At 37.6% G+C, this 144,179-nt stretch overlaps 2 protein-coding genes and 1 pseudogene across 4 annotated transcripts; all 3 read right to left on the reverse strand.

Moving 5' to 3' along the window:
* Positions 1 to 308: 308 nt before the first annotated feature.
* On the reverse strand, positions 309 to 59,562 carry Orc5 (origin recognition complex subunit 5). 2 transcript variants are annotated; one of them, XR_010043713.1, is made up of 14 exons: positions 59,364 to 59,562; positions 56,458 to 56,550; positions 53,519 to 53,719; positions 46,544 to 46,618; positions 43,667 to 43,778; positions 39,199 to 39,329; positions 38,202 to 38,250; positions 37,883 to 37,973; positions 35,980 to 36,032; positions 34,451 to 34,563; positions 32,966 to 33,013; positions 31,070 to 31,156; positions 8,859 to 8,971; positions 309 to 859 (listed from the first exon to the last, which is right to left on the reverse strand). XR_010043713.1 is itself a non-coding variant. In XM_003469804.5 (14 exons), the coding sequence occupies exons 1-14, from the start codon at positions 59,433 to 59,435 to the stop codon at positions 814 to 816; spliced, it is 1,308 nt and encodes a 435-aa protein (XP_003469852.3). In that variant the 5' UTR covers positions 59,436 to 59,561; the 3' UTR covers positions 309 to 813. The 2 variants fall into 2 exon arrangements, 1 of the variants encoding a protein (XP_003469852.3); XM_003469804.5 differs by lacking the exon at positions 31,070 to 31,156 and adding an exon at positions 31,157 to 31,267 and having other exon boundaries at positions 59,364 to 59,561.
* A 31,984-nt stretch (positions 59,563 to 91,546) lies between these two features.
* LOC134473476 (endogenous retrovirus group K member 13-1 Env polyprotein-like) lies at positions 91,547 to 97,558 on the reverse strand. Of its 2 annotated transcripts, none has more exons than XM_063237809.1 (2): positions 96,951 to 97,558; positions 91,547 to 94,059 (listed from the first exon to the last, which is right to left on the reverse strand). In XM_063237809.1, exon 2 carries the CDS (start codon positions 94,054 to 94,056, stop codon positions 92,047 to 92,049), a length of 2,010 nt encoding a protein of 669 aa, XP_063093879.1. In that variant the 5' UTR covers positions 94,057 to 94,059; positions 96,951 to 97,558; the 3' UTR covers positions 91,547 to 92,046. The 2 variants fall into 2 exon arrangements, with proteins under 2 accessions (XP_063093879.1, XP_063093882.1); XM_063237812.1 differs by having other exon boundaries at positions 91,547 to 94,080.
* An 18,124-nt stretch (positions 97,559 to 115,682) lies between these two features.
* On the reverse strand, positions 115,683 to 117,024 carry LOC100723090 (alpha-enolase-like; annotated as a pseudogene).
* Positions 117,025 to 144,179: the final 27,155 nt, after the last annotated feature.

A 144,179-nucleotide genomic window follows, 5' to 3' on the forward strand; every position in this document is an offset into this window, starting at 1 on the left:
TTCAAGCATTCAAATGCTCATGGAAAACTTAAAATCAGAATCAAAATTCACAACTAATACAAAAGGGAAAAAATGAAACTCTTAAAGGCCAATGATTAAAAAAAAAAAGCAGTAAGCAAGAAAGAAAAAACCATTTGCTGTTTCTAAGTTAGCAGGAGCAGCTGATCACATGAGTGACCGGATAAACCTCACACAAGCACAGTGATGTAAGTGATCAAGCAGGCTTAGAGGTAGAAAGTGGCTCTACATCTCATCAAGCTGCCTTGTTTTTGAGAAAATTAGGGTGGAAGGATACGCATACACAAAGATTGGTTTTTACAAAAATTTTTATTTATTATATTTTTGCAGCCATCATCTTTTGAAACAGTGGCCTTAGGAAATCTGCTTTGGCAAGCGATGGCAGAGGCTCCTGTGGAGAGGAAGTGAAAAGACTGGGCATACACACAAGGGCTGCTGGCACGTTCAAAGCGCAGGGGAGAGTTCACACGGAAAACGGAGTCCTAAGTAAATGGGATCCAGGCAATTTCAGTGTTAAGATAACATCATTAAGAGTAGAACAGATTGTGCTCAAACCCTGCTGTTTATAATTAACACATTGCTTCCAAATACTCCAGGGTCCCTGGTAAATAGTCTTCTGCTCACATCCACCCAGACCAATCAGAGTATTTTCATCAGATTCCATGCTGGGCCAGCACCTGTTTGGACAAATCCAGTAGAGCCAAAGAACTCCTCTGCCTGGTCGGCCAAGGAACGGGATGAACACAGCTTGGCTTAGTCATTGTCACAGTGTCCATATGGCTTTGAAGCTTGTTTTCACAAGAAATCATACAAGTATTTTATTATGTCGAAGTTCACTGTCCTATAAACAAAAACAGACAATACATTAGCATCCTCGCCTTTAGACTGCTCAGCTTAGGATGATTCTGGGAAAAGTAAATGAAATAATTCAGAACTAACGCTAAGTGATTCGACAGTAAGTTAAAGGCATCGGGATAGGACTGGCGCCAATTTTGAAAACTGTCACTGTTACTAGGAACACAGTTTCTTTAAAAGTCTTTTTAAAAAAGTTTTCACTATGGAAAAAGTTTACTTTGCTCAGAAAAAAAGGATACAAAGTTAGAGCTATTCAACATTTTGTACTTCAATTATACTACAGAAAGTCTAGATTTCATTTGAAAGCTAGTTTTTTGTCTAATAACCAGAATGAAGTAATTAAAGATACAAAAGTATTTAAATCTTCTTTGCTTTTGAAGACTGTTTATCTTCCAAAACACCTGTTTTATCATTACATAAATGCACAGCTCATCACCCCTCATTGGTAGATTTCTTTCTTTTCAGTCTTTTAACAGGGGTTGACTTATATGTGTATTGTAACTAAATCCGTATGATCTAAGAATACGATTCAACAAACAGATGACGCACATGTGTATTTTTATACTCTGATGGCAGGCAGAATAAAACAGAAAGAGAGACATATAATTATTTTCTTTTCTCCAAACTCATTTTTCACTATAAATATTCAGACTTGAAGGTTTATTATTTGAATAAATGGTCAAAATAATTAGATATAATGATCAAGCTGTAAGTATAAAATTAAAGCCTTAAGTATTCAATTCCACAAAATAATCACCCATGTGAGAATAGTCTTTTAAAGATTCACTAATTGCATGCTTACTTTCCAAAATATCATCAATTATTGTTTTTGTCTATCATTTTGTAATATACTTTCTACAAGTTTTCAAGCCAATGACTGACATCAAATCTTTTTAAAAATGTGGATGAAGAACTTTAGATAGTGCTTATAGAAACACATTTAAAAACAGCCTAAGTGAGTTCTACGGCTATTACGGTCCCTAATGCTGGACTGCAGAATAGTCTGTTTGATGGCAACAGTGTCTCTCTGGAAAATTAAACCTTTCCAAATGACTCAAATATACTGGCAAAAAAAATCATCATTACTAGCAATGATAAAAGTAAAATTAGTTACTTAAATTTTAAAAATCTTACATAGCAAAGACACAAAAGGCATGGCTAGCAAATCTGAACGTCACTTTTGGTGTTTTTCCTTCAAATCAACTTTTAGTCCCCCAAATTCACTAGCACAAAGCACCTATAAAAATGATTTTAAAAATTATGCTGTTGGTTGAAAACATCTTTTTAGAGGATTTAGATAGAAAATATATAGTTGACTGCTTTTAATCACTGAAAGAAAAGAGAACTGAAACTTGAACCTCCCCCTGGACACATTTCACTGCAATGACTTTGAATCTTAAGGTTTTAAATGTAAAGCGACAAAATAAAATGTTTTATTGTTATTCTTGTTTTTTGTTATGGGTGACAACAAAAAGTTTACAAACAGCTAAAATTAAAGCAAATTCAAACAGTAGGGGAATGCCTGAATTGTAAGGCACTATTTAATGTACTATCATGTAGCCATACAAAGGTGATCAACATGATGAAATGCTCATGCTATTAAAATAACAGACATTGCAGCTTGGTATGCAGTGACAGCTATGGAGAAATGTTTGCTTAATGGACTAGTACCAGAGGAGGGCAATAAACACATGAAAATACTCTGATTAGTGATAGGACCACTACTTTTTTCTTTTGTCATCTATTTTGTTACTTAGCATGGTTTATGAGCTATAAGTTTCTTTAACAGAATAAATGAACTGATTTTAAATTTTATTTTATTTTTGGGGGGGTACCAAAGATAGGGCTCATGACCTTGTGCGTGCCAGGCAGATGCTGTATCACTGAGCTATCTACCTGGACCTGGATTGATTATAAAACTCAAGCAACTATATACTCATTTATAAAAGCTTTACTACATTCTATTTTTTTGCTTTGTCAATGAGAAATCTCCAAGCAAATCAAATCATACAGTTGAATATGCAAGACTGTTCATCTAAGAAACTTTTCATCTAAGAAACTGCTCAAGATGTCCAATGATCCTCTCATTTTTCGAGCCCCCTACGGAAACAGGAGACCTGCCAACTGATGCCCCATAGATTCTTCTAAACCAAGCCGGGCTTAAGTGACAGAATGACTGTAAGAGCAACATCAAAAATTATGTCACACATAAAGGAGCACTTTGCTCTAAAGAACACACCATTCACTTTAAATAAAGGTTTAGTTTACAAAAAAAAGTGTGCTTTGCATTTACTCACGGGTTTTCACAGCTTCAGATGTGCATTAGATTCATGTGCATAAATATACTTTGAAGGTAACTTTTATACTGTATAATAAATTGTCTCTCATGGAATATAAATCAATTACTACTTAAAATAAGCAGTTGGAAATGTGACAAACAAAAACCAGAATTTGGAACACAACTATACGACTTAAAGAATTTAATTTGGTTGTGTACTTTTATTTTACTTTGTCAAATTTTTTTATCCTATGTTGAAACACTTTGTTCTCATAGGATACTATTTTATTTCCTTTAACTTCTACGTGTAGTTTGAGTTCAGGTTCTTTTTAAAAATTCATTTCTTCTGACAACTTTAAATTGCAACAGTAAGCTATGTGGCAGTATCTTCCCAGCGGTTATGGAGGAGAAGCAATTATGTATTTGCAGCTTCCATTCCCGTGAAGCCCATTCCAGCCACAGTATTTACCACGGTTCTCAGTCCTGTCTTTTATTCTGCCTCCACAATCTGTGTTTTCTTTCAGAATCAGCTTCCTCCTGCTTCCCTGCTCAGATCTTCCCAGTGTTCCTCGGTCAGCAGCGTCGTTTACGTCCTCCTTCTCTTCTAGGACTCCCAACTCCATCCCGGGCTTAAGTGAGAACTGCCTCCCTGCGTAGGTCAGCTTTCTCTTCAGCTCTTTCCGGTGAAAGGTCAGCTGCGTGCTGCACCCCACACGGCTCTGGGTGGAGTTGGTGTCCCTGGGCAAAAAAACACTGTTCCTCTGAGCCCCACACTATTCGACTCTTGTCACATCTCTTCGTCACTCAGTAACTTAGCATCCGCTTCAGGTTTCCTTTCCATCCTAAGACTGCATCCGAGAGCAACACCAGGGCCTGCCTGGTCCTTTCCTCCCCAAAGACTTTCTTCTCTACGCTCACGACTACTCTGAAACGCTCTCACTCTTGGTACATAAGTTCAGACATTCTGCTCTCTGATGCCCAATTCTTTCCATTTAAACTCTGTGGGATGCCTTGGGGCAATCAGTCCCCAAAGCCCTTCATTTTTTCTGGACTGCAAGTAGCTACTGCATGCTTATGAGCCGACCCTGGACTGTGTAGCGGCCCCGCTGGCTTGACTTCCTGCTCAGTTTACACCCCACGGTTCATCACTTCAAGTGCTCACTTGCTAGCATCCGCTGAACTCACCTGGCAAAACCCCAATACGAAGTGATTTCAATTACAATTCAATTATAATTCTTTGCTGTCCTAACAGCTAGCATATGGAATGCTGTTGGGAAAGACCGTGAGTCTCACAGATCTCACAGATCGGTGCCACTGTAAATTCAAGGTCAAGAACTTCAACCCTCCCAGCAAGCTGCCTTCCTCATCAGCTTTCGCTTCCGTCCTCCACAGCAGCTATTCAGAAAGTTCACACTTTGCAACCTCTGCCTTCGCTCTCAAGTTTACCTCCCCTTCAGCCATCAGACCAGTGCCCTCACTTTAAACTTGACTCCAGCTGAAGGCCTTTTTCTCTCGCTATAATGTAAAAGGATTCCCTGGCCCATCCAGGGCTCTGGCTTGATCCAAATCCCGGGCTTAGATAACATTTCAAAGGCTTTATGCTTTAAGTGAAGCAGTTTCTGCGCTGCCTCATCACTCCCCTTCTCTCTGCATCTTCTTAAAACATTTAAATATGCTTAAATCTTTAAAATATACATAAAATACTAGAATACAGGCCCATCAGGATAGCACACAGCTGTCTCATACTTGTTACTGTATCTCCTCAAAACCTAGCACAGTATTTTATAAATATTGGGTAACACAATAAATGTTAAATGAATGAAAAAAATCTGTATTTTCTCCATCTACGTTTTCATACATACTACTTCGTGCACTGTAATCTGATGTCCTCCCCGTCCTACCAGAGCGCTCCTGCGTAAGTTACAGACCCCTGCCTCTCATTAGATCGGAGAGCTTTGCTGCTTTCTGGCAGCATTAACTTTTGACCATGACTCTCTTCCCTTAGGTTTTCCTGCTTTTCTTGTACATGCAACTTTATATATAACTGGTTTATCCACTTAAGCTCATATGACAATTTTCCTGTGCTTTTAGCCTTCAAAATCCAGACTTCAGCAACGGCAGTTTTTTTCAGAAGATGGTATACTAAGTTACTGACTCACTTACTTTGGAGTTTTAGGGAATGTTCTGTGATCCAGTCACTCGTTCTCTGCCACAGATGTCTGGAAGCAGCCTCTGTATCTCTTCCTTGGTAAGTGCTCTAGGGATTTCCTTTCTCCATCAAACTCTGCTGGGGAAGGAGACCTTCTCCTTGCTATTCTCCAAACAAGACCATGAAGCTTCCTTTCATCTGAAGTTTTTACTGTCACAGGAAACTACAGGAACTAAAGGCAGTTTTTACTCACCTCATCCAGACTGACTTTTAAAGTACTGTGCCAGACACGACAATAAGGAAGTGACGGACATGAGCAGTTCATGATTTGAACTTCACGGATTCCACAGAGAAAGACGAGCTCCATTAATTATTTAACTGAAATGGTAAATGTCACAAGAAACTAAATGGGATCTTCCTAATTGTATGTGTGGAAAAGGAGGTAACAGCAGACATGCAATGTTTGGAAGGCTTTTTTTGAGAAACAGGCATTTAACCTGAGATCTCCATGTTAGACAACAGTGAGCGAGAGAAAGAGGGGAGAAGTTTGGAAATGCTGCCTGTGCAAGGAGGAGGAGTAGGACGGGGAAAACAAAAGACTGAAAAGCACAGAACGGAGAAAGTATAAATACTGAGAGGAGAGGCTGGAGCAGCATGTGACTGGCTCCAGGGGCTGCATGGGCTGTTCTAAGGATGCTTCTGAGACGGGTGAGTGACATTAAATGCTTGTGAGATCACGCCAGCCACAGTGTGGACAATAAACTATGAGGAGGTGAAACTGGCAGAAGATCGATCAGGAAGCTACAGAGAAGCGAGGAAGTGGCTTAGAGGGGCAACAGCACCAACGAACACAGGTCAGTGATGTGTGCTACGTGGGAGAGTATGGTGAACGGGATTAATGACTGGATGCTGCAGGGCAGAAATGGCAGGATGACGCCCAGGATGCAGGCCTGGATAACCGGACAGACAGCTGTGCTTGTCACTCAAACAGAAAACACAGATCCGAAACGGGATCCTTCGTTTTTACTCAGGAAAGTGGAGAGTGGAAGAAGAAATTATTTCTAAGTTCACGTTTGGAAATGGATTCTTACAGTTAGGAAATATTCATTGAAGGTCAAAAACACTACTAAAAAGGTCTGGCCTTTAACAATAAAAGAGTTATTAATATACCGACAGGGCCTGAACTCACAGATGTAGCTAAGATTGCCTGGGGAAAAGTCTTGTATCAACAAAGAACCTAGGACCAAGCCTTAAGGAATGGTGCTATGTAAAGGTCACATAGAGAAGACAAGCTGGCAAATAAACTCGAGTAAAAACAGCCAAAGGGTAAGATGAAAAATAAACTGTAGAATTACAAGCCCTAAGGGAAAAAGAAAGCCATCAGCCGGGGTTTTAGCTCAGCGGCAAAAGCACCTGCCTGGCAAGCGCAAGGTTTTGAGTTTGATCCCTGGTACACCCTCCCCCAAAAAAGCATCAGCAGTGCCAGGTGCCACTTGAAAGGACAAACAGTCTGAGACGAGCGGAGGCTCTGGGGGTGAGGTGGGGAGAGGACATGACACTGTGAGCACAGGCGGAAAGTGCGAAGACGGCCACCAGCACTGGCCGGTGCAGAAATTCTCAGCAGACGGTTTCCACTTTGCTCGGTGAAACAGAGGGAACGGAGGCATTGAGACCTGTGATTTGAATACAGCCAAGAGTCTCCTAGGCAGCAAAGAGGCCTTTCAGCCATGTGCGCTACTCCTCAGGTGTAAGCTGGCTGGCTGGCAGGGGGTGGGAGGGAGCCAGTCAAGAGGAGACTGTGGGACAAGAAGCTGGAGGTGGCAACACGGAGGAAGGGATAAACGGCCACCACGGAGGTGACTCCAGAGAAGAAGCAGTTTTCGTTCGGATAACAAGGATGAAAATTTGGAAAAGATGAAACCTTGCCAAGGCAGCTGAAAAGGAGGACAAACTTGCAGAGCGTGAGAGTAGAAGAGGGCGCCTGTGAGAAGCAGGTGCTCGTTAGTCAGATGGTGCCCATGGAAAGGAGGGAACGGTAAAGAAAACGAGGTGCGAGAGCTACAGAGTCACGCGGCAAAGCGGCAGGGCTACAGTTCCTGCTCCTCCTGAAGGGGAACCGGGAGTGCACGCTTCTGTTAACATCACGGTGAGCGACGGATTCAGTAACACAGAATTAGGTCTGGTTCAGGGATTCGTTACAGTAGGGACCCACAAACTCTCTCCTGCCCATGATTATCCTGGGGCACAATTCTGTACATTCAGAGCAGTAAAATCCGTGAAATAAGTAGCTTTCTTCGAGACTCTTAGGATACAGAGATACTAATATCATTATTCAAAAAACAAAGTTCTTGCTTTATGATCATATTGAATACAGCCAAAAAAAAGTTCCTGGAAATTTTCTCTATGTACAAGCTGGCTGTTTCATAACAAAACATTGAAATGTTCATTTCATGTTTTATGGTCTCTGGGGCATAAAAATCTGTCGAATACCTACATCATAGCATCACAGAACTTTTAATTCAGAGGAGACTTCAGGGCAGAGACCATCAACCTGTGGACTTCAGAACTTCAAGAAGCTGTGAAATTCATCTGCAAATCCACTGTTTGGGGGTTGAACAATGTCTTAGGACTAAATATTTGAATTTGGAAATACACGTATTTTCACGATTAATTTGACTTTTAGAGGTTATCTATCCCAAATGTCTGGAAACGCTGTCCTGTGAACTGTTAGCCAACCACTGTGGACAGGCAGTACCTTCCACTATGATTCCTACCTGACCACCGCCAGCTGCGACCCAGACATGAGGTCTCTTACTCACAAGTGGCTCGAGCACTTTCCTAATAGGAAGCACACTCAGTGCGGAAAGTGATTCCACTTCTAGACAGCTTTCATTCTGACAAACATACTCTTCTCTGTACTCTTCTAATGCTAAGATCATCCATTCTGCACATGATAATCTTAGAAACACGAGAGAGCTCACTTCTCTCATGCTTCCTTTCAGTCCAAGAGGTAACGTGGTTCCTCCCTCAACCCTCACCTCGTCCTGTTCATTCAGCATGTGCTCGACTGTCAAGGTCCCTCTTAAAATTCTAACCATGGCACAGCCCACCAGATTTGATGCACTGCAGCAACACAGAACTATGACATCCCTTGAGCAAGATGCTCCCTCTGTTAATGTCACCTAGGGCTGGGCTTTTAAAGCTCTGTTGTCAGCTAAAACACTTAGGATGTAAGCGAGCTCTCTCTGCTATGATTCAGTACATACTTGTTTTTCAGAGCTAACGATCTGCGAAAGCCCACCTTGCCACTGACCATCGTTCCAGTTTTTTACCAATCCTGATTTTGCCACCTAGCATCTTAGGTACTGTGCCTTGTTTCCTGTTACTGGTAAATTTGATGACAGGATTCACTCTGTAAAGGAGCTTATTCATTTCTGCCACTTAAATCATGTTTTCTTGTTTATATGGCTGACGTTACACAGAAAGAGCATTAAGTTTTATACTTAGCATACATTTATATCATTCAAGACACCTTGCAGCACGTTGTTCTGCTCTTACCTTGCAATAGCTCTGATGAAGTCCAGTGAAACCATGCACTTGTATTTGGGTCCATCGAGCTGATCGTCATGGCCGACCAGGGTTAACAGCTGAAGGGTCACTAGAGAGGTAATCTAAAAAGAAAATATTTGCAGGAAAATCTGCTTTAATGAGATTACATGATGTCCTTTTTAAGAAAATTTTTGTAACGCCACAGATAAAGACACATAACTAAATCCAGGAAAATATCTGGAAAGAAGATGGCTGGCTACTCTGAAATTTGTATGCGTAATTGTAACATGTCCGAAACACTTTATCTAACAACTAAGAGAATCACAGCTTTAATGGCTGAATCAAACTAGTGGCCCTTAATAACAGCATGAGAGATACTGTTTCATTAATGACTGACGCATGAATGTCTAACCTTTTAGATATAATTAAACCATATTCTTTCTCTACACATGCATTTTCTGGAATTTCTAGCTAAACATCTGAGACTATCAAACCTGTACTGTCTTGAAAAAACAATTAAAATTTGAAGTTGGGCATTTCTCAGAATTTAGTAGCTCGGTGGATGAGAGATAAATGTATCCTTCTAATCTGGGCTTAGTGTTGCTTTAAAACATCATTGATCAGGCAGTCAGGAAAACACTAGAATGATTAACAATGGCAAAAGCAGGAGTGTATTTTGATAGGCCCACTAATGTGAAAAATAACTTCAACAGAAGTATTAAGTGCTCTGAAATCTAAGACAGAAAGCTAATCCAAGAGCTTAAGTTCTTTGATCAATCTACTGTGTCTCCCAATTTCTTGTCTCTCTCTCTCTTGTAGGCCAGCAGGCAAAAGAGCCAACAATAGCAAGAAGAAAACATTGGAGGGCTGATATAATACCTAATCATGTCTCAGGAATTAAAATGCTTACTTAATTTTGGGACTAATACTTTGCAGATGCAAGCAAACATCCTAAGAACAATAAAAATAACAGTTATGATTTATTTGGTTTTAAGTATTTCTACACACATTATCTCATTTATTATTCATGTTCCTATCAAGGGAACATTATTATAATCATTTTACAGATGAGTCCTAAAGGTGTTAAGTAACCTTCGCTGGATGCCACCCTACTAAGCAGCACAGCAAGAAGATCCATCCTCCTCCTCCTCCTATTACACTTTCAAGGACTCCACCACATTACTGTGATTTCAGAGGGGAAATAGTCAGTGGTCATTCAGCTGTTTTTGTTAATTTGTTAATAAATTAAAGGGTGAATGCATGGTACTTTATAGAGAAAATACAATATTCAGTACATACAAAACATTCAATTATAGAAATAATTTGTATTAATACATCAAAATACAATGGTTGGCACTGAAATACTGACTTTTAATTTTTAATTCAACATCACCAATTCGGTTATGTCCCAAAACACTTTTTATATGTGCTGTGTGTTGAAAAGAATATGTGTATTGGCAGCTATTGTATGTTCTGTTCCATATGTGTCTGTTAGATCAAGCTTGCAATTTATTACACACAAATCTTTAAATATACCATCATTGTAAAAGTCTATTTCATCTGCCAAAACTGGAAGTACTAAAATTCCTCAGTAGGGGCCAGGGATTTAGCTCAGCAGCTCAAGCACTTGACTGGTAAGTGCAAGGTCATGAGTTCAATCCCTAGTACTAAAAAAAAAAAAAAAAAAAAAAATTCTCAGGAGGTCTGTCTTTTTGTAGTTGTTAGTTTTTGCTTTGTATTCTTGAAGCTAAGGTATTAAATGCTAAAGATTTTAAATTCCTATGCCTTGTCAATAAAAGAAACTTTTTCATTTTTATATAATGAGCCTTTTGTTTCCCAGTAATGTCTTGCCTTAGCGTATTTTTTCCTATTAATACAGCTGTTTTCTTCTCTGATTTTACTTTCAAGTTTTATTCTCCTTCCTTCCGTCTCCTCTGCCTACTCCTCCCCACCCTTTTTAAAACTGGTTGCTCTATCACTGGGTTATGTCCCCAGCTCTTATTTTTTATTCTGAGACAGGGCTTGCTAAATAAATTGTCAAGGCTGCTGTGGAGCTTGTAATCCTCAAGCCTCTGCCTTCCCAGCAGCTAGGATTACAAGCATGCACCATGTGCCTGGCAGGTAATACTTTCCTAACTTCAGACAGTTCTCCTGTAAACAGCATAAAGAGGTAATTTTTACAGCCACCTGACAACCTTTACCTTTTAGCTGACCTTATGCTCCATTTGCTTTTACTGCATCTAATGATTCATAAAACTTCATTAAGTCAACCTGTCTGTCTTTCCTTTTCTGTGTCTTCCTCATTCCTTTGTTGGTTTTTGTTGCCCTGGATTATGGTTCAATCCATTGCTTCACTTTACTATTTTGGAAGTGGTCATACGCTCTATTTAAATTGTTCTTTGCATTTTTATTTTTACTTTTTAAATTTCCTACTCATAGAGATTAGGAAGTTTCTTGTCTTGTTTTGGGGGATCACAGAACATGGTCCGAATACAACCTATCTTTTGAAATGTGTCAATGCAGAGGGGTTCTCTGGGTGGGAAGGATGCACGGGATCCAGACATCACCGTGATGGAGAGTGAGAGGGAAGCATGTGGAGGCCACCCTGCCTGCTTAACTTGCCCACCAGGGCCCACTGTGGGGGTAGACACAGATCTTCTGGTTTCAGAAAAATAGAGAACACAGTTTAAGAGAAAAAACATGCAAAGCTAGGAAGATCTGTCTTCTATGTTAGGTACTGTGAGTCATCTAGAGAAGACTCAAAGTACCTGTGAAGACAGGCACGGCTTATGAGCAAACACTACACAGTTTTATGTAAGAGCCCGAGCATATCTACAGGGCTCCTGAAACCAAAGCCCTGCAGACACCAAGGAATGACTGCAGTAAAAGAAAAATAAAGACAAGTTAACACCAGAAACACACACACACACACACACACACTCTCTTTGAAAGATTCACAGAAAAGTTTACTGAATAATGATAACATGCAGGTCCTTGGGATCTGCAGTATGAAGGGATGAGACACAGAACAGGATGGGTGACCAGGGACAAAGGGCTCTCGGGAAGAGAAGCACTGCTGAAGGCCAAGGTAGGAAAAACTTTACACTGTTCCCAGCTTAGAGATGGGCAGAGCTCCATGGAGAGCCCAGGCTTTGATGAACTAGAAGACTCACAGAAAACAGTTGAGGAAATCTCCTATAGCAAACTACATTAAATACAACCTTTTCTATCTTCCTACAAAGGATTAACTTGGAAAAACAGGTTACTAACAGTCTCTTAAAAATCATACATTAAATTCTTATTATTAAAGGTAAATTTCTTTGGCACTTTTTTTTTTAAATAGAAGAAAAAATAATTACCTTTTATTTTACTACTGGCATTTTCTTTTTTAAATTTTTTATTTTTTTGGTACCGGGGATCCAACTCACAACTGCGCGCTTGCAAGACAGGTGCTTATGCCACTAAGCTAAATCCTCGGCATCATTGGCATTTTCTTAAAACTACTTTTCCAGGGCTGGGGATTTAGCTCAGCGGCATAAGCACCTGCCTTTCAAGCAGGCAGTCATGAGTTCGATCCCTGGTACCGATAAAAACGAAAAAGACAAAAACAAAACAACTTTTCTGTGACTCTAACACATACCTACAGAGGTTCTTTAAATTGTGTAGTAAATTATTATTGTACAATTTTCAGAGAAAAAATCTTTCTAATCTAGCTAAACTTGAATTTCAAAAAAATTTTTGATATCTTACTTTTATTAGTTTCTTAAGTATGTATCCAGAGGTAAAACACTGGAACAAATAGTCCCGTAAAGTCATTTTCAAGTCTGCCACCATTCTACGCAAAAACTAATTATGTACATTGTGCAAAATGTACAGTATCACTTTAATACAGTATCACTTTAAGATGCACGAATCCAAAATTACTTCCAAAACATTACTAAAATGGTTGTTCAATTTGGGGAAGAGGTAGGATACAGGAAAAATTAACACACAAAAAAATCTAAATCTAAAGAAAGTAAATCAGGATTTGACTTTCACATTAAAAAACCCTCATTTCTTGACCTGATTATATGAAAATTACAGTACTAAGAAACTCAATACAAATACATAGTTCAGGAGAATATTACATGAAGTAGTATATAAATAAACCACAAATCTAAAAGGGCTTCTCCAGATTATTAGAATATTACTAGAGCAAAACTGGAATAAGAACAAAGATACACGGTCCACACTTCGAATTTCACACATACTAGTTTGTAACATTAAATGAACATATTTAAAATAATACCTATGAAACCTCTGGAAAATTATTTCCATTCACACGTAAATACAGGAATACTCAACTTTCTCCTCATTATTCGATATATAAATTATCTATTTTTTAATTTCTACTTGCATATCCATGTAACTAACGAGAACGTATTTTAGGTACCGTGGATTCACAGATCCACAGGATTACAGAAAACACTTAACTCACTCCTGTGCTCCACTTTACAATATGATAAACCTGCATCTCCAGCCCAGCACTGATACCAGGCAGTCTGAGGAGATGGTCAGTGTGGATGCGGCAGATGTCCCTGGACAGTGAAAGGGCCCCACCTCAGCTCAGCATAGATGCACCAGCGTGCACAATGGCAGAGGCGGGACTAGTTTTTGTCAACCAGGTACTGAGGATTCAGGGATAAGTCTGTCACTCCAAGAAAAGATACAGAAGAATCATTCCAATTGTTAGGTTCTCAAATGCTGAAAATGATTGATGGTTTTTAATTTTGGCAAACAAAAATAAACAAATACTTTGCAGCCAATAAATTAATGTCTTAGAAGGGATTAATCTTTGTTGGGGAAAAGCTCTCTAAATAGTAATAGTACCATACCCTATGTCAAATATTATTTAATCTTTTTTAGCACTGTGTAATTTATAGAAGGCTTCATATTCCACTGAGCTTTGCATTACCCTGGAATGTATCTGATCATCAGTATTAACCAAAAGCCCACATAGAGGGTCAGGAAGAAAAAAGACAAATACAGAAGGGCATCCAGGCTACACAGGATGACGCAGATTCCTATTTATTGCTCTTCCCTGCTAAGCACATCTGCAAACCCTGGAAATAACAGAAGAGGCCACAACAGAAAAGCTGAAAGGTTGGAGTGGGATGGGGGTTACTTAGGAACCCCAGGCCTGGGGGAGCAAGACAGAGGAGGAAGTCTTCCGACTCCACACTCCCCAGCACCCAGGAGCGAGCACAGTGCCTTGGGTCTGCAGCCCGGCACCAACAGAAGGCTGCCCAGGCAGGCTCATTCCTCTCTGGGTTGAAGAGCACACGGCCAAGCAGAGCTGGCAAACTGTATGTGGCAAAACTGTTACTCAGGAATGAAGTGAAATGAAGACATTCTTCAATAAGAAAAAACTAGCAACTACATCCCCGGCAGATCTAGCTTTAAAGAATGGCTAAAGCAAGTTCTTCATACAGACAAACACAGTAAAAGAAGGAATCCTGCAAATCAAAAGGAAAAAAGAGCATACACCCACACACACATATATACTTATATAAATATACAATAATATCACCTTCTGAGTTTCTAAATAGTATTTAAAAGTTGTGGGGCTGGGGATTTAGCTCAGTGGCATAAGTGTCTGCCTGGCAAGCGCAAGTTTGTCAGTTTGATCCCTAGTACAAAAAAAAAAAAAAATCGTAACACTTTCCAATACTCAAGGTAAGGATCCTAAAGATAGAAAAAGTAAAAGGATCTGAACCGAAGTGAAGTTTCCACACTTCATTCATAGTGGTAAATCATTAATTTCACTTATGAAACTAACTGAAATACTACATTACCCCAAAATTTCACTGAGATATTTATTCCTCAGAACTGCAGGTTCACTAAAAAAATCAGTACATGAATATTTATAGTAGCTTTATTTGTAACAACCAAAAAACAAAACAAAAACTAGAAAGAATTCACATGTCCTTCAATGAATTAATGTTTAAACAAACCCTGGTATATCCATCCACCCACAGACTACTACTCAGTAATGACAAATAGGCAACTGATACATGCAAAAATCTGAATGAACCTCAGAGGTATTAATTATGCTGAAGCAAAAAACACGGACTATTAAATGTTGCATGTTATTTATATGATTCTGCTTGTATAAATTCTTTTTTTTTTTTTTTGTACCAGGGTTCAAACTCACAACCTTGAGCTAATAGGAAAGTGCTTGAGCCAAGGGAGGAAAAGAGGCTTGCTTTGCCTTGCTTTTTTACTCTGGCTGCTGCCATGCTCTGCTTTTACTCTGGTCAGTGCCATGCCAACCTTCCTTGGAGCCAGCTGATTATGGACTAAAACCTCCACAAACCGTGAACTAAATAAACCTTTCCTTCCTCCATTTTCGGTGTCATGTACTTTGTCCCAACAACTAGAGAAAAGTAACCAAGACGATGGGCATCAGGAGGGATGCTTGTGATGATGGAACTGGTCTGTATCTTGACTGAGGTGGTGGATATGCAAACCTTCCCTTGTATTTATTTTCTGTCATTTGGATTCAGTTTTGTTGTTGTTCAGGTGCCAGCCATTGAACCCAGGCCTTGTACACACTAAGCATGAATTCTGCCATTGAGTTGCATGTGTTCAATTAAATATCTCCCTTGTATAGATCATTAGTATGAAAGTGAGTATCATTAACATGCAACTTTTCCTCACCTATGGTATATTTTGTCCTTCCTTAGTTACTGAAATAATAGACATCTTCTCAAGCAAATTTTTGCTTATACGATAACCTTCAGTTTGCTTCTTGACTGTTGAGTTCACTGGTAATTACTCTTCTCTCAAAGCAGCACTAGGGATTGAGCACTGAAGCCAGAGCAGCCTGATTTGGTACTATCACACACCCCGAAAGCCACTTACTGTAAAACAAAAGTGGTAGAAATAACCATCCCACAATCTGACCTCAACACAAAAAACAATTTATCATGAAAACACAAGGCAGTAATTTGCCTCCAAAAATGTATAACTCCCCGAAAGCTGATTCCATACATACTAAAGTAGATGAAATTCCAACGAATTTAAAATCCTAATAGTTAAAATGACTGATAAGATTACAGAAGAGAGAAATAAGCAGCTGAATGAATTAAGGAAGATAATGAATGCAGGATATGAAAGACAATGTCAGTAAAGAGACAGAAGTTCTGCAAAAGAACCAAGCAGAAATCCTGGAAATAAAAACCTTGGTAAGTCAAATTTACAAGTCAACAGAAAGTCTCCACAGTAGAAGACACGAATTAGAAGAACATCAGGGCATGAAAGAAGGTGGAGACAATAAAAAGATAAACAGCAAACAGGTTGCCTAAAGGAAAAAAAACCCTAATAATCATCGGCTTAAAGTGGATGAGGAAGAACAGATGAACAGCATAGAAAATGTATTCATTAAAATTATCACAGAAAATTTCTCACATCTGAGTAATGAGATGGATTCTCAAGTAATGGCGACATGTAGAACTCAAATAGACATGACCAGAAAGAACTGCACAACACATCATAGTCAAAATGCCAAAAACTCAGAATGAAGAAAGAATAGTGAAAGTGGCTGAAGAGAAACACTAAATCACTGCTAAGGGCAAACTCCTCAGGATAACAGCAGATTTCTCAGCAGAAACCTTAAAGGCCAGGAAGACGTGGAGTGATGTATTTCAAGCCCTGAAAGAAGGTAACTGCCAACTCATATTACTGTATCCTGTAAGGCTATCCTTCAAAGCTGAAGGAGACAAAAAGTCCCTTTCCAACAAGTAAAAACTACAGAAACTTAGAGTCACAAGGCCAGCATTGAAAAAAATACCCCGGACAGTGATGGGGAACCTTAGAGAGACAAATGTCCAAACCGCAACCCAAAACATGCGCACTTATTAAGTGCCAACCCGGCGATGAAACCTCAGTACTGAGATTTTTAGTTTAGAAAAACAACTCATACATTAACACCTTTGCCTTAAACCTTTAATCTTTAAAAGATTAAAAGAAAAATAAGTAACACACATGGCATAGGCTCACCACCACGGACTTAGGGTAACCCTAATCAAAGAAGACAACCACAACCACAACCACAACCACAAGAACTGGGGGAATAGGCAAACAAATGAAAACCATAAATGAATCCAACACTAGAGAAACAACAAAGCAACAGGAATTAGCATACACTTTTCAACAGTAACATTTAATGTATATGTCCTTAATTCTCTAATTAAAGACAGACTGGCAGACTGGATGAAAAAACCAGTACCTACTTAAATGGTGCCTAACAGAAATAGACATAGTCGGCAAAGACATACACAGGTTGAGAGCAACAGGATGGAAAATGACATTATAAGCAGCTGGAACCCTAAAGCAAGCAGGATAGCCTACTTATACACAGCAAAGTAGACTTCAAATTAAAATTGGTCAGGAAAGACAAACAGGCTTCCACACACTGGTAAAGGGAACAATTCACCGAGATGACAACTGTAAATATATATGGCTCACCTCATTTTATAACCAACATGACCTGACATGAAAGGACAGGTAGATACCAGGAGAATCGACTGAGAGACTGAAATAGCCCACTCACAAAGGTCAACCAGACAACGAATATTAACCTAGAGATGGACCAAAATGGATTTAACAGACATGTACTAAGTGTTCCATCTAACAAGACTTCATCTTGTTTTCAACAACTCACAGAACTCTCTCCAAAACAGAACATATTTTAGGCCATAAAGTAAGTCATAATAAATATTAAAAACTTAAAATAATTTCATGGATCCTATCAGATTACAATGGAGTGAAGAAAGAACCAACAGCCAAAATAAGAAACAAAAGCAAGTGAACAAACCAGAAACTTCAAAAGCACATGAAGACTGAATAATATACATTTGAATCATAAGCAGGTTACTGAAGAAATCAGGAGAAATTTAAAAATTCTCAGTATCAAGCAATACTGGAAACATAACATATCTGAATCTGTGAGACTCTATGAAAGCCGTTCTAAGAGCTAAGCTTATAGCTAGAAGTCCTTGCATTAGAAAAACTGAGAATGTTCAATCTCAAGGTCCTAGAAAAACAAGAAAAAGCAAATCCAAAACTAGAAGAAGCAAAGAATAAAGGTCAAATTTAATGAAACAGAGACTAAATTACAACAGACACCACTGAAGTCCAGAAGATTAAAAACTATTTTGAAAACTTATATTCCTGTAAGTTGGAAAAGTTAGAGGGAATAAATTCTTAGACATTTGACTTATCAAAATTGAACCAAAAAAAAAACTGATAAAATCTGAACAGACCAACACCACACAATAACACTGATGCAGTAATAAAGACTATCTACCAACTAAGAAAAGCCTAGGTCCCAACAGATTTACTGCTCAGTTTTACTAGACATTTAGAGAAGAACATATACCAATGCATCTCAAGCTTTTCCATGCAACAGAAAGGGAAGGGGTGCCTCCAAATTCTATCTACAAGGCAGTGTTATCTGTATATCACATAAGAAATCAACAAAGAAAGAAACTAGAGACTAAAATCCTTGATGAATATAAATGCAAAAATTATTAGTAAGATTCTTGCAACAGAATACCATAGCACACTACAAAGAACAAACATGACAAACTTTTATCCCAGAAAAGCAAGGATGGTTCAAGATACACATATTAATACCTCATATAAATTGAATCAAGAATCTAAAAAATCACATAATGATCTCAATAGATGCAGAAAAAGCTTTTGATGAAATCCAACATTCTCTCACAATTAAAGAAAAAAGAAACCTTGCAGAAAAGATATAAAAGATTTTCCCTCTAATTGGTAAAAGCCATATAATGACAAACATATGGCCAATGTCATTTTGAAGAGGGAAAAACATACAAAGATTTCCTCTAAAATCTGAAATAAGACAAAACGCACCTCCTCATCATTCCTGTGCAATAAATACATCATGTGAAACTTTAATCAGAATGGGAGACTGTAAACTCTTGAAATCAGTATAGCAATTCCTTCAAAAACCTCAAAATACAAATAGCATCTGAGCTAGCTATACAACACCTGGGTACCTTCTCAAAAGAACGGCATACCACAGTGATACATGCATCACTGTTTTATAGTGCACAATTCACAAAAGCTAAGCAGTTAATCTAGATGCTGGTTAACAGATGAATGGATAGAGAAAATGTGGTATTCATGCACATAGAATAGTATCAGCCACAAAAAATAAAATCATGTCATTTGCAAGAAAATGAAAGGAACTGGAGACAATCATGTTAATAAGCCAGACTGCAGTGAGTTCCATACTGCAAGTTTCTTATATAACAAACCTAAATGAATAAATGAAGGACAGAAGACAGGAACTAATTTAATATGAGTGATCACAAAACATTAGTGGTGGGATTAGAATGTATTATTGTGTCTAGATTCTACGTGACAGACACTATGATAGGCACTTTAATTTTTTCAGTCTTTCCACTTCTCCATGATCAGATACTACACAAGAACCTAATTTTTGCGGATAGAGAAACATCAGAGGTCATAAATTGCTCCAGGTCACCAAACTAAGAGTGGCAGGAAGAGTGCTGAATTTGAATACTGTCTGAATCCGAAACCCACCTCTTCACACTACCCTGAACAAGAAGCTGCAGAATACTAGAAAAGATAACTTTGTTGGGACAGATTAAGGACAGCGTGATGGAAAAAGGAAAAGTACGTAAAATGACAATTCTGGAAATATTTTACATTAAATGAAAGAAGGTATTTGAATATTGAAGGGATTGGAAATCCAGACATAACAAAGCAGAAATCTTAAAAAAACAAAACAAAAAAACCAACCTGAGCAATGATGAAAAGCACCATCTCAGAATATGCAAATGTTCTGCTCTAGCAATAAGGAATTGCCTTGAGAATAACAGTAATCTTCTGAGCAAAGATATCAGAGCTCTAGGGTAAAATGTACAATTTATTTAAGCTAATGGCATTTAACCTTTCCATCAATCTGACTGCACATTATATTACATGTTGTTTTCAAGCTGTAATTTTAAAAATATAAATAATTTAAGATGGAGGAGAAAGTATGACTTTCTAAAACCTCAAATTAGTGGACAACACTGAAAATCCAAGGAATCCAAGGCAGTTTCTTACTGTAATGTGGATTACAGATCTCATCAAACACACAATGTTACCATAAACATTAAAAATCTTTTTTTTTTTTTTTTTTTTTTTTTGTCTTTTTCCTTTTTATCGGTACCAGGGATCGAACTCACAACTGCCTGCTTGCAAGGCAGGCGCTTATGCCGCTGAGCTAAATCCCCAGCCCTAACATTAAAAATCTTTAATAAACAAAGCTAATGAGGAAGTCTTCCTGAAACACTGGTCATTTTCAGGAAAAGTCAACTTAGTTATTGAAATAAATTTAATATTTGCAGGCAATTATTATCCCCTTTCTTGGTTTCTATAACCTATAACGACACATTTTTTTGCAAATAATGCTCAAATTTTAGGAGAGTACATACTGGTTTCCACAGCTGCTGTTCTTATCTATTTGTTAAGCTCCAACTTGAATGAATGAAATTCCAATGAATTAAAAAGTAGGTTAGGGAGTGGATTTTCTTTTTAAATGCCAAGATTTAGATTTGATGCTAGAAAATATAGATCACAATTTTAAATTTTTGTATTTAAAAAAAAACTACTAAAAGTCAATGGTTTTACCTCTAGAGTTTTGTTCATGTTTCCAGTGAATGTTTTTTTCCTCAAGATAAAAATTCATTTTTGGTCTTTAAGAATAAACAAAATCCTTACAAATTTGAAACATCTTAGTCTCAAAAATAGTACTTCCCTAGCTTACATGTTAGTAGCATCTTCGGACTATTTATAAAGTATTTTTACTTCTTCATAGCTTAAAACAATCTGATTTTAAAATCATAGTATATATTCTTTTCCTATGACTAGTTCCTATTACAACTGAGACATTCACAAAGTAAAACAAAAGTGATAATCTCCTTTATACACAGTATTTTTTAGATTTATATCTTAAATGGGATTGCACAGTATTTGCTTAGTTAATCTTTGCTCCTGGGTATTGTGATGTTCTTTGTTCTCATCCACATAGGGGACAGCTGATTATTTATGTCTTAACAATAGGAATTCGGGTACCACAGTGAGAATTCTTTTCCCTTAATCTGAGAGGCAGTCACTAACAAGCTTCAGCTGGAAATGCTTGATGTAAAAACAGTGTGAACCTGTTCCTGGGCTAATAAACTGTTCTTTCTGCCAACAAAAGGAAATCAATTTACAAGTGTAATTAATTTTTAACATGCTCATTATTTTTATACTTTCATAGGTTGGTACATATGTCAACTGATTTATGAAATACCCTATCCTGCTTCTCCTGGAGAAGCTTTGTGATCTAAAGCATATTAAATTATTTAAATAAATGAACTTAATATGTGAAATGTCAGTGTATGAATTCCACACAACTTAACAAGCACTACATTTAATCTGATTTTGGATGATGTATCAACACGCAACTGCCATTTTTACACACACAACCTAGAAGAGGTTAGTGTAGCACACAGGAAAGAGGGGCTAATACTGCCAAAGTAATTTAAAAAGGAAAGTAGATTGTTAGTCTTCAAATACATTGAGATAAACAAAAAGCAGCTTACATTTTTATACACAGAGGAGCTAAAGGCCATTCCTTTCAATTCAGAAACTTTTTAGCACACAAATAACCAAAATCTTCAGCGGGCAGGAAGATCTCAAGTGTATATTAGGAGAATAGGAAGTTATTCATTTGATGAATGTTATCTTACATTTACAGCGCTGTGTATAACACACAAAAATAAAAAAGACAAGGTCTACACCCCAATGAATTTATGCAGTGGGAGATAAAGATACACTAAAGCGGCAGTGACACCCTTTTACGATTACAGAGAAAGAATGAACTAATAGCAAAGGCGGCAAAGTGCGGAGTCACTGAAAAACCGCATTTAACCACGAAGCACAATTGAACTGTGGCTGAAATACAGCACGTGAAATGGTGCAAAATAAGAAAACTCAGTCTGCTTTCAGAGAGGAGCCGGCTGATAGGGAATAGTGCACAAGATGAATTGAGAAAGTGGCAGAATCTGGGCCAGACTTAGAAGAGCCTCATAAGAAAGGCCAGGGAAGGTAGGCCTGGTTTTGTAGATAATGCAACTCATTTAAAAAGTGTACAAAGCAAAATAGGGCTAGATTTATTTTTGTGAGTTTTATGCCAATGCTTGTGTGGAAGATGAGCTAGCTAGAAAATGTCACATGATAGTCATATCAGATAGGAACCTAAGAAATAATGAAGGTGTAGATTTAAGGCAAGATAGTACATGTGAAAGAAAAGAATATGTCAAGAGACATCCCCATTTAAAAGGAAAAATAGATTGTCTTATTGACCAACTAACTATAAACTGTTTTTTTTATTAGCACCTAAATGGGTAAGTCACATAATACATGTTTAGTAAAGGATGGGTGAATAAATGATTAGTTTTAAAATGCAGGGCTATAAAACAAATAATGTTTAGGGAATGATGTAATTCATGACATCAATGCGGAATCCATTCAAGTACAATTCAGGTTCAGCCAGTAATTTTGTCGAAGAACCACAGAATGAGGGATAGAAATAATATGACTTCAAAAAGCCATTAATAAACACACAGTACTTGTCTCCAGGGGAGCAGGTGAGACAGATCTAGTTTCCTTTCTCATTCTGACCTATAGGACATGATTACTTTCTAGTTTCAGAATTAAAATGCGCTACCATCAGTGTCTGAAAGTAAGGGAGCGATCAGTTCTAACTGAAAGGTGGCTGGGGCTCAGGAATCAACAGTTCCCACTGGAGAAAGGGACAAGGATTTTCCAACACAGCAGGTTCACAAATGGGTAGGTGGAGTCTGACTGCAACGGGCCAAGGCTCCTCCAGAGAACTCCAGCTCATGTGTGCGGACAAGCTGTCACCGGAAACCCTCTTTAGTATCACCATTTGTGTCACCATCTTCTTACAAAGCATTTTAAAATGTAGCACACCATTCCACAATGGGATTTTCCAAATCCTAACTTGTTCTTATTAAAACTTTTCCCATTATAACACTGTCATCAAGCTCTACCCAATATGTGGATTTACTTTATACAGTCACTATATTAAGAGTATTGAGTCTCTTACATATGTATTTGCAAGCATATATAAACTTTTTTGTATGTTTTCAGCAAAAAAAAAATACTAAGTCAAATAAAATTTATTGGTGTTGAATACATTTGCAAAAAAAGTGAGTAAAGGACATGTATTTGGCATATTTATTGTATGCAATATGAAGCTTTGAGAAAGGTAGCTATAAAATACTGCCTACAAAAATAAGGTACCAATGTATTATTTTATACAAAAGTGGAAAGCATAATTTATAAAACTTTCTTATTCCTTGGGCAGTATTTTATGGCACCCTTAAGCAATGGTTCTACTTTTTTAGAGTTTAGTAAAAATGCCCACTCCTGGACTGATACATACACAAAGGCAAAGCAGTTACACTGGAGAATTTAACACCTGATTCAGGGAAGACAAGAGAAGAGCAGGGGAAAACACTGTTCTTTTACAAATGAGAACGAGAAAAACAACCTTTTGCCCGGGGCAGTGGAGTGAAATACACTGTGTTTTTTATTACCCTTGGTAATGAGTAATATTTGTATTCCTTACAACAGTGCAGCTAGTGAAAATCATAGATCAACTTTATTCTTTTCAATCATGAGGCATCCCAAAGCCAGTTTCTGCGAATCTCCTGAAACAGGTCCCGTCTGCAGAGCGGTTGATGGCAGGGCAGTAATGCACCCACATGGGGTAGCAGGAGATGTGAGAATCTCATTTGCTGCATCAGTGGAGGCTGAGCATCATGGCGGTGATGCTCTTAGCTGTTAGGGAGGAGCCGGCAGCTTTCAAACAGCATCCCTGCTGACCTATTCATCAGCAAAGTAGGTCTTAAATAAGGCTCCTGTACCATCCTTGGAATGGAATGCCTCACAATCTCATTTGTGGTTAAGGAAAAACATGGTAAGATTATTGGGAAAATGTGAGCATTTGAGAAATTTTCCTGACATTTACATAATTTACCTTAACAGCATCAAGTATTTCAGCTGGGTACTACTGAGACACTGGAATCTCAAGACACAAGACAAAGGAAGGGTAAAGAAATTACAAAGGAATAGCTCTTCACATTTCTAATATTCCAGGATCTGGGCTTATAATTTTAAAGAAAATTGTCTCTTTAGTCAGGAAGTTTAATGTCTATAAGGAAAATATTTAGGTTCAAATTGCTTTGTATGAATCTTATGAGCTAGATTTCAGGATGTTACCTTTTATATAGCTCAAATTCTTTCTAATCAGTATGCATTAGATAGTATTTTATCAACTATGATTTCTTAATATTACGTGACTAGCATTTAACAAATGTAATTTCTTTTTGTAGAAACACTAACAGAACCATAATGCTATGCAACATGCAAATTAATTTTTTAGGTAAAATGGTTTTATTTGGTTAAAATGTTTCGGGTTACAAATCTACAAGAACAGTCTGAAATACTGTACACACCAGAAAAGTAACATAGTGAATATAATTTTTTATGATAAAGTATTTGAAATACAGCAACTTAACTTTTAGAGAAAGTCATTCATACAGCTTGTAACTGGCTGCACATAGTACATCATGTACCTGCCCCTCACTTAAATTCCAAATGTTCATTTTCAACTGTGCATCAACAAAAGTTACGAGTTATCAAACATCAGTGCTCCAAACACTAAACTGAAAGTACATCAGAAGGAACACTCTACATATCAAATTTGTTTTCACTTGGTAGACAACAAATATCTAAGTTACCAAGGATCAAGTCCTACTAAAGCAAAAAACAAACATTTTTTACTTACTGTAGTTATTTATGTACTAAGCAGTTACTATTCCAGTTAAGTGTTTAGGTACTGCTTCTTCTGTGCTATGAGAAAATATACACACCCATGATTAGCCTAATGCAAGCTAGAATCTGGTGCCCACACTAGCACAAAGGAGAGGCTGTGAAACTCAGACTATTTTCTTTCCTTCGCAATCTTTTTTCCAACACAGTACCTGAAATGTACTAGATACTAAAAAAAAAAAAAAAAAAAAATTAAATAAAATCTTAGAGGAAAAAATTAATTCAAACTGAGAAAAAAGATAAAAGCTTTGAACTTGAAACCTGAAATTATTTTCAATACTTAATGTATCACAATTAAGTAAACATTAAGAAAATCTTTTTAAAAAACTCTAAACAACAATCACTGTTATCTCTACCTGTATTGAAGAACAATGCCACAAGTCTGGCTTCAGTTGCATAAAATGTTAGCTACTCTAACAAATACAGTAAAACATCTTTCTATAGCGATGGTGAATTAGAAATGAAATATTTGCTTCATGAAACTATCATAGATAAAATAACTAAATTATCACTCTGCTTTCTGATTATGATAAAGTCATCTAAAAAATAAAAGACTTGAAATATATTCTATTTAGCTCTTAAAGTCAACAACTAAATGAGTAGAAAGCTTAGGGCTGTGACCGCTGTGGCATGACTGCCTGATGATAAAAAAACTTGAACTCATGCAATAAACAAGTCCAAAGATAAATCCCGACACACAGTATGAGTCCAAAAGCAGAGAAAATAGAAATGAATGCATATATTCTTTAAAAACATATTTGGGCATTAACTTGTCATCCCAAATGTTTATTCATTCTCACAAGAAGAAAATTAAGTTTAGAATAGCAAATTTTAAGTTTTTCTTATTAAATCAACCAAATATGAAACTCTCAGAAAGCACATATTATGGAAATATTCAATGTATACATATGATAAATAAAATGTTTTTAAAAGAACTATACTTTTTATTTTTCAACTGTTTTCTTGATATTCACAATATACTTCATAGTAAAAACTACTATTTAAAACTTTTAAGTGGCAGAATTACAGGGAATTATCTTGAAAACTTATTTTTCAAAATGTTAACTGATAAAATAAGATCAATCATTATGATATAAAATGTATATATTAAATATCCCTACTTTTAGAAAGAGTATTGAAATCTACCCATACAAATAAATACTTCAGCAATTTCTCCTTCGGAAAAAATACTGCACGGTAGCCTGATATTCTGTTGTCAAGTAACTGTACATTTGACAGTCATTCTCGTCCTGTGGTGGTCCTGTGACTCTATGAGGGTAAGGATAAGTGAGGAAAGATTCAAAACTACATGAAGACTAAAACAAAACACAGGAAAATTTCCAAACAAGTTATCATTCTTCCTCAGGGAGAGAAAAAACAAAAAGCATAACTGATTTAATGTACTTCTGGAGAAATGTAACTTAGTGTTTGTCTTTAAAAATGGTGTCCACAACCTTACCTGGGCAAACTAGACCGGCGAGGATAACTGCACATACATACTTGTCCCTCCCATCCATTACAAAGAGACAAAGGAAAGAGAAAAAGCATCAGAAAACTTTGTCACTCATTAGTTCAGACACATATTGACGAGCTACATTTATTTTGGGAAAATGTTTTTTAAATGTAGCACAGATAAAAATTGTGTAAAACTAAAATGATCTTAAAGTCTTAAAAAATTTCAAATCATATTTTCAATTATGTTCAATAAATCTGATTAACTGAATTTAAATGTTAAATGTGCTACTGCTACATACTTACAAGACAAATGCATTAATGAATAAAATTTATCTAACATTCAATAAAGAATAAAGAAATTTAGAAGAGTACCAACCATAATATTACTGTCATGAATGTATTACTGTCAGTTTTAATAAACTTTAAGTCTTTATAACTTCATTACAGAAGACATTTAAATGAAGTACAACAGAAGTACACTTTAATTTCCAGATGATTTTGAATGTACATATTGTATGCGATCATTTTATTACATGAAAAACATTTAATTATGAAGCCTTCAAAACGCTGTGCATAGATTAAATAGGAAAACAGTACATCCCTATCTCATACTGCTATATCCCCACCAATTAACAAAATTAATTCCTGGCAGAAAATATTCATGCAATGTAATTAATTACCAATCTTATTTATATTTTCATGAAAGTATATACTTATATTATTAAGTATATTTGGGTAATTTTGCATTCATTTAAATAAACCAAAGTGTCAAATTACATTTTTCTCTAAAGGTTAACAAGTGAAGCCTGTCCTTTTTAAAGTTAGAATACAACAACACTGCCATCTGGTGTTCATCTCAAATAACATCTCCAATAGAAATGTTATATTTTATTGATCACTTAAAAAATCAAGCATGTCTAGGTGAAATATAAACTGTGATTCCTGTGGTTAAAGTACTTGCACAGTTTTGACAGAGGAGCGAAACAAGAAAGAATACGAAGAGAAAAGGTCACTGGGAAGCATCAGTGGGAAGGAAAAAATAGAAAGCATGTGAGAGAACAGCCTCTTCTCAGATGATTTCTCCACGTTGTGTCCTGAACATAGTACATACTTGATTATAACTAATTTATTGTCCAAATGAAAGTGAGAGTCAAACCCGCAGGGCTGTGTATCCCTCGCTATGTTCTCCCACACTTGGCGCCCCAACTGAGACTCACCAAGTGTCTAATGGGATAATAAAATGCACATAAGCAGATTCACTGATAGCGATGCTTTGATTGTTAAGTGTTAACAAGAAGAGACAAAAAATAAAAATATCAACTTCAGATGCCAACGTGGAAAAGAACTGAACACTATTAACAGATAAAGATACATTTTGGGTCAAAGCTTTTTAATTACATTACTGGCATTGCTAAAACCATAAAGACTGGTGACACTGTTCACAGTCAAAACCTCAGAGAAGCTATCAGTTTCTAAATCAGAAACTTCCCATTGTTTGTAAATGCCTCACTTATCGTCTTCAGAGGACAAAACTACTTGAGTGTTCCCTTCTAAAAATCCAAACGTTCCCCCAGCCTACAGAGCGATGCCAGGCACCGCCAGGTGAGGTAGTGCCGGTGGTGACTACCACGACCATAAGGCAGCCCGGACCGCGGCCCCAAGGTGCGGAGACACAACCCAATCCAATGGACCACGGCAGGGCTGCAGCTCCCAGCTGTGTCTGTTTTCCTTGTCTGTACCTTTGGCCTTCCTATCCTCTCTTCCTAAAACTCTAACTCAACTCTTATTCAAGGGAAATACGATGCCTGCTGACTTTACTATATTATTTTGCCATGTTATTTACCAATTTTCATATCTGTACAATAAGTACGTATCACATACCTAGGTCAGAAATATTTAAAGAACATCAAAAAGCTCCTTTTCACTGGACTGCGAAGCCTCGCATGCTGCCTGCTCCAGAACTGGTCTCCCTCTGCTCTATGGGTCCAGCAGTGTCACCCGGCACTCATTTAGAGCCTGGTAATGTGTTTATGGACTTTTTTCCCTTCCAGAATAAGCTGTGAGCTCCTTAAAGGAAAAACACACTCTCTTCCCAGTATCCCACAAAGGGAGTTTTGGGAATGTGAGAAATGGACTCCCACACGCCCTCCTGTCCTGGTTAGATGCATTCTCTCACTTTCTTCCTTGTGAAAGTCATTTAATCTCTCTGACCTACTGTGAGGGTCAAGTGCTTCTAATGAAGACTATATAATAGTTGTTATTTTGGAGTTACTGTAACAAGAAACAAAACAGAATCTTTTCTACTGGATATAGAAAGTTTAAAATAAACATTAAGTTTGACTAAAAACTAATAGTTGACAAAGTATTTTTAGAATATGAGAGAAAATTCACTTAACACAGGTCAAGACTGAATTATATTTTTAAATTATCAGCATTACAACTCTATCTGAGCTCTAGGTAGCTATGTAGCGGAATAACTGATTGGATTACCCTTTTTCAAGGACACAATATATGTAGATAAACATTCCTACAAATGCTGACTTATAGAACAATATTCTACTGATGCACGGACCACCACTGGACCGGAACAGACAGACCCAGCCTCTCCCGGTGAGTCAGTGCCATTCGTGGACCAGGGGTAGAGAGAACAACGCCACGCCTGCAAGCAAGCCCAGTCTGGGAACCAGTGCCATGTGCAGGCCGCCACCTGACTGGAACAGACAGGCCCCAGCCCCTCATAGCACATGGGCCGGCAAACAAGCAGAACCAATATTCCCCACACCACCCCCTGCCATAAGCAACAGTCTGATCCGGAGAAGCACAGGCTGTGATGACAGCTACGGAGGAGAAACGCAACTGGATGCTATGGTGCTCTGGTGTTTGACTAACACTGCAGGCTAGGGCCAGTAGTCGGACCGTGGGTTCAGAGGATAGGGGTACGCAGTGTGACATCTAGCGGGGATCTCCTTCTGAGGGCTGCAGCCATTGATGATTCCCTATGGTAAGCCCTGTATCATTTCCATTGTTTTGCTGGTTTGGGTTCTACTCTCTTTTGTTTCATTATGTCAAATGCAATGGCAGGAGCAGCTATTTCAAAGATAGCAAGATACATTATGATAGCAATTTTGGATTTACCATAGGCTTGTTCTGAAGTCCTTTACTGCATTCATTATTTTTACTGTTTCTATTCTTTTCTGTTGTTTGATTTTTACTATATCCAAAGTTATCTGCAGCTATTCTGAAGACATCAAAAGGCATTATGTTAACCACTGTTGATTTTGTAATGTTTTGAAGTCTTGTATCTTTTTAAAATTTATTTATAGAGAAAAAAGCAAAAGAGAAAAAAGTGTAGAAATACACAGAATTTAAAAAAAAAAATCACTAGTTGATAAGTTACATATTGTTATCTTAGAAGTAGTTGTTCAAGTTACAAAATCAAAGCACAAAAAGTGGACAATCAAACAATGACAGTGCAAACTATTCTGTCTGACAAACAAAAATTTACTAGTATGGTTATCTATCGTGCTCACTGAAACATACATATAGTTATGTCTTTTAGAGCATTTTCTTTCCCTTTCATTATTATATTTACTATACATTTTGCATCTTATTACTCTTTTCAGTTTATTATATTTTTTATACTGTAGAGATATAATTACAAATGTGAGTCTGATTTATTTCACTTATTAAGATAGTCTCAAGTTGCCTCCATTTACCTATAAAAGCCTCAAGATTATCCTTCATTATAGCTGAGTAGTATTCCATTGTATAAAAAGAAGTCCTGTATCTTTTACACTAGTTTGTTATGATTGGTTTTATTCTTCTTTAAAATTAAAAAAAATCATCTTTTTGTTATCAAGTCTTCTATGAACAAATTAAAAGCGACTATCATTAAAAAGTTTGACAACTATCCTGGGACCAAATTATTCATATTGAATAAGTGAAGATATGAATTTTATTTAGCTATTTCTCAATCAAAAATTGCATAAAACATGGTCATAAGAGAACTTTTATTTTCTTTTTTTAGAAGTCCTATTTTCTATTTTTATGCTTTTGCTGCCACCTGGCGAAATTTTGAGGAATTCAGCATGTTAACCTGCAAATACATACACAAGAAAAGACACTGTATAGTACCTTTTTACAAATAAAAATTTAAAAATCTGTTTCCATTGAGTTATACCTGTATAACATCAATTTAGTTATCAAGCCATTCATCTACTTAAACATGATAGTAAGAATGAATAGTGAAAAAAGAAAAAGAACCAGAAATATTAAATTGCTTTTGTCATGTGGTCACTTACAAATATATACAACTTTGGTGATTACCCCAAAGATTACACATTTAGAATATTCAATTAAATTCTCATCTGCTATCTTCAAGGATCAGTCCCAGGACCCGCACAAATATCAAAATCTGAGGATGCTCAGGTCTCATACAAAATAGTATAGTACATACACATAACGTATACACATCCTCTTTTATACTTGAAAGCACCCTTAATTACTTACACTGCACTTGTTACTTAATGTAAATGCTATAAATGGCTGCAAATAAATGTTACAATGTATTATTTAGGGCAGCCAGTCACAGCTGGCTATCTGTTGTCACTGCAGGCTCTAAAGAGTTTGTCATCACTGGTTTAAGGAAGAATAACCAAAACACAGTCTGTACCTGTTAGTACAGAAACAATTTTACTTTTCAGAGTACTTCCAACTGTGGTTGGCTGAATTTATGGATTCAGAACAAATAAATACAGAAAGTCAAGTGTACTTACCAAGAACACTGCTCATTTTAAACACCTGGAACTGTACCCCCGACGAAAGCTACGAAGACGATAACACCCACTTCTGATTAAGCTCACCTGGGAGAAGATATTTGCCGTTGGAGCCACTCTGCTATCCACTATACTGTACAATATTGCTAATAATCGGTCTAATGGAAATGGTTTTGGTCCAAGGAGATGATTGCTTGTCTGTTAAAAAAATAATAACACGGGTTTTCTTCTTATACTAGAGCCCTCATTTTCTGTAAACTCCCAATAGCAATGTATTTATATTGCGTTCTGAGATTCTAACAAATTGACTTTTAGTCCTTAAATTAGAACTCTGCCTGATATGATCACAATGTCTATTATCACATGCCTCAAGATTTTCTTAGCATCAACAAATATTAGGGAAATCATAAACACAATCCTGAACACTGCCATTTTGCTGTAGTAACTGGATAGTAAATGACTTAACCACGTGATTGATCTAGATAATGTATAACCAAAACTGGGTTCTCAACCCCAAACTAGAATTTACTGCTTACTCCCCCATTCTTCTTTGGACCACTGCCTGGAAAATGTACTTGCTCAACATTAATAGCTCTAGAAAGATTAACCATAATAAATTTTACTTAATTTTAAAAATGTACAGTCAGTATAATCATAGATCATCAGAAAATTGCTGTTTTCAAGCTCCATTCTACTAGCAAATGATTTTAGTAGCAATGTGAGAATTTAGCAATGGCAAATAAAGTGGGAAGTTGTATTTGCATCCTTGGGCATATTTATTCAAAAGAAAATTTTCACTTAGAAGAATGACTGCTCAGAATTAAAACTGCAATATTTACTTCAGCTACTTATATCTAAAAGATAGCTTAGAAATCATTTCCCGGGTCTTAAATTTTATGCTGTCCTCACTAAACCAGCTATTTAGAAGTTAATAAATACTCATGTACTAACTATCCCATTTTTTATCAAATCGTAAAATTGTACAAGGTATGCAAGGAAATGTTATCACATTACAGACACACTAAGGCTCTCTGAAGCTCTCCCTACTCCACTTTGCTTTTATATCCCTCAAAGGAATAACTGTCTAAAATTTAGTGTTTTTATTGATCATTCTCACAACCATTTTTATAATACTACTAATGCATACAAATCCAGGAAACACACACTGTTTTTATGATCTTCCATCTAAATGGAATAATTTTGGAGATTTTTTTTATCAAACTTTTAGGAATGAGAATGAAAAATAACTCACAGCTTCAATGACACAAACCCTGCTGTGCAGATTCTCCACCTTCTCCCAAGACAGGTGACAGCAGTTTGGATTTACTAAGTGAAAAAAGTGCCTGGACACCTGGATACTCTTTCACCAATTTTGACTTTGCCTCACGCCCCTACCTTGAGAGGTATTTAGTGCCTCTGATTACTAAATTCTTCCAGATTCTTCAAGCCTAATTAGCTTGGTTTGGGGCTTCAGTGTTAGTGTTCTGATCTGTTTGGAGTCTATCTATCTACTTTGTGATTCCAAATTTGGGGGCGCTCTTATCTGCTTAAGCCTCAAGAGTTTCCTTCTCTTTTATTTCTTAAAGGTTATTTTCATGGGTGTTTTGAAGTGCAAAAGTGGAACAAATCGATATTCAATCAGCAGTGTTTAAACAATTCAGGGTGACTCTTTTCATCAACTAAGTCACCAAAAAGACTTTGTCAATTTTATCTCAGCATCAGCTCATTTGAGTATGACACTGTAATCAATGTATCAAAAAACTGTTAAAACATTAAATGGTACCACATCAACACAAATAAGCTCATCTGCAAAATACTAATAAATACACACCCATTCCCTGGGTCATCCTAAATTCGTACGTTTCTACCATTATAGAGAATTTAAAATGCAAATACCTTCTCATGCTTCTTCAGGAAGTTGGTTTTCTTGATTTTCCCATGATGCTGCAATTAAAGAAAATAATTCTTAAACAAAAAACATAGTGTGTTTAAAGGATGGCACATAGTACTTAGACCTTAAATATTTTATTCTGCTTATCTCCTTGTATATTCTAGACTTCAGTGTTTCAGGCAGACTTGACTTAGTTTTGAATCACATGCAAGATTACTTTTTCAAGAAACAAAAAGACTTGAAAATAAAATACAGGTAAAAGAACTTATGCACTGATTTAGAACTGCATGTTTAAAACAGTTCTACAAAAACAGAACTTCCAAAGTTAAACAGGTCTTTATTCATCTCTTAAACGAAGATGACAATTCACAAACTAAATATTGACCAATTTTAGTTAGATATTCAGAATTCAACAGTAAACAAACGTATGGTTAAGAGACTAAAGAATAGGGCTGGGGATTTAGCTCAGTGGCACAAGTGCCTGCCTTGCAAGCAGGCAGTCGTGAGCGATCCCCGGTACCAATAAAAAGGAAAAAGACCAAAAAAAAAAAAAAAAAAAAAATGTAAAAAAAAAAAAAGAGACTAAAGAATAAGGTAACAGAAAAAAAGGAAAAGAAATTTATTATAAAATGCTGTAAGTCTAAAGAAGAAAGCAAACATCACATGACATAACAACAAAGAAAATCTACTTGGCAGAGGTGGAACAGGGAGGAACATTATGAGAGGACAGTTAAGCTGAAACCTGAAAGGTGAAGAGAAGCTTTCTCGAACGACAGAACACGCTCAAAACCTTAAGAGACAGAATGTTCTGAGGAAATGAAAAGGCCTGAGACCTACACTTGTAACTGATCTCCTCTGTTCTGTAAAACTAGCTACCTGCTCCCAAATCTCACATCGTGATCTTTATTTAAAGCTGTTAGCAAATGAGTCCCAAACAGCTATCTACCCTGTTATTCTACTCTCTCCTTGGACATTTACAGGTGTTGAAAAATTCTAAAACATTAAGTCATTCTCAGTCCCCATAGGGGACTGAAGAACCCCTTACAGATACCCAAATCCAAGGATGCTTGGGTCCCTCATAGAAAACAATGTATTAGTTACACATCTACTGTGTACTTTAAAAGGCCTCTACCTACCATACCTAATACCATGCAGATCCAGCAAAGTAGCTGGTAAATTATACTGCTAAGGAAATCACAGGAAAAGTCTGTACATGTTCAGTTCGCACGCAACTCTTTAGATCCTCAGGTGGATGAACCTACAGAGGTGCAATCTATGTGCAGTAAGTCCTCCACTTACAAACAGTCGAGTTGCAAATGTTCACAGGGGTACTACGTGAGACTTATTTTGTCAGATGAAGAATGAATCTGACTTATGTACCTTCTCCCAAAACAGAGCTCCTTTGTAAACTGGGGGCTTATCATATACAAAAGTCAATTATATTCCTAAGATCTTCAAAAATAAAATAAAAAGAAGCATGTTACTATTACCTTCAGGAAGAACCTCTTGTCAGTTCTTGCGGGGTTGTATGAAGCAAGGTACGCAGCAATTAGAATAAATTTAGAGTAATATGGAAGTTCTACGTGAGTGTACGCTGAGAGACCTACACAACAAACATTTTCGTGAGGGTTTTATCAGGCTATGTTGAGCTTTAAACATCTCTTCTCATTTAACTTCTAATTTCTACATGGTGTTTACTCAAAATGATCTGTTCTCGGAGCTTAAAGTGCCACCATGATGCCGACAGCGATGACAATAATCCTGGTGCTCAACAATATCATCAACGTGCTCTGCTTATCCTGCTACTTTTGCTTGGCTCCTGCCATGCTAGTCTAAATTCGGATCACCCTTTCATTAACCTCTGTACTCCAGTAAACTTTCTCTGTTGCTTCCCTGTAGTCAAACAGAGAACTATCTTTACTATAAAATCCTATTTGTGCATTGCATGTATATCTCATATAACATTGTCTTATGATAACAACTCATTACACATTTATATCCCATACTGAATGGCACAGTTTAAAAAAAAAAAAAGCCATCTCTAGAATGGGGTAGTTTTTTTGTATCTCTATATTGACATGTACCTAAAACTAATTAATAAATGAATAAATAAAGCAATCAAACACTAAGGAATCTTAAAGGAAGGGAAGGAAGGTGATATTTACAGATTATCTATTATATGTCAGACACTGCGCAAGTGCTTTAATTAAGGCCAACTTTAAATCTTCACGGTACCATAAAGCTACATATTCTCCCCACTTGACGAATGAAGAAACTGAGATGTAGTTAAGGCCACACAGGGAGTAGTGTAGATCATTTAGTGTGATTTTTAAAAAATTTTAGTCATTTTTCTTCTTCTGTTATATACCTGGAAATCATTTGTACATCATTCGCGGATTGCAGAAACCAAAAGAGACAAAACAGAATCACAATCCCACCCTGTTTCATACTATATTCCCAAATATGAGTGACTGACATTCCAAAAAGATAAAAAAAACCTTTAAATACTCAGTAATTTTTAAAGTAAATTAGTTCTATTTTGGTTATGGTCAAAGTTTCCTTAAGATGAATAGAACCACAATGCCGTGAAAACATAACCACTCAAATATATCCCTACAGAGTCAATACATAATGGGATCATATTCTAAAATATTCATGAAATATATACATATTGATGGAAAATTGTGTCATATAACTGAGCTGTTTTAATAAAAGCATTGAAAGAAACATAAATTGTTCAACTTTTATATGATATAACCCAATATATGGAAAACAGAAAACTAAGAAAGAAAATCCCAAATCGAGACCAACCTAAACTACCTAGTAAAATGCTGCCTAAAAAATAAAAGCAAAAAGAAAACACAAAACTGCTGTTCAGTAAAGCAATATCGTTAATCAAAATAACATTACAGTTTATAAGATAAATTCTCTTTTATAACACTACTTATTCCCTGGTCTTTACATTAACCTTCATTATCAATAATTAATGCCTCTGATAACTGTCTCAATATTTTGATACCTTTTAGTTGTCCTGGATCTGTGTCATCCTTCTGTAGCTTTTCCCACTGAGAACTTTTAAAGAAAATAAAAGGAGAAAAGTTGACTGAATATATATGAAAAAATACGCTATACTTAAAATTGACCCCTTAAAAAAACTAAGAACTCCAATTTATTGATAAAATTAAAAACAAGAAAAATAACAGGCAATACTCATTTGTAAATGTACAAAATTATATGGCACATATTATAGCAACACAAACTTACAGAAGCTATAAATACTCAGGTGTCAATTTTTAATAATCTTGTACTCTAATCATAACAAAAGCTATCAGAAAGGACCAGTATCACCTCAAATCTAGTAAAAGTCTCAATGCTCTAGTTTGATGCCTGCAGAATTCATGTCATTTCAATCACCCTGCACTGGGGTCCAATTAAAACTATGAACAGCCAAAATATTAAGAATATGAAGTGATTATGCTATGACAAATCAACTCACAAAGGAAACACACTATGGTAAGAGGAAGTAGACCTCTTTAGGAAGACAGAAGTTTTACTTTCACGACTTAGAGTAGATCAGTAACTTTCTCATTAAAAAGTACAGAAGTTAGATACAATGATATATAAGGATACTTTCAACTGTAAGATTCGCTTATAATGGTCACAAAAGTGGACTTAAAAGTAATGCCAGATTAGAACAATTAAATACCACAAATGCTATTCTCTACATTTAAAAACATTCTGAGATTACAGCAAGGAGAGAAATCTTAAAGGTGATTTGGAGCGTGTGTGGAGGTCTGGTGCAGCAAGCTGACTTTTAGAACTGATCCTCTCCCCACCTTGTAACTGAACAGTGTACTTCATAGGGTAGAGGGCATTTTCACATTCATTATTTTTCATAAATGCAAATGCAAATAAATTCTTATCAGTTACAGTTTTATAATCTAACTTCTAAACAGTTTAAATTGAGATTTTTCTTACATGCAACTGCCCCTGCAACATGATTGTTATTAAAATTCTCACAGAGGGAAACTGACCATCTTAACAGGAAAAACTTAATGTTTACTAACTGTCCACTATGAACCCAGTTAAGCGCACATCTAATCCTCATAAATTTATGAGAAAGACAATGTCATTTCTTTTATCTCCTCCAAATAACAAAACTAACGGTCACAGGATCTAATTAATTGGACTAAGGCTGCCACGCTGCACGTGGTAGCAGCACCATTTTCTACCGATACCTTCATGAAAAAGGGCAGGTACCTTCCAAATAAACACATGTGTGTGAATTACAATCTCCAAGGGCAATTCAGGATTATAATCACAGAATTAAGAGCAGCAGAATTTTAAGCTAAACTGGGGAATGTGGTGGGGATCATCCCAACTGTTTATAAAAACTATCAAACCAATATATATTCCCAACAACAGCTTGCAAAGTCAGCGTCTAGCTCCTTATTCTATGGCTTTGTTTCTCTATTTACTCTGCTTATCCCATTTATTCAATAACAACTAGGAAATATGAAATATGTGGTATTACTTTTGAATTTAGTAAATTTTATTACACATGGATAAATGGGAGCAGCAAGAGGGAAACTGGGTGAGCAATCCAGGACACTGCCTCGAGGAGCAGCAGGCCAGTGTCTGAAAGCCATGTCGGTCCAACCAAAGAACCTCAGCGGTCCTGTAGGTCACATTCTGAAAATACTCTAAAGCCCAAAACCTTTTATGGTCTGCTATGATACTTAAACCGTTTCAGATTTTGCAATACTTCAGATTTCAGGTTTTTGGATTACAGACACTCATCAGTAAAGTCTATGTAAATAGTTCGAAATCTGCAAAACATTCCAAATCTTAAACACTTCTGTTCCCAAGAATTCTGGATTAGGATTAATCAACCCGTAGAACTCAAACTGAACAGTAATTACCTTGATATCTCCCTGAGGTAAACAGTCTGCATGGCTTTCTTCAAATGAGGTTCAATGTTTTTCCACAGTTTGCGAGTATCACGTTCACTTGCTACCCGAAAGGAGAAAATGTCACTAATTTAGGTCTGATTGATTGTTAGTGGCACATGCTCAGCCCTGTGGAGCTGGCACACACACATAACACGTCTTAATTCTTTGTTTCATCTCTTTTCCCTCCCTCCGCCTCTTCCCATCCCTGCTCCCCTTCCCATTTGGGAAAGATCTCCCTACTTTCCCTTTGTATCAAAAGGAATATTAATAAGTAAAGTTTCATAGTTACCTTCTCCTTTAACGACAGGTTCACAATATTTAGGAAAATTAAGTACTGCCTGTAAATAAGAAAAGACAGAAAAAAGACAAAAATCATAGCTCTATCACAATTCAAGATTCATTTTTCAAGTAAAATTTTTATTAAAATTTATAAGCAATTTTATTTAAATGTAACTGCTCAAGTAAAATGTAGTTAATTATTCATAAAATAGCAAAAACATGAATGATGATTGTTCAATGTGCAAAATATTCTTTAACTGATTAAATTCTAATTAATAGATTAGGTTATAAATGAAGTAAAAAGAATGCACTTTGAAAGTAACTGTTTTTTTGTCCTAGACATTCTGTATTATTATTTTTTGTTACATGGAAATAAGATCTTGACTATTAATTGAAGATTTCTAAGAGAAAAACCAAATACTCTTGTTTCTTTCCTTTCACATCTCCACAATTAAAGCAAAAAAAAAAAAAAAACAGACAATCATTTTTCAAACTGTTTGTAAAATACTAACAGGTATTTCAATATTTTAAAAAATTTTTAGAGGACACTTTATACAAAGATCTAACGTAAGTGGTTTATGAAGTATCTATACTGAAAACTTCTCCCTACACTCAAATCCATCTAGATTCTAGGCTAGTCACCACATACATAAAACGTGGGAAAGATGTTACGAAAGTTAACAGAACTATGCCAAACTGCTTAACTTTTTACAACTTTCTATACTTTATTCTATTGTAACCTAGTTCTACATTTCCTGCAATTAAAGAGAAAACAAGAAGCCACACCCCTAAAGGAAAGTGAAAAGACGTAACTAAGTTGGATGATATAGTCTAAGTACACCTAACCCACACATATCATCCTGTTTATGGTATTCTACCTTTAAAAGGCCGTACCCAAATTACTAAAACATAGTTTCGCCTTCCAGCCTAGCTCCACGATTTCTATATGGAATACTATTAAAGCATATATACATGTGTGGACCTATTAGTGCAAAATGCTTACTCACCAGATGTCTGAGCTCTTTCAAATCCCGACAAACAGTGTAGAAAACTCCAAGAAGAATATTAATGTAGGCGGCATAGAAATCAGCTGAATACTCTGGAGGATGATCATGGCACAGGATCTTCTGAAGGTTTCCTGTACACAGAACACCAATTAGTTTATGATTAACTCAGCTCCCTAACCTTATCTTTGGGAATTTTCCAAAGAAGGATTAAAATACAAATACTCAGGCCCAGCAATAAAGCATAATAGAACCATTGTAAGATTAGAAAAGTGTGCTTTGTGACATAGAAATAAATACATTTGTCTTTGTCCCCAGTTCCTGGCATAACCTGAAATCTCATGTGAGCAAGTGAGAGGAGAATCTTTTATAATTTGCAGTCTCTTTCAAATGCACCTGCCTTTGTAACAATGAAGGGATCCTCAGTGGGCCCCTAAAACAGCTTAAGGATGAGAACTGTGGCTCTACCCCTTGACATCCAGGAAGGAGAAAGGTGCCAAAGACCCAGTTCCTCTCCAAAGGCAAAGATGGAGCCCTCAGGCCTCCATCGAAGGCCTGAATGATGGGACAGCTTCTAGACTGGGAATGCATCCACATGCTAGGAGGAGCAGCACGCTCCCACTCCACTAAGACAGAGGTTTCCAAGCCTGGGACCCTCCATCTGGCTGATCAGATGTGTCCTTAACAACAGATTTAGAAGCAAATGGTAATGGTACATGAAATGTTGGGTTGAGCCATTCTGGTGAGTTACTGAAGCAGGGGGTCAGAGGAACCATTAATTTACAGCCAGTTTTCAGAAGTAAAAGTGGAAATCTGGGACTTGTAACTGGCATCTAAAGTGGGGACAATCGTGGGAAACTGACCTGTAGAGCCTGCAATAATTCCTTACAGTTAGTTTCAGAAATGCATGAATTGTTTGCTTAATGCCTGGATAATTAGGGAACTGTTTATTTCAGTGGAGGGAAAAGCCAATATATTTGGCAACAGTTTTCAGTGGAAATAATTCAGAAAACATAATACAAAACCTGAAACAGACATTGGACAATATGCACTGATGTTCTAAGAAGAACTACTAAATGTTGCTTAAGGCACATTATAAAATAGTATTTCTAAGCAAAATTTCAAGAATCTTCTTACTGGCAAAATCAGTTACCAAGGGTAAAAATAATATATTCTTGTTTTTCCTGTTAAATCAACTAGAAAAAAGGGGATAGTACAAAAACTATCAACAAACTAAAAATTCTAATGACCTTCACTGTTCATAAAGTAAAAAATAATTGTTGAAATCTTTTTAGTAACCACCCCTGATGCCAGTGTTCACTTTCTCAGTCCTTTTATAAAATAACGTCTTTTATCTACAACTTTGGTGTCTTTATTTCTTTTCTATCTCAAGCTCTTTAGGTAATATTACATGCATAGAATCCTAACACTGTACTTTATCTTGCTGAAAACATGTTGTAGAAGTACAGTTACAATGAAAGAGAATCGGCCTCTATGACTCCTAATCTCCCAGGCACAGTACATGCATCAACTGTCACTTGCTCCTATGGCAGTAACCTCTGCATTTCTGGTGCTAGGGTTTCCTTGGTCTTCTTAGTTAAGAACTCTTTGAATACCACTAATACTTTAAAACTAGTTCTAGGTGGTAAGTTCTTTTGCAGTAATTTCAAATAAAAACTCTTCTAGGATGTTTGATTCTGTCCATTTCCTTTTATTGAACTTTCCCATTAAGTAAGCATTGTAACCATGCTCAGCTCTTGATTTTAATGTCTCATTCCTGACAACCATTTGGATATACTTTAATTAGAAAATAAAATTATACATATTGACTACCAAAGGAAATCTATAAGCAGAGCTGAGAAATTCTTATAGACGCTATTTTAAACACAGCTGACAAAAAAACCCAAAAAACTATTTCAAGGCCTAGTTTATGCTTAGAATATTACCTTGAAGGGATACTAAGTGGAAGATAGAAGCCCATGATTATTATTATTAAATTTATGTTTTATAGTGCTGGGGATTGAACCCAGGGCCTCATGAGTCCTAGGCAAGCACTCTATCACTGAATCACATCTTCCAAAGGAAACTGCATTTCTACATGAAAAGTACATGCACTTTTGCTGCTGACAGCAAACTTTAAATACTATATCACTAAGTTTTCTTAAACTATACATAGGAAAATATTGGATACACTGAAATTTTCTAAAAGGCACCTTAAAACAGAGAAAGATGCATATAAAAGATAAAATATACTAAATCACTGGATAAATGGGAGGAAAATAGAGAAAACAGGAAATGGGTGAGCAGACAGATGATTACACAAAGGTACCACAGAGGGTCTAAAATGCATGGGTAAGAAACCTGGGAACTATGCACCTCCAGCTCAGATCAACTGCTGGGCACCCCAGCTTAGATGTGCATTCTGTGAGCATCTCTGTCTAGATAAGTCATTCAGGTAACCCTAACATCCCAAAGAACGCAGGCTAGCTATTTCCACTCAGCCATTTTAGCCCTGATAAGCACGTGTAAGAATCAGAACTCTTCTTCATTTTGGTAAGAGTAGCCCAGACACTCTGGTATGGACTACAGACAGTATTTCAGAGTACAAGTCTACATTAGCTAAGTTATGCTAGATCTGATAATCTAGGACCATTCAATCACAGGGAAAAAAAATCCAATTTCTAACCAAAAACGTGTAGTAAATGAAGTGGAAGAAAAACTTTTTAATTAATGTCCTGGGATCTTAAAATTTCACTTTCAAAGCACAGTCAAAGAAAAGCCACGATTTACACAAATAATGCAATCCTAGAAAAAAAAGAAAGGCTGCAGGAGGTGAAACAGGGGCGAGCAACAAAATGTTGATAAATAATGTGAAGAGGCTTTTAAAAAATCCAAAGCAGAATTAACAATGAAAGATTCTTTCTTGCCTTTTTATGTCATGAAAGTCAAATTAATACTGTATTATGACGTTTATAATAACGGTAGAAAATGTAGGAATGCAGTAGCACAAAGACTGGGGAATTATGAACCACTGAACTTTCTGTCTCAATCTAGCCTGACTGACATGTTAAAAACTTAAGTGCTCTATAATCAACCTTTATGGAAAAAACAAACACATAACCCAAAGACAAGTAGTCTGCATGTAATAAAGACCAAAAAACAAGAGTTCTACATTGGGTATTTTGCCAAAACTGCTGGAGAGAGGCATCCTAGGTATCAGACCCATATCCCAAAATGTACCATGTGCATTAAGTTTACCACAACTGGACGAAATTAACCACCAAGGTCATCTCTTTATCCCGATTTCATGCTTGATTACTCTAACCATAGTTTGGTTTATCAGTTCATGTTTCCTTCTGAAAAGGCTTTTATCTCATAGTGGTTATGCCTTTCAAAAAGTTTGACACACAAAATTTGATCATCAGATTTAACCTGGCTTTATTATTATATATTTTTCAAAAACCCATTAGCCTACACTGTAAAATTAATCACTATACTCATGTCCTCATTCTCCATCCATGCTGCTTTGTGCCTTTAAAATTTTTTAAACAAAGCATACAATTACATGATATTTTAACTTTACTATGATGTAGACAGCCAACATTTTAAAAAATGTTTTAAACTCCTAATATTTTTTCATTGTTTAAAAAGGAAGAAAAAATTTAATAACAATGATGACACAGATCTAAAGGAATTTTTGCAATGAAATCCTTTGTCTTATCCTCTGTTTTTCCTATTATTTTATTTTGTGACTTTCACAGGTGAGAAGCTATTAAAATTAAGGAATCCTTCCATCTATTTTGTGTTTCTTAAAAAAAAAAAAAAGCTAGCTAAAGCAGTAGGTGCTATCTGGCTGCATTCTTGTGAAAACAGGCACAAATGTGCTGATCTTAAGGATGAAGGTTTATCCCATTAGAGGACTGAGTGTTAACAAGGCCACACCTAGAAGGCCTGTTGGTTCCCAGTTAGAATCTTTGCATCCAAAGTATCACCGTGTACAGTGATAGCCCAATATTAATTTGCAAAGGTACCCAACACAAGAAGCCACTGTGTTTTTCCAAAAATCAAAAATCACCTTAACCTACAAAATATGTGATTAATCTCCAAACAAACAAAAAAAAGTACAAAGACCAGCAGTTGGTACAAGATTTACACCAAGGAAAAAATGAAAAATAAGATTTCAGAATCCAAAGACACAGATATCTTAATGTACTGATAAAAAAATGACAAAAATAGACTATTAGCACAAATACATGAAAGTGTTCATACATTTGGTAATTATATGACGGTATCAAACTAAAACTTCAAACTAAAACTTCTGTAAGTGATGATATATAAACAACATTTGAGATCATCAACAAACCCTAACATCTTAATGTATCAGTAGATTCCAATTGGAACAAATTTAGGTTTATCTTTCAAACAACAAAAACTATTTTAATGAACAGACAAGCAATATTTTAAAATTTACCTATGCTATAATCAGGGAAATATAAGACAAATGGCTCAAAACATCCAGTACTTGGACGAAACTTTTCCCAAATAATTTCACTGAGAAAGAGAACAGTCACGTTTCTGTCAGTCTGTAAAAGAAAAGGAAATAAAAGGAAATTTGCATTTCAAAACTTAATCATAATAGTAACTCCATTTGGATTTTTCTTCAAATAAATTTGCAAAGCTCTAACATGTAACAAGTTATTTGCATATTGATATGCCATATTTAGAAAAATCTAATCAAGGAACTCAAACATTTGCAAATTTTCATACATAACTACTTAGAATTTCCATAAAATTTGTAGCTTAATCAACATTTCAGTTACCCATGAATGCTAGGACAGTCACACAAGAACTGATTTTACAGAAATAAACACATTCGCTTTAAAAATTATGACAAAATCTTTTTATGTGATTTAAAAAAACACATAAGCTTTCAATCAATAACAAAAAGTGGCAAAAGTCTATTATTTCTCATCATTAAAATAGCTATAGCAACTAAGAAAAAAAAAGAAATGTGGAGCTGCATATAAAGCAGAAAAATCATGCTATATAACGTATTACTAAGACAATTTAAGGTTTTTTTATGGGATATTTTACGATTGAATAAAACTGATGTTGAATATGTATTAAAAAATAACAATTAACTTTGAGTATTAGTATCTAAAGAAATAGCAAGTTATCCTTTTGAGGAATATTTAGAAATTACAATTAGAATACAGAAAAGGATATAGAAAGAACAAGTCCGGCATGTCTGTAACGCCCCCAAGGGGTGACCACAAATGCCTGCCTTCTTGCAGGCTAGCTAGAATTTATCCGCGTACAACTGTAGATTCTCCACATGAATTTTAATATTTCTCTTATTCATTTTGATATCTCCTAGGGTGACAAAGCAGATAAGCTAGTTTTTTTTCCTACAAGTGTTTGTAGGGCCCACTATTATACGTAAATTGCACTATACTTTTATGGTGACTTACTATTGGTTGATCCCAAAGCTATATGCTTGTTTTTTTGGTACTAGGGATCAAACTCACAGCCTTGTGTTTGTCAGACAGGTGCTTATGCTGCTGAGCTAAATCCATGGCCCTTAGACACTTTTATATGCCAATTTTCATGATTTAGAAAGATTTTGGAAACAGCTACGTTCAATAAATAAATAATTCCACAGAAAATCTAGCATCTTTATGAAAGAGAAGAATTTTCAAATGCCTTGTCTTATAAACACATCAATTTTTAAGACTCTCTGAATTTCTAAAGGCTAAAATACACTGTAACAATACAAATCACATGTAAAAGCATTTTATAAAACCAGCTGATAATTTATTTTATCTTACTCAGATAAATAATATAAAAATAGGAAACACCATCAGATTTTTCTCCAAAGAAATACATTTCTAAAAATCAAACGTATTTTTAGAAATGTCAAAATAATAATTCTCTTTCCTGGTAGAGTAATGATCATTGTAAATCTTTCCATTTTTTATCAGTTTCTATAAGCAAAACTAAAACACAGTGGAAGGGAAGGCCTAACTACTATGAAGGCAAGCGTGACCACCGTTCCTGTGCGTGTGGAAGAGCGGATGAGGTCCGACAGTGAAAGCCCAAGAGGACAAGAAAGGGTTCAGTACCAGGTGGGAGTCCCGCAGGAAAGCACTGGGAAATAGTGGGCGCAGATACACAGAAAAACCCACAAACATGAGCAGACCAAATAAAAGAAAGGGGGAGGCAACCTCTACCCAGAGCAGACGTGTCTCTGGTCTCTGGAATGAAATGCCAGGAGTCAAGGAAACAGAAAGGCCAGATGTGAGCCATCTACCAGTTACACTCACTCTCTTTCTATCTACACCTCTCCCCTCCTGATTCTTACATATGAACTCTGGAGAGATACAGCAGCACCTGAAGTCTATCTAAACTTCTAACAATTTCTCACATATGATTAATATATGCATTTAACTGCGAAAAGGGAGAAATGGTCTAATATTTCTAAGTATTCAACTTCTGTTACGTTACTACCGTCATACATACAGACAGAAAACTAGATACCATGCTTATAGATAAAACTATGTTCAAAGCACTGAAAAATCAAAATAAACATATACATATGAACTGCAAAATCAACAAAATTTAAATTAATGTAACTGAAAATGATGAATGGTACCTTTTTTTCCCCTTTAACTAGCTTTTGGCTTCTCATTTGAATACGGTCTTAATCAGAAACAATTAAGCATTGCTATATGAACATTGATAAAGACTGAATTTGCTCACCAATTTCCTTTATTCAAAGTACTCCAAATCCTGTTTTTTCCATCTTATTATCTTTTACCTGACACATACGCATATGAAATTCATCTCTGTTCTTCCTCTGGACTATGACAATAACAATAGCATTTATAGTATTTAGAAGGTCAACACAACAGTGACTGAAACATAAAGCTAAATTCTGACACTAAGTGGCCATACGATAGAAATTGAGATGCTCTAGAATAACCACACTATTCTTTTAGATTATTGTAATGAAAATATAAAACTCCTTGTATATCCAGGCATAGTGGTACATGCCTGTGATCCCAGCAGTTGAGACGCTGAAGCAGGAGGATCACTGCAAGACTGGGCTACACAGTGATTTCAAACCCAGCCTGAACTACATAGTGAACAAAATAAACTGGTATAGACTGAACCTTAGCTCTAAGACATTTACCCTAGAATAGAGAAATGAAATGCAAATTAAATTTATAGTAAGACATCAATTCTCACCCATCAGATGGCAAAATGAACAAATGTGACAACACAATTTACTGACTGGGAAGGTCTACTGATCTAGTATGAGGGAAAACCATTCGTGTGTATTACTTACCAATTCTTGCAACCTAAGAAACCCAGGTAAAAGATTTGCTTCCATATCTCGTAGACAATCTGCTTTATCTAGAACCTTTATAATAAAGAGAAAATCTGAACATTTACATCATTCAAAACTTGATCTTTACACATTACAAAGAAAAACTGAAACTTATAAATTAACTTTAAATGCTACTTATATTTGTAGAACACTGCGAATAAATAAGTTAAAAAAAAAGCACACAATAATCCAAATGTCTAATTAGAAAATTAGCCATCACTACACTAAAAAGGTTTACAATACAGCTACTGCTAAAAAACATGATGTTAAATAAGGTGCTATGAGGGCATTTCCTTAGGGATATAAAAACAATAATCATGTGGTCTACCACGTTCCAAAAATTACAGGTCTTCTAGACAAAAATATATAATTATCACATAAAGCTTTTTTTGCTTGAGCTTTGTCACTGCATGATACCCCTTGTTTAACTCATTGGGTGATTGACTGTATTCAGGAAGATTACATTTTTGTTCAGTGTTGATAATGGTACTGGGATAATGATGATGCTCAGTAAGGTCCTTGTGTCTTAGAGCTACGCAGTGAGGCAGTTAAGGATGACATGATGTGATGCAGGCAACAGCAGACTAGATACAGATGATACAAGTTTCGCTATGTGGGAAATACTGAAACTTGGTAATGACCTCATGAGGTACATGACATATTCTCTTGACGTCAATGTAAGGCCAACTGTTTCTGCTATACTATGATGGCAACCTTTTGGAGCTTTCAGTGATAACAAACAGCCCGCTGTAGCACATGTGCCATAGGTTCGCCACCACTGTGCTACATACCACCCCCATCTTCCCCTCTAACTCCTTGTTGGGTTACTGAAACAAACCCCAGGTAATACACCATTTCATTCACAAAAGTCAGTATGCAGCTTTAAGAAATAAGGGGTCCTTCTTTAACCATGAGGTCATCATCCATAAAAAATAAATCAACAATATGCTTTGAGAGCATCTAATAGCCATTACTTACATCTCATCACTTGTCCCTTACTATTGGCCTATTTGACTCAAGATTCAAAAAGGTCCATAATTACATTTTGTTACATCTGGATTATCTGTCTCCCAAGGTGTTGTTTTTTTTTTAATTACAACAGTTTTTTCCATCCTTATTTTCTTGTTAGTTACTTAAGAAACCAGATAATCAGGAATTTTTCATATTCTGCATAAGCTGATTTGCGTCTCTGTAATGGCATTTAACACATTTCTATACCTCCCACATTTCCTGTACAGTGGTCACCAGATCTTGACACGTGATCAGACTCAGGTTCAAGTTTTGAGCAAGAACGTTTCACGGGCAACTGCATACATTTGTTACTTTCTGTCGGCTGGCATAAAATATCTGGCAGTTTCTCCTTTTTTGCTGAGGTGAAAACTGAATCATCCATTAGAAAGTTCCCCAGCAGCCTTTTACCTAATGACTTCTGCTAATTCAAGATCACTGTTTATAGCCTCTATTTCATCCGGGAGTGAAAAAGTGTCAACTTCTGTCCCTGCTTCTGCAGTTAGTGGGAAACAATCTTCTACAAAGAACATTCCCTTGTCCATGATTTGCCTGACTTCACGAAGTCAGGAAAGATAAACGTTTGCTTCTTTCCTCTAATTTACCTATTTTAAAAATAACCAGTTTGTACCTTGTAAGTTTCCTGTGGTTGTCATGCCATTAGCACAAACTTGGTGGCTTACAAAGAACATTTATTTTCTCACAGTTCTGGAAACCAAAGTCTGCCAAACCTAAGGTGTCGGCAGAGCTATGTTCCCTATAACGGCTCCAGTGGAGAACCTACTCCTGCCACTTCCAGCTTCTGAAAGCTATAGTAGTGTCCTTGGCTTCTGCCTTTTCTTTCCAAGCATCAAGGCCAACTTTTTCAACTTCCGCACTGACTGCTTCCCGATGCTTCTGTTCCCTGGCTTTCTCCTGAATTTGAGTGGTAGAGTTAAGTCTCCCTTGGCATCCCTCCCACACTGACACTGTGATGGTTTTCCCAGGCCACCCGAATAACCCAGGCAGATCTTCCCGCCGCAAGATCCTTCATCTACCTCGTTTTGCGAAGATGCTTTTACACATAAGGTAACATTTGCAGAGTCCAGCTGGTACTGCAGGAGGCCATTACTCAGTGCACGGCAATGTCTTAGTACGCGACATGCACAACATAACCAGTGAGTTGTGGTTCTGTGTTTTTATGCATTTGTTTGGCGCCATCAGTTTATGGATTTTAAGATATTTAATGTTTCTATATAATTAATCAATTCTTTTTTTAATGCTCAAGTTGTTTTGTCTTTGACCAGCTGGATTCCCTTCAAAATGGTTTCTGTGTCTTTTTAAAAAAAATCAATAGTAGTAGTTGATAGTTCCCTAGCTTTCTAGTGTGGCAAAATGTTCTAAGTCTATTTTGTATGTTTTCTGCCCAGTACTAAACTTATGCTTTCTCACAAAAGCCCTTTTTATTTCTTAAACATTTATACTTTACTAATTAATATTAATATAGATTACAATCAACTAAGATTAAAATTAAAATTCAGGAAATATATTACTTTCTCCAAATAACTTAAGTGGTTTGTATCTATTCTATTAGTAATTTGAAACAACATATGATGACACTCATATTTAAAATACTTTACTCTTAATTAGACCAAAAAGCTAAAATTTATTATTGCAGATACAAATTAATTTCTCCATTATGCATTCTCATTATGAACTTTTCCCATCAAGTTTCAGATAACTCTCTAATCCAGAATATGGATGCAAATAAATTGGTCTATTTTTCATGCCCATTTTAAGAAAAATCATAAAGCTAAAATAGTAAATAGTTCATTCCTTTGATGTGATAACTACTGTAATTAAATGATTTTATCATATTTTAATTAATGATCCTTCTTTAAAACCTATTATCAAATAACTGACATGCAGAAAAGTACAAATTCTCAGATCTAAATACTTTGTCTTAATAATGTGCTCTAAGGCATTCTCACACATTATTTGAAGGTGCATTACTAAATGAAAAAAAATCTTAGCCACTTACCTTAGTAATGAAGCTTACCAATTTATGTATTAAACAGTTAAACAGTTTACTTTAAAAAATTACTATAGCAAACCTCCAAATACTTTTCTACCTCAAATGTTTCACCAAGTAACAAATAACTGATTGTTTTGCGCCTGAAAAATGAATAGGGCCCTACTTACTCCTCATAAAAGTTTCTAGAAGACTGATTCTCCCTCCTTCCTAAGGAGGGAGCCACCCATTCTGGATAGCCACCTATTGTGGAAGCATTCTTTCTCATTTATGAACAATTTGTTTTTGATTACCAGCTCTCTAAAACAACTTCTATAGGTCTTAAATATTTCAAATTTAAAAACAAAGCCTCTGTGGATATGCTGATCTCTTACTTTCTCACATTATGAAACTATTTTCATAATACCAAAATGTTTGCTTTTCTCACTGTGTTGATATTTGCAGATTGCACTTCAGAGCAGATGGAAGAACCCTGAAAATCACACACAAAACAAGCAAAGCTTTGAAAAGTGAAAAGCACACAGACGACGGGAACCTCAGGATCCGAGGACCGGCAGCTCACCTCGGAGTGTACCTATGGTCTTTTTGCCTTTCATGTTTGGGGCATGGAGGAGAAGAAGCCAGAAAACCCCAAAAGCCTGCCTCCACTTCCCCCCAAAAAGCTCCTTCCAGTCAAGGACCAAGAAAGAGGCGGCCTAACAAGACCTTCACGACACCGCTCTCCAGGAGGTTTCTTGGTACAGCACCAACTGTCTCCTTGTGGGTCCTCCTCAGCTCCTCATCCTCTGAACACTGGAACGCAGTGGTTGCAGTCATGGGTCTCGTCTCTTTTCTAACTGGCTCTGTGACCTAATCCAGTCTCAAGAACTAAGCATATACGGTCAGCACACCAAAGTATCACCTCCACATTGGACCTCTTCTGAACCCCAGACTTGCGAGCAGTGGCAAACTCCGTTCTTCCACTTGGATTTGGCGTGCCCCATCCCAACTGCTGATCTCGCCTCCCTCCCCAGCAACACCCGCCTGCTGTCACTTCCTTATCAGATAAGACAACTTCCTCACTGTAGGTGCTCATTTTCCAGAAAGCCTTGACTTTGTTTTTAAATTCCTCCACATAGAATCTATCAACTAGACTTTCAAAATGAATCCAGACCATTATCTACCACTGCTACTACCCTGGTCCAAGCCAACAGAATACTTTGCTTAGAGTACGATAAGAAACTCAGAACTAATTATATTAATTCCATATGGTTTGTCAAGGGGATAAACAAAACAAACTATAACCTCACAAATATATGGGTTTTTCTCATTTCAAACAATTTTCCAGTTCTCAAATGGCTATCTGACAAGTCAATTAAATTCTGACAATATCTAGTAGGAGTTGTATTCTGACAGTACCTAGGAGTTAAGAGGCAGATTAACAAGCTAAAGGCTCCATCCCATAGCCTGTCCTCACACTGGATCCCAAACACAAATCCAGGTTTCCCTTCTGACATCTGACCAACTGGCTATAACTCAAGTGTTCCCAGGACACCCGCCTTTGGTAATTTGTTAGAACAAAATTTTGGAAAAAAATACTTATATTTACCTGTTTAGTAGAAAAGTTGTAATTTTGGGAAACTCAAATGGAAGAGATGCACAGCACCAGGTGTGAGGGGGAAGTGTGGACCTCCCATCTCTCCCTCTCTGAGTGCACCAACCTCCCAGTTCCTCCCAGAGTATTAGGCAACCCGAAAGCTTTCTGAACCCTGCCCTTTGGGATTCCTGTTGAGGCTGTTACACAGGTATTAGACTAAACCACTGGGCTTTGGTGGCAAGTTAACCTCCAGCCCCTCCCCACTCCCCACGGACCAGGCTGTGGGGCTGAAAGTTTCAAACTTCTAATAACATGTTAGCTATCCTAGCAATCAGCTCTAATCTTGAAGCTATCCACAGGTCCTTATCTACCAGTCAACTCACCAGTTTAAAAAAGATACATCACTTAGGAAACGTCAAGTCTTTTAGGAGCTTAGGGTTAGGGTTAGGGAAAGAGTAGATACCAAATATATATTTCTTTATAATATTATAGGGTACCATAATGCAAATGATATAATCAAATTATACTACTCACAATTTGTACATTCTGATTCTTGAGATTTTCAGCTTTGGTTACTTATTTAAAGAAGCAAAGTCATTAAATGTTTCACAAGTTACTGGCTGCTTTATACATTTTAGTAGATGTGAGACTACATAGGGTTTGATTTCTTTACTCAATCTGTAACTTAACTGTTAAGATAAGGCATTACAATAAAATTTAATTCCTGTAATAATCATTTCTCTTTATACATTTTAAACTTATTTCATAGAACTTTCCTCCTGTGAAAGACTAAGATCATTTCCCTTAAAAAGGTTAAAGTGGGTCAGGGATATAGCTCAGTGGCACAGAGCTTGCCTGGCAAGCCCAAGGTTATAAATTTGATTCCTGGTACCATTTTTTAAAAAATGTTAAAAGTATTAAGAAAGATTAATGTAAAACGCATCATAGTAGCCCCATCTATCTGGAGGCTTGCTTTCCATGGTTTCGGTTACTTATACTCAACCACAGTCCAAAATTATTAAACAGAACAATTCCAGAAATAAGTGACTCATGAATTCTCAACCACACACCATTTGAAGTAGTGTGATGAAATCTGTCACCATCCTGCTCTGTCCTACCAGGGACAAACATCATCCCCTTGCCTAGTGGATCCACACTGTATACACTATCCACCTGCTTGTCACTTAATATAGATCCACTGTCATGGTATCAAATGTTCTAGTATCTTTTGTTTCACTTAACTATCATTCAAAAGTATAGCAGTAGTGATGCTGGCAATTTAGATAAGGCAAAGAGAAGCTTCTAAGTGAAAAGATAAGAGTATACTAGGATATTCTGAGACAGAGACATCACATTCACATAGCTTTAACTACAGAATAGTTAATCCATTAATTATTTTAATCTCCTATTGTGACTCGTGTATAAATGGAACTTTATCCTAGGTATGTCTACACAGGAAATTGTCTATTTTGGCACTAGTCACGGTTTCAATCATCGGATGGGGTCTTAGAATGTATCCTTCATACACTGGAGGCACTATCATACATATTTTCAATTGTGTGCTAGTAATTTTCACATTGATTTAACAATTACAGCTCAAATTTAGCCCACATAAAATCAAACAGCTCACTTCTTTGTATAAGCCCATCCCGTACACAAGGGACAAATCTGACCTTTGCTGTCTCTATTTCTTTTTGCTGCTTCTGCCTCGCCTCTAATACAGTACCAAATATCTTCTCATATCAATAGAATAGCCTCAAAACCATTCTTCTGGTCACCACGTCCTTCACCCCCTGCCTCCGCAGTTATCTTCTTATGTCACAATGGTGGCTCTAAAATCTTCACTACCTCTGTCTACTGCCTAGGAAATGAAACAAACTATTTTGCTACAGTTTTCAAGACCCTCTATGACCTCGCTCCAGTCTACCTTTCAGATCTTTATTTTCTCCCTTTATAATTTAAAATCTACTGAAACTATCTGGCATTCTCTGGACTCCACTCTCATCTGCATGCCTTTGGTCACATCACTTCCTACATCTGAAATTTCTCTTCAATTCACGCATTTCTTTCAGGGCCATTTCAAATGCTATCTATCATCTCATGAAGCTGTAATAGAGGTACCTAAGTCAGTACTTTGCACCTCATGGCTACCACTTATCACATTCTGCATGTTGTCACTCCTAAGTATGCTGTAACTCTTCTATCGAAGCTCTCTTTAGATAAGGAATAGCTCTAACGTATTTTTGTACAGAGCACTGCACAAAATGTGACGACAAATATTATGTGGGAGTTGATCTAATACACAGTTCAAATGATATAATCAAATTATAGTACTTACAATATATACAGTCTGATTCTTGAGATTTTCAGCTTTGGTTATTTGTTTAAAGAAGCGAACAAAGTCATTAAATGTTTCACAAGTTATTTTAGTAGAGCATTCCTCCTCTGAAGAACTAAGACGACTCAACTTGTTCAAAATTTTTTCCAAAAGCAGCCTTAGAGTAAAGCATTCAACACAATTCACAAAGACATGTGGCAGCTGAAAACAAAAAAACAAGAAAGTATAAATACAAAGCACACACACACACACACATACACACACACACACACACACACACACACAGAGTAAGTGTTCTGCTGGACAGTGTAAACCCCACCATTCTTCAGTCTGTCCTCTGCCCCAGGAACTGAAGCACTACAGCCTGCATCACCCAAACTCTCTTTTTTGGCTGAGCTGCAAAAGCTACTGGGAAGCAACAGCAGGACACTGGCAGGCAGTGGGTGAGAGAGAAGCCGAGTGTTCCTTTCACCTCCCCTCTCCTCCCAGTGGCCCAGGACGCAGTGGCTATAGTATTCTTGCATCATAGCCACAGCTCCAGCTGGGCAGCCCCTTTTCCTGTTTAAGGTCCTTCCAGGTATGGGATAGTAAAGCCCTGAGGTGTCACTGTCCCATCTTGAGTCTTGATCCCTTGAAGCTTCTTCAACTTTTATAAAAACAGTCCCTTCATTAAACTTGCTAGAATTATTTTTTCCTATAGGAATTAAACGCAAATTTCTATTTTTATCTAAAAAAATGTAATATAGCTGAAGATTTAGCTCAGTGGCGTAAGTACCTACCTAGCAAGCACAAGGCTGCAAATTCCATCCCCAGTACCAAAAAAAAAAAAAAAAAAAAAAAATTGTAATACAGAAACACAGGTATATTTAAAAGTTAAAATTCTTGGTAGGAATTTCCTATTTATACTTCTAAAATAACATCTCTCATGATGAATAAACCGGGTTAAAAAAAAACTTAAGAATCAGAAACCATAATGATACTCCCATAAGAACTGTAAGAATTAGCTCTGCATTTAAAAAAACCAATGTGAGGCAGTTTTGCAAGTATTAAGGAAACAAAACAAATGCAGTCTGCTCTTAAAATGAAATCACAAAAGCAACAACAATCATTCAGAGGAAGATAACATATGGGATTTGGCACAATTAATGAAACCTTCAATAATTTTTAGTGGCAGTCTCTAAATTTCATCATTCAATAAAGAAACTTTACTTTCCAAGTAGCTCTGTGAAAGACTACATCATACTGGGGCAGTTTCATCAATATTTGCTAACCCCTTATACCCCCAATTCCCTTTTGTACAAAACGGTCCACAGGGTGTGTTATAAGTATGTATCTTGCTTACTGCATCTGTGATACTGTGATCTTTACTAATAGCATAGTCTAAGCACGTATTTTGTACCTGCACGAGAAGCAATGATAATCATCATATATTACACAGATTAGGGAGCGGCAAAAACTATAAAGTGTTATAACTGAAATAAAGCCTTTAGACATGAAACTTCCTTGTGGATTTTCCTGACTTTATCCGACATGTATTTTTTGGACACTTAGTACACAGTTCTCAAATGCAAATGTTTGGGCCAGAACCTAGCACTTAAGATTTTGAAGTTGGGTATGGAGCCCAGATATCTTTGATCTTGGAATCTCAAAGGCTGAAATAAACAAGTTGAAATGTACTAAGCATTGTGCTTGGTGATGGAGATGATCTTAATGAAGTCAAGCCAAAAGCCAGTGAAACAACACAAAACTACAGCTGAATAATACCATAGAAACAATCGAAGACACATAACCTAGGAAGACGTGTAACTTAGAAAGTCAGGAAACACTACGCAGTTTATATGCAGAAGAATTTGGTGAAATAAGCATTTGTCAAGCAACAGTGTAGTAAAGGAAGAACATGCAACAAGTCATTTCAAGAAAGGGGAGCAGCCTGCGTCAAGGTTTCAGACAACAGGACTAGTAAACACCTCAGTCTGCCACCCTAAAAATGGATCCTTAGGACTAGAGTAGGACTGGGATTAGCAAACCACAGCTTGTGACTACCTGTTTCTTCATATACAGTGGCTGTGGCATACAAACATGACCATTTAAACACTTAACGTCCACCCCTGATTTAGAATATGAAAGCAGACAAAGCTGTACTTAAAACTCCTAACCATTATATTATAAAAAATAAAGTGAGGTCAGCTAGACACAGATCTTATATGTTAATCAAATTACTTCACATTGTCCTCAATATTGTAGGATTTGTAAGGGCTCATTTTAGGGAAAAGAGTGGATTATAATTAGGATACTGGAATACTTGGTAGAAACACTAGAAAATGAAACAGAAATAGGAGCAACAACTATGATTAAAGACAGATGAAGTTATGACTCCAGATGACTCTGGGATGTATAATCAATGGAATGCGCTTATTGGTTTGCTGCACTGGATGATGAGGAAGAAAAGATAACTGCACAACTGCACAATCCACGAGATTACTGAGAGGTAGTTAACATAAAGAACTGCAAGTAAAGGTGATACGTTCAGTTTTGTATGTGTGAAAACAGAATTTACAGTATCAATACTATACATAGAAAACAAAAAAGATTATAAAGAAAAAGAAATCAAATTTCATATTTTTAATAGAATATATTATTATATGTGTTTTTCACAAAATACTACCAACCAATGAAAGGGAAAAGAAAATTTGGCTCAAATTAAAATGTAATTTTCTAATGTCAAGCAAGGTTCAAGTTATTTGATAACTTTTAATGGCTTTTGAAGTTGATACTCATTGAAAGTATTCAAACAAAATTTGGTCAGAAATATTTTACATAGAAGATATTCACTCAGACAAAGGTAAATTATGATAAATAATCGCACAGATGCCTTCCATTTCTCGGAGTCTCTGAGTAAATAGTACTTAATTTGATCTTGACTTTAGGTTTGTTCTTACCTCTAAAGTTCTCAACAATGTTTGTGTTACATAGGTCTTTCCACTAGCAGTATGTCCGTAAATGAAAATGGATGGAAAGCTGTAATGATGTCTCTAGGGGAGAAAGGCAAATATTAATCTCCACAAACAAAAAATGCACACTTACCAACTTGTGATAAAGTCTTATGTGGCTCAGTAAAATATTCAATTCAAAACTATGCAGCAATAAATATACAGCGGACTCATAATCACATTTTAAAGTTACTTAAATTCAATTCTAAGCACTATCTGTTACAAAATCCTCCTATAAAACAATAAAAGTAGAATCATGTGCCATATAGAGCATTATAATAAGATATGCTATATAATTACTCTTTTATTATTCTATTGGCTTGCATATACAAAATCTTGCATTCTCAATTTTCTAAACTTAAGGGAGTTTACAAGGATAATTTTATCTACATTCCTTTTTTGTCTTAGTACTTTTATTTCATTTTAATGTTTTAAACTAAGCATATATGGTCACAAGTTTAAAAGACATTTCAGGAGTCTTCTAACTTCTTCATTCTTAGGAAAACTTATACTTTTAAATTATGCATACTCATTGACCTTGGCACAAATGTGTACATTTCATCAAAGCAGACATCAATATATTTTACATAGCATGTATTTTAAAGATAACATATTGGAAATAGTGGCTGTAGCTCAGTGGTAGAGCACTTGCCAAGCATTCCTGAGGACCGGGGTTTGATTTCCAGCACTGCAAAAAGTAAATAAAAATACACATTCACAAAATGCTTCTGCAGTACTTTAAATTATCGGCCTAGAGAAAAGCAAAAATTTTCAAAGGGTGCTCTATTGGCCTAGTCAATACCATACGTTTCATTCATTATACAGACACTACAAGAGTCTTATCAAAGACAGAGCCATAATGCACCGAAGAGCACAAAGTGGGGAGACAGATATTTTAAAATAATTACAAGAAAATTCAATAATGCAACTTCTACAAGAAAGCTGAATTTCTGACCATTATGTACCATAGCAATAGTAGTTGCAGACATTTATTACATTCTAGTCTCTAAGTTAAATACTTCTTTTTAGAAAACAAATTAGGAACTCGTGTTTATACAGGAAAAAACTTCCAATTGGCATATGATATAGCAAAAACAACTCAGCTGTTAAAAAAGACAAAATTTACTAACTCAGTATTTTAACACATGGGTTCTTAAGATCTTATGTAACAATCTTATATATTAACTGTCTCAAATTTTTTCAAGTACTAAATGTACTGTTTATTGCTGAGTATTTTGGCTATCCAAATATTACACTTCAGGGCTGGGGATTTAGCTCAATGGCATAAGTGCCTGCCTGGCAAGCACGAGGTCATGAATTCGATCCCCAGTATGGCAAAAAAAAAAAAAAAAAAAAAAAAAATTACACTTCATCTTTAATGAAAATTCATAACCCATGTTTTTCCAAGCTTCAACAAATTTATCAGTTTTGGAATTGTGTTAGACTTGTCTATATCCATTATTTGGTGCCTAATACCCCAACTTATAAAATTTTTTCTAGAATTATAATAAACTCTCTGCAGCTTTTTTTTTTTTTTTTTTTTTTTTTTTTTTTTTTTTGGTACTGGGGATTGAACTCAGGATTTCGCGTTCGCGAAGCCCTTAAGCTAAATCCCCAGCCCCCTCTCTCTGCACTCTTATTTCACTCCATGAAAACCGTAAAAAGCCAGGATACACTGCCTGATAAAAAAGATGTTCAGTAAATAATTCTTGAAAAAAAAAAACGACTTTTTTATAGAGACAAAAATGTTTTTTGTAGCTTTTTGCCATTCGTTTTTTGGCTTTTCCACATGCATGGCACCTTGAAGTGCTTTCAGTTTTGTTAAACACCATACGCAGTAAAAGCAAAGACCTAAATCTTTATTATGAACCACTATTTAGTCAACACTACTCATTCCTATTTGCCAAATTTTTCTCTCAGGACGACCACTTGCCACTTCGAGTGATTTGGATTTCTCAGTTCCAGGAAAGGAATCCATTGAAAATAACCAAGAAAATATTTCAATACTAATACAGATAACCGTAATTTAAAACATTATAATTAAACAACTGGCTGAGAATGCAATTGGTGATCTCTTAACTACTGTGTCCCTTTAGATGGAGGGTAGAGCTTTTCTCCTAATACTTCACAGGCCACTTCAAGACTGACAGCTAGCATTTTTAGCTGGATGAAAGCACACAGAAAAAGCAAACCAAAAGATGATTAGTTTATTAGTACACGATTACATTTATTGTGGATGGTAAGTACATAAACATAACGTTTTAGCTTAGTTTTTTTTTAAATTTCTAAGTCTGATTAAAGTGATGCGTATGAAGTAAAAGACACATCAGAAATAATAAACAGAATAAGTTGTGAATCGTCCAATGCTACTTCACGCCTAGGGCAAGGACTCCCTAGGTGAGTCCATCCAGAGAAGATAAATCTCTCTCCAAAGGCCTCCTTAAAACTATTAGTCAAGGGCAGGAGGGAGCTTAAAGCTTTTGCAATTCCGGGAAAGCTGCTGGATTTTTAAGCCTGACGCACAAACGATTCTGTGCTTGATTCCCACCAACTACCTCACTGAAACGCGTGAACTTACTCTTGAATGATACTCTGCAAACCCACCTGTTATATACAACCCTGTTCAGTTGGGGTAAGGAAACTAGCGACTTCTGGGAGTTATTCTGGGAGCACATATTGGTCAACACCCTCTACCCTTGCTGTGCAGTCGGCTTTGAAAAGGACTAACGAAGAGGTGTGGGTGAGTGTGGGGCAGACCTACAACCGCCACCCCATTCCAACCCAATGCAAACGTCGGTCCGCGTCGCCCGCCCTCCGGGGAACAGGTCGCAGGGAAACGAGTCTGGCCACAATACCTCTCCAAACAGGGACTGCAAGGTGGACACTTGGGCCTCGCGACAGAGCACCAAACTCTCCAAGTGAGGCATCGCGGCGGACCAACAACCAGAAGAGAGCGCACCGTAGGGCACCGTACCCAAGCAACCGCTCGCGCCCGGAAACCAGCCCGGCCGTGCTTTGGGCGGGGCCAGCGCGCCTGGCGTCGGCGTGACGTCAGCGCGTACGCGACGCTTTGCTTCCGCTCTGGTCTCTGACAGGTGAGCTTCCGCATTTTGGTTCAACAGTGAAGGGGTCGCTCTTAGGTGGCGATAAGAGGACGCAGCGTTTTCCATCAAACCCCGAGGTAGGGGCGGGCGAACTGAGATGGGGTGGAAGACGCTAAGGGTCTTTGAGGACTTCCATAGCCCCCATGGTCGTAGCTTCAAGTTTCCCGCCTGGAGTCCTAAGGGCGGAGGAAGGCTGGCTCTCACCCCCGTCCTGGAATCTGTGGTATGGTATCCAAGGACCAGTATGTTCAAAAAATGAAATTGTACCTAAGGGGAGAGCGAGACATCCGTGCAAAAGAGTACATGAGTGATTATTTTTGGCTATTGTTAGTGCAAGCCTGAAACCAGATCTGGAAATGCCTCTTCTAAGGGGAGGAGGTTCTAATGTGTATTAGAACGGTGGTGCAATTAAATATAATGTCTTGAGCATAAAGCGTTCACTGCATTTATTCGTGAAGCGCCTACTGGAAACTAGACTCCAGAAAATTCTAGAACTTAAAAGAAGTAGGAAAATATATATTGAAAGGAAAGCTTGCGCCCTGAAAATTGTGATTGAGACCACTATTTCTGAACTGTAAGACTTTGCAAGAATCATTGGATCACTCACTTTGAACCTCAGCTTCCTTATCTACAAAATAGGGATAATAAGGGCTGGGGATTTAGGTCAGTGGCCTAAGTGCCTGCCTGGCAAGTGCAAGGTTGAGCGTTCAATTCCCGATACCAAAAAGAAAAAGAAAAAAAAGACAAAATAGGGATAATAGATTAATGCTAGGATAAAGATGATATTTATTGTGTGAGAAACATAGGTTTTATAACCAATGTAATAAGACAGAAAAAAAAGCACCTAGATTGGCAAGGAACTGAATTTAGTAATTGCCTATGTAGAAAATCTAATGGAATCTTTAAAAAAAAAACTACTGAAACTACTAAGTCAGTATTGCAAGCCATGAAAGGTATTCAGCATTTTTGGTGGTTAGGAAAATGCAAACCACAAGATACTGTGTTATGCCCTGTTAGGAAGCCTAAAGTGAGGAATATTGAGTATTCCAGGTGTTGGCCAGCATATGAAGAAACTGGAACTTGAATATACTGTAGGTAAGAATGCAGAAATGATAGAACTACTGTTGGAAAACCACATAGCTATTTCTTAAAATTTAAGCAGCTGACTACCATGTAACCTAGCCATTCCATTTGTAGATGTTAAAAAATAAAATATGTTTATACCAGTGTAAAGTCTTGAACTGTATTATCCATGGTAGTATTATTTGAAATAACTCCAAACTAGAAACCTGAATTCTATGAACTATAATACTTTTCAGCAATAAAAAGTGAATTTATGCAACTGGAATAAATCTCATAAATAATCATACTAAGGAAGCTAGACCTTTCCACACACACACAAAAAGTACAGTTGTCACACAGCATCTCTTCCACATCTGTGGATTCAATCAATCTTGGACTGAAAATATTTGGAGAAGGTTGAAGATATAGCTTAGTGGTAAGAGATATGCTTAGCATGTCCCAGACCTTGAATTGATCCCCAGTACCACTAAAAAATGTAGTGTCTGTACCATACATAGTCTTTTTATATAACATTTACATTGTTAGGTATTAGTATAAGTAGAGATGATTTAAAGTATGAAAGAGGATGTGTGTTGATTATTTACACAAATACTAGGTCATTTTATGTAAGGGGCATGAACATTCACAAGGTTAGGTGTCTATGGGAGGTGGAGGTGGAAGATTATTGGATCAATCCACTAGGTATAAGGGATGACTGTATAGGTTATTTGTTTCCATTTTTATAAAATTCTAGAAAACATGAACTATAATTAAAGAAAACAAATATTAGTTACCTCATGATGGGATCTTCTGAACAAAGGAAAAGCCTGAGGACATTTGGGAGAATGGGAGGTAACATGCAAAGGAAATAGGGTCTTTGTAAACTTCATCAAGTTAAGATCAGGTCATTAGTATGAGCCCTATCCAAGATTACTGCCACGTGAAGACATAGAGATGCAAGGAAAATGCCAAGTGAAGATGGAATTAGCTATTGGAATAATACATCTACAAGCCATGGAATGCCAAGTTTGCAGCCCCTCACCAGAGGCATGGAACAGAATCACCCTCAGAACCCTAAGAAGACATCAACATTGCTGACACCTAATTTGGACTTCTAGCCTGCAGAACTGTTGGACAATAAATTTGTGTTGTAGGATACCTTTGTAGTACTTTATTACAGAAACCCTTGGAAACTAATATAATGGGCATATTATGTTATGTTGATATATTTACATATGCATAAGTATTTGAAAACTTACCAAATTCTATACCTTAAATATGTGCAGTTAATTACCTGCCAATTATATCCCAATAAACTTCATATTTAACAAAGAAGATTATTTATAGAATAATGAAGATAGTGCTTATGATCTGTGATACTGATTAATTCAGGTTTGTTCATTGAGATTTATTTAGAAGATGAAGAGCACAATGATCAATCTTTGTCTTACTTGCTGTTTGCAATGCATAGCTGTGCTGTCTCACCTACAATTATTTTCTTATTCTACATCACTTATATCAAAATTGTATGTTGTTTCTCAAATGAGTTGAGCTCATACCTCAAATCAAAGGATCATCATGGGTCTTATATTTGTATCTACCTGTACCTTTACATTCATTTTGAACCTGCCCATTCTGTCTCTAAGGCCACAAATCAAAGGCATGCAGAGTGCTGAGCATAACCTTTTGTAATCACTGTGAAACTAGGCAGATCAGTACATTCTTATCTGAAGATTCTGGCCCTACCGCCACTTGCACAGTTATATGAAATGCCACCCAACAATGTGAGTGAGATTTGGCATCTTAAGCAGCTACTGAATTGGACACCTCTGAAGTAAGGTAGCTTCCTGGGGGTCAGTCCTTGCAGTGGCAGATTTAATCAGTGGGAAACAAGACAAATCAGGGAGGCAGGGAGACACATTAGCTCTCCCAACATCCATACAAAGACATGGATAATCAGAATGGTTTGGGGGTTTTTATTTGCTTGTTTTTTCTATGTACTTCTCAGAGAGACTGTTGCAGAAGTCTACGGTAATGCTTCCTGATGTGTTGATACATCTACTATGAAAATATTTGACTCTATGGAACAGTGAGAGTTCAGCTTGCTTCATATTTTCCTCTGACTTCTTTTCTTTATGCTTGCTGTCACTTGTTTGAACTTTCAACTGAAAATAATCAGTATTTCAGTACTTGTGATAGCCTCTTTCCTAAAGAGTAGAGCTAAGAAAATTACCATCTCTATAGTTAAATTTGTATGTCAACTTTACTGGATTAAGAATTACTCAGATAACTGGTAAAACAGGAGTTCTGTTTGCATCTGTGTTTGTGAAAGAATTTAAGCTATAAATCAATATAATAGTTAAAGAAGATTCACCATCACCAATGTGAGCTGGACCTATCCAATCTATCTAGAGCCCAGATAGAACAAAAAGGTAAATCTCTCTCTTTTGGATGTAGAATGTCCATCTTCTGCCCTCAAAAATTAGAAACCTAGGTTTTCAAGCATTCAGTTCACGAGATTCACATCAGTGGCCCCTAGATTCTCAGAATTTTGGCCTTGTGCTGTATTACATCTTTGGCTCCCCTTTCAGGCCTTTGGACACCAGAACCAAATCATTCCGTTAGCTTTGCTGATTCTCTTGCTTTTCAATAGCACACCATGGGATTTCTTGATCTATATAATTTTATGAGTCAGTTCCCATAATAAACACCCTCTGATGTTTCTGTCTGTCCTATGGTTCTGTTTCTCCAGAGAACCCTGATACATGTAAGTCCCCAACTTAACAAACTGGTTCTGTTCTGGGAGAATGTTTAAGTCAGACTCGTTTGTAAGTCCAACAAAGTGAATCTTACACACCTTTTACACAAATACACAATGTATGTTTCTTTGTGCTTCCAAGGAGCCCCCTCCACATCCTCTTTCTTCTAGACATCCTGGGCTCTTAAAATTGTCCTATTGTGCAATATTTCAATGTACAGTGAGCACACAGAAGCGCAATTGAGACAGTATCTGGCAGGCATGAGAGCTAGTTCCATGATTCATTCATATCTACGAATGTTTGTAATACAAGGTCTGTTTACATCTGTGAAAATTCACAATGTAAGTGTACCTAAGTCAAGGACTTAATGTATGTTTTCTTTTTTTTAATATTCAGATTTATTGAGGCATAATGCAGATTCACCCTTTGTCTTTCCTGTTGCTGGAATACAATACTCAACACCCACAATTTAGAAAGAGATGTTTATTTTGGCTCACAGTTTCAATCCAAGGTTTGCTGGCTCAGAAACAGAAACAGAATGACAGGGGAATGAGGTTGAGGAAAGTTTGCTCAACCCTTGATGACCAGGAAGCAGAGTAAGAAGGGATGAGCTGGGGAGGGGGATATGCCTTGCCAGTCCATGCCCGCAAGGACCCACCTCCAACCAAGTGCCACTTCCAGGCAGCACAGTCAGCTACTGGACTCATCAGTATAGCATTCATGCCTACTTCAAGACAGTTGTCATTCTTCCCCAAAATTACAGACTGAGTTCATTTAGCAGGTTAAATGACATATGAGTAAGCAAGTTTTATAACCCGTTCTGTGTCACTCAAATATACTGCCAGGGCTATTTTTCTAAAAACAATCTCAGAAATGGCTCTCATAACTAAAAACTATGGCCAATGATCTACCTTTAGAAAGTTATCTCACATGTTTGTTAAGATAAAATGCATGCTAGGCATCCATCTCACAGGGCTGCACAGATGAGTTAAGAGAATGTACTTTAATGTAGTTGATAATAACATTCTGCAAAACGTTAAGGTCAAGTGACACTTCTAGGCTAGCCAGGATTTCTCAATGGATGATGTCACATTGCATAGACTCAAGCAGAGCAACCTCTTTGACTCAGTAGTGAAACCGGAGAGGTGTCCATAGTAGGTGCTCTGTTTGTGCATATAACAACACAAAATGGCCAGTTCCATTTCCATGATATGTAATCATCTAAAGACTTGAAAAATTCTGCATCTGTAATGTTGGCTGGCAACAAAAGTGCAACATAGCACATCTTCACCTACTTTCTCCTTAAAAAATGTTGCACGAAAACAAGCATTGTTGCTCTGCTGTCAACAGAAGAAGACTCATCAACCTGGATTTTGTACCGCAATGACTCATTAATTCTCTATAGAAATTGTATCTGAATATCTTCTGCTAGTTCATTAATTTGTTTAGTTATGATGCTAGTCAAAAGACAAATAAATGCCACCATTTGAACTGCAGCCTGTCCTAAAACTTCATAACAAACGTTCTTAGCAGCAGGCAGGATTATACAATTGTAAAAGACTTCTCAGTTTTAACAATGTAGTAGAACACTAAGAATCAAATACATTGGACACACAAAAGTAAATATCGCATTGTCTCTCTTGTATGAGAAACTGAAAGTGTAAATGTATAAAAGATATTGTGAAATAGGAAGAAATTCTTCAAAAAGAACTGGGAAGAGGAAGAAAGAGGAAAGGAAAACAAAAAAAGAATAAAATGGAAATAAAGCTTTTTAAATAAGGAAGAGGAATTGAAGGAAGGGTAAGGAATTGGTGGGGGGACAAACTAACAACTATCATATGCAGGTACATGTTTCCTATGATGAATATGACATGAATATCTATATTGTACCAATAAATTTTTTTAAAAAAAGAAATGATGTGCTGAGTGTGCACACATTTGATGAAGTGGTGGCCTTCAGTAATTGTTTCTGTTTCTCATGTTCATTTTTTTCTTCAAAAAAATAAACTCCAAAGACTTGTCTTTTCATGCAAGGTGCTTGGTATTTATGTAGCAAAGCAGTTTTGAAGGTTTCATAGCTTTGCTAGAGAGCTTGTTACCACACTATGTAAAATGAGCTTGGAGAATGTAGATCGCCTAATGTAACAAACCTGCTATTTGCTTTTAAATGCAACTTTTGGGCCATGGGTTTAGCTCAGCAGCATAAGCGCCTGTTTGGCAAGCCCAAGATCGTGAGTGATCCTCAGTACCTAAATAAATAAATAAATGCAACTTTTTTTTCTTGGCAAGTTAGAGTCTTCTGCATCTCATAATTGGGTCTTTACCTGCTTTTAAAGAAGCTCTCTAGTGATGTTCAGAGTTTTTAAAAATTTGTTTTGATTAGGGTTAGCTTGTGGTCTTACCACAACTATAATTGAGACAAGTGCTGAGTGTGGAAAAGAGGTATGGACAGAAGTGGTAAATAAAATAATTAGTAAACTATGTGTGGACTAAAATAAGTGTCAGATTCTGGCTTAAAGCCTGTCACAAGGTGCAGCTCACTCATAGATAGGAACTTGATACAAGCAATTGATTTATTGTCTCTGCAATCAAGCCTCTCTGCTAATGTTAATCTATATTTGTAGCCACTCCTCAGTGCTAACATCACCACCTCAGCTCCACCTCAGATATCAGGAATTAGAGTATCATAAAAAGCATAACCAAGACTCCTCACATGTACAGTTCACAGTAGAGTGCATGTTCCTATAAGAATCTAATTCTGCCGCTGATCTGACAAGTCAGAGCTCAGGTGGTACCATAACTGAAGGGAACAGCTGTAAATATAAATGAAGCCTCATTTGCTTACCTGCTCTTCATTTCCTGCTGTGCAACCTAGTCTGTGGTGTGAGGATTGGTGCCCCTGTTGTATTACACTTGTGTTGGGGGGGGGGGACTGGACTGAAAAATTCAGATTTGTTTATTACTTTATTGAGGACCTATCATGCTGGAATGCCATGGATACAGTGTGACCAAGAGAGATGCTGTAACTGTGTCCTTAAACTTGCAGTCTAGTGAAGACACAATATGAAAAATAAATAGCAACTAATATAAACACTTAGGTATGAATGAGTAATTGGATAAGTATGTGGATAATCTCTTTTCCACAGTTATTTTCCTGTCTTATTTACATTTTGTTTAGCCTAAAAATAGTGTTTATGTTCCCTATAACATCATTTTAAAATTTCACTGCATATAGCCCCAGATATAAATGTTTTCTTTGTTGGATAAATGATTTAAAAGTAGCTCTAAGTATTGGGTTTTTATTGCAGGACCACAGTTGTTAATACTTCATACTCCTTGAGAGCTACTAACATATTAGAAGTATTATATAATATTACATTGAATAGGACAAATATTTTAAAGTTTGACTCAACTCAGTTATTTAATTTATTTCAATGAAATAAATTTTTAAAAATTATATCACAAAATAAAGTAATAAGTGAATGTAATAAAACTACATTCAAAAGTGATTTATGTAGTGAAATATAAGAAAATTTAATATCAGGGAAAAATTAAGTCAATATTAAGCTGGAAAAGCAATTCAGTTAACTTTTCCACTGCGACAGATCAATTTTTTTATATAATTTCTTTTAAACTTTCAATATTGCATTTCTAATGAAAATTTACTGGACAGCTAATTTAGTATTTCTTACAATATTCACTTCTACTAATTAATATTCATTAATGCTTTATTATTCAAAAGATAAATAGAAAAGCACAGCATCTACACTTAACTGACTTGGGTTATACCATTTTGACTTCAACACTTACTAAGCATGACTTTAGGCATGTTTATTTTCTAAGCTGTAGTTTCTTTACTTGTAAAGTATTTATGTTCATGTGTGTGTGTGTGTGTGTGTGTAAAAATATCTACTCACAAGAGTTTAACTCTAACTCCAGGAGATTATCTCTACCTACATTGATTTCTTCAGTAACCTGACTATCCTTCATTAAAATCCAAAGAACAAAGAAGGTAGGGGTTTGCATTGCTTTTGTTGGATGCTAAATCTGCAGTTCCTGAAACAGTGACTAACACATATAGGGTTCTCAGTTAAATTCATATAAGGTTCTTAGTTAAAGTCATAAAGGGTGAGTAAATTTATATATGATGTATTTAATATAATGCCAAGTACACAGCAGATACAAAATAAAAATTGTGATTATTATTTTACTGATTAATTAACACAACAGAACCAAATTTTAATTCTTGTCTTCCTACTCCCATACTCTTACATTTACTTAATTAGCAATGTATTTTTCCTATAACTAAGGCCACAAATTGTGAAGTCTTGTTTTGCTTTTTGATGACTATTTCCAGGTCCACCATAAAATCTAGATCCACTTTCAAAGTACTGTTGCAAGGCACAGCTTCAGGCTTCTCTTAGATTTCTGCTTGTCTTGTGACTTAAGCACTAAATGCCCTTTTTTTGTCTGAAGTATATCCTCCAGGATGTTTATCTGGCAAACAGCTTTGAAAGGTACAGTGTCACCTTCTCAGGCAAAAGGGCAGCCATGCATTCCATCCAGTAGTCATGCCTTTCTCAGAAGCAAGAAGCAAGCTTGTGTGCTATCCATTATAAAATATTTTAAGTCCTCAAAGCTTAGGAGTTCCTCTCTTGGAAAAAAAATCCCCACTGTATATTGTGTGTTGCCTGGTCTTTGTTTTGTTACTCCATGGGAATTAGGACTTGGGGAGCTAGCATGAAAATTCTAACATTAAGACATAGACTCAACTGCACAGATCACAGAAGACTTCCCTGAGCAGTGGTGACCAACCGATGGCATATGTGTTGTTTATCTTCTAAGACAAAAAATGTTAATATTAATGTAGGAGGTTTTTTCCTAAAATAAAACCTCAGTATTCAGATTTAATTATGATGTTGATACTTTGCAATAAATATGTGTCTTTGGAGTCACAGTTTGGACCCTCATCTCTAAAAGGTTTGCTGTCACTGTCTGAGAGTATGAAAACATTAGAAGAGTTGCAGGGGTTTGGACACAATGGAGAGAGGAGAAATGGAAGACAGCTAAAAAAAAAAGTGTCAGTAATAAATGGGAAAGATAAGGGTTCCATGGGTATTTTGTTCAATGATATAGTCTAGAAATGATCTGGCAGAACATGGAGAACCGTTGAGTTTTTAAACTTGAATATTTATAGTCTTGTAAAGAAAGCAGTGGCAGCAATGTTAAGAACACTGAAACAGGCAAAATTTGGCAACACGGAGACCTTTTAAATCCTTATTCAGTAAACTGGTTGAGAATTCAAACAGAAAATGGCAGAATAGTGTCCAATTAAAGACTCAAATATTACAAGAATTATATTCAGTTTTCTCCTCTATTTAAAAAATTGATTCATAAAAATAATTGTAAAAATTTCAGTTATGCTTGTTGAATGTAATCCTTTATAATATATCAAATATTATATTCTTTCCAATTTTTTCTTGTTTGATTCTCAGTGTCTAAGAGAAATTATTGGTCAAAGACTGAGGAAGACTTTTTCCTCCTCATCAGGAAGTAAGTTAATTATCTGGTTTGAAAGATTTGGAATGTTGAGCAACATTTTTATTCATTAATAATCAGATATTATCTACCCAGTGGTTTCTCAAGTCTCTACTGATAAATTTTCTTTTCTAGAATTATTCCTTAATTCTAATAGCAAATGGCTCTCCTGTCATGAGTAGCTAATAAAAGGATATCTATCTACAGTTTCATTTCTGCAGATGTTATCTGGTCATTGTTGCTCCAGATAATAATGGTAGTGATATAAATAATGCCTCTTTTACATCTGAGATGAATGATAGTGAGGATGTCTAAGTATAATTTTCCTTTATTATTTAGATAATTTCTTGGTGGGCTTCTACTGTTTATCAGAAATATCACAAAATGAGAAGTTTGCAAAACTTCCTATGAGCAAGCAAAATAAAAAAGATTTTAATAAACATCTGTGTTTTAATTTTTCCTGCTAGTATCAGTTTTCTTGGGACCAGAACATGTGATAGCTCGGACCCCGGAATAAAACTCAAGGAAGCAAGAAATTAAAATTTGGGGAGCAAAGGCTTTGTTTTAGGCCAGGCCTGGCTTCACAGTCTCCAGGAGCCAATTTGGAGACTGCGCGCCTTACAGTTAGAAAAGTTGGGTTTTAAAGCTGAAAACCACAGGAATGTTGCGAACTTTGACCCAGTTAGATAGCATTTGGGCCTTACAGAACTTTGTGTAATTTCCTTGAAGTTAAGCATTTCTTAAAGCACAGCACATTTTATTACAGATAGCTGGATGAGGGGTAGGGGAGAGGGTTACAGGAAACTGAAACCTAAGGCTTTTACAGCTTTCTCAGGAAATTGAAACTTAACCTAGAAAGATAGGAAAGGAAGGGGGGGTGCTGAGGGGTGCATACAAAACAGAAATGAGGCACAAGGGTTAAAACTAGGCTATAACATTCCCCTCTGATGTTGTGACTGAGGTCAAATCTTTGACCTAATTTTTAAGGCTTTTGAGGTACGGGCTCATAGGTGTGCTAGCGTAACATCATCAACTTTATGCCTTGCATTTGTTGTCTGGCATATGCAATTATTCTATTGAGTATATAAGGACCTACTGTGACCAAGAGCAGTACTTGTAACAATGGTCTGAGATAGGGCAGGATTCCATTTTAGACATTCCATAAAGGATTTTTTTTTTTGGCTTTTTCCTTTTTTATCGGTACCAGGGATTGAACTCACAACTGCCTGCTTGCAAGGCAGGCACTTATGCTGCTGAGCTAAATCCCCAGCCCCTCCATAAAGGATTTTAAATAGCTCTCTCCTCCTTTTAACTAGGTCTTCATGTAGTCTCTTGATTTTATCTTGGACAATGCCAGACTTATTTACATAAAAGCAGCATCATTCCTGCAATGCTGCACAGATCCCTCCTTGTTCTGCCAGTAGGAGGTATAGTCCCCTTCTGTTTTGGAGAGCTACTTTAGCCAACGAGTCTATTTGGTCTTGAAAGACCTGAATGGTACTAGATAATGCCTGCACATCACTAACAATCTGGTTGGAAAGTTGGACAGAAACCCCTACTCCTGCTTCCTGCTGCCCCCATACCTAAGGCTCCTGATATTCCTAAGCCTACCAATAAAGGGATAAATTGAACTGCCCTCTTTGAGCAGTCTGTAATGTAATCTAAACTAGGAATGGGGACAGGCTCATCCCCGGGTAGGATCTCTATATCAGGCAACAGGACAGCTGTTAACAAATATCCCTGTCCAGTTAGTTGGGAGGAAAGTATAGGCCATATTTTCTCCACAAATAAATACTTGCCCTTTGGTGCGATAAAGGGAGGTAGTCCAGTTAACTATGGAACTACAATTAGTAAATGCAACAAACCCCACATCAATGTCGGAGGTATCATTATGAAAACCACCTTGGAGACAGAGAGAGTCCTTGAAGCCTACTGGTTGTACTCTAAAAGGGGGGACCAGCACTACAATTTAAGTAATCTTGTTCCTCCAGCATATTCAGAGAAACATTGGTAGGGATCACAAGGGGCATGGGGGAGCCCTGTGCCATGCATAACCAGCAGTCCAGCCAAAGTTGGGTTGGAAGCATTTAAGGCTTTATGAGTGGCCTCTAGAATATCAGAAGTTTCAGCATCCAGATCAACTCCCTGCGATTTAGGCAGCATCAAGGGGTAGTAATGTATCTGGGGAAACATTATTTTTATTAGCTGCATGACTTGTCCCTCAACCATGAGTTTTCTGATCTTATCTTGCAGGCTGCCCCCATCAGACACATGTATAGGGGCCACCCTGCTCCAGCACACTGATTTACCAACCATGCCAAGATATGAGGCTTGGGCATACTTTGAACTTCCTATTACTGTCAGATTAGTGGACCAATCACCTCCAACACTTGCAGCCCATGTCCTCATAAGCTCAGCAGTGAAGTAAGTTTTGCTATCTATGCCTATACATTCTTGTACAGAGTCATAGCAGGAGGAATGCATTTCCGAATACTAAGAACAATTCTGAGGGCATGGCCCTGGCTGGCTGCCTTTGTTAGGTATCATGCAGGGCTTTAACATACACATCTACCTTTGAGTCAAACCCCCTGTAACTGAGGGTATAGCAACAAGGAATGTTAACTTGTCCCCACAATCTGTCCGAAGACTATATGTATACAGTTTATCATTTGTGTGGAAAGGATCTCCATCCTGGTTTCCTACTATTTGTATAATTCCCCCCTAGTTGGTGTCTTTACCTTTAGTAATATAGCCCCCTTTGCAATCACAGGGAATCTCATACAAAGATCTTAACAACTGTTCTTTGCTTACAGGGGAACCAAAGCCACCGTGCAAGGTCGGCATCAATGTTATTAAAATCAAAGCAAGCAAGCTAAAGCAGGTCATGACTGGCATAACCTAACTATGTTTTAACTTTAAGGGGTTACCAGTCTGCTGTACAATCCATTGAGAACACTCCTCACTGTCTGTTGCTTCCAGTGGTTTGACGTGGGTATGGTAAATCCATGCAGTCTTTCCTGCTCCCTTGACGGTGGGGGGAGTGCTGAGCACCACAGTGAAAGATTCTTCCCAACAGGGTTCAAGGGAGTTTCGATGGTGACATTGCACCAGGATAGAAGTTCCTGGCTCAATGGGTGCTCTGAGTGGCGACTCTGAAGGCAGGTCCAGGTGTTTTTGTCTAAACGGCTGGTGGATCGAGGCCAAGACAGGTTGGAGTGTCTGCAGGGACTTAATAAGATCTTGATTAGTAATTTCAGCTAATTTGTCTTCTGACAATGTTGAAACCCATGGTGGGGGCCTCCCAAACATGGCTTCACAGGAGGAAATTCCAGAAACATATGGGATACATCTAGCTCTTAACAGTGCAAAGGGAAGAAGGCTTACCCAATTATTGCCAGTTTCCAAGGACAATTTAGCTAAAGTATCATTAATAGTCTGGTTCATGTGCTCTACTTGCCCTGAATTTTGTGGCCGATAGGCACAGTGGAGTTTTCCAATTAATCTTTAATGCCTGGGCTAACTTTTGGGTGACTTGGGCTATGAAAGCCGGGCCATTATTGGACCATTGATAGTGGGAGGCCAAATTGAGGTATGATCTCATGCAATAGCTTTTAAACTACCACTAAGGCTGACTCAGACTTAGTAGGGAAAGCCTCTACCCAGCCAGTGAAGGTGTCTTCTAATACCAAGACATAGTGGTGCTCCTGTAAACCAGGCTTTACCATGTTCATGAAGTCTACTTCCCAATGTTCTCCTGGAACAACTCCTTGATGTTGGGTGGTCTCCAGCGTAGAGCTCTTGGCTGAGTTGACTAACAAGCACTGTGGGCATCTGGAGCTCAAAGAGGCAGTCAGTTTGCAGAGTTTTGGAATAAAAAACCGAGTTTTGAACAATTCCACAAGTTTAGTTCCCCCTAAATGGGTAGTTTGGTGAGCCCAGTGTAACAGCTCCCATCCTAGTGCCTCTGGTAACAGTACTCATTTATCAGGTAACTATTATCAGCCCCCTGGGGTGGGGGACTTCTCTTCAAGTTGAGATGCTAACTGCAGGTCCTTCTCTACATAGACCGGTTCTGATAAAGTGGGAGGAACCAACATCAGAGCAGTTATCTCCTTGGTTGGCCCCTCTGATGTAGTGGCTATTTTTTGAGCAGCCTGATCTGCCAAATTGTTTCCTAGGGTGAATAATAGCAACCCACTGAGGCAGCCAGACTGCTGCCAGCAAGTCTAGGATCTGTGGAGCATCTTTTTTATCTTAGTCCCCGCCGAAGTTAAGAGACCTTGCTCCTGATAGATGGCTCCATGTACATGTACAGTAGCAAAAGCATATCTACTGTCAGTATAGATGTTTACCCTCTTTTCTGTGGCTAATTTTAACATCTCAGTTAAAGCAATGAGCTCTGCCTTTTGGGTAGAGGTGCCAGGCTCTAACCGCTTAACCCAGAGTACCTCTTTTTTGGTGGTCACTGCTGCCTCGGCCACTCGTTTGCCATTCTGGATGAAGCTGCTTCCATCGGTGAGACAGTTGTCAGCATTTCCCAAAGGCTGGTCGGTAAGATCAGCCCGTAGGTTCTGCTACAGTTCGAGGATGTCAGCACACTCATGGAGAGGTGTCCTTTGTTCCTCTGGGTCGTCATCAGGCATAAAGGTGGCTGGGTTTAAAGCTGAAGAAATCTTGAATACCACTGACTCTGGGTCTAGAAGCAGGGCCTGACTGTAGAATTCTGGCATTCGAGAGCCACTTTTTTGGAGGGGTTTTGATAAGAGTCTTTAAACTGCGGGAGATCACCACAGAAATCTTCTGTCCATAAGTGAGTTTTTTAGCCTCTTTAAGTAACATTGCCACAGCAGCTAGGATTCTCAGGCAGGGGGGCCATCCTCCTGTCATTGGATCAAGTCTTTTGGAGAGGTAGTCTATAGGCCTCTTCCAAAGGCCAATGTCCTGGGTTAGGACTCCTTTGGCAATGCCCCTGAGTTTATCTATGAACAAGGTGAACGGCTTGGTAATGTCAGAGAGTCCCAGGGCTGGGGCCTCTGTCAAGGCCCACTTGAGCTGCTGGAAGCCCCATTCACATTTGTCAGTCCAGTTCAGTGAGTTTTGAGTTTCTCCCTTACAGGAGTCATATAGAGGCAAACTTTTCAGTAAAATTTAGCCTACAGTATCCAACCGCTCCCAGAAACTCTCGTCTGTTTTTTTTTTTTTTTAATTCTGTCTCATAGAGCAATTCTAACACCTTATTCAGTGGTATTCAAGACTTCTTCAGCTTTAACTTCAGCTTTAACTTCTAACACCTTGTTGGTAGCGTCTTATAAATTCTTTCAGTTCTCAAAGACCTTTTGTGCTATCTCTGTTAAGTGGCTGAGGGGCATTTTCTCAAATCTCTCAAATCTTTGCAACTTTTTTCTAACATGTAGGGTTAACTGAGTTGCAAAGAGAACAACTGGTGATACTGGGGGGAACCTCCTTACCTCTGGTTGTTCAATCGGGGTGGGACAAAAGGAGAACATAGTTTTGGCATTCCGGATCAGGGAGCAGGCTTCATCTGGATGGCACACTGCTTTTTGTCCCAGGGTGTCACGTGGCAGGCCATCATTTTACTGAAATTACATGCTTAACAAAAAAGGGCTTTTGCATAGGTAACAAAATTGTGCTGCATAGTCTCCCAGATGTTCACAGCACATGCAAGAACTTGTATCTTATCTCTATAATCACCTATAATCTCATTTTAATGGAAACATTTTTGCAGCAAAGGTTTACCAATCTTATGAATAAATCTACCAAAACTGATCTAATACTGTCAAATTCTGAACACATTTACTTCGTCAAACCTGTTATTTTCAGTACTAGAGTTCAGTACTTGGTTTAGAAACCAAGACAAATAAAATTCACATCCTCTCGAGCTTTTTTCAACTTACAATATACCCCCAAGTTGAGCTTTTATCTTCTTCCACATTCTGGCACAGCCAGACATTTTTACTTGAAGACAAAACCACTTTCTTTGTACCTCTTTTTCTTACTATTACAGTCAATTACCTTTCCTCTCACTTCTCAGACAACATTAAAACTCTCAACAAAATCCTTGAAGTCACCTTTTAGTAGTCTAAAACATATTTAATGTCTTTTTACCACATTAAAATGCTGTAATTTAAAAAAACTGTAACCTTTTAACTGGCTCAAATATAGTATGACCTGGTTTTTACTTGGTAAAGTTGATATAATTCTTTAAAACCATAAATATACATATATAGGTGCACATATGTTTACATTTTAACCAGAAAGAAAAAGACATGCCCATGATTAGATCAATTTTACATGTCTATATCTGATAATCTAAGGAACCCTTTTGAAAGTAACAATGTGCAGTATTACAACCATTTTAAATTCCTACCATCCTTTTGAAAACCTATAGTTTTATTGTTTTAGGTTTGTTGTTGTTTGTCTCTCTTGCTTTTTGTTTTTCTTTTCTTCATCTTTTCTCTTAAATAAAAAAAATCATTTCACAACAGAAAATACCAAAAAATAAATAAAAACACGTGCCAAGGTTGCAAGTAATCAATTGAGGACTAATAGATTAAACAAGGTGCCACAACATTAAAGACACAAACAAAGGCTGCTTCATACACAGTTTGGTGAGCTAAAGGAAATAATTTTTTGCTATGAACTTTGAGTCTCATAAGCCATATGGATCCTGCAACAGAAATGGGCAGCAAGCCCCTAAGTTAGTAACAAATTCAAACAGGCAGACAATTCTAAAGTACACAAACACTGAACATAAATATCTAAATCCCTTTGTCCGTTTTGGGCTCATAGAAGGGGTTCCTGGGAGAGAATGTTCTGTTAGATTTGGGGTAACCAAAAGGAGAACAATTAGAACAAATGGACACACAAATAGACATACAAGACAAGACAAGCTGCAGCGAAATGGCCTTTGCTCAAAAATTGGTCAAATTTTGGGATCTGGAGGAATTAACAAATTAACCAATGGAGTGGTTCCCCACCTGGGGAAGAGTCACAAATGGATGAAGTTCGTCCCGAAAACTGTACAAATGGACAAGATTTGTCCCAAAAAACCAATTGACTCTGTCCTCGGGAGGTCCTCACTTCCCAAATTGAGGGCATCCCCTCCCCAAGAGTACAAACTGACCATGGCCCAAACAAACCCTCCAGAGTACTTACTTTCAAATGTTCAGAAATGAGTCTGGGGTCTTGCTCCCATCCCGGACGAGCCCCCAAATGTGATAGCTCAGACCCCGGAATAAAACCCAAGGAAGCAAGAAATTAAAATTTGGGGAGCAACGGCTTTGTTTTAGGCTAGGGCTGGCGTCACAATCTCCAGGAGCCAATTTGGAGACTGTGCGCCTTACAGCTAGAAAGGTTGGGTTTTAAAGCCGAAAACCACAGGAATGTTGTGAACTTTGACCCAGTTAGATAGCATCTGGGCCTTACAGAACTTCCTGTAATTTCCTTGAAGTTAAGCATTTCTTAAAGCACAGCACATTTTATTACAGATAGCCGGATGAGGGGTAGGGGAGGAGGTTACGGAAACTGATACCTAAGGCTTTTATAGCTTTCTCAGGAAATTGAAACTTAACCTAGAAAGATAGGAAGGGAAGGTGGGGGCTTAGTGGCACATACAGAACAGAAATGAGGCACAAGGCTATTACAAACAGTGCTCATCTTTGAGTATTATGGTCTTCTAGTGGTTTTTGTTTCTTTTTGCCAAGTTCATTATTCTTCAGATAAAGGTACAATTCTTACAAGACAAATAGCCAAGAATTTTGGCCCATTAGGTAGAAATCTGAGATTTCTGCACTTTCCCTGTAACCCTATATTCTACTAATAATTTAATCATGCATTGAAGCTATCTATCTATTAGCAAATTTAACACCAGAAAGAAAAAATGAAGACAAATACACAAGTTGGTGAAATTTTTAGATAGTAGAATTGGCAGATTAAAGAGAAATGAAAGACAAGAATTACTGCCAGTGTACTGAGTGTACACGGCCAGAGTTGGGAATAGTAGATGGAACAATTTTGGAGAAATGAGAGATGAGTTCCATTTCAGGCAGGCAGAACTTGAGGGGCCTGGAAGACATCCAAATGGTGATGCACAGTTGGCTGAATGGTTCTGGAAGCTTAGGAAAGTCATTTGTGCTAAACATTCAAATTTAAGAGTCACTAACATTTAAATGGTTGTTAAATTCTTGTAATAAGTGAAGTCACTCAAGGAAAGTGAATATAATGGAGTTATAAAGAAGGGAGCATGGAAACATCAATATTTTAGTTAGATGAACCTGGGACTTCTGGATTAAACCAGGCAGACTGAACTGTGGGTGGTCACAGTCAGTAATGCCATTCAATTCTGGACAGAAGCAAACACCTTCTCTAGAGAAAGCATCTCTGGCAGGGACTCCGTAAATTAAGCTCAACCAATCACAGGGCCTGCATTTGTAGGATGAATTGTTGGACTGACCATTAGGGGAAGGGGAATCCTGTCGCTCTGGAACCAAATAGGCAGGTGCAGAGAAGCCTTCTCTGAGTGTGAGGCTGCACCATCTGGAAACAACTTGTCAAGGAGGAAAATCCCCTAGTTGAGCAGAGGGGCTGTCAAGGAGAATGAGGAGTTTCTGGCTCTGGGGCTGTTTGCAGGCAGCTCCAGCTGTAGCAAAGAGGAAGCAAAAGCAAGAGCACCGATTAAAATAATAATAATAATAATAATAATAATAACAAACTGATGAGATCCACCTAAGTCACTAGGGTTAAGTAAATGAGAAAGAAAAAAGCTAGAACTATTTTAGGAGAAAAAAAACTTCAGGAACCTATCAGAAGGTCAAAGAGAAGGGAAGAAGGAAATGGAAAAAAAATGGGAAAGATGGTCCCTGGGATGGGAAAATTCTATTCCCCTTAGAGATTAAGGACATTATCCTTGCAGACCCATGGCTCTCAGGTCTGGACAAGGTGAGGGAGGCCCACTCACACCTCTCCCTAGGCCTCACTCACCTGCAAACCAGGACCAGCACTGGGGCAGAGGAGCTCTAACCTGGTTGGAGCTGTTTAGAGTAAAGGACAGCCGTGGGAATTTATTGTCACTGTCTTACCTTGTGTCTTCCCCTCATTGAGCCATTGCTCAAAACAGTGAGGACTCGCCTTGCCGGTTTATCATGGACAGAACCGGATTCCCTGCTCTTGCACTGGAGGACCAAGTCGGATCAGAATGCAGCTGGCATGTGCAGGAGGGATCGGAGAAGAAGGGGGAAGGCTCACCCCTCAACAACTGCACCCTGCAATCACTGGTCACCTAGAAAGGGACCTAAGCAGACAGCTGAAGAAAGGACCATTCCAGATCCTAGAGCTCCGCAGCTATGCTTTTCTGCCTCTAGATGTCGCCCTTGGAGTCAAAATAATCCTGTTACCCTGAAAATTCCGCTCCCAGGAAATCAGCCCCTTAAGGAATGTGATATACCCTAACTGGTTGGATTTTGACAAATTTGGCCCCCAAGTAAAGGCCTGAGAGGGTGAGAATGAGGACAAATTACTGCTCTCCTTCTTTCTATATCACATATGTGCTGAGAAAGGAGGTTAAAGGCTGGAATTATGGTACAATAATTTGAGTCATCTTTCTCAGAGGCTTGGATGATGAACTAGTTTGGGTGAGAGCTACGTTAACCCCGGGAAAGAAGGACGGCAACTTCTTACTGGTCCCAAGACACAGATGGAGGCTGAGTTTCCCAGAAACTTCTAGTGAACAGCTCACATCTAAATTACTGTTTCCCTGACATCAAGTAATCTGCAGTTGATCCAACGAAAGTTCTCACACTTGCTCAATTAAAAATACAGGAAAAGGAGAATATCTCTTCACTTCTGCTTGGTCATGTGTCACCCATGATGCAGCTGTCTATGCGGTGGTGGGTGCACTGGGACTCTCAGGTGCTGCTAGGTATCCTTGGCTTGTGAGTGTCCATCAATCCAGCCTTTTCCTTACCCATGTCACATAATAGCACAGAATTCACTTTTATCCTTTTCACCACATGGCTGAACACCAAAAAGAAACAATATAAAAACAGAGCAAGAGAAAAGTCAGATTCTTACTTAACATCAAATTGCAAAGGTTTCTCTTAAATGACTCCCCTAAGCTGCTGTGTCCAGTGCAGCTCTCGAAGTTCCTGTGTGAAAAGATGGTGAGAAGATGGAGAAATAAAGATAAGAGAGAATATACAGAAAGTGGAGGTAAGATGGAGCCTCTCTGGCTAGGAGGAAAAGAAATTCTCAGCCACCAGCAGGTGTATTTATACACTCAGGAGGTTGATGTCAATTTCAACCCCTCTGTCTAGCAACTGGATTGCCTGGCTCACCTTGGCACGTTGTGTTCTCAGAGCTCGACAGCTTGTTCCTGTGGCTTGCCTCAGGCTCTCCATGTTCTCAGGGCTGGCCTTGCTTTAGCCCTGTACGTGTGGTCAGTCTCCAGCTTCAGCTGCTCCCCACACCAAGCAAAACGAACAGCAGGAGAGGAAAAATAACTACAAAGTATTGAGATAAAGTGTCCCGCTCCAACTTTGTACATAAGAAAACCACTTCCAAGAATAAGAGGAAAATAAATAATTTTGATAAATATAAACTCAAAAGAGTTGGTGATTATCCTGTTAGTGACATGTAAAATGAACATGTAAACCTTGTATTTCAAGGAGAAAAATAGGGGAAAGGTCTGAAACGCAAGCAACTCTGGTGAGGAAAGACATGGTTAACACAGATAAACCTAAAACACTTTATGTAAAAAAGGATGATAATAAAAATAGTAGTAACGTCTAATTTGAGGAATTTGATAAAGGACAAAGCTAAAACACAGGACATGAGTGTCATACACGTGGCAGGGAACTAAAAAGAATTTGAGGAATAAAATTAAGATATTAACTTTAGATTTGATTTATTTTTTAAAACATTGTTTGGTATAAAGAACATTTTTATAAATTTTTAAGAGAAAAAGAAAATATAAATCCAAAATTTTACAATAATATCAAATAAAAAGTGCACATTATACTCCATAGGTGGAATTTTTTGTTTACATGTGCACATGTATTCATACACACAGATGTAATGATTTTAACAAAAAAATTAGTCTTCAATTGCTTTTTCTCTTAAGAATAACCATGGAAGTACACATGTATCTATCTTATTCTGTTTAATCTATGTAGTAACTTACGTAATGCTAAAATAATTTTCTAAAAATGTCATTTATCTATTATTTGATTATTTCTATAGGACAGAAATGTGTCAAAGAATACATACAACATTAATTTTGATACAATCACATTATCCTCCAATTTACATCCATGCAGCAGCATATGAGAATGTTTATTTACCCCACTCTTCTCAACACTGGGTAATATAATAAACTGTTTAAATTTTTTTCACCTTATAAGCAAAAGTTATTTTTAAAATTTATAACTTTAAATTGCATTGCTTTAATTGCTAGTGAAGTTTTTAAAAATAACTTTATTCTTCACCAGTTTTCTTCTCTTGTGACTTGGATATACATATCTTTTACTTATTTTTCTTGACTTTTAATCTTATTTACATTGACTTTTTAAATTTTCGAGGTATAATTAAAATAGCTAAAATGTACAGTTAGACAAATTTTGACATAATAAATGCTTTTAAAGCCATAACCATGATCTGCTTGACTGTGTGCCTCACCTGAACATGTTTCGTTACGAGTCTTGATCATTTCATCCCCTGCACCTTACCCCTGAGCAAGGCTACCTCTGATCTGCTTTCTGTCACTGAAGATTAGTTTGCATTTTCTAAAATTTTATGAAAGTGGATTGCTGCATTGTATAGTATTTTTCTGGGTTTTTTCATCTAGCACAATTATTTTGAAATTCATCATTTTGAGCTCTTTCAATATTGGTATTAGTCCTTGTCTGTTACATATAGTGCAAAGATGTCCTCAGCGTTCTGTTTGTATCTGTGGATTTTGTAAGCAGTTTTATTTTTATGTTAGAAATCAATTTTAATACTAATATCTATTAGCACTTCATTTTATGATTTGATTCTCAGGTATAGATTCATGATTGTGAGATCTTCCTCATTTCAAATTATATTCTATAATTTCCTAAACTCTTTGTGTAGTCACACTACATTTATAGACAGATTTGGAAGAGAATAAGCACATTTGGAATGTTGACTTTTGCTATCCTGATGTACATTTTTATGTAGCTCTGGGTTTTATATATATAAGCAATAACTAAGTCAATTCTGTATAGTCAGTCCCTACTTTGCACAGTTGCAATATTCAGCAATTTCAGCTACCTGATTTAATTTAAAAACAAGCCCCCTAACAGTTTGGTTCAAATTAAAATTACCACGGTATGTTAACTGTGAGCATCTGAATAGTGTATATAGCTCACTAATCAATGGACAGAAGACAGATGAGCCTTGTGATCTGCGATAGAACACATTACTTTCAAAGTCTGTCCATGATTGGTCATTATGCATTAGAATTAAGTTCACACATAGTGAAACATACAGACACATTGCCCCTTTGTCTCCCAGGGATAAACTCTCACAGTATTTTACAAAACAGATACTTAAAAGAAGATGCTCACCAAATATAAAAGTGAAGTGTAAACTGGTGAGGTTGAAGGTGAAATGTGAACATCCATCAGTGGAGCTACAGGAGGAATAATGTGCACACTGCCGTGATTAGAAAAACTTGGCATGGAACTAGATACATTCTGTGAAGGTGAACTTGTGGAAGAAATGAAGGCAGGATGATGGAAAGAATAAAGGTGTCCCAGAGAAAGTGACATTGGTGAAAGCCTTTTCCGATTAAAGAAATGCACAGAGATACTTCTCGGCATTGAAAGCACAAAGGGTGAAATTCAGGAACATTTTTATACAAAAGTATAAAACAGTATAAAAATATACTGTAAAAAGAAAATGTTGCCAAAGTTATAATAATAACAAGATCCCAGCAATAAGTCTAACAGAAATGAGCAAGAGTTTCAAGGGACCATGAACTCTGTTAAAAAATAAGTACCTGTGTGAAAGCTTTAAGCTATTTGGCCCTACTTGTAGCCATTTGGATTCAAAGTCCTCAGGACTACTTGCAGAAAGGAGGCCTCTTGGAAGGATGTGGGGGTAGGAGCAAGAGGTGCTGAGCAGGCCTAAAATAAAGTTGAGTATTTGTCTTACCAGCTCAATCATGCATTTTCCTCTTTCACAATACTTGCCATCCAGATACTACAGGGATGGGATATTGATTGATAGCTGGAGGGTTCATTGCTGACCTCTTCCGTGGCAGCATCCTCTGTTGTCCTGAGAATGCCTTCTTCTCTCTACAGACCCTTGATATACAATTTCCAAGGTTCGTCCCTGATCTGTACTTGTTCTCAAAGGCATAGCATTACCTGAGTGGTATCAGACATTGAAAACTGTTACAACTGAGGGTTGCTCACAGCACTTTGCATTCATTCTATTGTCTTTATTGTCCGAGTAACAAAGAGCACAGATCTGCTGTGTGACATTTCCCACACTCAATTCCTACTCCAAGACTCCAGCCAAGCCAGAACCCTATCTAGGGGAGGAAATAGATGAGTCAAGGTCTCAGATAGGAATATATATAATTTAACTATTTCATTGGTTTGGTTTTTGTATGGTGTGATATATAAAGTCACACTCAGGTTTTATAATGTCCTACTAATCTGGCCCTCCTGGATCACTTCAAAGTTTTAGGACAAAAGATTCTTCCTCATCAAGAAAAAAGGGCAGTAAAATGGAGTGTGAAGGAAGAAATATAAAATAAAATAATGTAAAATATAAAAAGTAAACAAATTGTGAATATCAGAAGAAGGAAGGTAATATGGAGTATCCACTTAGGAATCAATCTAATGAAAGAAGTAGAAGATCTATTCACTGAAAAAAAGAAACCGAAGAGGACCTCAGAAAATGGACAGACATCCCTTATTCATGGATAGGAAGAATAAATATTGTGAAAATGGCCATTCTCCCAAAATTGTTATACAGATTTAATCCAATCCCAATCAAAATACCACTAGAATATCTCATAGATCTAGAGAAATCACTCCTAAAGTTTGCCAGAAGAGACCTAGAGAAGCAAAGGCAATTCTAAGCAACAAAGGCAAGGCAGGAGACATCACAATCCCTGACTTGAAGTTATACTGCAAAGCTACTGTAATAAAATCAACATGGTACTAGAATAAAAACATATCTGAAGATCAATGCAATAGATTAGAAGATACAACTACAACTACAAACACAGCCACCTTCACTTTGGTAAAGGGGCCAAACACGTTCACTGGAAGAAAGATAGTCTCTTTAGTAAATGGTGCTGGGAAAATTGGCTCTCCTTATGTTGAAAACTAAAACTAGACCCATGCCTATCACCATGTACTAAACTAAAGTCTAAATGTATCAAAGATCTAAATCTGTTGGAAGACAAAGTAGGTAAAAATCTTGAAGACATAGGAGTAGGTAGAGAATTCATGAACAAGAATCAAACTGCACAGGAAATACTTCCCAGAATCAATAACTGGGATCATGTCTTATTAAAGAGTTTCTGCATGTTGAAAGAAATCTCCAGCATAGTGAAAAGAAAACCCACAAATTGGGAAAAAAATCTTAGTGAACTGTCCCACAGATAAAGGACTTCTGTCTAGAACATATAAAGAATTTAAAAAAGTCAGACCCCCGAAATTCAAAGACCCAATCCAAAAATGGGCATCTGAGATGAATACACAGTTCTCAGATGAAGAAATACAAATGGCAAATAAGTACATGAAAAAATGTTCATCATCATTACTCATTAGAGAAATGCAAATTAAAACAATACTGAGATTCCATCTCACTTCAGAAAGAAGGATCAGCCAGGATCAAGAAAACTACCAACAACAAATGCTGGAGAATGCTGTGGGGAAAAAGAAACTCTCCTGCACTATTGGTGGGAGTGTAGACTAGTGCAACCATTGTGGAGGTCAGTCTAGAGATTTCTCAAAAAGCTGGGATTGGAAGTCCCATTTGACCTAGCTATTCCACTTCTAGGCATATTCCCAAAAGAACTGAAAACATCATACCACAGTGATATATATGCACCCATGTTTATATAGCAGCACAATTTGTAATAGCCAGATCTTGGAAACAACCTAAGTGCCCATCAACTGAGGAATGGATAAAAAAGATGTGGTATTTTTATACAATGGAGTAGTACTCAGCAATAAAGAATGATCACACTGAGATATTTATAAACAAATAGATGCAATTTAAGACCATACTCATAAGGAAATAAATCCAACTCACATGTATAAATACCGTATAGTCTCCCTAGTGTAATAAATGGTAAGAGTACATAAGGTTATATGGTAATCATGGCTCCCCATTATAATGTTTTGAAGTCTTATATTTTCATTCATTGGTTGGAATGGTTTTATTGTGTTTTGTTTGATTTTATTATGTGTGATGGTATGAACAGCTACTTTGAAGAAAACAAGACATTATGGCAGCCATTGCTGATTTAATATCACCTTGCTTGGAAGTCCTACCATGCTTTTGTTCTTCTGTTTCCATTGGTTCTATCATGTTGTATCTTACTGGATTTTAGTATGTGCAATAGTATAAACGAATTTTTAAGGAAAATGAGATATTATAGTGCCATTGTTTATTTTTTGTTATTTGGATCTGAAAGTCCTGTAATACTTTCATTCTCTTGAATGGTTTTATAGTATTTTGTTATGTTTGATAGTATTGTGTGTGAACGTATGCTCAACTATTTCAAAGAAAAGAGACATTATGGTAGTTACTGTTGATATCTGGTTGTCTTGTTATGAAGTGCTGTGTTGCTTGCATTGTTCTAGTCTGATTTGCTTTGTTCTGTTCTCTTTTGTTTTATTGTCTTAAAAAAAAGAATACCCAAGGGACAGAAGTACATTGTACCCAAATGTACAAAATCATCACCCCACTTGTTTCCAAAAATCTAATTTAATATAATTTCAGTCCATTCCCGTGACTATGTCCTCAGTTTAGTTTTAGTGTGGCACTCGGCAGCCTCTTGTCCCCTGATTCCATGAAGTATACCTATCCAAGACTGTAGTAGGTGTCACCTCCTATTTATAATCCACCCTTTTAACAGTGATACCCACATTTCATTGGCAGACTATTTAAAGGTGACTGTGCAGGTGGCCCGCGTTCTGTCATCATTCATGATTTAACCTCAGGTCTGTGGAGCCTGCTAAATTCTCCCCAGCCTTTGAAAAATCCACCTTCTTTTCTTTATCACTCACATTCCTTTATTTATTTCCTATATAATTCTCTCGAGAGTTTCAGTCTTTTGGAAAGTGAAAGGAAAAGATTGCTACACGGAAGCAAAGGAACACATGGGACCTTAGTACTTTCCTAGAACTGGAGGACCAGGGAAAACTAATCAAAGTCGCAAATTAATATATCAGGAAATCTCATTTTTGCATTAAAGTCAAATAAAGTTTGCATAAGCTTAGGCAGACTTAAAAGCATAAATTAGGCCACAAACAGAGCACACAAGAATGGGTGCTCACACTTCCCAGAGACAGGAGCAGTCCGGTAGGAGTGAAGACCTTGGCTGACAATTCATGGTTCCCAGGGTCAGTAATGCAATGACCTCAGCATGTGATTGGCCAATCCTGGATATAGCATTGCAATTGACACCTGCAGGCCCACGTAGTAAGCTGAAAACTGAAAGAGGGTTTTTTGGCAGTCTGGAAGAAATATCTGGCTCTGACTTGAAGCTGTTTGTACTCTTTATTTTCCTGATAGCATGTTAGTCATTTTATGTTTCACTGAAGAAAGGTCAGTACGTTCATGTTGTCCTAGATTTGTTGTGTATGTTAAATAATGTAAGTTTCAGCACACTGTATTGTCTGTGTGAAATCTAAAAATTGTGAGTGCTGAGATTTAACCATAAAGGTCTTGGTAAAATGATTATGGAACCATACTAAGTTCCTTCTGGGTCACACATAAAATATTGTTAAGTCACTACTTCCAACCACAGAAAGTATAATGTCCAAGCAGAGATATAAGTCATTTGCTTCTGAGGTTAATTAATGTGGAGGCTTAGACTCTCCTGAGGACACACAAGAAGCAATGAACTATGGGAGAGGCAGCGTGTAGTTAGGGCTCTCTGGTTCTCTATGGTGTGTAAGTTTGTTGGCCAAAGAAGTAATAAATCCATGATGGAGATAACCCCTTGTTGGCTGGACTTTGTTCACACTTTGCACATTTAAAAAGGAGACTGAGGCTATATTCTATGTCCTTGAGATGGAGGTGAGGAGTAGGGGATAACAGAGTGGAGTGTGCAGGTGCTGGGACCCAGCCTGCAGCTTATTAGTAGAAATAAATCTTTCAGGACTTATTCTGGAACATAAACCCAGATCTTACAGTGTACCAAGGAGTCCTTCAGGGAAGAGGTTATTTACTAACATTACTAGATATTAGTAGTGCATGGCATATGTCTTAGTTACTTTTTACTCGTCGCTGAGACAAAATACCTGAAGCCCAAGTTGGAAAAGGAAAGATTTATTTCTTACAGTTTTTGGAGGTTTCAGTCCACACTCAGTTAGCTCCAAGGCAGGCGGGCATGGCAGGGCCGCAGTTCATGGCGGCTGCAAACAGCAAGCAGGAACCAGCAAAGAGCAAGACACATCTTCTTCCTGACATTACATCACATCCTGGCTCCACCCCTTTGTGGGTGGGGTACTGACACCATCAGTCCAAGCGCTACACAATGAACCAATCACAAATACACAATGCAAACTTATGGGGGCCACAGACATAAACCATGACAGCATAGAAGTGTAATTTGGGGGAAAGAAAGTAATGAAGAAAATAGGATAGGAATGCACTTCAATCAGAAATGGTTTTCTCATGTCCATGAGAAGACTAGAGCTAATATTCAAAGAGGAACTGCTCAAGGAGGTAGAATTGTAGACAAGAATCCAAGAAAATCAAGAGGCAAATACTGACATATATGGGTCTCTTTGCAGCTATTTCACAGTATGAAAAGACATCTCAGGTGTATTTCCATGGTTTGAGGAAGCATCTATAATGTGAAGACTATTTTTTTAAATTTTATTTAAAGAAAGACTAAACAAAACAGAAAATGAGGAGAAATAATGCATATGTTCAAAGAAAAAATAAAGAGTAAGAAATCACTAGTTGATGTTTACATATTGTCCTCTTACAAATAGTTGTTCAAGATACAAAAGTGGAACATATAAAGTGGGAATTCAAACAGTGAGACTGCAACCAGTTCTGTTCAACTATCTAACAAAAACTTAGTAATATGGTTATCAGTCTTATACACTTAAACATACATGCAGTTATTCATATCTTCATTTATGTTGAGATTAAACAAACTAAACCAGGCTAAAATCATTCTGAACAAAGAATAATAGTATTGCTGGATTTCACATTATGACACTCCAGGATCAGCACTGGGTACTGTAGTGTCTTTTTAAAAAAATTTTATTTAAAGAAAGACAAAACATAAAATGGATAGAAATAATACATACGTTCAAAGAAAAAAATAAACAGTAAGAAATCACTAGTTGATGATTACAGATTGTCCTCTTACAATAGTTATTCAAGATACAAAAGTGGAACATATAAAGTGGGGATTCAAACAGCGAGACTGCAACCAGTTCTGTTCAACTATCCAACAAAAACTTAGAAATATGGTTATCAATCCTATACACTTAAACATACTGCAGTTATCCATATCTTCAATTATGTTGAAATTGAACAAACACAAGCAGGCTAATGTCACTCTGAACAAAGAATAATACTATTGCTGGATTTCACATTATGACACTCCAGGATCAGCACTGGGTATTTTAGTATCTCTTTTTCTTCAAAGTATCTGTTCATTTCATCATGTGTCATTAGATCAGTTCTTATAAACTGTTTATAGATTTTACACATGCATGAGTCTTAACATGTATTTCTATCCTTTCTATATGAGAGGGAAAAACAAAACAAAGCAAGACAAAACAAAACATATTCCTATAAACACGTCAAACAAAATGACATGTAAGACTGTTGTACAAGGAGTTCTACCATAGTTTCTGTGTTGTCTCTTGTTATCGTCAATAGAATTGGCTATATAATCAGACATAGTATAATTGAATATATCAGTACATAACAGTATTAATAAAAACTTCAAAAGCAGGCAGTAATCAAACCAGAATGTGTATTGTGAGTCTTGTCATCTTCAGTGTAGTTGCTTATACTCTCAGACTTGATACTATCAATCATATCAGTTTTGAATAAAATCTGTCAACACCAAACAGCAATCAAACAAACCAGATTTAACTAAGATCAGTCATGATAAAACAGTATAATTCATACAAGGCTCCAGATTAAGTTAATAGGAAATTAAAGATGATTACTGTGCTATATCCTGATGTTTTTGGGATAGCTGTCTGTGTTCTCAAATCCAATGCAAGAAGACAAACTGGGACAGAGTAAAATCTATCTAAGCAGAGTGGTGTGAGTTATGTGGGTTTTAAATCCTGATACACTATTAACAATATCTTCTGCCATCTTTTTTAAGACTCTCCCTCCCCTTTCACTTCCCCAGGGTACACTGTACATTTTGGGATCTGACCAAGACCCTTGGTTTTAAATTCGGTGGGGGGCAACCCGCTATTTACCTAAGTGGTTCCAAACCTTCTCTCTCCTGGACTTGATCTCTAATTATATTCCTTTACCTATTAAAGCCTGTCTTTCCAACCTATCCACAAATACTGGTCTAGTTGCCCCTATTACTCTCTGGTTCTCTGTCATATAGAGCATTGTTTTCTCATACTTGATCTTCAGTCCATGTACTCTTTTTCATGTTAATTATATTTCCTAAAAGTAGCATCTTGGTGGACCCTACCTCCTGATCTTCTCTACATGTGGTTCTTTTTTTTAATTTAGTGTATCAAGGCCATCTATATTAGAGATTATAATGAACCTTCTCTGCCTCATTTCTGTTAGGCTCTTTTTTTGCCATCAGTTGTCTGCTTGTCTTCTTCATTCTGTTTTCTGCTCCATTCATTGAGGCCTCTCTGCCACTGCTCCTGGAATCCTAGTACTTTTGTCTCTTTCTAGAATGCCCTGCAGTATTCTCTGTAGAGTTGGATTGGTGGTTGCAAATTTCCCAAGATCTTCTTTGTCTTGGAAGCATCTTGTTTCTCCATTAATTTCTAGAGACAGATTTTCCGGGTATATCGATCTGGGCTGGAGGTTATTTTCTTTCAGGGTTTGGAATATTTCACTCCAGGCTCTTCTTGACTTGATGGTTGGTGTCAAGAAGTCTGCCGTGATTCTGATGGACCTTCCTTTATAGGTGATCTGTTTCTTGTCTCTAACAGCTTTTAATATTCTATTCTTATATTAAATTTCTGGATCTTGATTATTATATGCCTGAGTATAGTTCTGCTTTGGTTGTAGGTGGCTGGAGTTCTGTATGCCTCATACATCTGCATATGATTTCCTTTTCCTATGTTTGGGAAGTTTTCCTTAATTATTTCTGTGAATAGCCTTTGCAATCCCTTTGTATCCCTGCTTCTTCATTCATGTTCTTTATTTCAAGTTATAGATCCTTGTCATCTTCTAGCATTTGTATTGTTACTGCATGTTTCCTTGTTATTTTTAAAAGGTTTTTCCTTTCATAATCCCACATTGCAAACCTGTCCTCCAGTTTGAATAATGTATCCTTAGTTTATTTCAAGCAGTTTTGTCATCTTTCCTTAGAGTTTTTAATTTCCTGGTAGTCTCTTTGAATCTGCTTCATGTATTCTATATTTTCTTTATATTCTTCATCAAATGGTTCTCTCCTTTGTTTGAGTTCCTCCCTTCTTCTGTCTGTGTCTGCTTGAGGGGTGCTTACCATCTCTTTTATTAATCTTCTTATATCTTGCTTTTTACTTGGCTAAATATTTCACTTTTGAACTCATCTATGAGGTCCCGAAGATATCTTTTTATGTCACTGGTGCTGTGTCTAATATTGCATGTTTGCTGTCCTCATTCTCCTTTGTTTACCTGTCCTGGGTCAGTGTTCTCAGGGTTGGGACCTGGGTACTTATTCTTGTTGCTTCTTCTTCCCATCTTATTTTGTTTCTTCTGGAGGCCCCAGTTTCTTTCTTTGTTGGTTACAATTCTTCTGAAGCATGCTGGCTAGGTGACCCTTCTCACTGCGGTGTGCTAGTGAGCTGCAAACAGGGGCAGCATATGCTGGTCCCTCCTCTCCAGATCAGTCAACCTGCTGAGGCCCTCACTGTGTTAGTGTGCACTGCCACTGTAGGGAATTGATTTCAGATAACCTATTGGGTCTCAGCCAGGTCTCGTGGCCCAGGCTAAGCTCACTCCACCAGTCCCATTCGGGAAGGGAACAACTGACTGAAGTCAGTGCTGCCCCTTGTTCCTGCCAGTTCTGCCCATTCCCAGAATGTCATCTGTTGGAGCCCCCTTCTCTGTAGAATGGTTTTATTCCCATCACTCACCACAGGTCGATGCAGATTCCCCACTAGCTCAGCTCTCCGTTTGGCTCGCTGACTCCTGTCCTTAATGCAAGTGCGTTTGCAGTGAGTCAAAGCAGCCAGGTTTTGGAAGGCTCGGTAAGTTGCCCCTGCTCGGATTCGGGTGCTGCAATGGGAGCACTGCATCTTCAGCTGTTCTAATAGTAGCACCAGGACTGTATGTTTTATTGGTTCTTCTCATCTTAGTTTCTTCTTGGGACGAGAGAATTAATTTCCCTCTTCAGGACTGTTCAGGACTCCCCATGCTGTATTATGTTGAATTCTAAGTTGACTGTCTCAGGGAGCCTCTGTAGCTTGCTGTTATCTATCTGCTATCTTTGCTCCTCCTCCATAGGGTAGTTTCATGAAGACTATTTTGTAAAGAAACATTAATATGGGGCCGGGGATTTAGCTCAGCCACATAAGTGCCTGCCTGGCAAATGCGAGGTGGTGAGTTCAATCCCTGTACCAAAAAAAAAGAAAGAAAGAAAGAAAGAAACATTAGTATGAGCTGGTTCAAAAGCTATAGTGATCAAGGGAGGTACAAATAAGTAAATACATATAATTTAAAGTTATCTATGATAACATAAGAAACATACCTGTCAGGGGCTGGAGGTTTAGCTCAGCGGCATAAGCACCTGCCTTGCAAGCAGGCAGTTGTGAGTTCAATCCCCGGTACCGATAAAAAGGAAAAAGACAAAAAAATAATTAAAAAAAAGAAACATAACTGTCTTGGAGAGTTTCAGCATGTTTCTCTTGTAGTATCATTACAATGAGCTTTAAGGAACTCACCACGGGCATTGACTGGCTTAGCATCTTTCATCACCATTTGCCATTTGGGTATCTGCCTGTCCTGTAGAGATCCTGGTTAACAATATGTACTAATGTTGGCTCCATGATGCACATTCTTGTGAAGCAGCCTGATGTCGTGAGTGTCTAGAGCACTCTGAACTCCGGGCAAGGTAAACACGCACGCCTTGTCGGGACACGGGGGGTATAGCGCTTGGAAAAGAAAGACAGGAGAGACACCTTTGTTGTCTGCACCGCGTTACACTGCACTGCACTGCACTGTACGCACAATCTTTATTTTAGGATTCATATATAGTAAACCCGATCAATTCACAGAGCCCAGATAATTAAGTAGTGAAAAGGCATTCTTTGTGGCAAGCTATAACGTGACAGACTACAATGTTTATTCTAAAACTATCTAAGTGAAGTAAATAATCACAACCAGTTCTCACAACTTCTCTAGCCCAGGAAGAAATTCATTAGCTCAAGAATGTTGTTAATTTGTCTGCTGTTAGTGTCACAAAGGGTGGCCAGCCACTTCCTCAAGACTTCTGCAAAACAAAGCCAGCTCACAGTATGGATTCCAGAGGGTGAGGGCTCACTGAGAACAGGCATTCCCGTTCTACCTCCTTCTCGCATACCAGGGCGGCTATTGTAAATTGCAGGTTAGAGGGGGTTGGGCCTACAAAGTGACACCTCATCCCCCACACTTTCTTCCTTTTTATTTTTTAACAATAATTTTCATAAGATCAGGTTATTAATAGCATTTCGTCTTATGCAGTAAAAATACACAAGAACTATGGCAATGAGAACTATAATTAAACTAAGTCCCATGTCACTAAAAGTGTGGGTAATGCTCTGCCAGATTCCTTTGGAATCTAATCTTTTTAAAGATTGAGCAAGCAATTGCGCGAATTGTGCTAGAGATTTATCATCATTTTGCTTTGCAAAATCCTTGTCAATTTGATTATGCAAAGATTTTATTTCCTCCTGGGCAGAGGTGTTTCCATTTAAATACATTCTAATCATTTCCCATTCATGTTCTGTTTGATTATAAGGTCGTTGGGTTATACAGAAAGTAGTTGAATTCCAATCACATTTTAAAAACACTTGATGCTGAAGAGCCAATATTTTTTTACCCATCCATTTAACTGTTTGTTTAAGGAGGTCTATTTGTTGTTGTAGTCTGGCGTTTATTTGCCACTGAGTTAACCAAAGTTTATGAGAATTTTTATGCCATAATTCTATAACATGTTTTTTTTGCAAAGAGGTTTGTAAAGCTATTCCTGAGACTGCTGTTAGGGAGGCTACAGTTATCAGACTTAACAGTACAGCAACCACTATTCCAATAAATCTTTTTGTACGTTTTAACAGATGTTTAAAAAATTCAGTAGTAACAGAAATTACCGGGTCTTGAGACCAAGGTCGAGTTAAATTTACAGGCAACCAAATATGAGTTTTTTGTTGTAACAGCATAACTGTATAAGGCTTAGTGAAATTTAGTGTGCTATTTAAGCATGTAAACAATTGACAATTTAAACAAGTACAAGAAAAATGTGTAAAATTAAAAGTTCCCACTAAAAAGACATAAGGTAGAGGTGCACAAACAGTAATATTATACATTTTAAACCTAGTAAAATTATAAGTAGTAGATATAGATCGACTAGTCCCTGAATATGAAACATTGTACAAGGTTACAGGTTGCATAGCGGCTGGGATCTTCCAAATATGATTTTGAAGGTGATGAGGGTATTCTTCGGCTGCAACAGCAGGGTTAGCGATTTCACCATCTCCCCACCACAAGAGAGCCGTCTTTTGTTGAAATATAGGAGCTCTGTCAGTTATTTTCTTTGGATCTGGAAGACTATACACAACAGAGAGATTACATCTTGTCTCATTCCATTCAGCACATCCATTAACGAATTTTCCAAATGGTCCCCAAATAATATACCCATCAATATTTTTAGCAAATTTTTCCATACATAGTTGCCAAATTATGGGATTATAAGAAATATTTTTATAAGTGAATTCAGGGCATACAGGAAATGTATTTGTATCAGGTGCTGTTAAATTTTTCCAGGTAACATTAAAGGTTTGAGCAGCCAAGGCTTGAAGCCTTGTCCTTTTGTTGCCTGCTTTTATTCCATGTTGAATCCAATACTGCCATCCCAGAGGGATGCAAGGCGGTTCCCCAATGCAAATAGGCCTTTGATTACCATAATAAGTAAAATTGAATAATGTCTCATCATCTTGATTGTGGGGGGTTAAATCAGCCCACGGTGCTGACAAAATTTCTCTAGGTGTGGTATAAAGTAAAATATCACTAGTTCCCCATTTTACAGGTTCTAATAAAGGGGGGTTTGGAATATATGCCCAGTACGAATGCGGAGGTACCTCAGTCCCCGATGCAACGGTGAGCAAGGCACATAAAGCTAAAAACAAGTTTTTAGGGTTTAAAGGCTTTTCTGCTTGAAGGACAAGCCGTTGCCCTTCTATGGTCAATTTCTTTAATTGTCCCCATGTAGGGAGGGGATTTAAATTTGGTCGCTGTGAGCGGCGGGATTTTCTTAGCTGTAATCTGGCCATGGCTGCGATAGGAACAAACTCAGCATCCTCAGCTTCTAGCTGGTTTCGCGCTCGCTTCTGAAGGCACGGTTCCGGTTCCTTGGGGAGTTGTCTCCGGGGCTGGTGAACAGGATCTGGAGACGCGGGTCCTGATCCATCGTCCAGGGACCCACTGCTGAATTCCATTTTCTGTGGAGATATAACCAAAACCTTTCCCCCTATAGAGCAATGTGCCCCTCTCCCATTCAGCCTCTGGAGCTGTTTTAGTCCAAATAGGTTCATTAATCACAAAAGGCTGTTGTTGCTGTTCAAAATGTTTTTCAGCTCTTGTTAATATTTCACCTTGTGGTAAATTGAGAAAATTTAAAATAAACAATGCTTGATGCAGTAATGTTTTTGGACTGTTTTGCAATTTAAACAGTATTGGTATCTGAATATCCTCCTGACTCCTCCTTTTTAATTTTTTAATTTGCAACTTAAGAGTGCCATGTGCTCTTTTAACAATAGCTTGACCCTGGGGGTTATATTTAATCCCTGTAATATGAATAATATTATGGAGATCACAAAATTGTTTAAATGTTCTGCTAGTATAAGCAGGTCTATTATCTGTTTTGATTTTAGAAGGAATTCCCATAACTGCAAAAGTCTCCAATAAATGTACAATAACATTTTTAGTGGATTCTCCCTGTTGAGCAGTAGCCCATAGAAATGAAGAATAGGTATCAATAACTACATGTACATAAGAAAGCCGACCAAAAGAAGGTACATGTGTAATATCCATTTGCCATAATTCATTAGGTTGAGTTCCTCGAGGGTTGACACCTGTGGGAATAATTCTTAAATGTAATGGTCTACAAATAGGGCAGGCTTTTACAATCTGTTTAGCTTTTGTAAAAGGTATCTTATATTTAAGATGCAAATGTCCTGCATTTGCATGATTAAATTGATGTTCTTCAACGGGTGTGGTGAACATAACTAAGGAATCCACTGTATTGTTACCTGATACTAATGGTCTGGGTAACTGAGAATGAGAACGTAAATGAGTAATAAAATAAGAATGATTTCTTTTTTGAACATGTATTTGTAAATTTTGAAATAAAGACAATAAAGCAGGCTTATTAGAATATAACACAGCTGAATAGATATTTGTCACTACTCCAACAGAATAGGCCGAATCGGCTATAATATTAATAGGTTGGTTATGAAAATCTAAAAACACTTGTAATATAGCAAAAAGTTCATTTTGTTGTACAGAGTTAAAATTTGTCTGACGTACCCAGTAAGATTTTTGAGTCCAATATGCAGCTTTATTTTTAGATCCATCTGTAAATATAGTCAAAGCTTGTGGAATTGGCTGTACAGCTAATAAGGTATTAACCACAAATTGTTGACGTCTAAAAAAATCCCATAATTTACTTTTAGGAAAATGATATGAAAAAGTTCCCATGAAATCTGCTAAAGCAATTTGTAAGGTTTCAGTAATTGACAACAAATATTCCCATTGTTCCTTAGTTAAAGGGATAACTATATTGTTTATATCTTCTCCTATCAAAGTTATAGAACGAGCTCTACCATTTATAATTAAAGCTGCAACCATGTCAATATAAGGCATAACATTTTTAGATTGCTTAGTTTTAGTGAATACCCATTCTACTGGCATAGCATTTTGACCTAAAACTGCAGAGGGATATTGAAAAGTATTAATAATATATAAAGTTAGAGGCAATTTAGGATCAATCCTAATTAAAAATGCATCCTTAATTCGTTGTTCTACAAACTGTAATTCTTGCTCGGCTTTTGTTGTTAAAGAACGAGGGCTGGATGGATCTGAAGAGCCCTGTAGAGTAGCAAACAAATGCTGTAATGCATGGGTAGGAATACCTAGTGTGGGACGAAGCCAATTAATATCCCCTAATAATTTTTGAAAATCATTTAAAGTGGATAACTTATCTCTCCTAATAGACATTTTTTGTGGAATCACCTTTTGTCTAGTAAGAATATATCCCAAATAATGACTAACTTCTTCCTTTTGAATTTTATCCTGTGCTATTACAAGTCCAAACGGAGAAAAATATTGAGGTAAAGTTTTTAAAATATCTTTTAAAACATTTTTATCACTATATTAGCATTTTTGTCTTGCCTTTTTCGCACAACCTTCCATAAACCACATGTGCCACTGTAAATATTCTGGCTCCTTTAAAAGAATTTTGGCCAAGGCTTTCCAATCATAAGGAGCAAGATTACCATACTGATCTGCTACTGATGTTATTAATTCTCTAGTGTAATGAGCCTGAGGGCCATAAAGGGTTACAGCCTTTTTTAATTTTGCTAAATCATCCATATTAAATGCTTCCCATCTAGGGGGAACTGCCTCTCCATCTATTGGCTGAGGTCTGATTATAGGGAAAGCAAAGGCAGGCTTTTCCTCATCAGAATCCCCTAATTTTGGTAGATCAGCCAAAGCTAGCTTGGCTTTACTCCAATTAGGGTTAGATGGAGGAGGTGCAGAGGGAATTATAGGCGGGTTTTGCTTAACGGAGAGTTGTTTCACCTCTTGTGTTAAATGTTGTATAGCCTGTAAAATTGGGCGATTGTCATAATTTGATATTGCTGCGGCAGCTAAAGCTGAGTCGGCTGTAGTGGATTTTACTTTTAGTTTGGACGCCTTTTCACTACTTAAAGCGATAGCGTCATTTTGAACTACATTCTGCTCCTCCTCTGTGAGGGGCAATTCCTGAATAACTGGCTTAATTTCTAGTTGAAGATTTTCTACAATATGTTCATCTTCCATAGCTTTTAATAAAGAGTACACAACCGACCAAATAGCCCAAAAACGTAAAGGAATCTTTTCCTCCTGTTGCATAGCCCTTTCTATACTAACCCTTGCCTTCCTCCATACTTCTACATCCAAAGTTCCTTCATCTGGAAACCAAGGATTATATTCTTTAATTGTATCAATACACATATCCAAGTCAGCTGACCTGAGCGATATGCCATATATAGATAATAAATGTTTAAGAATTTTTAAGAAAGGAGAGGAAGCAGATTGTCCCATTTCCCCGTAATAAAATTATACTTACCTTCCTAAGCGACCTTCGGAGTCCCTGTTCGGGCGCCACTTGTCGTGAGTGTCTAGAGCACTCTGAACTCCGGGCAAGGTAAACACGCACGCCTTGTCGGGACACGGGGGGTACAGCGCTTGGAAAAGAAAGACAGGAGAGACACCTTTGCTGTCTGCACCGCGTTACACTGCACTGCACTGCACTGTACGCACAATCTTTATTTTAGGATTCATATATAGTAAACCCGATCAATTCACAGAGCCCAGATAATTAAGTAGTGAAAAGGCATTCTTTGTGGCAAGCTACAACGTGACAGACTACAATGTTTATTCTAAAACTATCTAAGTGAAGTAAATAATCACAACCAGTTCTCACAACTTCTCTAGCCCAGGAAGAAATTCATTAGCTCAAGAATGTTGTTAATTTGTCTGCTGTTAGTGTCACAAAGGGTGGCCAGCCACTTCCTCAAGACTTCTGCAAAACAAAGCCAGCTCACAGTATGGATTCCAGAGGGTGAGGGCTCACTGAGAACAGGCATTCCCGTTCTACCTCCTTCTCGCATACCAGGGCGGCTATTGTAAATTGCAGGTTAGAGGGGGTTGGGCCTACAAAGTGACACCTCATCCCCCACAGCCTGAGGGAGAGGTGTAATCATTACAGACTTCTTTACTTAACAGATGACAGTGCAATTTAGTTAAGGTTCCCATTTTCCTGCCCCGGGATATGTATGTGGTAGGGCATGCGTCCACTGTTAAGGCCTTCCCAGCGGTCCATTGGCAGATTTCCAGCACAAGCTGTAGAAGAGGCCCTTGACCTACTTTATCATGCTGCTGAGCTCTCCTCTGACATTACTTCCAGCATCTTGTTAATTGTCTTTACTTTCAGCTTCTGACTGTTTTCTCACTTTTTTTTCTTGGCTGCCTCCTGAGATTGCCTTCTGCTCACCCTTGCTTTGAATTTTACTCTCAGGCTTTGTAATATCATCCACGGCACCTGCTTGCCTGATTCTGGTTCAGGATTGGTCTAGCTAATTGCTCTATGGCTCAGGCCCTTGGTCTTTTTCCTGAGGGATGAGGTATTATTTTTCTCTCTGATTAGTTTCCTCTTCTTGCTTACGTCATACTATCTTACTCAGTTTCTCTTTGGTTTTTTATACTTTTAGAGGCCCTTAGAGACTTCCATAAATACTGTTTAAATTCTGCATAATGCCTATTGGATATTTAATTGCTCATTGAATAACTGTTAAATGAAGTATCAATCAAATTACTTTCCACATTGTTCACAACTAGTTTTGGTATTGAAAATATACTTTGGTGAGTCAGGACTTTACTTTTTTATAAAATGAGGGAGAACATGACAGAAAATAATCAGCATGTGTCATAAAACAGAATATTGTTTTGTGAAATCTGTATGCTACAAAAGTTCAGAGTCATAGAGTAAAAATATTTTAATATTTTAGGTATGGTTAAAAATATGTTCGAAGATTATGAATTAGATTACAGAGTGGTTAGATAGATAATATATATATATATGTTTCAAGTATTATATATATATGTATCTTATTCTCTAGCCTTATTTCTGACACCATAACCACTCCATTTCATGTTTCAGGATTGTCACCTTCAGATCTGTCATTAAAGAGCTCCATGCCCTGGCAAGCTAGCTTCATTTAAGTCCTTGCAGGGGTGTGTGTGTGTACACATGCAAAAGTATCAGGACAGCCTTTATTTCTGGTGGAATTGCTGAATTGGTAGAGTATGTGTTTAAGGCTACCAGTGAACATTTGAAGAGACTTGAAGAGAGAGGGTATACCCCTGGTCACAAGTATTACCCTGGAAGTTTTCTATTGCATGAAACAGTACGTTTAATTTTTGGCTCAAAGTAGTTTGAGTTGGGTTTTTGACCTTTGCAACTAAAAGAATGCTGGTTGATAAAGAAGAGAATGAAGTGAAAAATGGGGAACCCTGGATTTAGGTTTAATAGTGTCACATGCAAAGTGTATGACTTGGAAAATCTCAAAGCCTCTATAATTCTGTTTTCTCCTTGTATAAAGTAAGACAAATGGATTGGATTAGCACTGACCTTACTGGTAATTAGGATCCCCTATGGAACTTTAAAAAATACATGTTTGAGCACCATTCTAGATTTTATGAATCAAATTCTATAGGACTGTGGTTCAGGCAGTCACCTATAATTTGTAAAACAACCTTAGATAATTGTGATTAACAACCAAGGTAATGTATTGGTTACTTTTCTCTCATTGCTAAAACAAAATACTTAACACCCAAAATGAAGAAAGGAAAGCTTAGTTTATTAGCTTAGTTTGTGGAGGTCTCATTCCATACTCAGCTAGCTCCAAGGCAGGGTGGCATGGGAAAGGTGCAACCATTCATAGTGCCCACAAGTACCAACAGCAACAAGAGCAAAAAGGACAAAAAAAGGAAAAGCATACCTCCTTCCCTGCCTTATGTTGTATGCCAGCCACCCACCCTCAGGCAGCTGCAGCACTCACACTGCCAATCCCAGCACTAGACAATGAACCAATCACAAACACTAGACTCAGCTGCCTTTGAAAGGCCCGCCCACCATGAGCACATGTGGCTTCGGGGAGGGGGGGGGACATTTAAATACAAACCATAACAGGTGAGTAGGTGCTGAACTAGATTATCTGTAAAGTATTTCTAGCCAAAATACTCAAGGCTCTATTGTTCACCAGAAATCACATAGTATGACTATAGATTCTTAACAATTGGCATAGAGACAAATGCAGAATTTGGATTTACTCTATTTTTGTTGAGTGACCTGATATGAAGAACACGATAGTTATAATGGCTAATAAATATTGCCATCACTATTTCTATTTAGACTTATAGAAAAGAAGCAATCACCAATGCATCAGATAAAATTTCTTAATACTACTATATAGTGATCTGACACCATAACAAGCTTTCATTTTTTGAGAAGTAAGGAGTTCAAGTGAAATAATGAAAGTTAAAGAAAAACAAAGTGCAAAGAAGTTGGAGGATTAAATTTACTTTGTGTCATTACAAAGATTTCTAGTACCCAGAAGTGTCACATTTCCTGTATCAGAACACAAATATAAATTAGAGACGTTAGACAAGTGATAATACAAAGGCCTCTATGATCTTTCTTAAGTAATTTTCTCTTGCTCAAAATTCCATTTGTATAAAAAACACGTATTTCTGTCATTAACAAAAGGAACAACAACAACAAAATCATGGAAATAAGTCTCATTACCTCTACAGATTTGTGCCTGTTTCCTCTTTAATATGCTTCAAAATAATTTATGAGTGTGTCCATTGTCTTTCACAGAAACACTAGCAAGACAGGCAGACTTGAAATTCTTTGTCTAGGAGACTGGCATACTGGTCAGTTTCCATTATGATCTCACCTCTCTCTTTGGCAGAAATGCAGTGAGTTTTGGGATCACTACAGAGATGTACCCATGGCCACCAAGTGCACATAGTCATCAGGTCAGTGTCCTGAGGGACCCGGGGCAGGGGGTGCAGACAGGAGAAAAATGTATAGTGTCTGTTTTGGAAGGATCCGTGAAGACCTTTGGTGAGAGGAGAGGCTCATCTTCAGGGAAAACCAAATAGACAGAATAGCGGAAGGAAAGAGGAGACATTTTTGCATCCAAGGAAATAACTATTTTTGAAATATTAGAGTAGCTTGTCAGCCTTGACAAGATTTTTTTTTCAGATTCCCAGGAAACCAGGGTGAGTAATTACAGGCAGTAACTGTCGTTGTCAAGATAGTTCTGTAATTAGAGAAACACAAAATATGTCTCACTTAGAGGCACCTCAAATGGAGCCGCAGGGGCAGTCATCAGTTAGAAAAGGTTAATAAAGTCAGTCAGATGATGTGCAGCTGAACATTGTAGCAAATATGCATGGTCGGAGGGGATATTCTGGTTTCCTGAAAGCACAGGATCTCCTGCAAAGCAAGCCTGGAAGGAACATCTGGAAGAAGAAACAAACCTTGGATCTGCAGAAAAATGAGAGGAGGGCGGAAAGCAAAAACCTGACCCAGGTCCTGTGCATTCACTACTGGCAGTCAGATTTTTAAAAATCCTATTTGCTTTCTGAAATTAAAGGAATAAAAATATTTTTGGAGGGAGGAAGAGCAAGATAGTTTTTTAGACTAATCATATCATTGGCATCCATTTTCTTTCATGTGTAAATCTCATGAAATGGCTTCACTGGGCAGCTCCTTTGTCCGAGCAGGCAGTGTTTTAACAAGCACGGAATGAAAATTAAACCACAGCAATTTGAAAAAAAAGGAACCACCATTCATGAAAGCGTTGTAGAAAACAAATATATGTGATTTAAGGTGCTAATTGAAGGGACATAATGATCATTTATTTCAGAAATAGGAGAGGCAGTTGGGTACAGTTGCCTTCAGGGATCTGGTCTACACTTATGGGTTCCCAAATAGACATCCTGGATTCTAATAAAGGCACGCAGTCAGAATAACTGATTACACAGTCTTACTGTGTGTGGGTTTTGTTTTTAAATTTAGAAATGTCTCTCTCACCACAGTAGGAACTTAAGAAACATCTTTAACTTCTTATATAATCATGTGCTTAAATAATTCTCAAAATATTAGAAAAGTCCAACAAAGCTTAAATTTCCTATAAAACATAGTCCTCTCTCCTTCAGTTGGCCCTCTTTCCTTTCCACTCCCTCCTTTCTTTTGCATTTCACGTTTGGGATATGAAGTCTTCTTAAGCAGGATTTGAGAACTATGTGAAAATTAGGCTAAAATAAATTTTTGTTCAGGAAGGCTTTGCTTATCAGTCACAAATAGATGGAATCTTTAACTACTAATTCCATGTCTTATTCTGCATGTAAAAATAATTTTAGAAGTTAGTTTTAAAAAGGAAATGAAATTATAAAGATTTCAATGAACTAGACCAAAGGCATTCTTAACATATTTTTCATTCTCATTCAACGTTGAGTGTAACTGTCCACTTTTCATTCTGGGCTTGAGTCAGTGACACAGCCAGTACTCAGCTTGTCCAAGATTGTTACCTGCTGGTAGGTTCAGGGGGAGCTAGATGAGTACTACTTAAAGTGAAATGATAGCTATCATTTATTTTAAAAGTAGCTAGAGTTTAAACTAGCATGACCTAGTGAGTTTCACATTTCTAGCTCAAATAGAAATGCTAATTACTTCTGAAAAATGGAAGTGAACAATGGTGTTTTTCACAATTACAATCTTGTATTGAGAGGACCTTAGCATAAAGTGCTTTCATATATGTTTCACTTGAAACATTAACTGTTGAATTAACCCCTCCAAAGCTAAGACATTATCTTTCTAGATATCTCAGAATAACTTAAAAACTTCCTCATCTAGAAATAGAATTGTTTTTTATTCCTCAAATATTGAGTTATCAGAGCAGAAATGCTGAGGAATTTAAGATGAAGACGTGGTCTGTCGTATCAAGTCTCAAATTTAGCCAATAAAAAGGACACTTGCATATGCATGTGTGATTAGTTCAGACATGGAAATGTGTATAAATGCTAAGAGAGTCTAACTCTGCTGGGGAGAATCCAAAGAAAGCTTCAGGATGCATTTGATGTTTGAATCAGGTCATGAGAGATAACTAGAAGTCTCGCAGGGGTAAGAGTGTTCCAGAAAAGTAGCCCCTGTGCAAAGACATTATTGTCCAAGAGCAGCAAGTTTTAAATGTGGCTGGAATGAGGATTGAAGGATTAGAGGTTAATGGAAGAAGAAAAGAGGAGAGAAATTAAAGAGAAATGCATTTGTTTGGGACCTGTTGATTTTGAGCCTTCTTGAATTTATCAGGTTCAGTAGGACATGCTCAGTCTATATATTAAATGCTGATGAACCCTAGAGTTTGATTCTTGCTTGCCTTGTCTTCCCCTTATACACAGAATCTTCATGATCTTATCCAACCTCACAGCTTCAACACCACCAGCCTATATGCTGGTCTCTGCTTTCTATTCTCTCCACTTTCCATCTGAATAACAGGAACTCAATGAATATTCATTAAATCAATGTATTATGCTTGAGTGAATCCATCTTCCATAATGACTCAACAGTTCTTTTTTAAAATGTAAATATAAGTCGAGTTCAGGATGACCGTCACTCTGGAGCCAAAGCCCATTAGTGTACAATTGAATGAAGATTTGCAGTGGATGAGTTCACTCACAGAGAATATCTGGCAGGAGAAGAAAAGATAACAGAGGACAGCCCCTTGGATGTCAATATTGCTTAAGAATTAAGCAGGGTAAAATAAATTAGGGAAAGTAACTGAGGAGGAGTAAAGAGAGGGAAAAAATAGATCTGTGTATTTTAGAAGTTAAGTAAAGAAACTTTTTCAATAGGGAGGCTCATGAGTGAAGTAGGCATGTGTCAGGCATGGAAGACGTGGATGGCAACACTTAATCATGACCCACTGAATCAAAGACCTTAATGAGGGGATGTGTCCCCCACAGGAGGAACAGATAGAACTAAAAAGCTGGAGTTTGCAAGAAGGAGTGACTGTACTTGGCACCACTCCTAACTAGCTGCCATCAGTTTTCAAGTGAAGAATCAGTGCTTTCTACTCTGGGACATGTGATCCCTGCGGGCTTAGGGGTGCTGATTCTGACAGAGGGAATAAAGGGAAAAATCCCTTTCAATTATAAACTATGACCGTCTCCTGGGCACTTTAGGGGCCTTGTGGCAGGGAAGAAGTGAAGGCACCATCCCTGGCAGTGGCAATTGACCCTGATTATCAAGAAAAGGCAGAACCAAGCAGAAGGAATGGGAAGGAATGTTTGGAATGAAGGTGCTCTCCTGGGGTATCACTTGGTATGTCGATTCCAAATTTTCATGGTAGATAGGAAGGTATTGTGGCTTCAGCCTTAGTGGCATGACCTACAACCAGAAGAGGTGCTGAGGATGAGGGACTCGAGATGGGATAGTGCGGAGGGGAGATGATGGACACAGCTGCAGTCTTGAGACCAGCTGGAGTACAGGGCCATACTTCATTCCTTTCACTTTTCCTGCTAAGTTGCCTCATGAAGCACAGTCCATAGGAATCCTGGGAAGAATGCTTTCAGACAGTGTCTAAAGGAGTGGATCCACTGACTGGGTGGATATGTGAGGCACTGCCCAGATCCCTCTTGAAGGAAGGGTTCAATGCCCTGCTTTGCTGGGCGTGCTGTTTGCAGACCATGTTCAGCATGGAGCCCCTTCAGGGATTGCCTTGGCCGCTGAGTGGGGCTTTGCTCAGTCAAGCTCATGTCTCTTCCCAGGGAAGTTAATGTCAGATAACTGATATTATCTGACTTATCCTGTGAGAGAATAAGAGTCTGGGCATGCTGTCTTGACTTGGGATAATTTTGAAGCTCTATTATCCTAGCTGCAGTTTTCCCTTTGGTGTCAACCAAGGCTGATACAAGATTTGCATCACAGCCCCATTGCTTCTTCTTTCTAACCCTGCTTCCTTCATCTCTTGCCATAGATACTAACTGCAGGGATTCTTTTCAATAAGAATCCTGCGTGTTAACTTCCAATTCTTATTCCATCCTAATATCCTAATATTTAATCATGTCATTATTCCTGGTGATTCTCTTTACATCATTGTTCACTCTTTCTTCAGAACTGGGATCATCATCTGCTTCCTTAGGGATCTCAATCTGCTGGTTTCAGCTTCAGTTATGAGATACTCTTCTGAGGAGGTCCATTTGGCTTGGCACCAGGTTGCTAAGAGATCTTACCAACCTCAACACCAAATTTTCCCCAACATTACCACCATTGGGAAGTGGAGCCTCGGAACACTCTCCCACTACACCCAAGGGTTATATCTCTTTCAAACACACAGAAAAGGCAATCTGCTTCTACTCATGTGTATTGAACACAGCCTGAAGCAAAAGCACCAAGCTATAGTCTGGGAATTTACAGAGATAAATTATACCTTTTCCCCAAAGAATTTACAGGACTGTGCTGGACTAGCAATCTCTCCCTAGGAGCAGCAGGGCCTTTTAGTTTTTCACGCATTAAATGCTTCCTTTCCTTTGGAGCCCAGCTACTGCTGTGAGCATCAAAAACAACATTCAGAAAGGGTGACTGAGCACATCCCAGCCTATACACCCTTCCCTTCCCAGCCACTGGAGCAGGCAGACAGCAGTTTTCTCACACGCATGCTTCAAGCCTGAGTCCATGAACAGACCAAACACAACTTATTATCTCCCAGTTTATCCCCAACATCAGTGGATGAGAATGATTATGTTAACCAGGGGACTCGGGGACAAACACCAGTCCCAGAGCTGCACTGTACATGCTAAGTAATTCAAGGGTGGGCAGCCTTCAGAGACTGTTTCCACTGGCCTATATCTAAGCACAGGATAATTAAGGAGACTCAGAATTCTGGCTGTAGATAAGAGACGTCGCATTCAGTATTGTACGTTGTTACACACATGCTCTTCTAAAAGGACAAACTCCACAGGGAAAAAAGTCTTAGGAGAGCAGTTGCTATACCAACATCTATTTTAGATTATCTAAATTAATAATTATGACTTCATCCAGGTGAATAGGAGGAGTGCTGAGACCTGTTTACATGGTGGTACAATGAGTATCAAACGCTTGTCCAGGCCTCCTCATAGTTTCTTATGTTGGTCAAGTTCATAAAAACCAAACATGAGTTCATAAAAACCAAACTACTAAACTAATTAGCTCGATCACATCGCTGAGACATGCTTGGTTTTGATAGAACCATGTTTTAAATCTGGGTGTCCTCAGATGAAGTTCCCAACAGGTTTAAAATCTGTCATTGTTCATTAATTTATGTAAGCTGCTTGAGCCTGAAGAGTTTTGAGTTTGTAATCTTCCCTCAGACAATGTAAAATTTTATTATTATCAACGCTTTGAAAGAAACTCCTACTGTTATAATGGTGCATGCATCATTAATGATGCATAATAAATTGTTTATAAATCTGTCTATGTATTAACAGCAAATACATCCCATTTTCTGCATTATTATCATAGGATGGCGTTAAGGAGGAGCAGAATATAAAGATGCAACAAACAAACCACAATAACAACAACAAAACCTAACTAAAAGGAAGACAAGTGTGGAAATCAATGGCAAAGGAGAAACGGGTTCATTTCATTAAAGAGAAAAGTAGTAAAACACTAGGGACTGAACACTAAGTGGCCACCGGGCCTCCAGAGGATGAGGCTCAGGGAAGGGCAATGGGACAGGTCTTTTAAAGACTAAACACACAGAACGAAACTGAAATGTGCATGCCCTCTGTTAAGAAAGCAACACCTCTGAGCATTACCGATTGGCAACAATATCTGGCATTGTTGAATAAACAAGTATTGGGCTATCTCGGGGTCATCAGCTGCATATGTGAGGTGTACAGTTTATGATTACGACGCCCCACTGTCCCCACTGCTGGTGTGATCTCCCTATCTCAAGAATATGATTTTCAGTCTATCTCTGCGCTGTAAACAAAGCACCTGAGTTGGGATTATGACAGTTATGCTCCAGTGCTGGCTGACTGGGCAACCCAGTCAGGGTTTATCAGCCACTATGCTTTTCTTTCAGCCTCACACCTGCCTTGGTCAGAGAGCATGCATACTTGGTCAGACAGCACATTTTCAGCATGTATACTGACCTGGTTCTCTGCGGACCTTCAGACTCTAGCTTTCTCCTGCTTCAACTTGTATTGCATTGTGTTTGTCCCTTGCTTACAGAGTCCCTCTTTGTTTTTCAAATCCATTTGAAATTCCAACCCCAGGCATCCATCGTGTCCTCCCATGGATGCCTCCTGCCTCCTCTGAGCCTGAACATGCCATTCTGTTATTGGGCTGCTCTCCCTGTCCCCTCCAACTCTCCTCTTCTGAGTCAGAGCCTATACAGTTTCCCATCTGCAAGGGCCTCTCCACTTTTCTTGCCAATCATTTATGATTTTCATTGGCTATTTTACTTTTGGAAAATGGGCTTATGTGTGATTTTAATGGAAGTTGTGGCATAAGAATATAGTGATTTAAAATATCACTGACCCAAGCATGGTTTGTTTATCTGGGAAGATGGCTTCATTACTTTAGGAAGAACCCACTACCAAGCCAGCCATCAACTGGAGGATAGAGATTAATAGAAAAATTGGTTCACCTTGATATAAGGGAATGAAACTCCCAACCTACTAGATGTCCCAGTACAAGTTCATGTTCTCTAAAATCGAAAAATGAATTTGAAGAACAATGGAGGTTAAGAGCAAAATATATTTATTGAGAGAAAGAAAGCTTCTGTCTGAGAGACAGAAGGAGTCCTGAGTGGGTGCCAAGGACTCTGTCTTTTCTAGGGACTTTTATAGAATTAAACCACGAGGTGAGACAGGTCCAAGATGGGGAAAAATGGGAACTTGCAAGGTGGGCATAAGACAGGACAGAACTGTAGTCAACCAATAAGAGTAATTACTCAGGTAAAATTGATTAAATCAGGAACAAATGGGGAAGGCAGTCTTGTAGCAAGCAGGCCTGCTTAACAGCAGTGACTCTTCCTGTAGGGGTTGGGAGGATGACTCCTGACTGCCCAAGGGTGATAGAGAACTAATTAGATTACCAATCCTTAGAATATGGGTGTATTTGCTTTGCCTTTTGTTTTGAGACCTGGTCCACAGTGGGAGGAGTTTCTCTCCTCCAAGGTTGCAAGGTAGCTGAACTTCTACATTGGCTCCTTTGAGGAGCCCTGTCCGACTGCCTTTAATATTTTTAACTAACCCAGCTGCCTGTAACAACCTGGACCAGGTGTCAGAGAGCCTTCTGATTGCTACAGCCTATTGGTCAGATCCGGTTTGTTGCGTGTTTTTGTAAATGAAACTTTGAACACAACCATGTGCATTTGTTTACAAGTGGCTTATGGTTGCTTTCCTGCTGTAATGGTACAACAGAGAGCATATGGGCTGGAAAGCCTTAAATTAAGATTCAATGTTAAACCCCTTACAGAAAATGTTTTCTTGACACCTAACCTAGAGCTTTCTTGTTCAGTTTAGCCTGCCTGGTCTCTTCCATCAAACAGTGGCCTGTTTAGGGTCGGGTGCATACTTCTTCTATTACAATTTGTAATGCATACCTTACAGAGAAAACGCTGGATTGCTGATTGAATGACAGGCATTCATCCAAAAAACATTTTTAAGTGTACCAGATGAGCAGCAAAAGCTAGACAGATGATTTATATTTTATGTGATGGAAAGGCTATTTCCATGCCTTTTCTTCTGTATACACTGATTTTTCAAGAAGTTTCCCTCCACAAAGATACTTTAATAAAAAATATCTCAACCTTTGTTGAAGAGGTTTTAAGGAGACACAGCCTCTTTGTGGAAGGCAACTATGTCCACAGCTGCAGCCTCTGTCCCACTGCAGGGGTTGGCACCAAGCGGATGCTCCACAGATATTAGTCAAATGAATGCTGAAATGAGCTTCCTCTTCTGGTTATAAACAATTATGTTTAAAATATGTTGTTTGAAAACATATGTAAACTTGAATTTCACAATCTTCATAGCTCCCCAGTTAAATAACACCCGGACATATGTTTGGAGAATGCCAGCAGATTTGCACAGAGATTATCTAAAAAGCAGGCATTGATCAAAGGAACCCACCAGGCCAGTTCTGTATATTGGGAAGAACCTCACCCCACACCAGACACAGAATGGCAAGAGGATCAAGACGAACACTGGCGGTCTTCATGTGGGAATCAGGCTGTGTTCCCAGTAACATTCATGAGGAAACACTTTGACCTATTTTTTTCCATGGAAAATCTTATATATAACTGGAATCTAAGCTACAGAAACCATTTTGGGGACAATGATTTGGGCAGAAAACAAATCAGAGTTTAGTGAATCTAGTATGTCACTAATCAGTTTTGGGCAAATTATTCTTTATTGCCAAGTTTCTAAGTTTCTGTTTGTTGAACCTATTAAATGGGAGAAAATAACACAGGTGTTGTTGGCATAATTAAATGTGACAATGTAACGAGCTGACTTTTACTATTCCTGGTACATCGTGAGTAATCTTTTAAATTCCGTTTCTCTTCTCCTAGGCATAGGTAAAGCTTTTATTTGAAACACTCTTTCCTTTTGGCATCCTTTTCTTTCTCCTCTAGCATCCCCCACCACCTCCCAGAGATCGGTGACCTAAGTCATTTTCCGGCTCTCTCTTACTCCTCAAAATACTCCAGGCTCCAGAATAATTAAAACTCTCCTTCCTCCAGTGCATCTGATCTTGCCCATGTGTGAGAAAGAATGAAATCCGACTGAATTTACTTAAACTGAAGTGTCCATGGTTTGACTCTCCTAAAGTTGTTTATATTGTTAAAAGGACTATTAGATCACCCACAGCCATCACTAGCCATCAAGGTAGAATGCAGGCTGAGGAGAAAGAGTGCCTTTCCGTTTGAAGTAGTTTACCTTCACCATAGAATGGACCGGCCCTGTGTGGGAAGCTGCTGCTGGCGTCAGTTCTTCTGAGGTTCTTGGGGATAAATGGCTCCACAAATGCACTGAGTTGTGTGTGAGGAAGGAGAGCCTTCAGCCTTAATCAGTTCCTCAGAGTGACACTGCGCAACTCCGGATGGCTACTAAGCACCTTGGCTGTGAGCTGCAGCTGGTTCTGTGGCTTATTGCCTGCCCACACTTCTGCACACTTAGGTTTTCTGAACACTTCGGTGCTGATTGTCTTCGCCACAAGCTCCTGAGTACTCTTAGTGCTGAGAGGAGGGAAGGCAGTCAGGACATGAACAGCACTGGCTATTTTCTCTGCAGGAAGTTTTTTTAAACGTAATTTTCCCTTTAAAAGGTGACTTTGCACATGAGAAAATTTAGGAACTAAGGAAAAATAGGAAGACAAACCTAGAGAAACACACTCATTTTTAAGCCCATGTGCCATTTCACTAGCTATGTGGTGTTGCTGAAAAGCACAGTTTCTTTGCTTTTAAAATAGATCTACGAGTACTCTCTGCACCATATGGTGGTTCTTTCTGCATTATGATTGGCCTCAGGACGTTACTCATTTTGTTATTCATATGCTTGGGTTTATCTGCCTATAAAATCAAGAGATTTTTCTACAGTCTTAACATTTATTAAATAACCCTTTCTTGTCTCACTTGAATGGTCATTTATAAATGGTTCCTTAAGAATTAGAAATCAGTGATAGAATTTTAAATAGAGAGGGTTCTGAAACTAAATTTCTGTTTCTAAAGATCCAGAGTACAAGTGTCTGCAAAGGTTGGCAGATAAAACAGCAGGCGGGGTGGGGTCTGCAGCACAGCAGAGAGCCTGCACTTCCTAAAGGCATCTACATTCAAAAGGCTACATTTCTCACTTTCCTTTTCCAGGCACAAAGTGTGAAAATAAAATTTCCCAATCTCACTTGCATTTAGGTGCTTTTTGTACTGGAAAGTAAAGAAATCTATATGTTTAGAGAATAACAAATTAAAGAGTTTTGGGGGGCTCTGGCATCAAAATACTCAGGAATCTGCATTCCATGAAGGTCATAGAAATGTTCTGAGGACCTAACCTGATGGGAGAGTTCTACTACTGGTTTCTTGAGGTCTCTGAGACCTGCTAGTCCCTATTTCACAGTTTTATTTTGCACCAATCCAACCAACTTTCCAGACTATGCTTGAGAAGCAAAAGACAGTGAATTTGAAGTTGTTCATTTCCCATGTGGCAAGGCCCAAGCTACACCCCTCATGGCCCTGTGTCACCTGGTAAGATGGACCCAGTTACAAAGGGTCATAATGCTTTTCTATCCTGATCCAAATGGCCTGTGCATCAGACCTGAGACAAAGGAGCTGGAGAGGGGTTGGTATAACTTAACAAAGGACAGTTAACTATTCTAAGTTGGGTTACGTATAAGGTGTGAAAAAAGGCAATCACTACATGGAAAACTATTTCAAATGGAAAGACTGGAATCTAGAAAGAGCATGTAAACCCATCACCCTGTTGTCTTGCTGTTGGAAGTTTATTTATCCAATTGGAACCTTTAGGCAAGATCCTTTATGGTCTCATTCATCCAACTATTTCTTGAGCTTTACTGGCCTGTGGCACGGAGATTAAAATGAGACAGTGTCTAAACTTTTCTCATCAAGTAGTGAAACTCATAACTGGAGGACCAACATTTATCACACAACACACTGTGTTGCAATGAGTGCCTCAAGATGTGATGGTGATTGAATGGATGAGCACCTAGGTCTGACTGGGAAATGATACAAGCTTTGGCAGAGATGCTTCTGTGTTTGAATACTTCCTGAAGATTGACCTACTTAAAAGGCCATGCCCGTTATTAGTGGGGAATAACAATCTCCCTCCTGGACCCTAAACAATCCCAAATTATCAATACTGTAATGAATTTTTTTAGATTGCTTTATTTTAAATCAAACTATATATTGATTAAGAGTCACTTCAGCTGCCTGTAACAACCAAGCAAAATCATGCAATATAATTATATTTAAAAATCATAATAGCAGTTTAAGCAAGACAGACGTATCTTTCATGTCTTTCTATTGTAAAACAAGTCTGGGGGTAGAAAGTCTAGGACTGCTATGGCATCTCCATGTCTCAGGAATCTTGGTTTTTCCTGTTTGGCTGCTTCAACATTCTCACTGTGCTGCTTCATGGCTCAGTATAGCTGCTGGCGCCCCAGCTACACATATAAACCACAGTAAGCAGGAAGATGTAGGGAAGAGGGAAAGAGAACTTGCCCCTTTCTGAGAATACTGTACTTGGTAAATCCATTGATGGCTCACCTTATACAGCTTAGCAGTTGCCCTCACTTATCTATCTCATTGGCTAGAAGTTAATCACACAAGGAAACTGTAGTGCTTTGGCTGATTCACAGCTATCAAGCTTAACTTCCATATTATAAGGGAAGATGTGGTGAGTGGCTATTGGAAGACTGACCCATAGGATCTGCTACACATTGTCAGCTCATCAGGCCTTGAACACATGGACTCACAGCCCCTGTCACAGTCTACCAGAATCCTCAAGAGGCAGGCTGCTGGAGCATGGCCAGTGCAGTCAAAAATCATGTCGAAAATAGATCTGTACAAAGTAAGTCTGCTGAAAACTATGTTACCCAGTTAAGTAGATTTCTTTTGTGTAGGACTTCTGGATTTCTACGTAGTCACCCCCCTGTATCCACCCTGGTTCCACCTTTACACAGACATGCCCTGGTTCCACCTTTACACAGACATGCCCCTGCTGCTCATGCCTCTTGTGTAGAATGGTGTAGCAACTGCATATAACCTTAGCACATCCTCCCATTTATTTTAAATCATTTCCAGATTATTTATAATACCTAATACTGTGTAAATGCTATGTAAATAATCATCATACTATACTCTTTAGGGAATAATGAAAAGGGAAAAAGTCTGTAATATTCAATACAGATAAAATTTTTTCCCATGTATTTTCAGTCCCTGGCAGTTAAGTTTGAAGATACGGAATCTATGGATACGAAGGACTGATTGTATTTCCTCATGTTCATTAAGAATCCCTAAGGAGGGTCAGGGAGTTCTACGACAGATTACTCAAACATACTAACATGTAAACAATTTCTTTCTTTATTTTTTTATTTTAAAAACAAAAAAAGGTTAAAATGGTACAGAAATTAAAAAAAAGAAATATGAAATTAACACTAGTTAATATATTGCATATAGTTATCTTGAAAGTAGTTGCTAAGGTTTTTCTCTCCCCAAGAATTCTTAATGGGCTTGGTGGTCCAGAGGACATATTTTGAGAAATACTGATCTAGTAGAAGACTATAGAATATGTAACCAAACTAAGGTATATTAAATCTCACTATGTAGTACAGGCTGGTCTTAAACTTCTGGTGCTACTCCTGCCTCAGCCTAACGGAGTGCTAAGATTACAGGCATGACCACCATGCCCAGCCAGTATATTAAATTCTTGATCTTTTACTTCTAATATTGTGTTTCTTGCAGGTTGGTTATAAAGATAAAGTAACAGTAGAATTGATCCAAGTATGGTGCCTGGAAAATGGCACGTATCTATTTTTATGAATACATTCTATTTTGGAAAGTTTTAGATTTACAGGAAAATTGAACAGAGAAGGATGGAGAGTCCCTATATATTTCTCATACATAATTTCTCCTATTATCAACTATATTAATGTAATACATTTTCGATATTTAATGAGACTATATTGATATTAACTAAAATTTATTTATTCATATTTCCTTGAATTTACCTTATGTGCCTTTCCCACTCTAGGATCCTATCCAGGTTATTATAATACATTCAGTGGGCATGTCTCCGTAGGCTCCTCTTGGTTGCCATAATTTCTGAGATGCACATCAGAAAAATAAGTAATTTTGTAAGTATGTGATTTGATGTCCTGTTATTGGAAGTGATCTGATTTTTCTCTTATGATCACACGGGGCTAGGGTTTGGGAGAAAAGCACAGGGTTATAAATAATTGTTTTTGATATTCAAGAGTATACACTATCAACAGGATTCTTGCCTGTTGCTCTTGACCTTGACCACCTGGTTGAATAGTGTTTATCGGGTCTATCTGGTGTAAACTTACTGTTTCTCCCCACTTCCCATAGAAGTCACCATGCAGCTCACACTTACAGGTGGGAAGTTAGACTTACTTTCTTTTAGAGTGGAGTGTCTGGCACCTAACTTGGCCTTCTGCGTGAGAGATTTGTCTGTTCTTCCTGATTTGATAATTTATTCAATAATGTATTCATATTATGGATGTAAATAATTTATTGGTACTCGTATTATACTTTGAGTTATAAACCAGTGCTTTATGTTTGGCCATATGAGTATTTTGGCTGGATTCTTTGTTCCTTTAATATGACTTTATAAATATGAAATTTTTATATTGTTCTTTACATTCAGGCTAGTAGAGTCAAAGCACAATAAAATATTCCAGGCTTATCATATAAGATATTTCTGTGTCAGATCTAGGGTGAGCCATTTGTTCAAGGATTCATTTTCCCCATTACTACAAGGATCATTATGATTCCTTTCCCTTGGTGATCTATAAATTTCTATTTCAATAGCAAGAAATCTGGCTCACACCATTGAATGAACCTGCCATTCATTTTCTTGATTTTCCAATTTTAGTAAATAGAGTAGTATCTGAATTGTTAACTGATACTTCCATAGGCAACAGCTGTATTAACTAAAATACAATATTCCTATGAAAATTCCTTTTGACTTTATTTTTATTTTGAAAGTTTATCTACGTTAAAAGTTACTCTGTGTGTTGTAGAATTTAATGAAATTTGACAAACACATACCACACACCTGCAATTACCTTATAATAAAGAATAATTTCACCACCATAAGTATCTCCTACCCTTCATCTGTTCATCCCTTCTGTTTTCGCTTAAATCTCTGGTAACTGTTGATAATTTTGTTCTTACTCTACTTTTGATTGTTCAAAATGTCATATTTGTAATCATATAGTATACCACCTTTTAACAAGAGGCCTCTTTTACTTACCAATATGCATCTGAAGTTCCTCTGTATTTTCCTGTGGCGTGATAGCTCACTTCTTTTTATTGCTGAAAAAATAGTCCATTGTAGAGATGTATCATAGCTTGTTTATTCATCGCCTACTGAAGGACACCTTAATTGCTTCCAGGTTTTGGCAATTATGAATAAAACTGCTATAAACATTCCTATGCAGGTTTTTGTGTGGGCATAATTTTTCAACCAACTTGGATAAATACCTAGAAGCACAACTACATATCATAAGTTAAGACTATTTTAATTTTGTAAGAAACTGCTGGACTGTCTTCTAAAATGTAGCATTTTACAGTCCTACCAACAGTGAATGTCCTTGTTGTTCCATATCCTCAGCAGTATTTAGTGTTGTCAGATTTTTTTTGGACTTTAGACATTCAAACCATGTTTGGTAGTATATAGTTTTAACTTGCACTTTCTTAATAACAATATTTTAAGCATATTTTAATATGTATGTGTTCTATCTATATCTATTCTTAGATGTGTCTATTCAAATCTTCCATCCAGGCTAAATGCCTGTTGGATGGTGCCACCCACAGTCAGGTTTTGGCCCGCATGGCAGTCATATCTAGACACACCCCCACAGACTCATTCAGTAGTTTGCTTTACTGATCTGTTAGGGGCTTCTTAATCCAGACAGGCTGACCTATCACAATTAATGGTCACATATGTTAAGAGTGTGTATTGTTTTGCAAGAAACTGGTAAGCTGTCTTCTAAAGTGGTTACGCCTTCTCACCTGCAGTGAATGAGATTTCCTGTTGTTTTGCAACCCCACTAGTATTTGGTGTTGTTGATTTCGGGCATTCTAATTGGCATGAAATGATATCTCATTGTTTTAATTTATATGTTCCTGATAATGATGTGAAGCATCTTTGTAAATGCTTATTGGGCACTTGTGTATCTTTGCTGAGGTGCTTGCCAAATTTTTTGTTCATTTTTAAAACAAAGTGCTCGTTTTCTTATTTTCTTTCTTATCTTTCCAGCTTTTAAAATGTGCATTTCATGGGGCAGAAGTTTTTTGTTTTTCCCCCTATGAGGCACTGGGGCATTTATTTTGCAACAGAACCACTGGGAACCTTGCCTGGTGTCACACATAGCTCCAGACTCGGTGGGACATAAGATGACAAGGAGGATGATCAGAGCTGGGGTCATGGGCTCTGGGTGGTCCCACTGGTGTCTGAAGAAGTAGTGGTGGGCATGGTGACCTAACTACAGAGGGCCTGGGTGCTTGCTTGCCTTAGCCTCCTTATCCAGGGAATTTCTGAAGCTGTTGGCCTTGCTGCCCAGCACCTCTTCGACTCTGAGGATCTGGTTGTATTTGGCAAGGCACTCGAACTGGCACGGCACAACAGTCTTGATCTGCCAGGTACTGAGCCCCACCACCAGGCCAGTGATAAAGGTGTCCTTTGTCTTCCCAGGCCAGTATGACTCCATGGTGCCCCAGCCATTGGACTGAGTCAGCTTACACACCTGTGAGAACTCTGTCACTGAGCCAATCTGGTTGACTTTGAGCAGCAGGAAGTTGCAGTCCTCTTTGTTCAGAGCCTTGGTGATGTGCTTAGGGTGGTCACCCTAAGGTCATTGTCCACCACTTGAATGCTTGTACTGGCTGTGAACTTCTGCCAGGTCCCCCAGTTGTCCTGGTCAAGCTGGTCCTTGATGGACACCATTGGGAAGTCCCTGAGGAAGAACTTGTAGAGATCAGCCAGCTGGTCAGGCATGCTGCATCTTCTGGGTCGTTGGGAGACTTGACTTTCCAGACAAGTCATACTTTCCAGACCTGAAAAACTCATATGTGGCCACTGACCACATATGCCGATGACTACCTTGTCCATGTAACCAGCCTTCCTAATAGCATTCTAAAAGGAATAACATTCTATAAGGAAGCTCCAAGGCTTCCTTATTCTCCAGGATGTTGGGAGCAAAGCTGCCTTTGTCATTCATGTTGGTGGCCTCCCTGCTGCACTTCTCCTTGGTGACATTTGTCAGGTTTGTAGACCTTGGCCCCAAGGCATACAGCCTCTTTGAAGCTCACCACGCCCACAGGCAGGATCTTGAACTCCTGCATGGCCAGCTTGTTGCCAGTGTGTGAGCTGCAGTTGATCACGTTGAAGGCAAGGACTGGAAGGATGGCCTTGGTATTGCTGGCCAGTTCAGTAGTGTGGTGGTTAAGGACACCTCCTTCCCCAGGGCAGCTGCCTTGTACACAGTGAGGGACACCTTAGGATGGCATTGCTCCTAAATTTGGATTTGTTCTCCATCCCCTCTCCATCTTCAGCTTGTTGATCTTCTCTTGCTCCATGACATTCAGTTTCTTGCTAACCAGGGCACATGTAGTAGTTTTATTGATGCTCTCAACAGCCTTTAGCACACCCTTGCCCATGTAGAAGGTTTGTCATTGTCACGCAGCTCTAGGACCTTTTAGATGCCAGTGGAAGTGCCATTGGGCACAGCAGCTCAAAAGAGAACCTTGGAGGTGTAGAGATAACTTCAAAGTGGGGTTCCCACGAGAGTCAAAGATCTCTCAAGTGTGTATCTTGAAAATAGACATGCTGGGTTTCTGACAACTGGATTTCTCGGCTCACAAAGGCAGGAGAGGGTGCTACAGAGACAGATGCATGTTAATATGGCAAGGTGAGAAGTTTTTCATTTTAGTGAAGTTCAATTTACCAGTTTTTTCTCAATACTGGGAGTTTAGTACTAGGGGTTCAGTACTAGGGGCACACACACACACACACACACACACACAGCCCATTTGTTTCTTTCATATCTGAAAACTCATCACCAAAATCAAAGTCACCAAGATTTTCTCCTAACTTCTAGAACCATTATAGTTTTGCATTTTACATTTATGACCTAATTTGAATTAGTTTTTGTGAAAAGTGTAAGATCTACGTAGATTTATTTTTTAAATTTTTCCTCCTTTTTATACTTTCTCTGGTTTTACTTGAATATTTTCTATAATTTCTCTTCTCTCTTAGCAAGTAAATTGTACTCATTTAAAAACATTTTTATTGGCAGTATACATTTATAGTTAATCTACATCTACTTTCAAGTAACATTCATGGGTAATGTAGCTAGCTTCTAACAGAGCTGTCCCCATTCCTGTCTTCAAACATTGATGTCATTCATTTCATTTATTGATATGCTATAATCACATAATATAAGGTATGGTAGAAATACAGTGAATATTCTATTAAAATTTTTATTACAGTGAAATATACATTACCATTAATCCCCCTTACTAAGAGCATACTCCCATCAGTCTTGTCATTTTCTGAAGCAGTTCTGTAGGTCCTGTTTCATGAGTGTCTTTAAGAGGTATGATAAGTGATATGAGGAACAATGCTACAAGTGTCACGCAACAGCAAAGGAAGCTCATAATAAAAACCTTACAATGTGCTCTAATCCACCTTATCATTGGATCTGGCTCTCTACAACTTTTGGCTCTTCTCCAAAGTCAACTGACATAAAAGGTAAACTCTTTGCATCAATTTAGGGAATCAGGGCAGTTACAACAGCACAACTAAGGACAGTCATATAATGGGGCTTCTAGGACTGCTTCAGAAAATGGCAAGAACAATAGGATATTTGTGTGCAAAACGAGGGAGAGATTTTGAGGAGGATTAATGGCAGTGTATCTTTTACTGTAATACATTAAACATTCATTATATTTGTTGATCATACCATGTATATTATTATAGTTATTACTTCAGCAAATAGCAGATTAAGCATAAGAAAATAAAATTCTTTAACTTCATTTTTCTCTAATGCTTTCTTTTATGTAGATCAGAATTTCTGACTTACATAATTTTCTTTTTCTATAAATAACTTATTTTAAAATACTTTTCAGGGGTAGCCTTTGACAATAAATTTCCTTCATTTTTACCAGAGAAATGATTTATCCTTTACTTTCAAAGAATATTTTCACTAGATTTAGAACTCTGGTTTGATGTCTTTGTTTTCAACATTTAAAATAATTTCCTGCACTTTTCTTGCTTCATGGTTTTTGATGAGAAAGCCAATATAATTCTTGACTTGTCTTTCTTGTTTTGTTAGTCAATATAATTTGTATGTTTCTTCCCTGAGTATTTTTCTTCTTTCTACTCTGACTTATATCAAAATTTTCTTTCTTTGCTTTCCTGAGTTTTAAAGAAGACATGCTGGGGTACTTACCACAGCTCCTATTTAATATAGTACTGGAAATACTAGCCAGAGTAATTAGACAATAGAGAGAAATAAAAGGGGTAAAGATAGGAAAAGAAGAAGTTAAATTATTATTATTTGCTGATGACATGATACTCTACATAGAACACCCGCAAAGCTCCATTGAAAGACTCCTAGATATAGAAAATAAATTCAGCAATGTATCTGGATACAAAACCAGTACTCAAAAATCAATAGCATTCCTATACACTAACAATAAAATCACAGAGAGAGAAATAAGAGAAGCCACACCCTTGACACTAGCAACCAAAAAAATGAAATATTTAGGAATTACTCTCACAAAAGAAAATTAGAATACACTGAAAAAAGAAATTGAAGAGGATCTCAGAAAATGAAAAGACATCCCTTGTTCATGGATAGGAAGAATAAATATTGTAAAAATGGCCATTCTCGGGGCTGGGGATTTAGCTCAGCAGCATAAGCGCCTGCCTTGCAAGCAAGCAGTCGTGAGTTCGATCCCTGGTACCGATAAAAACGAAAAAGGCCATTCTCCCAAAACTGTTTTACAGAGAAACCCCCCAAAAAATACCATCAAAAAAATACCATCAACATACCTCATAGATCTAGAGAAATCACTCCTAAAATTCACCTGGAACCAGAAGAGACCTAGAATAGCAAACACAGTTCTAAGCAGCAAAGGCAAGGCAGGAGGCATCACAATCCCTGACTTGAAGTTATACTACAAAGCAACTGTAGCAAAATCAACATGGTACTAGAATAAAAACAGAGCCCAAGATCAATGGGATAGATTAGAAGATACAACCACAACTACCATCACACTCAACCACCTTATCTTTGATAAAGGGGCCAAACAAATTCACTGGAAGAACGACAGTCTCTTTAATAAATGGTGTTGGAAAAACTGGCTCTCCATATACCGAAAACTAAAACTAGACCCATGCCTATCACCATGTTCTAAATTAAAATATAAATGGATCAAAGATCTGAATATTAAAACAGAAACACTAAATCTATTGGAAGATAAATTGGGTAAAAACCTTGAAGACATAGGGGTAGATAGAGAATTCATGAACAAGAATCAAACCGCACAGGAACTACCCAGAATCAATAATTGGGATCATATCTTATTAAAAAGTTTCTGCATGTCAAAAGAAATCTCCAGCATAATGAAAAGAAAACCCACGAGATGGGAAAAAATCTTAGTGAACTGTCCCTCAGACAAAGGACTTCTATCTAAAACATATAAAGAACTAAAAAAAAATCACACCCCCAAAATTCAAAGATCCAATCCAAAATGGGCATCTGAGATGATTACACAGTTCTCAGATGAAGAAATACAAATGGCAAATAAGTACATGAAAAAATGTTCATCATCATTACTCATTAGAGAAATGCAAATTAAAACCACACTGAGATTGCGTCTCACTCCTGAAAGAATGGCCAGGATCAATAAAACTACCAACAACAAATGCTGGAGAGGTTGTGGGGAAAAAGGAACTCTCCTGCACTGTTGGTGAGCATGTAGACTGGTGCAACCATTGTGGAAGTCAGTCTGGAGATTTCTCAAAAAGTTGGACTTGGAAGTCCCATTTGACCTAGCTATTCCACTTCTGGGCATATTCCCAGAAGAACTAAGAACATCATACCACAGTGATATATGTGAACCCATGTTTATAGCAGCACAATTTGTAATAGCCAGATCTTGGAAACAACCTAAGTGTCCATCAACTGAGGAATGGATAAAAAAATATATTTTTATACAATGGAGTAGTACACAGCTATAAAGAATGATCACATTGAGATATTGATAAATAAGTGGATGCAGCTTGAGACCATACTCATATGTGAAATAAATCAAACTCACATGTATGAATACAGAATAGTTTCCCTAGTGTAAAAAATGGTAAGAATACCTAAAAGTATATGGTAATCATGATTCCCCATTATATTGCTTTGAAGCCTTATAATGTTTTCATTCATTAGTTGGAATGGTTTTATTCTGGGCTTCTGGATATCACTGATATGCACTGGCTCAACTTGGCCATGTTATGTTCCAGTTGTTTGCTTTCTGCTTTTCTCCTTTGCTGAATTGCTTGGCCTATCTGGTGATTTCTTTCTGTTGTTGTTCTGGAGATTATGGTCATTTTTGTCTCTATTTAGTATGCTTTCAGCACTCTTTCTAGGGTTAGTGTGGTGGACCTGAATTTCTTTAGTTGTTCTTTGTCATGGAAGTGTCTTGTTTCCCCATTAAATTTGAATGAAAGTTTTTTCTGGGCACATCAGTCTGGGTTGAAAGTTGTTTTCTTTTAGGACTTGAAATATCTCACTCCAAGCTCATCTTGAGGGTTTGTTCTGAAAAGTCTGCTGTGGTTTTAATGGGCTTTCCTTGATAGGTGAGTTGTGTCTTTTTTCTAACAGCTTTTAGTATTCTGTTTTAATGCAGCCTGTCTGGGATCTTAATTATTATATGTCTGGGTGCAGATTTATGTAGGTTGTGATTCTTTGGTGTTGTATATGCCTCACTTACCTGAATATCAGATTTTTCCCCATGTCTGGGAAATTTTCTGCTATTAATTCTGTACATATTTTAATTATGTCGTTTTCATTGATTCCTGCATCTTCACTAATGCCTATTAGTATTATATTGTTTCTCTTGGCATCATCTTGGAGCTGCTGGATTGTCATTTCATGCTGCTTCCTTATTTTTAAGTTCTATCCTTTCATGATTGCTAATTGTGATTCTGTCCTCAAGGTCTGAAATTCTATCCTTAGCATCATTTAAATGGTTTTGCCAGCTTCCAGTAGAATTTTTTGTTTCTTGGATGTCTCTTTGAGTTTGTTTCATGAATTCTGTTTGTTTTCTATATTTAGGGTTTCAATTTCCCATGCTCCTGTACTTTTTAAAAATCTATTTCTTCTCTAGCTGCACTGAGCAACTCCTTTACTAAGATTGTTATTTCTGTTTTTACATGAGAGATTACATCTAATTTGATTTCCTCTGTAGCCTCATGGAGTGTTTTTTTTTTTTTTTTCTATTTCACTTGCTGTCTTTTCAGAGATTTAAAGTGTGTTACTTTTGAAGTCCTCTATTTCAGTGTCTCCTGTACTTGCTCCTGGTGGACTAGATGTTTCAGATTGCATTTTGCTTTCTCAATTTTGCCATTTTCCCTTTTCGGGTTAATATTTGGTTCTTCAATCCCACTAGTGTCAACTGTTGGTAATATGTATCTTGGGGCCCTACTGTAAGGTTGATGTTTGTCCAATTGCTGGGCCCCACAATGAAGAAGTGGGCCACTCACCTGAATTCTCCCTGTAGGGCGTGTTGGGTAAGTCCTATGTTCTTCCTAGGTTTACAATGGAGTACTGATGGAAATCAACCCCTAGTTCCTGCTGTTATTATGTCTTCAGGTTGTTCAGAGTCACAAAATCTTTCTGGTTATAGTATTTGTCTCATCTGGAATCCTGTGTCTCTGAGTGTTCCACAGGCCCCCTTAATTTTCTCCAGGTTGGGGGAGGCCTTGTTGGCACCCTCCTCAAGCTACCTGATATTCTCTGTGTGGAGGAAGGACTCACCCACCCACTTGCCAAGCTCACCTATGGCCTACTTCTGGAGGGGGCTTCTCTGTTGCTCCTATTTACCCACTAAAGGAGGCAAACTCTATTCCTATTTTAGGGGCAAACTCACCTCACTGGTGGAAGCCTTCTGAGTTCTTACTGAGTCTACCATAGATACTGCATGGTTAATGCACTGAAGTCCAATGTTCTCTGGCTGAAGTTCCCAGTTCCCGCAAGGTGGTCTGCGGAGACAGCAGGAGTCGCATGAGGGGCCCGAGTCTAGTCCAGCTCCATGCAAGCCTCTTCATTGATATATTTATTTATTTATTTATTTTAAAAAGGTAAAACTAAACATAACAAAACAGAACAAAGAAGATCAGAAGAAAATATAGGTGGCACAGATTTCAAAGCAAGACAACAGGAGATCTACAGTAGCTACCAATGTCTCTTGTTTTCTTCTAAATAATTGTCTATATCTTTACACACAATGAATTCATACAAAACAAATAGTATTAAACTGATCAAAACAGAGTGATGAAAGCATTACAGGCAGGGGCTGGGGATTTAGCTCAGCAGCACAAGCACCTGCCTTGCAAGCAGGCAGTTGTGAGTTCGATCCCCGGTACCGATAAAAAAGAAAAAAAAAAAAAAAAGACAAAAGCATTACAGACCTTCAAAACCATACAATAGGAAAATCAGCAATGGCTGCTATAATATCTCTTGTTCTCTTCCAGTTAGCTGTCTATACCTTCATGTATGTTGAAATTATACAATACAAAAAAGACTGAAACCACTCTGAACAAAGAATAGAAGCATTACTGGATTTCAGCACATGATAATACAGAATTAGCAATGGATACTATAATATCTATTTTTCTTCAAGTAGCTGTTCATTTTATCACACACAATGTAATTGATTCTCATAAACTGTTTAGAAGAAGTTCTAGGCATGTACAAGCCTCTACATGTATACCTATCATTTCTGCATTAGAGGGAAAAACAAAACAGATTACTAGAAAAATGAGAAACAAAAAAGACAAGTAAACAATAGCAAAGAGCCCAAAACAATGATGATATAGGCTTTCAAAACAAAGTGGCAGGAACAGAACTGTGGTTGATATTTTACATAGTGATCTTCAAGAGTTCCCTCAGGTCACCTGACACAAACACGCAAAATTGTTTCAGTCCTATGAATGTTAAATGTTTTATGAATTTATCGAATTTGTAGCACAATCATCTTAGCTATTCTAAGTATGTTTATACAAATTTAAATATTTTTTCTTTTTCTTTCCTTTTCATTGATATTTTTAAATAAGCTTGCTTTTAGTCTTTCCATTTCTTACATTCTAGAACTCATCCATCCACCTCTTCTTTTATTTCTACTCTTAAGAATGAAATTTATGGCCAAAATAAAGGATTAGTCATAATTAAGATATATTTTTATATGAAGTAATACATAGAAGAGTGTTTAGTAAATATGGTTAATCAGATCTTCTTCAAGTAGATAATGCATAGGTATTGTTTACTCCAAAACATACATTATCATCTAGAATTTTATGGTTCATTTATTTTATGTGCCAAATCTTTTACCTACTATAGTTTTAAAATGTTTTCACCTCTTTTGGAATAGCTGAAAATAATATATTCCATGTGGATAATTACTCACTGAAATTATATGAGTAGTAAAAGAATAAAATTTGGTCTCCAAAATAATCTACTTTTACTATTGTCATTCTTTAAAATAGGAAGAAATAATTAGAGTAATCCAAAATATTTTTAAAATGCTTTGCATAGATAATAAGTAGATTTCACTATACAGTTTCATTGTGAAGCCAACAGAATAGAGAATGCATGGTAGGAGTCCAGGAACAGTTGGTAATGGCAATTAATATTCATAACAGCCATCATATAGCTGTAAAATGTTACTGATTGTTATAGCTAGTATATAAAATCCAATTGACTTCCTCAGGATTAGCACAGTAATGTCATTACGGTCTGAAAATCATGTTATAAAACTGTAATCATGTTGGCCTAAATAAAAGGAGAGTTTGTACCAGGAAAAAACTAATCCATTCACTCCCATTTTATGTTCGACTAATTCATATGCCTAATATCTGAACTGTAATCACAGGGTATTATCAGAATTGTGTGAACTTATTAGAAAATGGGAACACCAGCTCAGGTGCATCTAGGGGTTATATAAAATATGCAAGTGTTAGTACAGGTAATACCTGGTTAGCAAAAAACAAGTAACTTTCTGAAATACAGAATATATAAGAGTAAAGTTTCAAAAGGCAATGCAAAATACAGAATTTAAGGAGCTAGTTAATTGCTATTTTTTATGTTAACTCATGAACTTCTGTGCTCATTTATATTTGATTTTATAGTTTTTATGCACCAAATCAAACAAAAAACTTGTGCAAAAAGTTCTTTCTGTCTTTCTTCATTCGTCAGGGAATATTTTGATTAAACAAAGACTCTCATAACAAGCAGTTTTAAAAGATCTGAGTTTGAATCCTCTCATCAGTTGTGTAAGTTTGGATTACTAGTGTTGAAAGGGTTTGTGCAGGAGACTGACTCCTGGATTCGAATTTCTCCGTGTCTTCCTCATTAGGTTCTCCGCCTTTTTGTCATGATCAGATAACCATCCTCCACTGGGCTTCTTTCCTACCAGCATATTCTTTAACTTTCCCTCTTCTTTCACCTCTTCTCTCCCCCTCTACTTTTCTCCTCTTCTTTCCCCAAATCATTGTCTCGTTTCTTGTTTCTTCTGCTTCTGAAAGACATTCACAAAATATGTTGTTTTAAATCACTTGCCATATGTTAATAAAATAGCTAGCTATGCAGGTTCAGGTCTCTTATTAATGATATTTTACTTTCATTATTGTGATGAGTATCTGTCATGCTTTCTGCCTACCCAACCTGTTCTTTTTAACAGCCTTTTGATATTTAAGAAATGTGCAGCTTATGAATTCAATTCCTCCTCCCCAGCTGACTTTGCAGCCAAAGCACAGGCGTGTGACTGAGATTCTAAGTGTGACTCACTCACATGAGATTCAGATTTATAAAAGAACAACCTGGTGCTGCAGCATCAGCAGCAGGCAAGGCAAGGTGACAGAGGTGTGGCCACCACAAGAGTGCATAACCAGCCCCCACTACGGGGACTCTGACTGACCACAGATGCCCACAGGCCACACTCTGCAAATGGCCATTCAGTGGTGCTGCTAGATACCCAGGCCGGCCTGTCCTGCCCTCTAATGACTGACTTCAGCTGAGGACTTCCTGATGGACCTTCTAGAACTCCCATCCTCTGAACAGCCATCTAGCTCACCGCCACCTACCCTCCCTCCCTTTCCCTTCACTCTAAGTCAACCTTGGTTAGAGTTCTGATGGTTTGCCCTGCTATTCCTCATTTCTCTCTTACATGGATAGTTCCCATGATAAAATGTTTGGTGTCTACTTCTAGGAGGACCCAGACGAACACACAAGGGATGCAGAGGTTGGAAAATGGAGTTTCTGATACCAAAGTAGCAGCAGTTGCAAGGTCAAGGGCCTGGTATCACTATTTGATGAAGGCTGTGGTAGATGTTTCCTTCACAGGGAAATTCTAAAATAAGAATTGAGGCACTTCCCTAGAAACTTAGTCTCAGACCTCACCATCTAGCCTCCCTATACCTCCATGAGCTTCTTTTATTTTTTTATGTTAAAGAGATTAAGACAAAAAAGAACATAACAAAGCAGATCAGATCAGAACAATGTAAGCAACACAGTATTTCACCACAAGACAACCCGATATAACAGTAGCTACCATAATGTCTCTTCCTTTGAAATAGTTGAGTGTAACTTCACATACAATAGTATCAAACATAACAAAATAGTATAAAACCATTCAAGAGAATGAAAGTATTACAGGGCATTCAAAACCAAATAGCAGAGAATGGAACAATGGCTACTATATCATGAGCTTCTTAATAAATGTAAGGTATCCTAAGGTGAAAAGAGTTTATATTTCACTGATCAAAAAAACTTTTTTGCTTCAAAACTAAGAATTTTCCATCCAAAAATTACTTGTAAAAGTGATTATGATCCAAATGTGGTGGTGCATGTCCATAATCCCAGCACTTGGGAAGCTGAGGCAAGGGAGATCACTGCAGGGTACAAGCCAGTTTGGGCTACACAGTGAGTGCAGGGGCACTAAACTGTATAGTGACACCTTGACTCAGAAAAAAAAAAAAAAAAGTTGGTTATGAGCAATAGTATCTCAGATAAAAAGTGAAAAACTAGAGTGGGTTATGAGAAATAGCTGGGACAGGCGACTCTTGAAATCTAGTTAATCTAAAAAGTGGAACATTTTCATGGTATGCACTGGATACATTAGCAAAAGAGCTATTCAATAAAATAAGACAGTTATCATCCTAATAAATCATCCATTAAAGTAAGGGCTTTGATGTTCAAAGTGGTTCTACTACAGGAAAAATATAAAAGTTTTGGGAAATTTGAGGACTTTAGGAAAAGCTGGTTGATTCTAAATACACTGAATAGCTTGAAAAAAATAGAAGGCTCAATCTTCAATTTTAATTAATTAATTAATTTTTTTGTATTGTGAATTGAACTCAGGACATTGTGTTTGCCAGGCAGGTGGTTGTAACACTGAGATATATTCCCAGCCCCTCCACCTTCTAAATTTTCAGCTCCTAGAAAACAAAACCAAAATATATCCATGGTTGTTATAAGAATCTCTTGTCAAAAAGCTAACTGCTATATAACACACAAGACAATGAAACATTGATTCTTTGGTGACTTCTCTATAGCAGTTCAACCTAACAGCCTTGCTTGCCTTTTATAAGAAAGTTAGGGAAAAGAATGAGCTCAAGACTTGGCAGGGAAATCTATGGGAGGATTTAATGATGGAGCCCTCCAAGCCCAAGCCCCTGAGGAGGAGAGTCTCATGTTCCCCTGTCCAAGGAGGCGGGCCTCCTGCCTTGAGATGTGATATTAATCACAAGGTCACTACCTCACCTTTGCCCAATGACAATTCTGCCTTTGCCATATTCATGTCATCTCCCATTGTCTCCAGACTTTTATCTGAAATCAGATCCCAGAAATCTCAACATAGGCAAATGAAGTGAAACCCAAGATCCAAAAATCACACCCCAAAAGAATTATGAGAGTTTGCTAAATTGTGTTGAGGGGAGAAATGTGTGACGATGTGTATAATGCAAGCAGGCAGTCGTGAGTTCGATCCCTGGTACCGATAAAAATGAAAAAGACAAAAAAAAAAAAAAAAAAAGAAAGAAAGAAAGAAGGAAGGAGACTATATAATAGGTTGGCCTAAGTTTATTAATATGAGTATATTTATTAGAGTTTCTGGATTATTTGGGCAAATTAGATTGGTACTGTTTGCATGGTTGGCTGACTGAAACCTGTAGTGAATGCTCATCAAATGACCATCAGACGATGCCCTAGATCAGCAGGTAGACAAGCTGCTCCACTCTGAGACTGTCAGGCAGCCACTGTCTTCTGTCCATCCAGGGCTTACCCAATGGGCTTGTAGAAAACATAACAAAGCCAGATTCTGCTGCTTGAAACTGAGGACTGTTGACTAGCACAACATGCATCTTTAATTTCAACAGTTAGGCACCAGATGTGTTACTGAGTCTTCCAGAAAAATGACCATTAGGATGTGTGTGTGTGTGTGTGTGTGTGTGGAGAGAGAGAGAGAGAGAGAGAGAGAGAGAGAGAGAGAGAGAGAGAGACTCATTTTAAGGATTGGCTTAGCCAGGTGTAGTGATGCTCACCTGTAATCCCAGAACTTGTGAGGCTGAGGCAGGAGGATCGCTGTGAGTTCGAAGCAAACCTGGGCTCCCACAGTCAGCTGGGAGGCATCCGACTGGGGAATCCTCAGTGCTGCAACTCATCTAAAAAGGCAATTAGCTATAAAGTCGTCTACCCAGGCAGGTCAGTCTTCCGATTTCTGTAGGCTTTCAGTTAATCACGTGAAGCCCAATCACACCACGGAAACCAATCTGCTTCATTCAAAGAAAACCAATTTAAATGTTAATCTGATCCAAAAGCATCCTCATGGCAACATTCAGAGTAATGTTTAGCCACACATCCGGGCACTATGGCCTGGCCAAGTTGACACCTGAACTGAACGATCACAGCAGATACGTAAAGCTCTTTACCAGAAGAATGCTGAGAATCATCATTTTCAATCATTATTTCTGTGGATTGCTGCATTCTGTCTTTTGCAAGGGTTCTAAAAATAATGACTAGGACAGTGTCACTGGAGTCCAATGTAAAATGCTGACTATAATTGCTACAGAATTCAAATTTATGTTTTTAAAGTCTGCTTGTCCCAATGATCAAGAGAATAGTAGGGCACCAGTATATGATGATTACTCTCAATTCTTTTTTTTCTCAGTCAATATTCTTTATTCAGAGATTCCAAGTAGGTTAAACTTGGCATTCATGCTGCACACATAAATAAAGCATGTGAAAAATAATGGGTAAACATTAGTACCCCAACATTCTGATCCATGGACTCATCAGGCTATTGATCTTCCTTGTTTATATTTGTCTTTCCAATGGAAACCACAAGATATGCCACCTTAGTGTGTGTAACTAGGCAATAACTGCCAAAATCAGAGACTAGATCATATGCTTCGTGAAAGGCAAACAGATAAAAAAAATCACGATTTTGAGAGCATATTCTTCCCTAGACAAATGGAGATTTAACAGTGAAAGCACTGTCTTCTAATTTAATTCCGTCAAGGTTACCTTTTCATGATGTTAGGGTGATAGAGGCCTTATAGATTATAGTCCTATAAAAATTTCTCTGCCAAGTATGTATATTTGAATGAGATATAAAAAGACTCAATGAATTAATTCATTCTTTTGGAAGAAACTTTATTATAAAAAATCTGCAAAAAGACAAATTAACTATGTATTTTATGATATAATTATTTGCCCTCCCTTGAACTGAGAATTTCAAGGACTCTGAAACCCAGACATAAAACCACTTAGATTTTTTTTTGAAGGTTTTAATGTGTGCCATTGAAACCAGGCTTAGATTTGATGCCAAGGTGATGATTACTGGATGACTCACAACAGTTTCTTGGTTAGCAATAAAAATGGTTCATTAAACACATTTGTTTCATACCAGATTTCCTATGTCAGAACTACATGCATTCTTTAGTACTGCCTCTGAACAAGTCTGGCTATTCCAAAACCTGTCTCAGAAGCACATATAAAAATGTACTTTTCAAGATGTAATATTTTGGGGCAACTACTACCAAATGACTACTTCAAATCACTTCAACAGGGTACTGATAAAACTCATATTCAGGGTAAGACATTGTCTTCTGTGTTCGTTTGTAAAACACTTCCGCAATTTCCAGTTGCTGCAGTAGATGGCAGTGTTTTAAAACTTCCTCTAAATATGGCTGGTGGGTTGGATGGTCATTTGCAATCAGGCTATTTATATTATATATAGATGAATCTACACAAAGCAGTCATGCTTTGATTCTCACAATTACTACTTCCTAGGATGATGATGAAAAGCAATGAATCTTGCATTCACAAACTATCTATGTGTTTGAGAGTTGCCCAGTGCTCCTGGGGAGTACACTGGTTAAACTGTACTGATGATCATCAGCGGAGACTGATGGAACCCAGGAAACAACCCAAATTGTTGTTCAGGTTTATATTCATACAAATACTGGGCATTTAATAACCCCAGAAAAGGTGGAATTATTCTGCTCATTGAAAAATATTTCTGACACTCCTATTCACATTCAGAATCTTTAGTGCATGCTTTTGGGTGAATACCATGCAGCATCACTAATAAATTATTTTCATTGACTGTATGGATTTATGTGTCCCTGGTTTTTTGCCAACTTCACCTAGAAGTAGTTATTTAAGATTTTGGTTTCCATATTCTGTCTTTTTACCACATGAGTACAAGGGAAATAAAATTTTCTTCCTTATCCCTTTAAATGGGTGAAAGTTCCCATAGTTGGAGGAAAATAATTCTGGGGGGCTTGTTAGTAAACCAATACAGCTCCCAATTAGGCACTTTGCAGAATCCTTTTTGCTCCAATAGAACATTTTACTCTCCTACAACATTGCCTGTATGCAAAATACTGAATAACAATCAGTCATGAGTGCTGATTGTGGAAACTCTGCCTCATTCACACCCAGAGGTGTTTTTCCTATTTGAGATCAGTCCCTGGGTCATGCTCTTGATCCCACTTCCAACTGTTTCTTTGGGAGGTTTGCTCTGTGATGCTTCCTTTCTTTGATTCTTACTATGCTTTGCATCTAAAAAGTGTCCCTCAAAGACTCATGCATTGCAGGCTTGGTCCCGAGTTGGCGGTGCAGCTGGGAAGTGATGGAAGCAGGAGGAGATGGGGCCTGGCAGGAAGAGGTGGGCCACCGGAGGAGCATCTGCCTCTGCAGGGGAGGTTTGGTTTCTGGACACCCATCTCCCTCATGCTTGCTGCCATGAGGCGAGCAATTTCCCCTGCTTCCTCCTTTTGCACCCCCTGCCCCCCACACAGGTCCAAGGCAATGAAGCCAGATGCTGGGGACTGAAAACTCTGGTACCTGGGCCAAAATGAACTTTGCCTCCTTTAAGTCCATTTTCTCAGGCACTTTGTCACATTAATGGAAAGCTGGCTACCATAGCACAACTCTAAAACCGAGTTGGCTCACGGGCTTCCTTCAGTGCAGAAGCCTACTGTAAATATTATTTTAAATAATATTTGAAATTAAGAACCTAACCCTTATCTATCATCTCATTTTGGTTACTGCGTGTGTTAGTCACCTTAGGCTGCTATTACAAAATGCTGGGTGGCTTAACCAATAGAAAAAAAATGTTTTTCCTCTCAGTTCTGGAGACTGAAAATCTAAAATCACACTGAGAACTGGAACCCAAGTCCTTTACATTAATCTAGCTCTGCAGCTTATTTCATTTCATTTCAGTGACACTAGGTTGCTGTGTTGGCCAGGTTGGCTCAGACTTCAGATCCTCCTGCATCAGCCTCCCAGAGTGCTGAGATTACAGATGTGTGCCGCCCACATCCAGGTGATACTTTTCTTTTTAAAGCAGACTGATACTCTGTGAAGTGTTTTGGGGCACACAATTGCTTAATGTTGAATTAGATGAAGTTGTCCTACCTTCTCTATGACAAACAACCTGCTTCCGGGCTGGGGGTTTAGCTCAGCAGTGTAAGTGCCTGCTTGGCAAATGTGAGGTTGTGAGTTCAATCCTTGGTACCAAAACAAAAACAACCACCACAACAACAAAAAACCTGCTTCCAAGCCGTGTTTTCAAGGCATATTTTTTAAATGAAAAAGTACAGGAGTTATCATTTATTTGTATTAAATTTACCCTGTAGATTTTACTCCAGCATTCTAACTCAGAGATATTGAACTAGTACTGCATAATCTATTGCATAATTTATTTCTGTTGCATAATCATATCTTTCTTCCTATTGTATAAATCATCAGTCCTAATTTTGAACTCTGAGATTCGGATAATCTTGCATTCTGAGACTATCCAACTCACTGATCTTGTTGAATATTATGGAGCTAAGAAGAAGCCCCTCACATATTGTCAAAGATGCTGCCCCATTACCGTGCTATGTGACTTACTCGAGGACTTGTGTGGGAAGTGGTCTGGCCCACACCATGTCATTCAGAGCCCCCATGTCATTCATGGCTCCGTGGTTGACCAAGCTCCTGTGATTCATCAACAATGCTGTCATGTGAACAACCTAGCTATGAGGCTGTCAAGAAAGTCTTCATCAGGTATTTGTTAAAAATCAAGAAACATCAAATATCGACAGCATTTCTATGCTCCATCAAAGCATAATTATTCAAAAAAGAAAAGATTAATATGCTTATCTTTATTGAACTCTTTTATGTATTTAATGAACAGAACACTCTCCATTACTCAGTTTTATGATATTCCCTTTACTGTAATTTTCAGAGAAAGTATAATTGTCCTTCTCTTTCTTCCCATTTATATATTTGACTTAACTTAGGCCAGTCAGAAGACCATTCATTAGGAATTAGCTCATTGTTGTAGGGTACTGTGCTGTCACAATTGTGTGGCGCTGCTGGCTACAGTGATGAGAAGGTCCTCGTAATGGACCAGCATGGATTCTTACTCTTAAGTAAGTCTTACCACTGTGTCACTCAGGAGTCTCAAAAATATAAAATCTATGCTTTGTCTCATTTAGAGTATCTCAGGTGCTTTAGGTTCAGTGTATAATTTTTGTTTGGTATTTTAATCAGACAATGAACATAGAATATTTCAAGAAGGCCTTATTAGCTATATTATAGATTTGTATCACACACTGTTGCAAACATTCCAAATACTTTGACTGCTGTATAAATGGTTAGCTTGAAGATTCTTTTTCACGTTCCAAAATATTGCCTCAAAATTAAGTCATATTTTTTCTTCCAATTTTTCATACTTTTCTGAAAACATCTTAGCCAAGCCAATATGCATATCTAAATGTGCTTTCAGTTTTATCTCTGTTTTATTTTTCCTGCTCTGTTTGCCCTCAAGGTTTATTTAGAGGAGCAAAACCAACGAGGCACTCTTGGCTTTTGGCTGCCTACCCAGGGCTGCATTTCCCTTGAAACTTTTCCTTCACTGCCTCCTGCCCATCACTGATAGCCTCCTGCCCTCTCTTGTTACAGAACCATTTTCTCTATCCAAGCCTGCATAATCAACACCCATAAGCAGAATTTGCAGTTAGATAGAATCTCTTGTACACTGAAGTGTAAATCTTCCAGGTGTTTGCCCTTGATTTCTAGCTGTGAAGTGAGACAGCTTTGCTTCCTGTGAAAAAAAATTTCAGGCTATAATCAGCAGGTAAAAGAAAATTTTGTGGGTTTTTGGGGGGGTGGAGTGAATGCAAGACTTTCCCCCATGCTCCAGAATCAGATTATGCTTAATGATGCCCTGAAAGTAAAGCTCCCTTGGTTCCTTGTTTAGGGTGTCTGAGATAAAGAGGGACTTGTTCGGTATGGGCAAAGAGGATTCTGGACCAGTTCCTTAAGGCAACTGTTTAAAGAGAACTGCAAAGCAAACTTGGGGGAAGAAAAATGAAGAAAAAAAAGTTGCTTATGTAAAACTTAGTTTGGAAATTATATAGATCTTGGACTGACAGTTTTCTTAATCTGTAGAAAGATCCAGCACAAGGTCTCATAACATTTCTCTCAGATGGTGAAAGCTGACCACGTCATTCAACCTCTAAATAGCCACAAGAGAAGTAAATAACAGGTAACTCATATTTTTAGTCTCATCATTCCTTAAGAACCATGTTAAAATTGTATTTTTGATTTATAAGCTTCATAGGCTGTAATTAGTTATTGGCTGAAAACTATTATTTGGGCCTGATGTGGGAACAAGTTCCACATGAGATTAATGGTAATTTCTGTTAAAACAATTGCCATGGCTTTTGCAGAGTTTGGTTGAGACAAGAAAGCAGTGATGCTTCTGATAAGTATCCATATTAGAGATCAGGAGCTGATACTTCCAGCCCCGTGTTAGGGTTGCACTGCAATGCTTTATGTGATGACAAATGATTGGTGATTTTCCATGAAAGAATAATCTTTGAAAAGAGACAGCCCAAGAAGTCTGAATGTAATGCTCCTTTCATGAGTCTACTTCTAAAGTTAAGCAGGTCGTTAAAAAAAATTGCAATATTTCATCTGGTAAAATCAAACTTGAATCCTTAATGTGTTGAATGACATGGTAAATGAATAAAGCTGATATGAGAGGAAACAGAATTGTTTTCCTCAGTTTCCCAGTCTCTCCCCTGTAAAAACCAAGGAAAGATCTTAAGAAGTATTAGTACGGATTTTCACATATGGTAAAGACACACAATTATTACATGCAATGCATGAGAATGACTAACAACTTGAAGTGTATTGCACTTTTATAAGTTAGAAATAACTGGGAAATTTGTGTTTGTCTGGATGATTTATTCTTAGTAGTGAAATAGACCCTAGATGCTGAAATTTCTGAGGCTCTCACAAACTTTTTTTGCTTAGACATTTTGAACAAATAGCTTGAAATATAGTCTTCCTTAAAATGGTAGAGAAGAATTGCATAGAGACATATTTATCTTCAATCATTTATTTTGGCATATTTTCAAGGAAATTGAAACCAGAAAAAGGTATGAAATCCATTATGTAAATACACAGGTCCACTTTTCAGTGAAATTGATATTCTGCTGGGAGGTTGTCTAGTGCCTAAATGCAAATGGATGAAGGACTGGTTGAAACATCTAATTTCACTCATATAAAGCATACCCCTCACTTATTCCCCAGTCAGCCACCTTCTCCTTCCCATCTAGGATTCATATCCCCAGATTGAAAAGATGGTGGGCTTTAGAAATGTTTTCTACTTCCCTAGTATTAGCTTTTGCAGTTTCTCTGCTCCTCCCCACTCTCCCTTCTCTGTCCTCCTCCCTCTTTCCCTCTTTTTCTCTTAGAACCCTATAAATTGGTCTTTTGGAAAAGTTGCCTGTTCCCATAAGAGCAAATAGATTAGTTCAGGAGAGAGTCCCGAGTGTCCTATACAACATTAGAGAACTCTGTACCAGCAAAACCAAGTGATAATAATCCAAGAGTTCACATATAGAGATTCTTTAATCTTAAACTTCATGGGAACTCCTGGGTAAGTGGGTTCATGTTTTGCATCCCTGATATAGCATTAGGACCAGATGCTGCTTATTTTGCTTAAAAATTTGCCTTGTCTTCCCACTAAAGATCTAGCTTATTGGGAAACGGCAGTGGCAGGGACTACAAGGTGGGTGGCAATCAGAACACTGGGGAAAATTTTTAGTAAAGGCAGCCTGTGAAGCAGTTCATGATTCAAGCTTGGTAAGTAGCAGTCTTCCCTTGGGTCTGCTTTTGTCCCACTGGGAAAGGAGAGGTGATCATAGTGGACATTTTCAGCCCCAGCGGGGTTCATGCACTTAAGAGGCAGCAACAACAGAAGCAGTGGCACTACCATGAATGTGTGGATTTATATGCTGACATTTGCATGTTTTGTTACTTAAGTGTACTGAATAGATTTCAAGTTATACGTGAGGTTTATTGGCTTAAGAAAGCAGAATTGTAGGAATATTCAATAATCTGTGGTCTGCTGATTTTAAAATAAGTTTGTGTTCTCAGTAAAGACCATGTTTTCTTGGAGGGACAAGCCAAATTTGCATTAGGAAAGTGTAAATATGGAACAGCCTAGCAGTGATAAGCAAAAGAATAGGCCGAGGTGATTAGTAACTCTCCAAAGCATGGAAATCAACGTTTTCATCTCTTTAAAGTATAAAAGCACATATATTCAGCAGTATCCCAACATTTGACATTAATTGTAACTTAACCCAGTTGCATATTGAGAGCAGTTACAGTCCTTCAAGATTTATGTAGCACTTAGAGTGGTATGATTTATTTACAAACAGCTTCTTTGATGTTCTCTTTGAAACAGCCCAGGAAAGTCATATGTCTTCCATCCAAATAATGTTTGATTTGAATTCCAAATTCAGCCCTGGAAAGGAATACCAATAATCAAAAGCATTTACCTTGGAATGAGCCATGTGAGAAACCCATATGAGCTGACCCCTGTGGATCCTATAAAACCTCCTGAAATCCCTTTCTTGGTCAGCATGATATGCCACTACATGGTAGAATACACTTTCCCTCCCTACCACACATCCATTATTCTTTTGGTCTATCTCAGTTTTTCTCTCCAGGGTTATCTCATTCACCCACTGGATACAGACTTGATGAGTAGAACAATCAAGATCCCCTGTAGTCATGGAGGTCAGAAGGTCCTCCATGACCTTAAAGTAGTGACCAAATCTAGGCTATTAGAGACTCTTCTGGGTATTTGGCTCCTGAACAAAGATATACAAGGAACTGATCCATTTTAAAAAACATTCTCTGAAGAGATTACCTATTGGTTCTTGTTAGGTTGAGTTCTCCACATTTCTCTAGCCTTCTCCTTACCACATATTTGCTTATTTAATTTTCAAATCAATCTAACATTGTTCTTTTTTCTGATTAAATTAACTCATTATTCTCCTGCTTGCCAAGATTCCCCAGTAGCTGAATTACCTATTTTAGCCATAAATTCCTTCTGTCTAGGGTTCCTGTACCCAAGGCCAATCTACTTCATTTTTTCACTCTTCTTGATGTCTAATTCCCACTTGGTGAGTGGTCTGAGGACTGCTAAGTAGTAGAATACAGTAGGAGAATTCTTCAGGAGGATATAGTAAAGACAGAAAAAGAGATGAGTAAGGATCTTAGTACAAATATTTAAGATATCAGTTCCATTTTTTCCTGATTGGACTTCCTTATTCTTCTGAACCCCGACCAAAATTGGATCTCACCTCATCAGCAATTCAAATAGGATGTTGATCATTGACTATCAGCAATTCAAATAAGCACCTGGCATACCACCAATGAACTCTGCATATCCACTCTGTTCTCAGAAATTCCTCCTGCCTATTTATCTCCAGCAAATCATGCACCAGTCAGGTTTAGGTGTAAGATTTCCATCAAGAATGTTCTAGAAACCATCTTGGTGAGCACAATGATGTGTCCCCGTAAAGATATCTCTTTTCCTCCTTATACTTTCTTTTTCTTCAAATTTCTTTAGCTCTCAGTTCTACATACACTCTGCTCATCCTCTGGTCTTCTGATTTGGGGGTGCAGCGAGCTGGTATCAGGTTCTTTAACTAGGGATATTGTCCCCTCCTTCTTCTTCTCTTTGCTCCTCTTCTTTCTCTTTCTTTTCTTTCCTTCCTTTCTTCCTTGCTTCTCTTCTTCTTCCCATCCTCCTTCTCCTTTGTCTTTTTCTGCATCAGATTCTTTGTCATCTGGTGTTTTTTCATACAAAATCAGAACATAGTAAAACTTAATTGTATTAGAAACTGAATATACATGTAAAGCCTCACTGCAAAAACTTAAGTAGCTCAAACAATGTAGCAAAACTCATTTGTGGGTTGTAAAATCAACTTAGTAGGTTGTATGCAGGATTTTTTTTAAAGCTAAAATTGTGTAAAATAAAGAACTGAGTAGAAAATATCAGAATATCTCCTCATAAAAAAGTCAAACTTTTCTAAATCAAAACTTTATTTCAATGATGTGTGATAAGACCCAATTGAGATGGCTGTAATCGAGACCCAGTTGTACAGTATCTCATCCTTCTCTCACTGAAAACATCAAAGTTCTGCCACGTGTTGCATCTGTACTTTGGGCCTATCGCAGGCTACACTAAGTCACTTGCATGAGGGAACAACTCTATGGAGTTGAATTCTTCAAGCACCACAGGAGATACTTTAAAGTGGAGAAAATAAGGGAGTTTTCTTTTCGGTATTATGTTGCTGTCTTGTTGCCTAATCTTAGTGCACATGTCAGAAACTAAACCTCCCAGTATTCTCATGTTTTTGTCCTCTGCACTGTGCCTAATCTCGCAGACATACTCTTTAGCCACATCTGATACTCATGTTCAATGGAATGGAGACTAAGTACTCAGGAAAGCAGAAAAGAAAAATTAGATTTTAAAAATAGTTACTAGACTAGACATATAAATGCTCATAGCATTGACATATGTCTTTGAACCAGAGTTTTGACCTGACGGCTTCTAAATCCCCATTAAATCCAAGATTATGTTATTCTAGGAACATGTCACCATTTCCTCTTTAAACTTTCCACCTATAGCTATATCTGCATTTCCAAGTTTTCCAGGGCCTTTTTGTTGTTCTGTTGGGATATATTCCTTTGGCCAGTGCCTCATCTAGTGCTCTTCTTTGTCGTTCTTTTCTCCTAGGAAAATTGTTCTAAGCCATTTGCTCTCTTAAAAGTGACTTAGATCTCTCTCTAGCTTTGATTTTTGCTCTAAAAGGTCCCAATAGCTAATGAGGTAAAATAATCTCTATGCAATTGTCTTTCGTTCTCTTGCCTTTCTGGTTTATCCTCGCTATTCTTCACCTCCTTTGCCTAACTTTACCCAGCCCTCAACCGCCCTCAGTTCATCCAAGAACCTCGCCTCTTATCTCCCCGAAGTCCTTTCGCCCACTGCTCACCCTGCTTCTTCCACCCTACCTCTTAGGACTGAGGTCTCCAGTCACCGCTCTCCCCTCCATGCTCACTGTCCTCCCCTCCAGTCACTTCTTCCCCCTGTCCACAGATACACTATTGATGACTGCCTTAGAAGTTGTCCTCTACAATTCTTTTCGTTATTCCTAATTTCTTGGTATATCCTACTTGCATTCTTCTCCTTTGATTTCTCCTTAGTTTAGAATAAAACCCGGTGCAATATGGACTTCTAAGAATACATGGTAGTTCAGTAACTCTTTCAAGGCATTGATTCACAGTTTAAGGAATTTTCCACAGGACTTTATTAGTGGTAGTATTGGTGTCTTAAGGTGAGGAGGTTTGAGACAGAAAAACATCTGAGATTCCCGCTCTGTCTCTCTCGTCTTACTTTGGTGGAATTCACCTGATCACTAGTGGAAATAACTTGTTCTTTGCTGTTTAGTGTCTCTAAGAGCCAGAGCCCAATTCTGTGCTAAGCAGGTGCTGAGAACATACCCTCAGATTAACTGATTTGCTAATTGAAAACTCTTAGCTATATAAAGAAAAAAAACTAATGTATGTTTTAGCACACATTCTTGAAAAACACTCAGTTGTGGACTTCGTTTCCCAGACTCATTTAAGAAAAATATATTCCCAAATATCTTTCTAAAAGGTAATTATTGTGTTCTAATATTTACATGAATCTTTTTTATCTAAATAGATTGAAGGCATTTTACAAACAGATTTATTACCTATATAGTTTGTTCAAGTCAATTAAAGTAAAATTCAATTAAAAAGCAACCACCTCCGAAGCAGGGTGCAGCAGATGTTTAACAGCTCCCAGCAACACCTCACAGCAGTGCGACTTAAGCAGCAGTTGACAAGTGCAAATGACGAATTCCATTTTCTATTTAAGCTACAGGAGCAACAGAGGGAAGCAGAATGTAATTATCCAAATTAGAAATTTTCTGTGACACTGGGGTCATCTTCTCCACTATTCACAGGAGGAACGAGGGATATTTAGTGATCACATGCAGTCAAGAACACTGCTTTATGTCTCTGCTGATGGACAGCTGCCTAAGGCACACAGCACCCAAGTACTCTAGAAGTGGAAATTCACAACAAAGCACAGAACGCCTTTCATAGCTTCAAAAAAGTCAGTCCCTCTCACCATCCTCTCCTGCCCCTGGGCTCAAAAGAGGGCTTGGCCACAAGACTGTCTACAGAATGACACAAATAGAATACAGTGTAAAGTGTGTAGTCATGCTGTCTCTTTTGTCTGGTGTAGTAAGGACTTTACTGGTATTTAACTTGATCCTGAATAAAGTATCAAACATTCTGACTGTTTTACTTGTGGGTCTCATGTCCATTTCAACTGAGAACTGAGGGATACTGAGGTGCGTCAGGTTTCTTTTGGGTGTAGATGTAAGATAAAGAGTGACTCGCCATATTAATGCCGCTTTATAAAAAATAATAATTTCACCACTATACTGAAAAATGCCCGAGTGGAGGACCAGAATTCCTTTCTTCTTCCAGATGTGAGTTTGTTCTGCATCCATAAGCTAAATTGATTGTCCTGTAAGTATCCACATTATGTCTATTACATTGCTTTTAATTTAATGCTAGATAGACTAGATTTACAGAGAAAAATGAAAAAGATAAGCTTCTTCGCTGCGTTTATGTTGACCTGAATGATGACTTAACTCAGGTTTGCTTTAATCTGATTGAATTCTAAAGTTAGAAACAAACAAACACAGTAATGGATTTTATCTCTGGGTCAAATTTCTTCATCAGCTTGCCATCACAATGCTATTATTTAATTCACTCACTGTGGTAATAACCGCTTGCAAACAACTTACTAATACACAAGAATCAGCAATTATTCTGTCTCTGCATGCTGATAAAAAGACATCTCCCAGCTTGAAGGAGAATGGAGTCAGGAGTTTCTGGTAGAGACACTGTTTACCTGTAAATCAGAATCTACTCACATATTGTTGTAATCATCGTTTTTAAAAAAATGTAACAAAGACTGATCAGGGACTGGGTGACCTCACATCTAGATCGCAGGGATTAAATTTTGAGATAGGGATTTTCCTCCTGTGAAAGAAAAAATTAAGGCCATTCTCAAGAGGATTATAGTGGCCTGATTTTCTCAGGTTCGAGAAGATGCAAATTGATACATTATCTACACACCCACTATGCGAAGACAATTGGCTGAGTGGTAGGCAGATATAAATATGAACACAATGATTTCTTAAATTCCTAAAATATCTTTAGGCCCCAAAGAGATAAGGAGCAGGAAACTAAAGCTCAGGGGTCATGCAGAGTGTGTAGGGTAGAAATCATGGTTATTAGAAATTCTAAGGCTACCCCTTAGAAGCGGAGTTTTGAATTGGCTTTAGAGTTCCCAAATTCTATTTTCAATATTGTAAGAGGAATAGAATGAAGGAGGTCACCTTTGTGACAGCAAAGGAAGAATTATTATTGGTCACACAGAGAACATACTAAATTTGGAGAATGAGGTAGAGGATGTCACCTGTCACCAGATTTGGTTTTTGCCTGTCACCTGGCAAATTTAATTCCATCAATTCTCTCTCCACCTCTCCCTGGTCCTTCTTAGCACAGAAATTTGATCACTTCCCTTCTATCCCAGCTAATCAGAGATATAAACAAAATTCTGCCTGAGCCAAGAGTGGTCCCCCTATGTACTTCTCCATCTTTCTGTTTCCCTTTATAGCCACACTTCAGGAAGAATTGTCTGCTCTCATTGTTTCTGGTTATTTATCTAAGTGTTGTCTTGGGACTGGCAATTGAACACCACACTATCGAGATTCTCCCTCAGATTGCTAACAGCCACCCTTTTATTGATGTTGTTCACATCATCATACTGATAACACTTGCAAAGTTACAATTTAATTTTTATAATTCACACACTTCTGCAGCCTTCCCCACAATCAATTTTAGAACATTTTCATGATGATGAAAAGAAACAACAGAAGCAAATAGAGTCATTTCCTTTTCATTCCAAATGTTCCTGTCATAGGCAATCATAATTTACTTTCTGTTCTTATAAACTGCTTATTATTATCATTTTATTTAAATAAAAATCACAGAATATATAGCATTATTTTTGCTCTTTTATTTCATTGATCTTAAATTTTACCCTGCATGTTATAGTGTGTATGAGCACTGTATTCCTTATTAATGCTAAGTAATATTTCATTTCATCATACTTTATATTTTATTTGTACATTAATCAGTCAATTAATATGTCACAATTTCTACTTTTTGGATTTATAAATAATGCTACAACAAAGATTAGTTTATATGTTTTATGTGAATATATTTAGATTAGTTTATATGTTTTATGTGAATATATTTTTAAGTTTCTCATGATTATTTATGCTTAGTAGAAGAATTTCTAGGCCATATAACTCTTTGTGTAATATTTTAAGAAACTGTCTCTTTTACAAAATTACTGCCAAAAAGATTGCAAATTTTTCTGTATGCTAACACTTTTTGACATTTGTGTTTCTTCATCTGAGAAGTGTGTATTCATCTCAGATGCCCATTTTTGGACTGGGTCTTTGAACTTGGGGAAATCTGATTTCCTTCAGTTCTTTATATGTTCTAGATAAAAGTCCTTTGTCTGAGAAACAATTGGCTAAAAGTTTTCCCCACTATGTGGGTTGTCTTTTCACTCTGTTGGTGATTTCTTTTTCTATGAAAAGGTTTTTAATAAGATGATATCTCAGTTGTTGATTCTTTAAAGTGTTTCCCATGCAGTCTGGATTTTGTTTGTGAAAGCTCTACCTACACCTATGTCTTGAAGATTGATACATACCTTCTCTTCCAATAGATTTAGTGTTTCTGTTTTAATGATTAGATCTTTGATCCATTTTTACTTCAGTTTAGTGCATAGGAATAGGCATATTTTTATGACTAGTTTTAGTCTTTGGCATGTAAAGGGCCAGTTTTTTCAGCACTATTAAAGAGGCTATCTTCCTTCAGTGAATATGTTTGGTCCTTTTATCAAAGATAAGCTGGCTGAATGTCTTTGTAGTTGTGTCTGCATCTTCTAATCTGTTCCACTGGCGCTCAGGTCTGCTTTTTTGCCAATATTATGCTGATTTTATCACAGTAATTTTGTAGTATAATTTCAAGTCAGGAATTATGATACCTCCTGCCTTGCCTTTGCTGTTCAGGATTCCCTTTGCGATTCTGGTTTTCTTCTGGTCCCAAATAAATTTTAGGAATGTTTTCTCTAGATGTGTGAGGTGTACTAATGGTATTTTGATTGCAATTACATTAAATATGTATAAAAAAGTTGGTAATATGGCCACTTTCACTATATTGGTTCTGCCTATCCATGAGCAAGGGATATCTTTCCATTTTTAGGTATCTTCTTCAATCTACTTTTTCAGAGTTCTGTAATTTTTGATATATAGATCCTTTATTTCCTTTGCTAGGTTGATTCCTAAATATTCATTTTTTGAATGCTGTTGTGAAGTGTGTGGTTTCCTTAATTTCTTTCTCACTGAGTTTGTTGTTTGTGCACAAAAATGCTCTTGATTTTAGAATGTTGACTTTGTATACAGCTATGCTACTGAATTTGGTTATTAAATCTAGAAGTCTTTTCAATGAGTTTTTGTGGTTGTCTATGTAGAGTATTATGTTATCTCTGAAAAATGATAATTTAACTTCTTCCTTTCTTATCCTTATTCCTTTTATTTCCCTCTCTTTTCTAATTGCTCTGAAAATCTCTTTTGCCAGTTTTCTCCACCTAGAATTTCTCCTTCACTCCTGCATCCATAACAACGTCCCTTTTCATCTTCTCTCCCATGGACTACTCATCTGTGGTCCACTTTTTCTTCTACTCAACTCTTGGTATCATCCTCTCCTACGATTCCTAGGTTTTCTCACTCACCAATCTCTTGGGGCATTATGGGAAGTAGAATCAATGAATTTTGGAAGCAAAAGAGCTAGTTTGAACACTGATTAGTCCACTTATTAGCTTTGTGATTTTGACACAACTTACTTGACTTCTCTGAGTTTCAGTTTCCTTGTCCAGAGTCAAGTGGGGCTAGTCATGCCTGTCTTTACCCAGTCTTTATCATAAATAAAGGCAAAACCATAAGAAATGAGCTCACACTTACTACAAAGTAATGCTCTCATTAAGTCTTTATTTTTAGTTTTCCAGTCACCTCTGTGTTGTTAGCGCCCTAACTGACTTAGCAGCATAGACCTTACCCTGTTTCAGGGAGGGCATAGAATGCCCTCAGGCCCCACAAGTCACCTTAGATGCCAACCTTTTCCTCACTCCCACATGAAGTCCTACTGCCCTACGACAGTTATCGTCTCACTTTTCCACTACTGCTTACGATAATTGGGGCTGCCTTGATCTTTTATCTGCACTGTTGTGATACTCTTACAGTGTGTCTTCCTCAGTCATTCCAGCCCTGTCCCTCAGCTCTGACTCCCTCCATAGCTAACACCTAAATGCATTTTCTTACTATAGTCCTCTACTATAGCTGCCTACTCTATCTCAGCTTCCTTTCACAGACCTCTTGCCCTCCCTTCTTAATGATCTACTGGTAAGTTTCCTAATCCACATGACCTAGCATTCTCTTTGCCTTTTGTGTGCTGATTCCTCTGTTGGGAGTACTCTTCCCTTCTAGTTCATCCTTCAAGCTTTGGCTTATATATCACCTTCTCCAAGGAGCCTTCCCTAATTTTCCCCTTATCATTACCCTACTTCCACCCCTCATTAGTTTAATTCGGCAAACATTTTTATTAAACTCATATATATTGGATGCTGAATTAGTTATCTATTGCTCCATAACAAATTACTCCCAAGTT

The sequence above is a fragment of the Cavia porcellus genome, unplaced genomic scaffold, assembly GCF_034190915.1.
Source record: "Cavia porcellus strain 051 isolate PalLab524CR breed Dunkin Hartley unplaced genomic scaffold, mCavPor4.1 scaffold_2, whole genome shotgun sequence".
NCBI classification, from domain to species: domain Eukaryota; kingdom Metazoa; phylum Chordata; class Mammalia; order Rodentia; family Caviidae; genus Cavia; species Cavia porcellus.

What these genes read in the sequence shown, in the direction of transcription:
- Orc5 (XM_003469804.5), bottom strand. Translation starts at nt 59,435, where the DNA reads ATGCCTCACTTGGAGAGTTTGGTGCTCTGTCGCGAGGCCCAAGTGTCC. An exon ending in AGATCCAGGACAACTAAAAG is followed by an intron (nt 34,564 to 35,979) that starts GTATCAAAATAT and finishes TTTGTTGTGTAG; the next exon opens with GTCTCTCAGCGTACACTCAC. An exon ending in TTCATCAGAGCTATTGCAAG is followed by an intron (nt 860 to 8,858) that starts GTAAGAGCAGAA and finishes TTTTGTTTATAG; the next exon opens with GACAGTGAACTTCGACATAA.
- LOC134473476 (XM_063237809.1), bottom strand. Translation starts at nt 94,056, where the DNA reads ATGGAATTCAGCAGTGGGTCCCTGGACGATGGATCAGGACCCGCGTCT.